At 40.6% G+C, this 144,179-nt stretch overlaps 1 protein-coding gene and 1 long non-coding RNA gene across 2 annotated transcripts; one reads left to right on the top strand and one right to left on the bottom strand.

The window, feature by feature from the left end:
* Positions 1 to 27,569: 27,569 nt before the first annotated feature.
* Positions 27,570 to 33,824, top strand: LOC146544160 (uncharacterized). The gene is made up of 3 exons (XR_014884131.1): positions 27,570 to 27,829; positions 33,038 to 33,178; positions 33,644 to 33,824. It is a non-coding gene; the product is annotated as an uncharacterized LOC146544160 (long non-coding RNA).
* A 16,558-nt stretch (positions 33,825 to 50,382) lies between these two features.
* Positions 50,383 to 123,783, bottom strand: STAC (SH3 and cysteine rich domain). The gene is made up of 11 exons (XM_003207280.5): positions 123,259 to 123,783; positions 100,527 to 100,803; positions 79,841 to 79,941; positions 77,254 to 77,335; positions 75,067 to 75,182; positions 70,969 to 71,041; positions 66,068 to 66,132; positions 65,043 to 65,131; positions 61,049 to 61,100; positions 60,781 to 60,918; positions 50,383 to 52,939 (listed from the first exon to the last, which is right to left on the bottom strand). The coding sequence occupies exons 1-11, from the start codon at positions 123,373 to 123,375 to the stop codon at positions 52,841 to 52,843; spliced, it is 1,209 nt and encodes a 402-aa protein (XP_003207328.1). The 5' UTR covers positions 123,376 to 123,783; the 3' UTR covers positions 50,383 to 52,840.
* Positions 123,784 to 144,179: the final 20,396 nt, after the last annotated feature.

Genomic DNA, 144,179 nt, shown 5'->3' with positions numbered 1-144,179 from the left:
TCTACAAGTTTGCAGATGACCACCAAGCCGAGTGGTGCAGTCAATAGACTGGAGTGAAAGGAAGTCATCCAACCTGGCCAGGCTGGAGAAGTGGGCTTATGAAAACCTAATGAGTTCAATAAGGCCAAGTGCCCCCGGGTTGGGGCAGTCCCAGCTGTTTATACAAACTGGGGGAAGATCTCCTTGAAAGCAGCCCTGTGAAGAAGGGAGCTCTTGGAGCGGGTCCAAAGGAGGGCCACTATGATGATCAGAGGGCTGGAGCACCTCTCCTACAAGGAAAGGTTGAGGGAAATGGGCTTGTTTAGCTTGGAAAAGAGGAGGCTCCAGGGAGACCTCATTGTGATCTTCCAGTATTTGAAAGGAGCATATAAACAGGAGGGGGATCAGCTGTTTACAAGGGTGGAGAGTGATAGGACAAGGGGGAATGGTTTTAAACTGAGACAGGAGAGGTTTAGGTTAAATATTAAGAGGAAGTTTTTTACCCAGAGGGTGGTGAGGCACTGGATCGCATCTAGTTTCAACAACAACTCAGACCATTCTTTGATTTCAGTGTGTTCTTACTTCAGGCAGCTTGTGAATACACACAAAAACCCCACTGCCTTGACATGAATAGCTACTGATGCTATTCTCCCTGATTCTAAACTCCCAATATTAAACCTCAAGATCTCCAAAGTTTAGAGATATGTACTATAAGCCTGCAAAACACCCTCTGTAGAAGCGAGTTTTCTGCGGTCTTATATGGGATTTTGTTCATTGCTCTTTGTCTGCATGGGTTTCATACAACACAGGGCTTTTATCTAACTCTTTGCACAACCTTCTGATTTTCCTTCCCCTTCAGGTCTTTCAGTTTTATTAGTTTCTAGAGGAAGGAACGATGGTCAGGGCAGGCCACCTGGTGGTGCTCTCGGTACAAGAATGGGAGCAATTGATACTACGGGGTGCTAATCCTGCCCGGGAATTGGCTTTGCAGGAAGGTTTTGCTTTGGCAACAGCATTAATTTGTAAATGAACTGTACCATGAACAGCTGTTGCTTTTGTGTTTTGTTTTGCCTTTTTTTTTTTTTCCCTACAGGTTAACCCTGACTTTGAATCCAGTTCAGAAAAAAATAGTTGAAATATATAGCTATTCTTCCAGCACCTCCAGAAGGTGGAAAAATGACCAGTTTAAAATTGAAATCTTCTTGATACCTCCTTTGCACATCTGTGGAAACAAGGCCAGCGTTGCAACTGTGATCACTAAGGCAGCCTCTTCACCTCTTCCCTCTGGTGTCTCTCAACATGTCCCTAGCTGAGGGAACTAGCCCTACTCTTGATTTTTTTTCTCCATTTTTTATCTACTTGGAAGATGACCACCTACATTTGTGCCTGTTGCCAAGACAAGATGACGAGCTGTCAGTGAGATGCCATCCAGTGCCATTAGATACCAGGGAGGGAAGCAGGAGGATGGTCTTGTAAGTCATGTCTCAGAGTCATAAACAGATTGAGGGTGGACAGAGATGATAAAGGTAAAATGTGATATTTTGTTATTCATCTTACTAAACTCTGTGGGCTGTGTCCTTTCCTCTGATTCAGAGCTGAGGAGCTTTGCCCCTGTATTATGCTGAGACCTACCCTGCTCTGCTGGAGCTTGGATGCCATGGTGCTCGCTTTTCTTAGTTGAGATATGCAGCTGAAAGAAAGGATTATTATCTCCAAAAAGGGCAACCCCAGCCAGACAGAGTGTCCCCATGCCCCCAATTTGCTTTTCTTTCCCATGTCATCCTGTTAGGAGCAAACACTTGGGGTGTTTTTTTTTTTTTGTTTTGTTTTTTTTTGCAGTCTTCCTCATCGAGTTCATGCATTTTCTCCAGAAGACTCCAGCATCAGCATGAGAAGATGAGATGCATGGTAGAGAAAAGCCTTTGAGGTGCTGGTGAGCACTCCTCTGCTCACCACAGGAGGTGGAAGCCAAGATGTAGTCGGTAGCATTTCAGGCATGGTGTAAGCACTGTGACAGTGGTAGCTTCTCCAAATTACTGCCTGTATGTATCTCAATATAAAGAACAAGGGTAACCAGTACCATTGTCATAGTGGATTATATTAAAAATGAACAGAAAGTGGAAGGGAACGCTGAAGTGTCTGTGTGCAGTCGTCCTGAAACTGCTTACCACTGCTCTCATATGACATCACAGAGGGAATTTCTTTCTTTCTTGCAGGCTGCACTTGGGGAGCCTCAGTTGTAAATATTTCACCCTGGAATGACTACTAAAATAATTGCAGCCACCTATGGTTCCCACAGACTGCAATTCTTTGGGCCGTGCCAGCTATTCTAACAGGTGCTTTTAGCTCACGTTTTGAGACTTGGTCTCTCAAGTCCAGGATTTAAGCCATCCCACTGCTGCAGCTCAGCTGCCATCCAGGTAGTGATGCACTCAGAAGTCAGAGTTTGAACCTGAGGAAGAAAGGACCATCACTGAGCTTGGTGGAGTGTGTTTGCTTTGCACGGCTCGGTAACTTAGCTTGCACTGTGTAAAAAGCTTTCTGTGATGCCAAAGAGGCTGTTTTGAGAGTTGGTTTAGGGCACAGGAGTTGTTGGAGCACTGATAGACAGACAGTGTGCTTGTTGCTATTGTAACACCCTATTTTACCAGAAGTGTATGTTTTCAGATACTTCGTGAGAACTTGATTTACTCAACACCTGTTCATGCACTGACCACTTTTGCTGTCAATATATAATGCACCCAGTTCTGCTAGCAGCCAGCTGAGCCCAAGCTTTATATAATACACAAGAGCTTTTCATATTAGAGAAATTAAGTTCATTCGCTTTTTTTTTTTTTTTTTGGCTTTTTCAGTGTCTCTTTCTTGTAACCAAATATATTTTCCTCTTCTCTCTGACACACCTCTTGTTGTTATTGTTGTTTTTTACATTCTTCTTTCTTGAACCAAAAAACAGGTAAATCAGGTGTTGGTAAGCATTTTGAATATATATATATGGATTTGATTTCAAGTCTGTTAAAATTTTTGCAGTGGATGAACATTTATTCTCCCTGCTGATTTAAAGTGACTATAGGGATGCCTTTCTGATCAGGCAGGACAGAGATGAGCAGGTCCTATGAGGGTGATTCCCTCTTACTTGAGCATAAAATTAATTTGTAGAAGCTATTGGGGTATCTATGCTTGCAGTGTGTTGTTCTTACACAAGAGGTCTCTCCATCTGCTACAAAGCTCACCAGAGCTGAATCTAATAAAATATAGCTCAGCTTTGTGAGAGCCTCTCCAAAGGTCTGGATAGCTGAAATGGTGCCAGAGTAATATGAGATATATTTTGTATGTCCCTCTGATCTTTATTCGTGGAGTATCACCTTGTAGCAACATATGTGGTTAAAATTTTTAGATTTTAAACTCGGAATTAAAGTGATCCAGCTTTGACAGCAATAGGTTATGTGATCTAATAGGTCCTCTATGTCTTCTAGCAAATCAAGGCCTTCCAGTTCTTGAGATTGAATGTAACTAGTGGAATTCAGATATACACAAAAGAAGACAACCCTCTAGGCAAATAATGAGTAGAGAAAATATTTTTATATTGACCAATTTATTTAGAAGTTTTTTGCTCTCAGGCGTGGAAGTTGAAGAGCTTCTTGTGAGGAAATGCCTGCAAGGCTCAGTCCTGAGACACATGCTGAGGGAGGACTCAGACTGTGGCCTTTGGGACAGCCTCCTCCTGCTCTGGAGGTGGATTCTGCCAGCTCAGCTCCAAGTTCATCTTCCTTCATCTCATCCAGCTTCTTGGCTCTGCTGATTGAGTCTTGACAAAAGGCACAAGACTGGGGCCTTGGGGTTTCTAAATCCTGTGATGGGCACTAAAACTACCTGAGAAGTCCCACAGTAGGCATTAAAAGCTGGCTCTAAAGGCAGGAGCCTATGTGTGCATGAGTGGGGCATGCATCAGTCTGGTAGTGGAATAAGTAAAAAGATATTTGGGGACTCACAGTCACACTGATTTGGTAGCCTGGAAATTAAGGGGATGACCTGAGTTGTCAGTAAGTAATTTGCTTTAAAAGAAATTTCCTGTCTAGAGAACATTTTAAATGAGAAATTATGTTACTGCTGATGGTTTTGAAAGAGGTAGGAGGCTCTTCACATACGCAGCTTAGGAAAAATAAAAGCCACATATAAAATGTAATTTGCTTTAAAAGCCTAGGGCCAAAAATATTTGAAATCACAGAGGAAATATCTGCTTTCGTGCTATAGGCACTTGCTATCTGATGCAAATATTCAGGGCAGGAAAATTATGAGAGTGAGCTTCCTAAATTTGCCACAGAGATATTATTCAAAAGTAGGTTAGTGCATGCCACAGATTCCCTATTAGCTGCAAGGTCAGATGTGTCCCTGTGACAGGACAGATGTTACAGGAACAAGGCACAGGTTCTTAATTTTGTATTAAAACTTGGAATTTGCTGAGCGTCTGCTCCCTCTGTTACTGCTGAAAGATGGGTTTGATCGCCTACTTTGCAGAGCACTGAGTTGCTTTCAGGGTATACATTTTGGAGGAACATTTTTTTTCACCCAAGTGCATCCAGGACTGAGGAGATTTAGGGACCATATAGTTTTCCTTAGTTTCATAAAGACTCTCGGGAATAAGCACTCTATTTATTTATTTATTTATTTATTTAGCAGTCCTTTACATGCTTGCAAGGACCCAGAGGAACTTAAGGAGAGAAAACAGAGGCTCCTTTTCTTCCTTCACGTCTCAACCTGTACCTGAGCTTCAGGCTCTGGCTTTGAGGCAGGGTTTGAGCTAACATTCATTCCCTGGGTCCTTTAATCTGAATATACAAAAGCATTGTGGGAAAAAATGGCTGCCAAGTAATCTCTGTTAGAAAATATCTGATTGTACCAGCTCAGAAAATGCCTGGTTTATAGCAGACTTTGTTATCTAGTCATAATTGAGTTTGGGACTGTATCTGTTTTGCCTTGAATGGAGCACAAATGGCAATATGATTCTGCTTGAAGCTACAGAAAATGTAGGCTTTAAAAGTTGAGCTCTGAGTTTGTTCCCATTTGAAAAGACACCTGAGTTTAAAAACTTAATCTGACTTCTTTCAGCTCCTTAAAAGATTTGAAAGGGAATCAAACGTAACATTAGAAATAAAGTCTTCTGGATGGTTTCTGTTTTTTTGTTGTTGTTGTTGTTTGTTTGTTTGTTTTCTTTCTGTCTGACTTGCAGGATAAAAACTTAAGCTTGGGTGGGTTGATTTATGAGATAAAGTTGTAATGTGTTATCCTTCAGATATCTCTAATTACCTTCCACTACATGGAATGTCACACCTGCCAAAGAATTAAACATGAAATATACTTCTATGGCGTTTTTCATCTCATAGCATTCTGTGAAGCACTGAACTTCCAGATGATGGGTGTCTTTACTGCTGGATGAGTGATGATTTCAGGGGTGAGTGAAGCAATTTGGATTTGGATCTACAAGCCTGATCTTCCTCTTATTCTGTGCCCCGCAGTCAGGAAAATTTCTGGTGTGTTGCAGGGAAAATCTTGACTTACATGGTTTAAATAAAAAAAAGATTAAAGCATTTGCTTGATCTGTTCCAGACATCTAATAAACTGTCTGTCTGTGAACTATATGTTCATTGTCAGTATTAGCAGTACAAAAGATAAACTCTGTTACAAGATGTTAATTAATGCCTATAAATGTCTAAACTCCCTCTTAATACTAAGTCTTCCCCCCCAACTCCTTTTCTGAAGTCTCTTAGGGATTCCCCCTCTTCTGAGTGATCTATGTGATCATGCCTTAACCAAAATTACTCTGTTGTTTATTTCCTTGTGGCAAGATGAATTTCTGGGATGGGCATTCTCTCAGCACAGGAGTCTTTATTCACAAGCACTGTTAACTTCTGCATTTCTCTCACATCATCCCTTGTTACCCAGGTCCCATAACAAGGAGGCTGTGCAGGAACCTCTATAATGAGCTAATTTCTGTTTCTCCTCAGAACTGGAAGTCTTGGCTGTTGTCTCAGCAGGGATCAGCTGGGTTATCATCCTTGTATGGGGCAGGCACAGCTGTGATGGTTAGGTGGCTGCCTCAGAGCTGCATACTCAAGCACACACGTGTTATTGAATCCCGCTGAACTGGTGTGGTGATGTCCTGCCAGATAAAGCAGTGAGCTTTTCCACTTTGTATGAGTATGGAGACAAACAAAAGTAAGTTAAGTAGGTGAGTACCTGTATGTCTACCTCAGACCTGAACTGAGCTTGAGCACAGTGCTTGTCAGGGTGACTGAGCAGTTCTGGTACTCACCAGGAGAAATGGGAGCCCATTTGGTGCTAAGCTACTTTCCAACCTCCAGCCTAAGTTAATAGTAATTAAGGTCCTAATCTAAAAGCCAATGGTAATCAATGAACATTTTCTGTGACTAACAGAGAAATCCTTCCAGAAAATGGTATCCACTTTTTCACTCCTGAGATGAAATGGAGTATATGTTTGTATGGATTGCTGAATGGGGACCTTATTCGAGGGTGGATGCCTTGTGTCTTCTCTAATCATGTCTAGAGCCATCTCTCTCCATTTTCCTGTTTAGTGATTTTGCCCCTTTGATGCACACTGGGGCAGTTTTGAGGAGCAGTGATAACAAATTTTCCCTATAGCTGAGGTCAGTATGTGCTGTAAACCCTGGCTCTCTGCATATCTCTCAGAGGTTCTCACAGTTTAAGGCTAACCTGCCTAAGAAGGAAACACTCTCATTATATCTGTGCTATAAGGTGAAAACTGGGTGTGAGAGCAGGGTGAAGAAGATTGTTTGCTGGCTGTAGTTCACATTCAATGCACGCATACTGTGAGTGGGAAGAACCAGACATGGGATTAAGTCACTCTCTGGTGAGATTCAGTCACTTTGACAATTTTTTTCCTCTGCTAGAGATGTATTCCAGGTGGGAGAAAGCAGTCTGATCCCCTTTTCTCACAAAGAGGTGTGAAGAACCTGGAGCCCTCAGTGAAGGCAGAGATGGAGATAAAACCCCAGAGTTAGATGGACAAGACCAGAGCAGCATCCCTGCTGTGGGAGACTTCCTTGTTTCTGCTCCATCTCTGCCTCTAGGAAGCTCATCCATCACTAATGCATTGAGAACTCTTGTCTGCAGGGAGGCTAGTGTGCTGACCATTGACAGAGCAATTTAACTATTATGAAAACCTGTGTTTGATAGGAAGCCTATTTAATCTGTTAAAATGAATGCTTGCAGCACTTAAAATGGCTTGAATTTTGACCTTGCTATAAATTACAATTTATTACAAAATGAAGCATGCTATAGAATATATCTATGCTACCCAGTGTCAGCTGGGAGTGTTCCTTCACAGTATCTTCTCCTGGAATACAAGCATTTTCAACATACTCTCTTCTTTGCAGTCAATATCCTATTAAGGTGATGACAAACCTTACTGACCATAATTTAGCACTGACTCTGAAGTGAGGTAACCATTATGCTTACTTAATGATGTAATCGATAGGTGCAGAAATGTGCAAGGGCAAGTCTATGTTTTTCTGTTTGCTGCTGGCAAGAAATGCAGTGATGTAGTTGGGTGAATTACTTAAACTGCCTGTTGTGTGACTTGAGACTCATTAAAGATTAAAAAAAAAATCACATCTCCTTTGAGGGAAGCTACCAGAGTGTTTTGGAGGGCAGAGCAATGTCACTTGTCAATTGTCATAGGCAAAACACCGTATTGCATTTCTTACAATAGTCTTGTAGCACTCGTTGTTTTTTTTCCCTATCACATCTGTGGTCAGTGAGAGATCTGCTGGAAACTCTTGTCTGGGTTTCCCAATGCTGAACCTTTTCTCAGTAGTAACTAAACCAATAGTCAGGGCTTTTATTGCATTTCAGGGATGTTCCTGTTCACTTGAAAGCATTAACGTTGTTCACTAGGAACAACAGAAAATACATTAAAAGCCTTTTAATTCCTTTCTCTGCTAAATCAGCAGGAACAGATTATGCTTCCTCAGTGCCCATACCAGTCCAATACACATCATCATTTGGTAAGGCCTTGCTCACTTCAGTTGCAGCTGTTAGTGAAGATCTTTAGTCCCATCATTTAATTGGCCATTTTATCAAATCAATTTTAACATTTAATTGGTGCCACATCTATGCCCACGGATGAAGAGAAGGTCAGTGGACATGTACTTCCCATGGCATACTGTAGTGACTGCAATCACTCTGACCATTGCCGAGTCAGAAACAGGCAACCAGATGTTGTCAATGGAGAGGCAGGTGAGCTTCATAGGATGTTAGAAAATGCTCAGGTCTTTGGCATTGACTTCCTCTGACCTCCTATTTATGACATCTGTCTTAATCTGCCTGAGAGGGAGGTGAGGTATCAGCACCTTTCATGGAGGAGCTGGCTCTTATGTCTCAGAGACCATTCTTAATGCTTCTTGTCACACATTTCTGTGTTTTTCCAGCTGGCTCTCATGTCCTTCAAGGCCAAGATGTTCTGCAAAGCTTGTGATGTATTTGGGCATCCTTTCAGAACAGCATTGACATCTAGTCCAAAATTAATGAGACTTAAGCATGTTGTAACTTTAACTGCATATTTGTGATGCTTTATTTAACAAGCACGTGTTCCTGAATGGTGTCATTTTTTACTATCTTATTTTAATAGACTATGATAATTTCAGGGATGTGGGATAGGAGAAAAGAAGCATGTTTCATCTGACAAATTCTTGCTGAGTGCAAAGAGAGCAACTAGAGCATTTTTTCCACTTATTTGAACAGATTTGTCACTGTTCAACCCAGGCAGCATATAGCAATTATATTGTTTTGCGTTGCTATTCTTCCAATTAGGTGCTAAAATTTGGAACAATTCTGAGGAGATGCATCAGATCAGGTTCTAAAAACTCTCTTACAGGGGGCAAAAACACCCAACAAGTAGATGAGTTCTAGTGGACTTTAATTCTAGTTGCTATTATGCTATTGCATATTGCCATGAATCTATATTGCAAAGGGTTTATATTTTCATTCACTGTAATTCACATTCATATTAAAAACATTATCACTGGAAATCATGCCATTACCTGTGTAGAACACCAGAGTCCTGTACCTTGTAAGATCTGGGTACGAGATGCAGCCTCTGTATTTGGGAATTGCACTGTGCTCAGTTCAAGCGTGGTTTGAACTTTCACTTCTTGTTCTGTAATTACATTGTTCCATTGTGTTCAGTACTTAGTTCTGTTTATTGATTACAAATGAAATGAGTTTAGAAATTTTACATTAAGCATGTCTACCTTCTAATTTTTCTTAAACTGATTTCTGTGAAACTTTTTTATTTTTAAATTATTTTTCCCCCCAAGGAGTCAATCTAGCATTTGTGGCAGAGCCTCTGTATTGCGTAGAGGTGAAGAACTATGACAGGCATAAATTTCAGGCCAGAACTCTACTAGTATGTGTGATCTAATCTTTAAATATGTGATGGTACAAGCTGGAGATTGCTACATCTCCGGACATTTTAATGAAAAGATAGCACAGTCTTATAAGTATGGAGAGGAGACAGATGCTTAACTGACTTTCCACATCCCTGTAGTTGTGGAGATAAGGTATGGAGTCCTTCCCATTGAGCCATGTCCACACACTGCACGACATGGTCAGCGTCTGGTTTTAAGCACTTGGTGATGGCTCCTGAAGCAATGAGTGTAAGACCAGCAGGTTGTACCACTTTTGCACCTAATTTACATTTTCTGTGCTAGAACCACACTGATACGTTGGTGCGAAGCAGAAGCATGCTGGTGAAACAATACTCCTATCTTCTCCAGGGCTGTAAACTTTTTGCAAACACAAGTTACAATTATTTCCATCCAGAGTAGAGCTGATTCTACTCAGCATTGGTTGTGCTGACAAGGCTGTCCTAAAGTTAATACGTATGCCACCAGTTGATTTTTCTGAGGTAACCACCACCAAAGTAGACTCTAGCTGACAGCAAGGAAAGAATTCCAAAGATACTGAAGTGTTAGCTGGAAGAAGCAGAATTGTTTTAGTATCAGACCTGCACAAAAGATGCACTAAAAGTACTTGGAAAGATTTCCTGCTCTGTCCCACTCAGACTAACCTGGGAGCCGTCACAATGCATGCAGCAAAACACATGTTTTAGGGGCAAGCAGTCACCTGCAGTCTCTTTCATACCTCTTGCTTGTCTCCTTTGTGTCTCCTGGTTGGTTATTGTGGTTGTGGTTATTGTGCTAATCTCCTCTCCCATATGGCTTGACTTGGTTGAGCCTGCAGCTATTTTTGTAGTACTCCCTTGAGTTATCCACTTGGAAGCTGCCTGTTTGCCTTGTATTAATGGAAGTCAGGTTCAATTATATGCATGTTGGGGAGAAGTTGTTTCCTTTCACTCGTAATGAATCCTGACCTTTCCCAGGGTCTGGCTTGTCTGTTTATTCAATGACACACTCATCACACTAAGGAGAGAAATGGAAAAATCCCTAAACCTACCCAAGGACTGTCATCTCTCTTCTGTTTAAGCAGTTACAGATAATAAAACACATGTATTAAGCAAGCAGATACAACTGTCCAAGTGGATGGGCTTGACCCTTGGGCAGGAGGAATAATTCAGCTGCAGAATTTGTTGCAAAAGAGAGCTTCCACACAGCTGGAGAAGCAGCACCAGGCATGGTGTGAAGCTTTGTTTTTGTTTTGGTTGCAGTGGTCTTCGTCCATAGGGAACAGTCTCTGAGAGGTCCTCATCCTTGCCGGGAGCATGTCTGTATGCCAGATCTCCTAGGGCCAGAGAAGGATGGTTGTGGATAGGATTGTCCATTTGCCTTCGTGACTGAGGGCTGTGGTACCAGCAGGGAAACTGGATTCCTGCACAATGATTTGCAAGAGAATTGTAATGGAAAGCTCAAAATTGTGCTCGTGGGTAGGAAACAAGTGTATAAATCACATAGGCTTGTTTGAAAATTTTACCCTCTAGCCTTTGGCCATGGTAGCTTTAAGCCCAATTTTTCTCTCATTGTTTAATCCCTCTGTGTGTGTGTGTGAAGATGAGGCAGCTGCCAGCTGCTAAATTACTGGAACAAAGGCTAAATTTCTAAAGCATTTTATATAACACTTGTTCCCTTTCATTTGATGAATGATTCATTATTGTCTCTGTTTGAGATAATTATTGCAAAGGCTATAACCTTTTTCATGATTTGAATGAACACAAAACATCGCAAGGAGAAACTCTGGAAGGTCAGAATTCCCACTCAGCAAAAGAGGTTTTGTTCTCAGCAAGTTGTCTATGCGTACATCAAACAACAAAATCCTGTTTGCTTCTTGAATTGCAGATCAACAAAGTCTTCCTAAATGTAGGTTTAAGAAGCTAATGCACGTTTGTTGTTGTCCAGAAAAGATATTCAGTCATTTCTTCCTCACTGGTGCTTCTCTAGATTTTCCTTGGCTGCCCTGACTCTGCTAGGCATATATCTGAATGGACCACAACAGTAAAACCATAGGGGCATATCCAATATATGGCCACTGGTCTGTTTTTAGTTCCCATACTTTCTCTCACTTGCTTTCCAGTCCTGGGAGTAAAGGTTTGCCCTGTGGCTGGTAGTGATGGGGTCGGTCTTACCTCAAGAAATGTGAGCATGAAGGGGCTGACAGCTCTGCAGTCTGTGTAGGGAAGTGAAGAGGGACTGAGCAGACACAAAGGAGGTAAGGATGAAAAATGGGTTGAGCAAGAAGAAGAAAGAAGTGATGTGACCAGAGAAGAGGTTGCAGGAAAGCCTGAAACAGAAATCTGAGCTCTCTTCACGGTGCTGATTGAGCCTTCATTTCTCTCACAAGTATGATAACAATAGACTACCCCATGAGAATGGTGCTTTCCACAGCAGCTGCAGTTTCTTTTTATTTTTCTTCTGTCCTCTTTCACTGCCCTCCATGTCTACTCAATCGCATGGATAGCATGGTGCTTCCAGGGGTTTTGAGGTGCCACACTGGTCCAGTGGGGCCATCCACACTCTTCCAGAGGAGAGTAATTTGGTCTAATTGGAATATCTGAGTGAAGCAAAAAAAATCTTCTCTGCTCTATTAAACCTGAGCTGGGTCTCTTTGTTTTTGTGATGGTTTCTTTGTCTCCACAAGAATCATGAGGGAGCACAGCCACTTCAAACGCGATGTCCTCTCCTGTCAGTTCAGTTTCATTTTACTGCATGTATTAACAGTTAGAAATGTTTTGAAGCATTAGTGTCCTAGTTGGTTGGAAAAATAAGAGATGACAGCATCACCATTCAAAACCTTAATTGAGAATAGTGTTTTCTAATCTGCTGCACAATTTCATTCACTTAAAATATTTCCTCTTGCTTTTCAATGAGTTTCTTGTTTAATATCAGTTCTGAGTCGCTGTCTAGGAGGCCAGAAGGGCTATTCAAATAGTTATCCTAAGGCCAATTGCAGTGAGGTATTCCTTGAAAATATTCTTTTTGAAAACTGAAACCTCAGATAGTGACATCATTTTCTCAAGAACAGAAAATCTTTATCTACATTTCTAAACTTCTATTGATAATTTTGCACAGTTGAACTTCTCAGAATTCTTTCAATTGAAGCACGTGTCCAATGGGTTGCTGTCATCACTCCATAGTTTGCTTGTACACTTGCCTACAACTGTGTAGTATAGCAGATAGATATGTTACTGACATAACATCAGTTAGAAGGTCTGTTAGTGGTTTTAGCCATTTGTAAATGGAAATTTAATGTTAAATGTAATGTTACCACATTCTGTGTCGTGAAAATTATAGAGAATCATATTGTCTCATTTTATGGATTCTTTCTACACCAAGAGTAATCAGCATTGCTGCAGGTGACTGGGCTCTGGATATCAGGACTCTGAGATGGAATGGCAGAATAAGCACTGATCTATCATGTAAATGCTGAACACAGTGATTGCACTCCTGCATCCATGATGATAAAGGTTCTTGGTGTACAGCTCTTCCTTAAATTGCAAGAGCAGTGCAGCTGAAAAAAACTCTATGGTCCTTGTGGGTAGAGGCATTGGGCTCTACAGAGAGCAGAGCATGGCGGCCTTGATCATACAGACGCAATAAGAGGGCTCTGATGGACCCTTGCTGAAACTTCATAGTTGGAATTGGTGTTCCTGGGGATCAGCCATGGGAGCACAACGTGCAACACTTGTCACCAATTTGAACTGCGTTTTGAAGCTTTTATTCAGTCACCTGCTACATCACCGCCTTGCCTTGCCTTTGCCTTTGCCTTTGCCTTTGCCTTTGCCTTTGCCTTTGCCTTTGCCTTTGCCTTCCTTTCCCTTCGCCTTCCTTTCCCTTCTCCTTCCCTTCCCTTCCCTTCCCTTCCCTTCCCTTCCCTTCCCTTCCCTTCCCTTCCCTTCCCTTCCCTTCCCTTCCCTTCCCTTCCCTTCCCTTCCCTTCCCTTCCCTTCCCTTCCCTTCCCTTCCCTTCCCTTCCCTTCCCTTCCCTTCCCTTCCCTTCCCTTCCCTTCCCTTCCCTGTTTGTTACTCTGTAGAGAGTACTAAGAGTGAACAAGTCTTGAGATGGATGGAAGTACAATCTATTTGATTATATGAACATTTAAAGGATTTATTTCTAAAGAAAATTCATCCTCAGTTTATCTATAAAAACAGCTCTCAAGGTTGTGTGAGTTTTTTGAAGGGTATGTATCCCTGGAGCATCTGTCCTATTTAATTAGTCATACTGTTGACTATTAAGTTCAACAATAGACTAAGACAATTAGTGACAGGTCCCAGCAGGGTGGGAAGTGAAGTCATGCATGAAAGCATAAATGTATTTCTGGTCATAAGTAAGTAGTGTACCTGAAGTTATGATAGAAATAATAATTTTCCTTGAATCCTCCAGTAATGCCAGAGATGTCAGAGCTGTGGGAGTTTTGAGATAGATGAAGTATCATTTCTTAGAATTGTCTGCAGAAATGCATATAATACAGTATACTTGCTGCTATTTTTTCTTTTTTTTCCTGGTAGCTGTTGGGTTCGTTATCTTATCCCAGTACCACGAGTGGAGTTTTATATGGATTTTCTAATGGAAGACCACCACTCTCTAAGCTTTTTGGGGAAATTCTTCAAATTGCTTGGCTGGGATATAAAAGTACACATTAAGACCTTTCTGTGTGCTGAAAGGGGAAAAGCATATCAGGAAAAACACAGCCATGAATACCTTCCAACTTGATTCAATATCATTCTTGTTTACTTTAAGCTCCAGAAATCTGTACAGAAGGAAAAGGATCTGCATCCACTTGTCAAAATGGGAGATTTAGTAGCATCTTAGTGCTTTTACGGTCTGTATTTATTGTATCTAACAGAACTGGATTTCTGATTGGAAAGCTAATAGTTCAATTAGTTTGGGAGCAGCTAAACAAAGGAATAGATGATGCTAAGTTGGCCAAGAAGGCCAATGGCATTCTGGCTTGTATCAGAAATAGTATTGGCAGCAGGAACAGGAAGGTGATCATCCCGCTGTACTCAGCTCTGGTGAGGCAGCACCTCAAGTGCTGTGTTCAGTTTTGGGCCTCTCACTACAAGAAAGGCATCGAGGCCCTGGAGTGTGTCCAGAGAAGGGCAGAAGAGCTTTGAGGGATCTGGAGCACAAGTCTTATGAGGAGCAGCTGAGGGAACTTGAGAAGAGGAGGCTCAGAGGAAACCTTACAGCTTTCTACAACCATATGAAAGGACATTGTGGTGAGGCGGGGATTGCCATCTTCTCCTACATAACTAGTGATAGAATGAGAAAAAATGCCTCAAGCTGTGCCAGGGGAAGTTTAGGTTGGCTGTTAGGAAACATTTCTTCTCTGAAAGAGTGGTGATGCAGTGGCATATGCTGCCCAGGGAGGCGGTGCAGTCGCTATGCCTGGAGGTGTTCAAGAAAAGGGTAGATGGTACTAAGGGATGTGGTTTAGTGGGGAAACATTGGTGATTCTATGATTTTTTTACCTTGCATAAAAATATAAGATGTAAACTGCCAGATGTTACTTTGAATTCTGCCTTCCATGGGTGGAAAGCAAGCTAAGAATGTTCTGCTACTGTTCATTCACAAAGCAGGGTTAGAAATGGATGAACCAGTTTGCCTATCCTGAGAAACAGTGTAGCTGAGAATTCTGAACTTGAGTTCTAAAGCTTTAAATAAAGCTTTAAAATTCTTTATGTTGAGAAGTTTTTTCCATTTAAACCATTTTTTTTTCTCTCTCTTGCCTTTTTTTTCTGCTTGCATGTGTGATGTGTAGATGGACAGCAGCAAAATTAGGGAAATACAATAAATAAAGTGTCTTAGACCTACATAGTTTCTTGCCTTCACTGCTGTCAGAACGCAGTTGTGCCAGAGAAAGTGGAACTATTTTTCTGATGAGAAATAATTTCCGTCCTTTCTTAGTCTTGTTGTGTGAGATAGGAAGGAACAAATCAAACTTTCAGCATATGTCCAATGAAAGACTTGTTTCAACCTGTGGTAATAGATGGGAGAATATAACTCAATGTCATAGTCCAGCTCAGAAATATTTGCATGTTGCACAAGGATCATACTGAGATTTGCAGCAGCCCAAGTTTGTTCTTCATTCCTTCAGTAGCCGAAATGAGGCAAACTCGTCTGTCATCTTAGTGCTTCTGCAAAATGAGGAAACATTTCTTATTTAGGATGAACAAAGCTAACTTACTGACATCTGAAAAGCAATGGAAGTCTCTAGACACAAAGTACTGTATGAAATACAAGAAATGCAGAAGAGAGGCACTATTATAATTGAGACCAATCTTTCTTTTCCCCTATCAACAACCTTGATTTGCTCTGAAATTTCATTAGGATGTATAGTCTTGCAAGAGCATCTTTAGCCTGAGTTGGAGTAAAGAGTGGCTGGTAAGGGACAGAGATGTGTGGTGTGAATTAATGAGTGGCTGGGGGCCTGGGAAAATGCAGGGAAAGTTTCCTAGAAGAGTGAAAAGTTTTCTGGCTTATTATTTGTTAGCTGGAAAAAATTGAAGCGACACACTAGCGACAGAACTAATGCAGAGCATCCCAGCACACTGTCAACCACGAGTGCTTCTGCTTCCTAATATTAGCACTTGTCAGTTTTCATCGACTCTGCTAAATACATATTTACTGAATGTTCCTGAGAAACAAAAGGAAAAGGAATAAAAGCTGTACTTCTCCCACTTGCTCACTGCAAACACTAAAGCAGCTCTGTGCCTTGCAGAAGAATGACAGACACAGTTTTCCATAATGGCTCTTGTTGGTCCTGCACTGACAAGTGTAAGGTACGCCTGCTGATATTCTGCCAACAGCTTGCTAAATCATCTATGAGAGCACCATGCCGGGGCTGTGAACTGGGTCACTGCTACTGGAAGAAGCAAGCTAAATCAGCACACAGACAGTGCTCTGATTGCAGATGTTACCTCTGTGTAGGCCAAGGACACCTCTGCCTTTGGGAGGGGCTGGTCTCTCTTCTGTCAACTGGCTTTTGTCTGTAAAAGTGCCAGTCTTTAGTAACTCTTGTTCAGTTCCTGGCACATTCCTGGCCGGAGGACCTATCAAATCATGCCATTTTTCTTCATGTCTTAAGCAAAGACAGGGTGTCCTTTCATCTTCAGCTCAAACTAATTCTTCATTTGTACATTTTCTTTCTGGTTGCCTGACTCCTCAGATAGACTTGCCTTGAAGCTAACAGGAGTCAGCTTGCAGTTTTCCTTCAGCCATGGAAAAATTACCTTAGTGTTTTTGGTCTTGTCTGTCATTGGAAATGCAAGAATGGGTGGCCTAGATCTACAAAGTTATGGTTTTAACGACAGGTGAAGTAGCAGATCCATGCAAGAAGGCTTTACAAGAAAGGGATGTTCTTCATGGCACAGATCTACTTCTCCCCTATCGCTTGTGGCTCGCGTGATATGCAGTCATTTTTTTGCATCAGAAGCTGAGATTCACTTTGAGTGACTCATTTTTTTAATGAATTCCTTCTAATTGGTCAGCCCGTCTCAGATGCTGACACAAAGTGAGCATCTTTGCCTTTGAGTCTACATTTGCCCCAAACCAAGTTCTACCTCAGAATCATATTTTTGAACATCTTCCATCAGAGCTAATTTCCCATCTTCACTCTGCTTGTTATGCTGAGTGTGTGAAAATCGTGAAACTGACTTATAGTTTTATATATATGTAGTGTGTTTGAACTCGTGTCAGGATGTGGAAATGGATAAAATCCTGTTCCGTAAGCAACGCCCTTTGGAAACGCCTGTGTTCTATTTAACCTTATCTGAACGTTCAGCCACTCTGAGAGCTGGTGTAGGCTGCCTGTGCAGTCAATAAATTATACTGTTGATGAATCAGATGTACAGAAAATCTGCTTTGATTAAGACTTCACTGATTTGACTCTGGTGACTCAAAGGATATCTGGAGAGGTAATGTACTGAGGATAAAGTTGACGCTAGATGCTGGCTAGACAAATTGGAAAAATATCAAACTGTCTCGTTTTTTTGACAAGTCTTCATGATGGTCTCCTGGGGGCACTGTTAGATTCAGGTTATTATGTTAGCTAGGCTTTTGGTCTGACCCAGTATCTCTGTTCTTATGCTTTTAATAGTTTGAGCATAGTTGTTTGCATTTGTTGTTTGAAGATAGCTGCTAGTGTGGAGCAGTATCAGGCAAACAAAATGTGTCTGTCACTCAAGTCCAGAGCAGCATTTTTTTATGTTAAATCACCTCCAAAACTGTGAATGAACTTTTTTTCTTCCTTAAAGGTAAAAGGGAGCACCTTTGAAGAGTATTCTGGGGATAAATATCTAAAATAGGTGAGATGAATTGCTGTAAGGAGATGATGCCAACTATGGAGAAGGTCCAAACCACTGCATTAAAATAGGTGCCTGAATTTTATATCATAAAAGTAAGAAGAGATTATACCTTTTCATAGTGTCATTTACCAGCTGCTCTGTCTTGATGATAGGAAAAGAACTAGCATCAGTCCAAGACCTAATCTTTATCAATGCCATGACTTACAAGGAGCCCTATTCGAATCACAGTTATCCTGGATGGAGCCGAAAGTTTTTCTGCTAGGTTCTTCCATCATGTCAACTATTTTTCCTATCCCAAGGTTGACATTTGCTGAGCCAAACTAGCATGTCCTTGGGAGCATCTCATCAGCAATGCCCCCCAGCAAACATTGGTGAGAGGTCGATGTTTATTTATTACACTCTGAGAAATTGCTTGCACTAATTTATGTGGGGAGCTCTGCTAGATGAGTAAGCATGGCAATCCCATTGCTCTCAGTGCAGCAGGGGGAGGATTAACAGACAGCTTCATCTGCCATGACAAAACTTCTCTCTGACTTCTGGGCCATTAAAGGAAATGACAGGTTTTACTGCACTGTCCATCTCTTGGAGGGACGTTGACAATTTGCTGCTTAAAACCCAAGTCACAGCAGAGCATTTAGCTGACAGCTGAGACCTTGGCATCAGCAGCCAATATTGATAGAACACAGCACAAATGCCACATGAAGGGTGGAAAACATCACTCAGATATGCCTTGTTGGAGTAGATCAACAAATTGTGCTTCCTTGTGTAATGCTCCAGGGAGAGAACCCTGTTGCTTAGTGCAAGGTAAAGACAAGAAGGTTCCAACTTTGGTTCTGTTTTTATTTATTCCTGACAAATTTGATTTATGAATCAGGGAACTTCTTTCATTACAGAAAGGATCTATCTACTTGATGACCTGACACAATGATTTCCTTCTAAGCTTTTCTGTCTGTGCATTTCCTAGCCACATTTGTATACTGTCTTGTCAGTTCCATAAATCTTAACAGTAACTAAATCCTTCTCTTAACCTTTTGGAGTGATAACATTGCTAATAATTTCCGAACATATTATTCCAGGATTTTCTAGAAGAAAAGACAGGTTGCTCTGTTGTGGAGCTCAATGAGAACAAATGCCTCTTTGTTTCCCCTTTTTTAAATTGATAGTGTTTTTAACCCTTTGCACTGCTTGCACACAAACTCTTGTAACTGAGAAGTGATCCATCAGTCTTTGAAACTACTTTTGATGTGTATGTGTGAATCATTTTATTCATGTTATCACTGAATACAGTTATTGAATACTGGTCAAAGCATCTTAGCAATTTCACAAATTGTAAAAAAAAAAAAAAAAAGAAAGTCTGCATTTGTCTTTGAATTCTTCTCTCTGCTAGCAAAATAATTTGCTGTACAGCAGCTGTAACTTTATCTTAATTGTTTTTCTGTATTCAAGAGGATCTACCGGTCTGCAACATGATTCAATTAATTTGACTTAGAATAAGAAGGCAAAGCCTGGAGCTCAGAGTGGAGATTCTTTCAGAAAAAAAAATAAATAAATAAAGGGAGGAGACCAAAAATCAAGATCAACATGTCAGATTGTCTAAATATCCTTTTAATAACTTACTAAACAAAATGATATTTTCAAGTTTGAAAGGATTTTTTTCTTATGTGGTATTTGACTGCCCAAACAACATCGTGATAGAAGGTATCTAATTCCATAGCTCACTGAAAGGTATTTCTTCCTCTATCCAGAAAGGAGATAACATGTTTTAATTTTGTTCCCATGACTGTTAAGTAAAGATGCAAGAGAAATATTTCTTTCCCACCTTTCGTAATGATATCTTGCCATCCCCCTTCAAAGTTTCACTTCTCCTTTGATATCTGTGAGTAGCTAGCTAATCAGGATGTCTGTGACATGAATTTATTCATAAAGATGAAAACAAATCAAGAATACAGATGTTCCTTTAAGCATTAGCACCTTAGCAGAAACCCAATCACAATTTTATTCCTGACAGTAACATAATGGAAAACCACAGATACATTGATTATTTCTCCTCTCCTTCTTTTTTATTTTTATTTTTGGAACTTTCTAGGCTCAGATGGGTCATGTATCACCCATGCAAAGATGTTCTGCTGCAGTGTTTTCCATTACAGAAGTACATTCTAGTGGAAATTTTTGGGGGCAGGATGACTGCGCAGCCAACCAAGGGCCAGATTCTGCTTTGCTTTGAAGAGGCAGGAACAGCACTGAGTGATTTAAGTCATTATTTCACCCGATGGCTCCAGTAGCAAGGTAACAGTCATTGTGAGCAGAGGTCACCCCTAACGAGAGCAGTTGCTATAATTAACTGTCATTATTCTGAAATAGAAAGCACTAAAAAAGTTCTCCAATTTCTCCAGGTTTTTTCTTCTTCTTTTTTTTTTTTCTTTTTTTTTTTTTTCTTTTTTTTTCCTCTCCCTTTTTTGGTCTCACTCTTCCAGTATGAATAGGTCCTGCCTGAAATCTGTCAAAAGACTGTCAAGCTATGTTTCACAAGGTAATACAGCAGGTCTCTGACTGTGCTGGACTATGTTCTCTTTTGTAGCAGTGAATCTTTCAACTTAGTGCATCTTTTAAGACTGTGACATAGCACCTTGTCTTTTTTCTTCCAAAGATACTGCATTCATATTTAATGTTCCCTGGAGCTTTATCTGTATCCAATTTCCTCTGCATGTCTAGGTCTAAATAGTTGTTATGTAGCTGCTGCTCACAGCAGTTTTATTCTATCTCCTGGATCTTCCAGTGTTGGGTGTGGTGATTCCTGCATCTAGGAGCAAAGTTTACTCAGTGTCCTCCATAAAGCTTACAGGGATGATGATTAATATATCCCTTACTCTATTAATCTAATTGGATAGTGATGGAGAATGAAGGTAAAATAAATGATGGTTGTGTTTTAGAGATAATTTGAAATGAAGGATGTCTGTTGCCCCATTGCATAGGTGTCAGACTGTAGAGGACCTCATTGAGCTCTGGGACATGAAGACCAGTAACACATGAAAGTCATAGGCTGTAATGATGTTATTATCTTCTGGTTTGCCTACAGGGAGAAACTAAACATTGGGTATCCATGATGTGTGAAACATGTTAGCCTTGAATTTTGTTATGTTGTGCTATGTCTCTTGATTGTTAGGTGATGACCAGCTGGAACAACAGAGATGTTTGACTCTGTGACCCATATATTAGAGTAATAAGGATGAATTTAATTTTCTAGTGGCAAATGAGATGAACATCCCTGAAAAACAAAGGTATTTGCTAATCTTTATAATATTGCAGCAGATAGAATTCTGAACAAAAAATTGCTCCTTACAAGGATAGTAGTTCATTCTACCTTTAACCAAAGCAAGTTATTGCTTGTATTTTTCCCTTTGAACAGGAAAGATCTGACCATGTTCTAATGCATGAAGCTGTCTGCGTGGAAATAATTGTGACACGTTATACTGAAAAACACCCAAAACAACAATGAAGCAGAATTTAATTTGGAGGAGCATTAACTAATACTGACCTCTGAAGTTTATTTCATACTACTTTTGTTGCCCAGGGACCCATAAGAAATTGAGACCTGTTCTTTTGCACTACATAGGAAGGTCAAAAATGCACATTTGCAATTGAGCCAGTTGCAGTCCTGGTGATCAGTCACCAGTGATGCTTTAGAGGGGTCTGGCAACAAAGCTGAAGAAGGTACCAGGAAATTAGGAAATGATTCCTCTTTGTAGCTGAAAGCACAAAGTAGGAAAGGACCAGCCATCAAGGCAGCCTTCCCGGTGGAAATTACATTCAACTGACACCTGTATGTCTGGGAATGTGGACCAATTAACTGGCTACCTGTCCCTATCCACATCCATCTCTGGATACAAGGGGGTAAAAATGTGATTTGCACTGGTGAAGACTTCAGTGGGAGAATTAACCTGACTGGAGAGCCTGATACTGGTACCTAGAAAAAGGAAGTTTTAAATAACCATCACTTAACTTCCACTATTTTTTTTTAGCTGGTTTATTGTTTCCATGGTTGTGTCCTAGATATCAGTCAAAAAATCAGGATAAATTACTCTCTAAGAGTACCAAATACCAAACTACCATCATGTCTGAATTGTATTACAACTAGCACTCTGATTAATTACTAACATTACTGCACCTCTCGTGTAGCAGTTCATACATGCTCTGAAATAACTATTATAATGCCTGCCACTGGAAATCTAGGCATGATATGCTTATATCTGAACTTGTTTATAAGGTTAAAGAATATGCGAGTCATCCGGAGCAGATATTTTGTACTGACTGCAGAGTTCTAATGAACTGTTTCCTGACAAGACTCGAAGGCTTCTAACAAACAGAACATGACATTCACACTCTCTGACATGATTCTTAAACTCCCATTTGCCTTACTAAATCTTCTTTTCTGTCACCCAGACCATAGCCACCCCCTCTGTGATAATGTTTGTATTCTTTATTCCTCTCCTAAGTGAATCTGCTAGTGTGCGACTCATCTTATTCCAGCTCTTCACTTCTTTTAATATATGAATAGAGTAGTTCAGGAACTCCCTGGACACTGATCTGTCATCAAGCACATACTCTGACAATTTTTGGCACCATCAGTGGTAAATGTGAACTGCCCATACTTTCTCATCAGTCCATCCCAATTCACTGCTTGACTGACTCAAACTCCTACTCTGCCATCTGTCAGTAGGCCTCGCTTTATTACTGGCTGATTTTATTCATATTTTCTTGAAAAGTCTGATTTTTTTTCAGGCTCCTTTTTGTTTTATAGTGATAGTAAAACATACTTGAATGTTGTAGAAATCAGAAGAGTAAGCCATGTAGGTGACAAAGTCATGGTTGCCCCTCTAACAATGTTTGACCCTCCGATCCATCCTTTCAGCCCTTCTGCGTGGACTTACATAGCATTTCTGCTTCATGTTCCTACCACAGAGTCAAAGTCAGACATGTTTTCTCTTTCAAAGCTTCTGAAAGACTTGGAAGACCAATCCAGGGGAATGTTCTGGACTTTGAATGAGGAACATTTTAGAGCTAGCCAGCAGAAGCATTAGATTGATGTGTCTACAGAACCAAAGATCCAGCAAAGATGATGAAAAGGTGAAAGATGAATAACTAGGTTAACTGAAGGTTACTCAATCTAACTTAATGCCTTTCTTTTCTTTTTTTTTTTTTTTTAACTAAATGCTGGCTTAAGACAAAAGAAAATGAGAGGAGAGGAGATGCAGAAAAAACTCTTATTTCCTTCTGTTGCAATGATTGAAGCCTATTTAAGATGAAGTTGTTTCTACACAACTCTTTTTATTTGATCCAGTATTGGAGCAAATGTAACTACATAAGTGTGGTCTTGTGCTTGGGTGAAATAGTCCTGTCAAGATTAACTCAGGATCATATTGTTTTAACTGAGAGCATAGATTTCCTGGGAGGAAGCTAGGAGGTTCTCTCCACACTGCTTCATCGCAACATAGGCTCTCACATTTAAGCTGTAATCTTCCTTCCTGCCCCATCTTGGCTAAAGCTTTGCCTTGCTTTAAGCAAGGCAAGGCATTATCATTACTGTAGCTGCCTATTGATGCTGATGACATCAGTAGTTTATTCAGTAGATAGTATTCATGCTGGCAGTGAGGTTTGGTTTACTGTCAGCATTCTATCCATCAGCTGATAAACAACGTTCTGACACTTGCTAAATTTAGAGTTGTGGATATTTTTCTTAGACAGCTTTTCTTGTTGTTGTTTTGGTGGCTTGCAGAAAGTGTGCTCTCTTTCCTGTCAGGAAAATAACCATTCCATTTTTGTTTATTATCTCCACTTCTTTGTGGAGGGAGAAAGGGCAGAGCAGGATTACAATTTTAGACAGAACTACTCAGTCAATATGACAAAGATTGAAACCTGCTTTGTGGATCTTGTAGGTGTTAGGTGGTCTTAAGGTCATGGAGTTATGGGATACCATTTTTAGAATGTCTGCATACATTTATCTCTGCCTCGATTTCAAGATAGATGAGGTTTCAAAAGCTGCAAAATGGAAATACTGGGTACCAGGATGTAGACCTTGAGGTAGAGCTCTAGTTTGGTAAGCAAGGCAGAAAGTGATCAGAGCATGAGAGTCTTTCCTGTGACTTGGTAGGGAGTTGAGCTGCATCCTTTGTCTTAGCATGAGGACACCCAAGTTAATAAGTATTTTGCATTAGGGCTGTTCTTTTTTCCCTGCTAATCCATCTATTCCTTTCTTCATGCCCCTTCTACAGCCACAGATGATCAGCAGTACTTTTCACACATTCAGCACAAGATCCCAGGTAATCAAAATCCATGCAAAGTGCTAGATGGCAGATATGTGTGAGTTTCCTATGCCCCCTGGAGCAGGAGCCAGTGCCAGCTGCTCAGTTGCCCTCTGACAGCCCATTTCGCTGTTCACACCGGTTCTCCCTGCTGCTTGGTGGCCTTGAAGCTGTGCTGTGCCACTCAGGCGCTGGTCCCCCAGCAGATGTTCCTGTTCCAGTTTGTTAGCTAGGGTTGAGAAAGGTCACTTGTGATGCAAAGGAAGAAGGGGAGAAGTAGTCATCTCTTAAAAGTCTACACCACCCCTTTTCTCAATCTGTCTGCCCACCCAGCACAGTATAGAGAGTGAATCTACTTGGTTGTTTCTACATTGTGAGATGAGCATTGGGTTGGTTTAGATCTAGGAGGCAAAACTGCTGTTGCTGCAGGCACTGTGAGCAAGGAGGATTTGTGAATTTCCTTGCATTTGCCAAAGCAAATTATTGACCCATTACTTTTTCTGCCTTCTTAGCATTTTTTTTCTGTCCCTTTATTACGTTACTTATAGGTTTTCTTCAAGCGGTGTACCTGCATCTTTGGGTGCTTAGCATGATACGAGGCTGTGTGGTTACACTCTTGAGGTACGTGTCTCCCTACCTACAGACTTCTGAACTTCTTGCCACATCACCCACATCAGAGAGAGAGGTATCTGTCTAAAAGACTGAAGTTTCTATGAGACCTATGAACATAAGTTTGAGTGGAGGAGAGTACTGCATTCTCAGAGAAGAGGCAGTAAGCCCTGCTGTGCAGGCATCAGAGAATCTCTAAGGGATGATACTCTGGAAACCTTACTAACATAATTATCATCTCTGTTGAGACAAGATAGGGAATTTCCTAATGTCATACTTATGTCATACTTCTTTTCTTATGCCTTTATTTATAATATTGATCAGAGTAGTTGGTTTTGGTTTGTTTTGGTATTGTGAAATGGCAAAGATGAAAGCAGACATTTTCAGTGCTATTCAAAGCCTAACACTAAAAGCAAATCAAGTATGGAATAAAGTAAATGCTCTCCTTCTGCAGCTCCCTGTAAAGGCTTTTTTTTTTTTTTTTTTTTTTCTTTTTTTCCTTAACAAAACGTTCAGGTTATGTTTGGTGTCTTCTATCTAAACACAAATACTGTCCAAAGGAGTCCACAGAATGAGATGTCTGTATCACTGGGATTATCTTGAATGCAAAATCTTATTGATAGCCCCTTGCTGCCTACACCAGCTGACCATTCACCAAATGTAACCATAGGACCTCTCAGATAATTTTACTTTTTCCACAAAACATGAAGTGATTCACAACATTGTGGGTTGGCATCTCTTAAACCATTCAGGTCATTGAGGTCATCGAAGATCATCACCAGTGTCTTTGGATTTTATAAATGAACCAGTGTATGCGAGGCTAATGATGGCTGGCACTGCAGAGCAGTCCTGTATTAAATAAGAGATTAATGTGGGTTCCCATAATCTGGTTCAGCACATAAGAATGTAAATCTGGCTTCCTCTCTGAATGCTTTGCACATTATGAGCTGTCGTTTGTTTCTCCATCTGCCTGAACTGCCCTCATGGGATCTGCAGCTCCATGTCCCTCCTCCCTGTGCTCCCCTGCTCTCTGGCCAAGCGCCCTTTCTCGTGCTGTGCTCTGCAAGGATTATAACCATCATAAATTGCAGACCTCTGAGCTCAGCACCAGAGCATGAAGGTGAAGAGTGAGGACAAGAGCAGAGGGGGAGGTTGCATGTTACCGCGGTACCTGAAGCAGCCTTGCGGTGCCTCTGATTCCAATGCCAATTCCTCTTTCACACAGCTGCAGGCAAAACATATGCCTTTTCTTTTGCTAACAGCAAAACAAAACCAAAACAGAATATTTCCCTGTTTACCAGTTCATCCAAATCTCATTTTCCAGTGGAAGAATATTTAATTCCTAAAGTTTTCAGCCAACCTTGTTGCTGGCTGCCATTTCCAGTTTCCTTCCCATGATATGAGCAGCGTGTGTAATTCACCCTAGAGGTGTGCTTTCATCAACTCCTTAATGTATGTGAGTACATCTTACTGGAAATTACCCAGGCTTTTTGCAATTTGTCTTTTGGAAATGATCTGTAATCTTTTCTGTGTGGCCTCAGCTGCAAAAACCCTCTTAAATCTTTGTCAAATAGGTAATAATGAAGAGAATACGTTTTTATGCAGTATGGACCTTCTGCCTGCAGCAGGCTGTAATCTCTTACTCTCCAATGCCCTTGCAGTGCATTGAAATGTCAATCATTAAAAGACGTGAAGAGCAGAAAAGAGGAGATGGAGAAGCTGAAGAAAATTCTCATATTGAAAGTAGATATGTTAGCTAACAGAATTCTAATAATGCTTCATATCCTAATAAGGATCACTTCAAAATGTCCTTAATGGCAAACAAAATTAGCAGCATATGCTTAATTTGGATCTGGTTAAACTGACATTTGTTCAGGAAACACAACCCTGCCTTGAAAAATCAAATTGCAACAGCATATCTGTTCCAAGTTGTCTGTAGAGGAGCATCCATGCACCAATACTTGTATCCACAGCATGAAATTTGTGCCAATTAGTGTCCCCTTAGCCATTGCGCTGTTGAGATAAAGTCTTGATAACAAGTGTGAATGGGCTGTGCATATTTTCATGGCACTCAGTGCACAAAAACTGTGCAGCAACCTTGCCTTCTCCTGAAGATATCGCAGGTGGAAGAGGCACCAAAGAGGGAGAGCAGAAGGGTAACGGCAGTGAGAATATTTGTTAGTATTAACTTGCTGGGGGCTACCGAGCTACCTAAATCAGTCCCATTTTGGTATGTGCCAGCAGCTGTGTTTCTGTAATGATGAGCTGACCACAGAGTGCTGTGGATCCCACCTTGTAATTCATTCAGCATTTCCTGAGTGTCTGCAGGAACTAAAGAAACTCTGCATCCCATGCATGTGTTGTGTATTGAAAGAAAGTATTCACTGTCAGTAAAATCAGCCTCTTGGCAATACAGGCTAATGCTAGAGACCAGTTTCAAGGCATATTGGTGTATCTTGTCAGCAAAAAGGAAGACCAGACTTCAGTCTCCAGTTCTGTCAGTAAGGTATAGTGATGAAACTTCATTTTTCTCTTTTCAAAGTGTCATATAAAATGGTTCTTACTTGCATGCAGTATTTAATATACAACTTATTGCTTATCGTTATTTGTACATATGTCAGTAGCCATTTAGATTCCCAAACCTGCAATATATATATGTATATATATTTCCCCCTGAAAGATGTGCTACTGTCAGTATGATATTTTTGTATTGCAAGGCTTCTCTGAAGGCTTAGGGCTGTGGAAAATCTGATTTCTGTGTTAAAATAAGAAAATGCTGAAGCAAGTGACATGAAAAAGCACACATTATTAGATGGACATGAAAACAGGGAAGGAAAATATTAGCTCATATTATGGGTCTTGTAGAGCTGTTTGCCTGTGGTTTCCTTCTCTTTTCTTGTGCACCTGACTCATCTGTAAGTACAAAGTTAATTACTGTCTTTATATGGACAAGACTCAGATCAATCTCTCTGTTCCAGATCCATCTGCTTGTGTCCAAATGAAAGCTCAGCCTGCCTGTCTTGCATTTCCTCTTGTGTCATCCTCAGCTCCAGTTCAAGGAAGAAAAAACTCAGCTGTTCATCCTTCATCACAACTCTTAGCTGTTAATCAACAATCTCTCCCTCTTTTGGAGCAGCTCAGCTGTTCTGTAAGTTGATTATTTCTCATATTTTTGGAATAATTTAGGGCAGCTCCTTCTCCTTTGCCTTCGCATTTAGGAGATATTAAGCATGCAAAAAAGCAATCTCAAATCTTTTGTTGAATCCTCCAATAACACCTTCATTTGCTGTGAAGCCAAAAAAATCCCCCCTACTCCCCCCAAAAAAGCAAGAACTTAATGAATACCTAAAATATCAAGACTTTTCTGTGCATTTGCTTTCCTAAGATGAGGCTTACATTATTCAAAATTTTCCTGAAATTTGGTTGTATTTCCATTTGAGCAAGAAACTGGCTCTTGTAAAAACAGTGTGATTTGGGAAAGAGAACAGCCTGCTGGTTTTCACTATTAATCCACCTACTGTTACAGTAATAATAGATGGAATTCTTCCTCCAAGGGACTCCCATGGCAAGAGGTTAATGACAACAAAGGCAGAACTCAAACTGGACAAAACACCAGTCTTTTTTTTTAAATCCATCCTTGATCTGATCCCAAACATGTCTGCAACTTGGCAACCTTCTCTGGCTGGGCAAGGGAGCTGTGTGGTTGCATTAGATCTGCGTCACCTGTCAGTGAATTTGTATGATTCAGCCTTGTATGGGGTTTTGTGGCTACAGTTACAATTTGCAAAGATCACTGTTTTCTAATTCATTAATTTGCTTGTAGCTGTTACCATGGTGCTTGTATTTGGCAGGCACAGAGCACTCTTAACAAGTGCACTCAAGTCAAGCTGGAATTAATTCCTGCTTTCTTGCTCTGTCTTTTCCTTTCCCCTCTGGTAGGGTGGTATGGAAGGAGACAGAGATGAGAATTTCTTGCAGTGTATTCCTCACTCAGCCATCAGTCACAGCTGAACCCCTGCTACCTTACGAAGCATGAGATCACAGCAATAGCTCTTTTCCATCCAGTGTGCCCTGCACAGACTTCTCCCCAGCTCTGCCTCCCATCTCTTGCTTTTGGGGCCACCAGTGTGCCTTTCCCAGCTTTGCTACATCACTGTGCTATCAGGAATCACTGTTGTGTCCTCTCTACCCAAGTGACTTTTCCCAGGTTTTTTTTTTTTCAGCTAATACTGGGAAAGGAATATGCCTGTAGGCCTGCTCTCATCAAGATATCCCAGCTGTGGTCCTACAGCATATCCTGGGGCAAGGAGGATGAACCTTCCCTCACTGACCCAATCCTGACTATCTGTGCTAATGGAGAGGAATGGCATAGCTGAGATGGCAGCAAGGAGTGACAGGGAGGAGAAGAAAGTGTGAGATTGAACTGGAAATCAGAGAGGTGCTGAATCAGTTGGGAGATGGACACAAGTTGGTGCCACTGGAGTGTGGCTGTGCAGCTTCTGCTTCTGAACTGGCTCACGAGGGGCCAGCTCAGACACCTCTCCAACTATGGGAAGTTGATTAGGCAATCTGGTTGTTACCCTGCTTCACTGCCACTCCCAGCATCAGAAAATTTCACCTTTCTGGAAGATCAATTTACTAAAGCATATACTAAAATAATTTAATTAATATGAATCTTAACTTTTCCAGCCAATTATGGAATTAATTAAGAGGTAATGCTGTCATATTGGAAGAGATAAAATGCCCTATGGTAAGCAAATTGCAAGAGGTCTTAAACCTGCATCAGATGTGTGTGAATGTTGCACACTATGTCCAGGAACTGTGACTTTTACAGGAAATAGCTGCTGTTGTTTCTTATGTTTCTGCCTACTTAGAGCTACCACAGAGTAAATGTGGGAGAATTAGATCTCCAAAACTGGGTCTGCCTGCATGTGCTTGAGCTACATATGTGGTTTTAATGTGCAGTCTCAGCAGACTGCTCATGACTAGCAGACTACCAGCAGACAGGTATCTGAGTTGGTTTCAGTGTCAGATCTAAACTATGTTAGACCTTATGACCCTTTCTTCTACATCAGTAATTAGTATCCAATTGCAAGCAGTCTTCTAAACCCCTTTGGTATCTTGACACCATGTCCAAGATCCTAAAACCTCATATTCAGGCAGAATCTGCTTCATAATTTGTCTTTGTATTGCATCTTGCTGTCATTAACCTGCATTCATTGTTGGCTGACCAAGATTTGGTCCAGGTAGCAGTGTTTGCATCCAAAGAAACTGGAATTAATGTTGACAGTATGATTTTGTGACACAGTACTAGAGGTTTTACAAAACTCTAGTGTGTTATACTTTCTCTCTTGCCCTTGTCTGTAACATTTTGCTTGGTATTCCCTTACCTCAACAGTTCTCTTTCATCTGATGTCTTTCTTCCTTTTCATCTTTCCTTTTTTTTCTTCTTTTTTTTTTTTTTCTGAGAACCTGCCTTGTGGTGATTATAACAGTAGGACACCTACTCCTTTGTTTATAATAATACAGTGGAGTAATAACAATTCTTTTGCATCTAGATGTATTGACTTGCTTAATAAATATGTTAATAGAAATTATTGAGTACACAGAGCACATCACTAAGTTAGCCCCACATCTTGTAGCATAGCCCTTAATTATGTAAAGTATCCACACACAAATTGTCCCATTGGGCTTAACAAGGATGCCTGAGCAAGTGAGGATTTCTTATTAGGCATTCCAAATTGGACCCAGTGTACAATTTAATGAGCCTATATTATGGCAATGATAACTAGCAAGATAAAAATAGGAAGAATAGATGGTAGAGGAAGGAAAAAATGATGAATACTTATCCTACTAAAATTTTTGAAGCAGTTTGAGTCTTAAAATGAAGCTAAGGAAGGACAGAATTTCCTAGTAATATCCTTGCTTAAGAAACTTTGTTTCCCTTGGGGGATCAGCTTCAGGGTTTTTTGGTCATTAATTCAAATAGCAGCAATGTATCAGCTTCTGTTACGGATAATATCACTTGAATATTTACTGTATAGGGTTCTATTTTCAGTTCAGTTCCTATCATCAGATCATTATTCCAATTCCACATATTTATTGTTATTAAAAAAAAAAAAAGTACAGGTAACAAAAGTCTCTCATTGAGAAGCTAACCTAATTGCCTTTGCTCCTGTAAATTTGATTATATTGATAGCAATCTCCATTCTGTAGCCCCTTTCTTGGGCCAGATCCTTTTAGGAGGTGGGGATGCACTACACAATCACAAATCTGAAGAGAGTTTTCAATTTAATGTCTCTTGAAATGGGGACTGTGAAATTATGTGAGTCTCAGTTAATTTGCCAGGTTTGCTAGTGTTACTCTAAGTAGTGTGGTCTGTCATCTGTCCAAGGTAATTAGCTCTATGTTTAGGGAATGAATGAGGAATCTTGAAATCCAAATTCTCAGTAGAGTGCAGGATCAGTGTGAAAAGGGGCACTGGGGATATATTATTTCTCTTAACTGTAATACTTGAAACAGCATTGAATAAACTGACTGATGGTGAGCAATATGAGACTTCAAATGCAGCAGCCTGAAGTGTCCAGAGCTCAGACAAAGCAGAGTAAGGATCTTTCCTTGTTTTTTTTCCATATCTTCATGATCACTTGGTTCTTCCGGTTGGATAAAAATCTGGTACTCCTATAAAAGTGAGTTTTTCTCATTCCTACTTAAGTGATTATTTAAGTGATTATTTCAATACAGCATTGCCTTGTGTTACAGAACAAGGAAGGTCTACTCACTTCTAGTTTCTGTCTTCAATTCCTACAGGACAGTTTTTCCCTTGCATTGAGCCAAGTAGCTGTGGCAGAAGATAACTCAGTCTCAGGCAGAACAAGTTTTCTTTTCCTATTGGCCTTGCTTGACTTATTCCAGTGTTTGCTCAAGGTCCAGCAGGTACAAGACTCATAAAAGTGAGGAACAACACAGGGCAGTGGTTTAGATCTAACAGCCACAGTGCTTGGGAAGAGTCAGTCTGAAAACTTTACCAGAATTTCATCTCAGCTGGAGATTGTGGAATTCAAATGGAGAATAGTTACTAGATTACAGTAAGAAATATTAGAAGCGAAATAAGAGAATTTCCATTAGACAAAAGACTGCTTTTAATCAAATTGTTTTTGAATAAGAGAGGTGAAAAATATATCATAAAGCAAAAGATGTGAATGTGATTATTGTGTAAGTACTACAAATAACCTCTGGTCATTGGAAGCTGCCAACTTTCTTAATATTCAGGTATTTACAGCTTATGGGAAGGAAACAAGGTTTTCTATTTAATTTTTTTTATCCCTTGCGCTGTAAGCCAAATTTTCTTCTCATTTATGCAGGTGGAGGTCAGCTGCAGTCACAGAAACTGTATTTCATCTAGAAGTTTGTAATAAAATAGTCATTTTAAATACACTTGATATTAAATGAAATTTTTTTCCATACCCAGTCCCTTTCATTAGATCACACTCTTCTCTTTACAGTCAAATCGTCTCTTGACAGCACATAGATGGATTGTAAATATCTAATATATTCTGCACTAATTTATTTGATTGGTGATCTCATCTATTTCCCAAAACACTGTAAGGGATGTAATTTGACCTACAGTTTGACTGTGATCAAGTGAATTAAAGTGATCGCATTCAAAATGGCCAAATGTTTGTGCAAAGACCATGCAGCCCATCAGCTAAATTGGTCCTTCCCTGAGATCTTGTATGTCAAAATCAATCTTAGAGCAGATACTTGTGTGTCTTTCATAACTTTAAACCACTGGAAATATACTTTCTCCAAAGGAGAGGCAGACAATAATGGAAGGAATGGAGTTTGGCTCTCTCCAAGGGTCCAGGGAACTGGAGACCTGGATACTTCAAAGCTGTTGGCTTTGAAATTTTTTTTAGTGTCTTGGTTGTTTGAGACAATGTTTTACCATCCTTGTTCTTTTAATTTCTTTGGTTTTCCTTTCTTCCTCTTGCAAAGGATAAGGGCCACATAGGGCCATAGCTCAGATATTCCATGAGGCAAGTTGTATTAATGGGAGAAATGAACGAGGCGTGCGCCTTGTTCATCAGCTTCATTAAATGAAAATTAAGTCACACATATTCTTTTTTTCAACAGCCAAACCTGAAATGACAGATTTCTATCATGCCTGCCTTGTTTACTGCTGCACAGCCCACAAGGCATGGAAGTCATGTTGCAAACAGACTTTGCTTTGAAACAGATGCTTATCGCACACTCACTGCCTCTTTACAGCAGAGAGATGGAAAAACATCTCCTGAATTGAAGAATATCTCGTATCTCCTGTAAACCTACCCTGCTCTTCTCTGTATTTCAACAGGCTGCAGGCCTAATTATAATTACTGAGATTTGTCAAGACTGTGAAGTGTTTGTGGATATGCATCGTCTTGTTGGACTGAATGAAGAGGGCTGTGCTCATCTTCCATTATTTCCAGCCCCATGACTGGGCTCACCATGACAGGTATGTGGCTGTGATATCTGGAAGAACAAAGTGAGAGGATGTTAGCAACAGGTCACTGGGCACAGAAAACCGTGCTGTCAGGAGGCCCAATGATCAAAGTCAAGTAAATGCTAAATTCAATCACAGATGCAAATATTTTATAAAGCTCCATATATGGACAGTAGTGTTAATTGCACGCCTTAAGAAAAATCATGTAACAGTTAAGATCCCAAATTCAGTGTTTTCATATGAGATGTTGTCATGCAAATTTTTTGTGTGTCATTTATATGCAAATATAAAATTGCATACACCTATGGAAACCCATATGGTCATGGTTTGAATGATGTTAGTCCAGGGTCTCTAGGTGCCATGAAGTTAATTTATGGGCAGAAAAACAGTCGTAGATTTCCCTTCCTTGGGATCAGCACAACTTCATGGTCAATGATGTTCATTCTTCTGACTTCTTGCTGCTAATGTACTTTACAGTGATTATGTCCAGAGACCCACGAGGCTCTATTTTCACCCCATTTGCACAAATGAAGATAAATCATAGCTGCTAAGAAAAGGTGAGTTAATTCTGAATATAAACACCAGTATAGGCAATGCAAACTGAGTTATTGTGGAAAGGCAGAGAGGAGAAATGATAAGTATGGCAACTCACAATCATCTTTTTTAGTCATGCTTCAAAGATTTCTGCCACAGTGAACCTGAAAGGAAACAGCTATCATTCCAAAAGCTTTGGATAAAGGTATGGTCATGATGTCAGAAATGTGTGGGTGTTTCAGGGAACCAACACAATTCAAAGGACAGACATTAAAATACATTTTTAACTATGTGGGACCTGCTTCCCCACTCCCATATGTTTCATAGATCAATATTAGCTCCTCTGCAGTCAATAGAGCTCACTGATGTAAAACTGCTGTGTGCATGTTCTTAATGATTCATAGTTTTGAAGCCTAGCCAGTTCTATAATTCAATCCTCGTAAAGGCAAACAACCTCCTGCCAATCTGCCCTTTATTCTCCTATCCTGTTATTTGTTAGGCATCTGTAGCCCATTAACTGGCTTACTATGGTATTAGTATGTGGTATAATTATTCATAGTCAGATTTGCTGATAAGAAATCAAATGCTCCAGTAAACAACTGACTGCTTTTTTTCCATGACATCAACAACAAAGTTAAATGGGGTACTGGAAAAAAGATAATTCCTATGATCATGTTAATAGATTACGTAGTTCTGTAGCAGAAGGGAAAATCTGTTTCCAAAGCACACATTAGGAATGTTCTCTGTCATTTCAGCAGACACACAACAGGGTGTCTTCTGCTCTCACCAGGGGCATGTGGCTGGTGAGTACGTACTGGGTCTGTCTGACTTATAGAAACAGGTGGGACTTCATGGTGTAATCCTCCTCTTTTTTTTTTTCAATCTCCCTCTTCCCCCTCAGTAGCAAATTTCTTTCTGGCCAATACTTCCTCACTCCTGTCCCCTTAAGATAAAAGATTAAGTCTATGATAGCTCTATTAGCATAGATCAGCTTTTCTGTGTGATCAGTGATACCTGGGGTTGCAAAATCTAACTGCAGAATTAATATACAGTATACAATCCAAATGTTAATCTCACCCACTCTTGGGTTAGTCGGGGCACACAGAATACCAGTGACAGAAAGACAGGCATGCATCTGACCCATGGGGACTTCTATTCCCCTTGTCCCCTGTGCTGCTGTAGGCCCACATCTGACCAGGTCAGCACCTGGGACTCAGAGATGGTGGTTACACCTCCAGGGGTGGTCACAGGGCTGGCCATAGAGGGAACCTACCTAAGCTCACCATCTTCTGAATAAAACCAGTTCCTCAGTTCCTATTGGATTGGTTCCTGGTACTTTACTTTAATGTCTCTTTTTCAAGTGCTTGGTGCTGCCCACCATCTACTAGAGCTGGGTTTCAGTAAGCCTGTTGCCTATGCAGAGCTGGCTGAGCAGATGCCTGTTAGCCCAGATAGGAGTGTTTCTCACTGCTCTTTGTCATTGTGCCAGTCATATTGGCATGAGTACAATCCCCAGAGTCAGAACATGCCTTCCCACGTGTTTTGCATACTGTGGTTCTTCTGGCTTTGTTAGGGCTGCTCTGCACCAACATTGGTGTGACATCAAGATCTTCTCTTCCTTCCCTTTGCTTTCCACTGGCTGGCTAACTAATAATGGTTTTTGAGGTTGAAATTAAGCGTGATTAGACATCTGAAAACTGATTAATGCTGCAAACACTTGGGCAACACTTTTTGAAAAAGTAAGTGCCATCTTAAGGCATAAAATAATTTCCAATCCTTGTTCTTGGATAACACGACGGCTCCTTTTTGTTTCTCTCAAGTGTGGTCCATAACTTAGTGCAAGGATACCTTTAATGAAAGATCTCTTGAATACTTTGAGTGATTCACTCCCACTTTGTACTTCAAGTTAATGGTGATTTTCAACAACAGTTTAGAGACTTCAAGTCCAGTTTCAGAACCAACCCTTATACCATCTCCCACATATCCTTTTTTTTTCCCCCTAGTTATGTAGCGTTACTTCTGTCTTGAAGCTAAAGTTTTGGTACTGGGAGATTATTTTTCTCAGTCATCTCTTTCAGGGATAGAAATTCTGCCATTATAGCATCTTGTCTAACTGGCCAGCTATCCTTACTTCTCAAAATGCGGGTTTTATTTCTGGTCTGAATTTTTTTCATTCATCTTTGAATCCTTGGTGCTTTATTTTGTCTGTCTTGGAATAATGACCCTGTCACTGACCTTGGGCTTGCTCTCTGAAATTAATAACCCTAGAGGAGGAGATTACTCTGAAACTCCTTTCAGTGAGCATCTGAAAGACTGGGAGTCGTTTTTAACATCTCCAGTATCATTTTTGATGCCTTTTCCAGCAGCAGTTTTTTCTCAGCACCTAAATTGCAGGAAGTTCTGCAGCTAATGTTCATCTTACCTGTGTTGTCTGCATGAGTAACACAATCTCCAACACAATCTCCCTTACAGTTGGCCGTATACTCTATTTTTTTTTTTTTTTTGTATCTTTCCTAAAAATCCCTATCGCATCTCACTGAAGTTTCTTTTGTGCTGTGTGTAAACTCTATATACCTTAAATCCTTTTCACTGTGTTTCAGTATGCAGCTGTCCTGATCTGTAGGTTTGTGTTTTCCCTAAGAGAAAAATGTCTCTGTTCATCAGTCTGGGATAGAGCTTACACCTGTGGGTGCATGTGCAGAGCATATGCAAATTCACAGAGGGCTGTCCAGCCTCACCAGGAGCCTTTCTCAAAGGAAGATCTCTATCCTGTCTATTGATTTCCCCCAACCACTACTTTTCATTGTGTTTTATTGGAAACAGTGCTATTTCTGGGTGGATAGCACCAAGCTGAATACTTTGTGGAGCAAACAACTGTACAACAAAGGTGTTGAACCAAATTTGTATTCCTCTCCAGGAGTGAAATCAGATTTAATATCCAACAGACTTTTTGCTGCTGGTGATTGGAAGAACATTGCAACTCACATGTGAGTAAAGTACCTTTTGCTACGTGCTTAATAGAATCATAGAGTCATAGAATCATAGAATGGCCTGGGTTGAAAAGGACCACAATGACCATCTAGTTTCAATGCCCCTGCTATGTGCAGGGTCGCCAACCACCAGACCAGGCTGCCCAGAGCCACATCCAGCCTGGCCTTGAATGCCTCCAGGGATTCCATACAACCTCCTTGGTTGTAGATCATTTCCAAACAAATGAGATGTGCTTGTCTAGTACATATCTGAAACCTCAGCATCAACATTAGCTCCAATGGTTAAGTATCACTCCCACTCTGGCTGTAGGATCTTCTAAGACAGATATACATGCATTTCACCAGATCCAGTATGTTTAGCCTTAAGGAGAGCATATGTAAGCATTCAACTTAAAATATTCATCTAATTGTAATAGTTTGCATGTCGCTCATTGTTTCAGAGTGTCATGTTTTCTTCCAAAAGCATCACCTCCTGTTGCTTTCTTCTCTCCATCCTCCATCATGTATTTAAATTTATTCTTAACCTATCCTATTTAACCTGTTCCTTAATTCTTTCCGACTCTAGAATGCAGACAGTGGGTAGCTGAATAGCATTCTTATGGGGAGACTGCAGCTGACTTCCATGGAAGCAAGACTAGGATCAGTGCAACTTCCATCCTGGAAGCTGGACCTTTCTATTCACACAAAAGCCTCCAATACCACAGGGTATCAATTCACTGGAGCTGAAGATAATCATTTAAAACAAGGATGGAGTCTACACATTTAACCTGGGATTCTTCTGGGATTTCCATCTTCAGGAAAGATGGTGACTACTGCTGGTACCCAGTTGTTTCATGGGTGCTGATGAAGTGCTGTTTACATAGTGAAAGAGACAGTCTTTTTGGTGGTACTGATTCAACAAAAGACGTCTGTCAGGTGGGAGGATGTGTGGGTGTGCCAATACCAGATGATTTCCCCGTGCTCCTATATCCCAGCATTGCTAACAAGTGTTTCTGACTTGCTTCTGACTACTGAAAGTGATACAGAACAAAAGGGCAGATGGCACACCCTGTGCAAATCTAGTACGCCCATGGACGACAAATAATACATGAGTTGCATGAATCTATGCTTGCAGTGCTGTGGCAATTTGAGTGTGAAAGCTTAATGCAACTTACAATAACATCAGATTATCTTTTGCTGGAACGGTGCCCATGTTCTGGGAAAAGCTATTATGAAGTTATTGTCTTCTTTTAATTTAATTTGAAACCATCCACTCTTTTATAATGTCAGCCGCTGCATCTTACTACTGAGAGAGTCAATTTCAAAGAAACCCACAAAACGATAATTAATGTATGTATGTGTGTTTATCTATAGATCCAGTGCATCAGCAAGACATTTTAGAGGTCTTCTTTCTCTTTGCTCACTGATATCTTCCTGATCTCTTCCTTGTTTTCCTTCCAGTTGCCAGACTAGAAATTTCTTGGGCTCTCAAAGGAAGCAACAAAGATAGTGAAGTGTGATCTGCTCTACCTGAGTATTTGTACAAACAGACATAGACACAGGAAGGATCAATCTTTTCCTTAAGCCAAAACAGTGTTATCAGAAATGTATTTATTAGTTGTAAGCAGCACCTTCCAGCAGCATAAAAAACACCAATTAGTAAATATGACATTCGTGTCACAAACTACAACAAAACTTCTCACAAGTCAGACTCGAAAGTAAACAATAATAAATAGGTAGGAATGCAGTGCCTTGTACCACCAGTATCTCTACTGAATGACTGCGAGGGCAAAGCCAGACTGCAGCTTTTGTCCCCACTGCCCTTCCTAGACTTGAGCTGAGTTTGAGGCTGCATGGGGCTGCAGGGACTTTTGGCAAAGTGGGCAGTGCCAGAGAGCTACTGGTTTGACAGCGAGGAATAGAGATGTGTGGGAGGATAACTGACAGCCCTTGAAAAGAGTTATGGGAGAGGTGCTGGGGAAAAGGCTCTGGGAAAGATGGGGAGTGTGGGAGAGAGGTGGAAGGTCCTCTGAGCTGCAGGCAGGGTTAGGTAAGATGGATGGAGTCAGGACACATCTGAATGCATCCTGGATCAGAATGTAGACAACATCTAAGGATATAGGGGTTGGAAGGGACCTTTGGAGATCATCTTGTCCAACCCCTCTGCTAAGGAAGGTTCCATTCAGCGGGTTGCACATGAAAGCATTTGGATGAGTGTTGTATATTTCCAAAGAAGGAGACTTCACAACCTCCCTGGGCAGCCTGTTCTAGTGTTCTGTCACCCTCACAGTAAAGAAGTTCTTTCTCACATGTGTATGAAATTTCTTGTGTTCCAATTTGTGCCCATTGCCCAATTGTTCTGTTGCTGCACATCACTGAAAAGAGCCTGGCCCCATCCATTTGACTCCTGCACTTTAGATATTTATAACAGTGTAAGATCCCTTCCCAGACTTCTCTTCTCCAGGCTGAACAGTCCCAGGTCACTCTACCTTTCTTCATGAGGGAAGTGCTTCAGGTTTGTGGCCTTCCACTGAACTCTTTCCAATAGTTCCCTGTCTTTTTTGAACTGGGAGTCAGGAACTGGACACAGCATTCCAGATGTGTCCTCACCTGGGCAGAATATCTGGGTAGAGCACCTCCCTTGACCTGCTGGCCATGCTCTTTTTAACAAACCCAGGATATCATGGGCCTCCTTGGCCACAGGGGCACACTGCTGTCTCATGGCCAACCTCTTCTCCACCAGGACTTCTGAGTCCTTCTCCGCATGGTTTCTTTCCAGCAGGTCAGCCCTAACCTGTACGGATGCATGCAGTTATTCCTCCCCAGGTACAGGACCCTACCACTTGCCACTGTTGAACCTCATCAGGTTCCTTTCTGCCCAACTCTCCAGCCTGCCCAAGTCTCACTGAATGGCAGCACAGCCATCTGGTGTGTCAGTCATTCCTCTCAGATTTATATCAGCAGAAAATTTGCTGAGGGTGCATTTTATCCCTTCATCTAGGTCACTGATGTAGATATTGAACAAAACATCATAGATATTACAGACTCAGCTCATTTAACTGTGGGTACAACAGATTTTTCTGCACCTTTCTCTCTCTCCTACAGTATGACTTCCAATTTAGCTGTAACTCCTCGTTCAGCTGATGTGTTAAATGCTCCAGAGCCATGTGGTGCATTTACAGCATTTTACCCTCAAGTTTTCCTTTGGTAGCTGCCCATGAGCGCTTTGCGATTAGTTACACCACTGAGGTACTGTTGCCTACCATTTTTATTATTCCAGCTTACCAGGGACTGACAATAAGGCTGTACTGGGGAACGTACAAGTCTCTGATCCTTAGCTATCAGCACATCTTGACTTGGTAGCAGACAGCCTCATGCTTCACTTTTTTTTAATTATCACCTCACACTTGCCATAGGATGTTAGGAAGATAAAGTGTGTCCACAGCCCATTACCAAGGTCTACATGACAGGCCAAAACCAGCTCTGAGACATCTAATTTGTATGCTCTGGCCCTATCCTCTATACTGTTATTTATTCTTGTGGCTTTCCTCCTTTAATCTCAGTTTTCAGAGGTTCAATTTTCCCTAGCTATCATGTGTTGTGATGTATCGTGATTCATGCTCCTAATGCTGTGCAGTAATAGTGCATGAGAAGAGAGTTGAGTGTGCCAGCGTATCTGGAGGAAGGATTGTTTTCAGAAAGCTGAATCTGCCCTGCTGCAGCAGAGCTAGTTTCAAGTTTCCATTCCTGCTTGCTACCTGAAACTCTAGTTTCTTTTGAGATTTATTTTGAACAGATGCCACTGCAACAACCCTGGTATCTTTTATGATGGCAGAATCATTTTTTTCTCTGAAGCCAGCAGCTCTGTAATTAGTTTAATGTCCACTAAATGACAGCCCAGTGTGTGAACTTTAATCACAGCTGCTCTGGGTGTTATTGGTCCTTCAGGACTTAGTCTGAGCCAAGCCATGCAGAAATGGTGTTAATCTTGCACTGCAAATGTGATTGAGAGCTTATTATGAACTTCGCCAATTTCCTCAAGATTGATGCTTTACATCAGCCTGGCTAGGTGCTGAACTGGGTATTTATGCAAGGAAATTATTATATCAAATATTGAAGTTTGATTAGAAGTCATCAAAGATATATTAAAACTGGCCTTTTATTCAGCAAGAATGAAAAAAAAAATCAAAACTGGATGCTCCACACATGTGACACAGGGAGCAATTGCCAGCTCCAGGAGGTAAATGATTTTTATGTATTTTGCCATCTATTGCAAAGGCAAGGGTGCCCTTTCAGAGCAGTTTGTTTCAGGTGCAAGAGGGGTGATGCTAAGAGACTGCTAATTTACCTGGAGACCACCAGCTAGAAAAGACTGTTCCAAAGTGTATTTACCAAAAGACCGTGACCTTTCATGGCTTGATGTCAGGATTCACAGAGAGGCTGAAAACAATGCTGGGTACCAATGCCCCACTGTGAAGACTGTGAGTTGTTCTGTGACAAGCAGGAGAGAAATTCTGACTTTTGAACGCATGGTTGTCTCTGAAATGAAATTCACTCCTGTTTCCCTTCTTCCCCCACAGAGTAACAAGTCATAGCCAGCTGATATTATCAGTAACTTTAATTAATTTTTCCATTTGGAAATCCTTCCCTTCCTCAGTTTTCCTCGGAGACAAAGGCTTGTTTTGACAGCTGCTCAGGTGACAAACTGGGATCCTGTCTGCTCTCTGGTGGGATTTCTGCCTGTAGCAAGTGGACCTCAGCCAGAAATCCAAACGGGCTCCACTGTGAGGTTTGGCAGACCCTGCCAACAGAGCCCGACACGCTGCAGCCCTGCTGTGTTGCTATGAGGGCTGGGTATTTAAGAATCAGCACTTGTTGCCATTGTTGCTGAACGAGGTAGAGTTCTCCTAATGCCATCTCTCCTGCAGAGACTGCAACATGTAAACACTGAAACATTTGCTTTGAGATTTTGTTTACCTTAATGAAACTTCAGCTCTGAATATGCCATGGGGAAATTGTCTCTTGAGCAGATATAGCGAGCTTAACAAAGAGGTAGAAGTAACCCACATGAAAACTGAAAGAGTTATGTGTTGGACAAATCATACCTCTCAGTGACTCAGGCTTTTCACCACAGAACACTGTGCTCTACCCTAGTTGTACTGATCATATTATTGCTCTGTGTCGGCTTTTCAAAACAGGTCATTTCCGTGGCTTATGGGGAAAGCTCCTTCAGCAAAGCATCAGAACCTGGTGGTGTTCTGCAGGCACTGCCTGCCTCATCAGCAGTGAGTGTCCACGTCCTACCTGAGAGAACAGTGTGGAAGCAGGAACTTCCTGGGGCTTCATTCATACATATGGGTGTGTGAGGAGTGTGGTGGAGGGGATAGTGAGTGCCAGAAGGCCACGGTGGATTGCATGTGAGCAGCAGCTTGCTAAAGAAGCATAGTGCTCAAGCAGTGGAGTCTCTGACGCTCTCTGTCATGCGCAGTATGCCCTTAATGCAAGCACAAAGGATGGCATCCCTGAGAGATCAAAAAATGGATTGAAAACATATTTGTTTATGCAAACAGTGGATTTTCACAACAAAAGAGGTAAGCAGAAACATACAGGCATAACGTTGCTGTGTGGTAGGGAGACTGGATGCACAAAACCAGCAAACACACAATGAGAGCTCGTGCAACCCTGCAGCTGCAGCAGTCCAGGGCATATATCTGCACTGACTCCAGAGTCTAGCAGAGAGAGAAAACTTTGTCACAGAGATGTATAATGCAATTATTGTCTGAAGCATCCTTCTACTGGAGCCTCAAAGTGGCTGATGTTTGGCTGATACTGCTTTGTCTGTGCAGTGCCGACATGGCTAACAAGGTTAGGAGGAGAGATAGGGCCAGAGGTTTCCACTTGAATAATTTAAAGCTACAAATAAACTGGGATTATCACCTTACGCATTTTTCTCCATTCCTGTATTGTTGTTTTTTTTTCTTTTCATAGCTCAGTTTTTTACTTTTCTTTCTTGTCAGCCAGGATTCCTCACTCAATTTTTCTTAATACCAATCCAAATCTGCTACCTATCACCTACTACTTAGTTCTGCATAAAGAGTCTGTCCTCATCTTACTCATTTAAATTAATTGCTGTGCTTAAATGATCTTTTCCAATCCATGCTAACCCCAAGGCAACTCTTATCTGCTGTCTCAATAGGTGATTAATGACTTTCCATTCCTGGAACCAATGTGAAAGACAAAAGAGAAATAAGACAACCCAGAAAAGACTCCTCCTAACCTTCCTTTCATCTCAGTCTTTCAGGAAGGGAGGCAAGAAGGATAATAAATGTTTCACTCTTCAGGGAACACCGGCTCTGCTGGTGCTCAGTATTAATTACCCAAGGAATGTTTAAATGAATGAACACAACCGATAAGAAGAGTCATTTTCTCTTGCAAGTTGAGCTGGCAAGTTGAGATTTCTTTTGTGTGTGTTATACTGTGAGCTTCTTTTGCCTCCTTTGAGGAAGATCTTAGCTGCTCCCCCAACTCCACCCAAGAGCAGAACAATACATGTCACAGGTGTAATTTTATGCCTGTGTCTATGACCCTGAAACTAAAGTAATTTCGGTCTGTGGTGATCTACAAAGTGCTTCTTGCTGCTGCCAGACATCTGTGTTGAGATCATGCTTTGGACTCCAGCACTACCTTGGGTACAAGACTCTCAAAGTGCTTTGCAGGCATTAAATCACTTCATGGATTTTGATCCAGACTGCTCATTTGTTCTCAGCTTCCAGTTGCGTGAACGAAGGTGGATCCAAGCACAAATAAAGTCCAGTTGTTATTATGGTGTTGCACTTGAACTTGCTCCACACAGTCTGCCTGGTTCCCTTCATCCTCCACAGTCAGGTCCCCAAACTTGTTGAGTGATGATTTGTCACATAAGGCTTTACAACAGGTGCCTGTCTGTGATTTCACACAAGGGCTCTTTTTCTGCATCCCAGGTCTCCCTGTATCATTCTGACTGCAGATCACTAGCAGTTCTTGTATCCAGTCAGGCAAACATCAGCTGGGACTCGCTTCTTACAGCAGCCTCAAGCCTGAAGTTAGCCAGCACATCCCTAGTGTGCAGATCAGCATGGAGTCATTGTTCCTCTGCAGCTCCATACAAACATGAGTCTCTGCCTTAAGTGTTTACCAGCGGTGACAGAGGCTGTCCCCATGTCCTGACTTGGGATTTCATGCAGCCCCAGCTATGCAGAAGGTGTGAGATCCAGCATCACATCCAGAGGGGCTGGAAATGGACTGAGAAGGTACTGGGGATGCTGCAAAGCCACATGGCTGGGGAGAGGAGGACTCTGGTTTGGGAATAAGGGGCTTGTGATGAAGTACAAGCTTAGAGGCAGAGTCTCAGGAAGCAAAAGTGGCGTATCTGTTTTATTTAAAAGTGATTTATGGTCTCATTTTCAACTCCTGCTGGGACTCCCACAGTGTAAGGGCAGTCTTGAGGATGGCTTTAATATTGCCCAGAGGGTTTTGGTTTGAGTTGTACCAGCTCATTTTATGACAAGCTGTATCTGGTGTGGCTGGGGGGGTATCATGCAAAATGGCTAACAGGTGTCTCTAATAAAGCAGTGAACCCTGAAAGCAACATCTGTCTCATCCTACTCATGTTCTCAGATGATAATTGCATCACCTGCTCTGAGCCTCATTAGCACTGACAGCTCTTCCTCCCCTTGCTCCCAAGACACCGGGGGAGGCACTTATCTAGTCTGTGTTTGGGGTTCTGCTAAACAGACACTGAGCCTTCGCCTTCCATGGAGAGCCTCGAAGGCTGCAAGAGCACAGGAGGTGCTGCTCCCTCTTCCTCCCGATCAGTCCTGGCTGGACTGAGGCCAGAACCACAGTGGCGGTGTTTAAAAGGTGTTCAGATCATGGAAAGCTGGCTTAATTCAGACAGAGAACCAGTCTGTGGGAGTTAAAGCAAAGATTGCCATCCCTGTCTGGACCTGACAGGCAGACGAGCTTGCTGCAGAGGCTGCACTGCAGGCAGGATGCTGCTCTGATGCCTCTGGCCTACTGCAGATTGTTTCATTAATTGCTGCCATTAAATGTGACAAGCATGCTAAATCTATGAGGGGGGTTAATTGGGGCACTGAAGCTTCTTGAAGAACTCTTGAAATTCAAGATATTGTGGACTTTCCTTCTCAGTTAGCAACTTTTGTGTAACAAAAGACTAGGAGTAAGCACAGCACTGTCAGAGGAAGGACCACCTGTCTGCTCCAGCATCCAATCATCATCATCAGCTGTGCTATTCTGAGTTAATGTGGTTTTTTTTTGTTTGTTTGTGGTTTTTTTTTTTTTTTTAGGAGGGAGGGGATACTACAGAGATGCAAACTATATTTTTGCAATACTTACCAGTGTCATGCAAGCCAAAAGAAAGGCCCCTGGGATTTTGGAGAAGCAAATCTAGAGCACTGTGACCTGGGAAAAAAGGAACATAGAGATGGTTTTGGTAGTCTTCATGAAGAAATCTCTCTTCTGTTTTGGGAATGTGAGACCTTTGGCTCTTCTAAGAAAGGCGGTGGAAAATGTCATTTAATTCCTAGTATGGAAATTAAACTGCTTATCCTTTCCTGGGAGTTTTTTTCAGGATGTGAGAGAAGCAGGTTTGCCTGTCATTTGTACTAATGGTCCCTGTGACAGTAGCCTCTAGAGGCCACGGGACCATACACATCTCCAGAGGAAGTTAGTCTACAGCAATTCAAGAGTTGCTGTGTAAGATGATGGCTAGGAGCCACGGAATGATTTTGTCTTGGGCTACTTAAAGGTAGAATGATGCAGTAAAATGCTGCAAACTAGGTAAATACTGAAGAGATGTGTGTGCTCCATTCTGCTTTTCTAGGTTGTCTCACCACAGTATTAAATCTCTAATAGCTCCAGTACTACTGGATGAAGTTCCTTATTCAAGGTTAAGGATGGAGCTAAAGCCATGGTGCTATTTTTATAGAGTAACCTTCTCCTTGGACCATAGCAGCCTGGGTTTGCTTTTTCTTGCTTCAGCAAGACATGCTTCTGATGCAGCCAGCTTAGTGTCCTGTATGCCTGCTCATGTAGGACAATGTACTTCGGGCCTGGATGCAAGAAGTGGTAAACAAATCTGCTGTGTGTGATCACACTCAGCTCCACCAGTTAAGTAATTTTCCTTCCCATTTGAGGACTAGTGACTTCTGATTAAGGTGTGTATTGAGGTTTATGGTTTAGGAAAATAAAGAGAAAGGAAAGGGGAAAGGAAAAGAAAAATATCCAGCACGACCCTACAGTTCAGGAAGGATCCCACACAGTAGGAATGAACTGCAAAAAAATTGCTGTGCTGGCCATTTTCAGACCTGACTGTTTACAGGTATGTCAGCGGGGTCAGGCTCTGCTCAGCTGGAGGTCAGGTTCTTTACACTCCAGTATCCCAGACAACAAAAGCACTAATGAAGGTAAGTGCCCTCTCTCCCTTCCTTCTACTTGGACACTGGTGGACATACGGCGAGAACTGTGTGGCAGGGAAACTTCTGCTGAACACTCTGAATGTAGATAAACCAAACCCACCATCTTGCAGAGAGGAATGTCCCATTGCAGCTTGAATTGTTTCTGGAAGAAGTATTGCCTTTGGCTACAGGAGAAAGGGTGGGGAGGGGAGACCTTTGCAAGACACAGGGAAGCAGCTGATGAGGATGTGAAGTGAGTGCAAGAGAGAGCAAGGGCAGTTTGCATTCATGTTGCATTTTTGGAGTGAAATATGCTGACAGATTAATAAACAACATGAACAAGCTGGTCACAAAAGTTTATTTTGTTTCCCATATTTAGTATGACCCATGTAACACTTGGGCCCTAGGGAACCAGACTTCTCCCAGAGGGTAAAATAAGTAGCATCTGGTTTTCCCCTTCTATTCTTGATCATACAGGCGTGGTCCCTCTCCATCCCCACCTTCAGTTAGAGCTCCTAACCTGTCTGCAGAGAGTGCCTCTGTGGGAAGGCTGCTTGAATTTGGAGAGTCAGCAAGTGTTAAATACCGGGGTGATGGCTCTGAAAGGCTTTTCTCATGGGACAGAGCATGAGATCACCAGAGTGCTGGTGAGAAAGGTGCTGCAGGGAGGTGCCAGGGGGTGGTCACTTCACAACACATACAGGAAAGACTCTGCTTTAGGGAGCAGAGCCACGCTATCTACTCTGTCTGTCTTCTGTTTGCTAGGGGTAATTTTGGCATTCTTCTGCCATACACAAGGGTATGCAGTGGCTGGCCAACACCATGACCATTTCCTGGAAGGAAAATGGTGGACAGAGGCTCTGCCAGCTGGGATTGGGCAGGCTGGGAGGGGCAGGGGTCTGTCTTGTTTGCTGGGGCTGCTGCCATCCACCCCAGGCCCCCATCCAGGACAGGGCTGCGGGAGCCCAGGGCATGTTGAAGGGGTTGCTTCAGTTGCTGCTACTGGGCTGTGTCCTTTAAATCCTCAGCTATATCTCAGTTTTCCCTGCTTGTGATGCAAAGCTGAAATAACTCTCACAGTCTTGTAGTTTCACGTAGTCAACCTCTGACCCTACCAGCTGGAAAGCCACTGCTGGCCTAGTAATTACTCAGATGATTATTTTCTTTATTCTAATGAAGGTAATATATGTTCTCTCTTCATAGTGTAACTGACTGGTGCTTCTTTTTTGTTGTATTTTGTTAATTTGAAGCCTCTGGGAATTCATCCTGTCTCTTCCTCCTGGCTTCCTCTCCTTCAAGTCTTCAAGGAGAAGTTATCCTTTATTTTCCGTACCTCATTATTTGGAGGCACCTGGGTCAAAGAGGTGTGATTTACATGTTGTTCTGACACCTTTTCCAGGCTGCCCATTTGTATACAGCATGCAGCCCTACCTTTGCTGGATAGATCACACACAGTTTGGAGCAGCAAGTGTCTTGACTGCCCTCAGTGCATTGCACATTTGCAGTTCACCTGCTGATAACTCTGGGTTTTTATGCTATATATGCTTTGTCTAACACAGCTAATACTTGTCAGGGCTACACTTCTCTGCCTATACAGCTCTCTGTCTAGTACTTGTAGGGTGCTGACAACCATCCTCACCTGGTGCTGAGAATGTTAAGATAAGGAAAAAAATCAGTTGTAATAGATTTTTAAGGGAATGTCCTCTTGCCTTCAGCTTCATGTTACTAAGTACTATTACTGAATGTAATGAATATATAGAGAGGGATATGCATATCAACCTAGCTTTGTGTTTATGTAGTGTCTGTATGTGAAATACCAAACGAATGTCATCTTATTTGATAGAATGAGTGATGTTAATTTTCCTAGAGCTACTCAAGAAAAGGACATACATCAGAACCTGACACAGCCCTGATATAGCTTTTCTGGGCCTCTTTGTGGTGAGCCTGCCAAGCGCTCATTCCCCAGGCACATGGCAATTTTCTTTATAAAGAACAGTTTTAAAAATAACTTATATACCTCTTGCGCTCAGACTTTTTATTTTATTTTTATTTTTTTCTGCTATGAAAAACTCAACATTGTGATGACGTGTAATCCCATGGGGGAAAGTATATTCACCCTGCTTTACAAACTGTAGCGTGCACAGTCTGGATGATAATTTGGGATTACATTTTTCTGAAATGTCTGAAATAAGAAATGAAAACTTGAACCAACCTTCCTGGGACTACAATCAATGTGTGTTACTTTTGCTTCCAGGACTTGTGGGCAGGCACTATACTTGGAGGCAGACTTAGAGCCAGGCTAATATTTCCTGTGTTCTGTGTTTTTAAATTAAGATGTTGTTGGGATCAGTTCAATATTGAATTAAAGTTAAATGCAACATGTCCTATTGAGAAGGCCACTCTTGCCCACCAGCTAGTAAATGAAATTCTACAAAAAGGAAGCAGGGACAAAAATGCAGCTCTTTTTTCATTTCTAATAGTAATGACTAGTAACTTCTGAAGTGTTATAAAAAGCATCAAACAAGCACACAATACTCACATACATGTATTATACCTACATGTCCAGAAATCAGGGCTAGGAATTCCTCTGTCCTGATACACAACTTTGCTCTGCAGAGGTCTGCATCCCACTGCAGAGGATCTCATGATTGTTGATGGGTAGAAATGGGCACTTGAGAGGCACAATAAAACTCAAGCAAAAGCAGAAGGCTCACAGTAGGTCACATGAACCATAATACTGAAGTGCTCATAACTCTTTTCTGGGGAAGGAGGAAAGCCAACTGATTTACTAGCTTAGTTGTAGACATTTTCAGTTAGACGAGATAAATTACATCATAGTGTTTTAGAAGAATAACAGTGACCAGCCTTTTCCAGCATAATAGATGAACTTCACTCCCTGTGGCATTCAGAGGTTTTTTTTTATGGTGGACTTAAATGAGAGAAGATTGATAAGCTGAGCTGCATTTATTCAGTATCCTTTAGGGAAAGAAATGTAATTTGAGTGCTCAGTAAATCAGATTTGTCTGCATACATTTATGAAAAACGAGTAGGGTTCATTTTCCACATATTTCTGCTTAATGCCATTTTAGACAACTTACATGGTCCCCAGTGGTTTCTTTATAAGGCATGGTTTTCCAAGTCTCCAGTGTCACTGCCCACTACTCTTGCAGTCTCCTCAGTCTATAGTAGTACTTGGTGCAATATTTAGTCAACTGAATCTCAACCAATAATTACAAAGAAAAGGCCAGTGCTGAAGACACGTGGTGTTTGTAGGAGTAAGTGTCTTAGTCCCCCTGATGCAATGAGTCTGCATCTGACCATGCACTGCAGCATCTGTGGCTGAAGCAAGTGACCAAGACAAAGTGGTCAGGTGTTAGAGCAGGATGATGATGCGCTGAGATAGATACTGTGTTGTTTGTGGACGGGAATAAATCATGACTCAGGCAGCTCACCCTCAGCTCACATTGGTTAATCTCCCTAGCACTTATGAAAATATTCTGCAGCCAATTTTATGCTGTGACGAGATGCTGAATGGCTTAAAATATAATGTGGTCTGCCAGAAACAAATGATTGGGACGGCTGCACTGCAAAACTTCACTCTGAGTCTCTGCATGCTACATACATTACAGAAGAACCATTTTAGAAATGGTTTGCTAAATATGGCAAATGTGAGTGCTGTAGATCTGAAATGGCAGTACTCAGTATGTCTGTTGCTGATGACTGTAGTAAATGCTCTCAGAGGTGGCTGACTGAAAATGATAGCGGCTGGAGCCAAGAAACATACACTTCTATTCTCCTTCCAACCATTGCACATTCTTTATTAAGCAGAATATTAAGTGTGAACAGTATTCATCTCCTAAAGTTCAAATTTTCTGAGGAAACGTCAGATAAATTCCACTCCAGCTTCTTTTAACTGCTTGCTAATTCAGTATCTATTGCAAACTGCATATGGTAGGAAAAAAAAATAATGGGATACTCATCTGGATTCAGAGTAAGGCATCCAAAATTAATTTGAGGAAAATGTCCTCGATTCAGCAAAGTGCTTCAGCTTTAAGCGTGCAAATAGCCAATGAATCACATGCTTAAAGTAAGACTCATGTATGTGCTTCTTGCTAAATTAGGTATAAATTACATCTCCATATCAAACAGCAGCAAAAACCCAGTAAAAAGACAAAACAAAATACACAAAGAAAAGATAACCATGAAAGCTTTGGTTCAGAAGCAATGCTTGCTCAGATGTAATGTAGTCAACATAAGGTTTGTTTTGTTTTACTCAATCACTTTATTATTTATTGCTCAGTATCAAAAGGAATCAAACTGACATTGATTAAAGGCCATTGTGAGTTGTAGGTAATATTCGTATCTTCGAAGTCTTTGAATTCTTTCTTTCTTGATGCACATTGTAGGGATAAATTAAAATCATAGAAGACTCAAATAGGGAATCACAGTATGATGCAATCATGTAAACAGTAGCACATATGTATAGATTAATACAGATTTCCTTTGCCCACTTGACAGGTCTGATCAAAAATAGCAAATATTTCAATTCTAACAAACATTTGAGTTTTTTCTTTGAACTAGTGAATATATATATAAAAATCATATAAAGCAGAGTGGGTTATCATGACTTTACTTTTTGTCTTGATCTTTAAGGCTTGTCAGAATCCTCCCTCTTCCCACTAAGTTCACTGGTTACTTAGGAGAATGAGCTGAGCAAATGTTCATTGTTTGCTCTGTAGAAAAGCCATTTATAAATTGCTGATATTCCCATAGAGGGAGATATGAAATCAGATACTTTTGATCAGCCAGAAGGACGTGAATTATTGGTGTAGACCATTTGTATTACGAAGGACGATGTTTCAACAGTTGACACCCCTGTAACTTCCTCCTCAGCAATTAAGTGATAAGAGCTGCAAAACGAGTCTCTGAGAGGCTGCAGCCTGATCTGCTCTGTGAGCTTCTGGTCATGAGTAGCACAGCGCTGGATTTCATAAGGCTTTGCATAAGGTCAGTTGTTGGGCATCCCAACTATGAGACCTGGGCTGTGCAATACTGATTCAAACTGCCTCAATATAAGGAAGCATCTTTTTAGAAATAGTGTCAACTTTGCAAAGGTGTGTATTAACCTGGCAGCATCTGGATTTCTTCTTGCAGTGTTGGCATTTAGGACATCCATTTGTGGCTAATTGCAGTAGTATTAAAGACTGGCACTCAATCTCAGGCTGGTCAAATAAGGCGTGAATTCACCAGGGAGCTTTGGGACAGGGCTTAATCTCTATGTCATAATACATACTAAGTTTAAGTGTGTTTGTTGCAATTACATCCAATTGAATACTTGGAAATTAGGTTTACTGTTTTGAAACATCATAAGGCCCCTGCTCAGCAACACGATTGGCACTGGCTGACTTGTATAAGTTGGTCAAAATTCACAACTCCCACAGACTGCTCTCCAGATCTTATACCCTAAACGTATTTGAAGATGGAGGCTTACATGGACAAACCAGACATGTCTGTTCAGTTGCACTGGGACTGAGAGGACTTACGGGAGGCTCACAGTTGTTAATGCCAAGGAGGTACTCATGTGAGTGTATTTACTGATGGATCTGCAGAACTATTTTAGCAAATGAAGATGACAACTTTGGTGGGTGAACATAATGCTAAGACACTCAATGCCTTACTTTGTCACAAGCTCTGGATTTAGGTACAGTCTTCACTTCTGTGTGCAGTCTGTCCTTTCCTAGTGTTTTCAGTCTTCCAGGGGGTTAGTTAACTGTTTTGTTTTGTTTTTTGTTTTTTGTTTTTTTATAAATAGGATTAATATATAAAATCTTATAAATGCAATAAACACAGAAAAATACAAAACATTTCAAGCCTGTGGCTCTTTCCCAGCATTCTTCCCATTTTCTCCCTCACCGGATAAGGGTGCAGGAAACACAGAGGGACACTTCCAAGAAGGCTCTTGAATCGCAGGGCAGGCCATTTTGGGGAGCTATGAGAGCAGCCATCACACCTGGCACACACTGAGAGCTTTTGTTTGTATACAGAGAAAACAAAGGACATACAAGGTCGCTACTCTTTCATAAGGTAAGATTGCACAGAAAGAGAAAGCTGCTGACCTCCAGGGCACAGTGCACTTTTTGAACTGACGTCCACATGGTGACTCCAAACTGCTTTGATATGAGACTAACATCGGGAATAAACGCTTAAACTGGTCGGTTGATACAGGGGACAGAACTGTAGAACCACAGCCACACTTTACTACAAGCATTGGGCTGTAGTATGAGGATGGGTTGACTGGTATTCGTCCCTCCCTCCCAAACACATATCTCCAACAAGAAAGTAGTCCAACAGTTTTCTAAGACACGAGACTTGAGTTTAGTCCTTTAGAACAGCTGTCCGTTTCCATCAGGTTTGCAATAGCCATCTTGCACCAGAAATCAGCCCAGACTTCTTTTTCTTACCTTATTCCTATTAGTTTCCAAGGGCCTCTCATTTCCCTAGTGGTTTCTGACTATATTTTCTTTCAATCATTCCACTTTTCTTATTTCTTAGTGTTGCTGCGGCAGTCTAAATGTCTTTTTCTTCTTGTAGTTGCAGTTTTCCCACTGTTTCCCTGAACATCTGCAAGACAGCCCATCTGGATTGACACAGTGTGAGATGAGGCAGACAGGCATTGCCAACAAAGGGCTCCTACTGCAGCAAGCAGGCTGTTGCAATCAGATGTTTTCTAAGACGTCTATGGGGACAAAGCCTTTCTTCTTCCCGCTGTATACTTTGATGAAGCCATCGTGTTCCTTTTCTGAAGTCACGCAAATCTGGATGCAAAGAAGGTAAAAAAATAAAAATCTCTTTGCCATGATGAAAAGATAAATGATTGAAATCTATTTATCTGGTAGGCTGGACACTGGGCTGGTTGCTTCTACAGGTAGTTTAGGCTCAAAGCTTTGACAAGAAACTCAAAGTCATATGTTCAGAGCATTACCATTCCCCCTGACTCTCTGAAGTGCCACGTGTGAATGAGAAATGTTAAAATCATTAACGCCCTCATACAGGATCAAATATTTTGAAGCTTGAACTACGACTTCAACCTACTGTAACTATCGTGATTTAGTTGTCTGTGTATGAGAGATGTGGGTAATTCAGATTACAAGCTACCAGGCTCCCTCAGAAGTCGATGAAAAATAATCACAATGCCAAGGTGGGTCACTCACAGCAACTAATCTGAATGCAAGCATATTCTCTTTGGCATATTTAAAGAGCCAAAGTGCTTCTCAGATGGGCAATGGGTTATGTTATTCACTCAGCTCTCTCACTTGCAGGTGCCTGTGTCTATTTTGGATACCGAAGTATGTGACCTGAATACAGCTCAGCGAGTGTGTGTGCACAACTCCTGTGCCTAACAGAGGTGAGCGTGATGGAAACGGTACAGTCTTCACAATAGTGCAATATATCACGTTAAGGATCTGCATTTCCTAAAGACCTTTGTGAAGTCAGGTATTTCCTTCCATTTTAGGGCCCATCTGAGGCTTCTTTGGCAATGGATGAGCCATTTGAAAGCACTAGTACTTTGACTGGGCACTTGAGCACAGAGGCATAAAAATTAAGATTTTTTTTCAAACATCTGTGCTAAAGAAAGATACGTTTCCTATTATTCAATTACAGTTAAAAAATAGGCAGAAAGTTGATGGTGCTATTGAGATCAACTCACTGATTTCTCATGATGAAAGTGCCAGGTCTTTTAAGCTCTGTATCTGGATTAATACTCACAAGGGCTCTATCTGATGGGTTTTTAAAGTGTTACAAAAATTCAGAGAGGATGAAGTGACCCCAAATGGCTAAAAATGTTCCTGACTAAATGCATTTCAGCATGACTCTTACAAATTGTACGGTGGCACCTAAATAACATATCTCAACTGTGGGTCGGATTGTCCTCTTACAGCTACATGCCTAAAATTTGCTAGCAATAATGATGCTGCCAGTTGGAAATGAAAGGATATATGAAGGAGGTGAAGATGTTTCATATTTGCCACCTCCAGTATTTGGAAATGGTCAGATGTGTCTCTGTAGCTGAAAACAAGGGTTTGGAAAACATACGTGCTCATTAATATTCTTAGGCTACCTACTTAATTCTATCTGAACTGCACTCCTGGGTCAGAATGACCGAGCACACCAATAGAGTTGACATCCAATTAGAACAAAATAATATATTGTTGTTTGGGCTAAATCACACAGGAGAGAAAGGGGTATGCAATTGATGCAGTTTTTGTTCAGGTGCTATTGCAAAAGAGCCAAGCTAATTTTGTGTGATGGATCTCTAGCACAGTAGCAGCTCCCTAGGCAGTCGCATCATCATTTGAAGCAGAAATGCGTGAAGCAGAGCTATACAGGAAGGTTTTTCTGAGTATTACAAGATGTTGATGTTGCTCTGTCTTTGAGGAAGACTACAAAAACCTCAACAATTAGAGAAAAAGCCTACAAAGGAGCACCAGATTAAGGATAAACGAGCACAGTAGAGTGTTCAAAAGTAGGGAAGAGCATCTTGATTGAAAGATACCCATTCTCAGTTGATCCTTGCATGGGAAAATAAACTTCTGCAGGCTCCCTGTAATGGGCCTGGCTTGTTAAAAGGAATGCCTGACTCCATCACTATGCTACCTCCTGACTAAAAAAGTTTGACAGACCTCTTCCCTGATGTCTTGCACTGTCAGCAGAATGATTTGTGGACAAAAGAAAAGTACAGAACTTTCTGAACAGAGGTTTTCTTTATCTTTGGAGTGGAAAAAGGACAGCAGATTTGAACTTTAAAAATTTTTTTCATTCTGCTGCTGCTATTCAAGCTCTCTCTGATATCAGTGGGAATGCTTTGCTATAGCAATAACTTTAGATCTTCACTGGGTATGTGGAAGACAAGGTCTTTCTGCAAGATTTTCTCTCGCTCCTCATACTAATACATTAATACATGAATCAATCTGCACTCTCACAAATTCCAGTTCTCTCACGCTAATACTCTAAGCCCTGCATGTGCCAGCCCCTGAATGGCAGAGGCTTTTCCCACTCTTTCCTAAGGAAGGGGATATGTGAAGGGCAGGTTGAGCCCAGCTGCAGTATAACACACTTTATTTATATGGTAGAAGTCAGGAGGTCCCCAAGGCTGTAGCAGCTGCTGGAGCTTTGCACAGCTCTGGAGATTCTCCAGATTCTGTGGTTTCAGAAAGGGGGAAACGCAACTCCATCTTTGGCCACGTTTGTCCTCATTGCCTTTTGTGAGTGTTGCCAAGGGTTTCATCCACAAGCCTTGGGATCTGGGTTTCTTAGGTGGGTGTAAATCAGGAGGAGTACATGGTGGTGTACAGAGTTTTGGGCTCCACCTGATGAATCAGCTGTCGCTGAGGACTAGCCTTGGTGACAGCAAGTGTGGTGGCTGTGAAGGCACAGCATGCCTAGCTGCCATCAGACACCCACAGTTCACTGCATCCAACTGGAAAATGCTTGAAATGACAGCTGCTCAGGCTGGTGTGTTCTGGGGGCAAGGTGGCTGAGCAGCTATTCCTCTGTGAATTCAGCAGCAACACAAATGGAGACAAACAGTGTGGTTTTTTTTTTAGAAAGAAAATAGAAAGTGACCTGACTCAAGAGATTATTAATGGAGTAAGCCGTGGGATAAGCAATCACATCTCAGGCTATTTCTCAGTCATCAAGGGATCTACAGAAATAACTGAAAGTGGGATCTAGTATCATAAAGTCACTTTTTCATTCTTTCATCTCATTTTTCTAAAAACAAACAAACAAACAAAACAAACACACAACAAAAACAAAGCAAAATACTGCTTAGATCCTGATTGATGTCTGAACTTGTCAACATCTGCCCTTGGGATTTCTTTATCCCTCAGCAGGGGAGATAGAGGCAATCAGGAAATGATACTTCAAGCTGCTATCAGAACTCTCCTGAGCTTCTAAGTCCTGTGGCAAATTCTCTTTGTCCCAGAGTAACTTTGAACTTGCTCTAGTTTTCTGTAGCTGTCTTCTGCTTATCTTCTCCCTGTCACATATTTAACCTGTCAGTAACAGGCTAGTTGTGATGAGACAGGAATTTGTTTATGAGGACAGCACAGCTTCAAGAGCTGTTCTGGAGCCTGGGGACAGTGCCAGGTCAAGAGGTCTGAAAGCTCATGCCTTCTGTTTGTCTCCAGCGATGACAGCACAGGGACATGATAAGTTTCCACATCTGCTTATGTCTATGCACTGAAAAAATTGCCTAAAAGTAAGCTCTGTGGATAGAAATGGTAGACAACTCAGTTTTCATACTAATTTGGCTACAGTGCAAAGTATGATGACAGGTTTTATATCAGCTGCTTCACTAGCTTTTGGACCAAGAACACCAGCTTGTTTTTCATATGATATTTGTTCAGGATTTTAAAGATGACCTGGATACAAAATGTGCTGTGCTCAGGTTCTAGACTCTTCCACAACCTGTGTGCCACTCTGTGTCTCTGAATAAATGGCCCAGTTAAACAAAACAAGCATCAGTGCAAATGTGAGATAGCTGGAGAGAAAGATCCTTTTTCCCTCAAGCCTAGCTGTGAAAAGTAGCATCTATTGCAGGGGAGTAAAACTTTAGCATCACTTTCCAATCTGAGTTTGTTTCAGCAGTGTAGCAAGTCATTCTTTAAGAAGTTCAGATCCTTCTGGAGTACCTCAGGATGAAAAATGTGGGGCCCTAGTGTGATTCCCAGGCAGCAAGGTGAAAAGCCAGACACCAACAAAACATATGAACTAATGAGAAGACTTGAGGCAGCTGAATCCCTTGGGACTGGAGACCTGGGTTGCAGTCTTGCTCTGTTGAATCTACTCTCCAGGATGAGAGTCTGGATCAAAGTCCATTCCTGGGCTCCTCTCAGGTGGCTGGATCAGACCTGAACGTAGCTGCTGATATACACATACCTAAAAGTCACTCCTTCTGAAATGGGAGCAACTGGCTGTAGGGATATGGATGCCTTGGGGACAGCAAGGCTGACTGCTCTGGTTCGGAAGCTGCAGCCATCACAGCTATGGCCTTTTTTGCAGTCACCATGGAACCCAGATGGGAGATGCTTCCTGCAACAGGGCTACTTTACATCAGTGACATTTATAGAACACATCCATTGCAAAATGGATCTGTTGCACTGACCTTTATGTAAACTCACAGCCCACATTTGGATGAGGCAGAGAGTTTCTGATTGCTAACCTCATTACAGATGTCGTGGTTTGGGGTCGTTTCTGTTTCACAAGATGACTTGTGCAATTCAAAATCAATAGTGTTATTTAATCACAAAGAGCTCGGTCCTAATGTGGTTTATATTTGTGTGCTTGTAGACGTCAGAGGAGCCAGTAAAGGGTGTGGGCAGTATTTTCTTAAAGAGGGCATTTCCTTTATTTAATTAGGGTACTAGAAAAGGAGGAGCAACAGACATACAAACAATAGAATGTTATTTCTTCTTTAAAAACAAGGCTAAGTCTGCCCTTCTCCTGCGCATATCTGATTGAGCCCAGCTGCAGAGCTGCTGCAAAGAGCCCAGCCACCTTCTACACTGGTTTCAGGAACTGCCAGCACACCCTGAACTCCAAGATGTTGCTGTCTCTGAAGCAGTACTGCTTATTCCTAAGCTGAGTTTCCTATTTCATAATGAATTTTTCAAGGAAACCTTTGTGAAGATAAACCCATGCATCTTGCTTAAGACGTGCAAATGCGTTGCTTTGTTCTTCCCTAGTTTTCTCCCTGAGTATTGGCCTTGCCAGAAAGGTCTGCATGAAGCTGAAAACCCAACACACTATTCACAGGACATGAAAACAACCATTGATTCCAGAGAAAGCCTCACCTACTGTGCTTCAAACTTTGAAAATGTCTCTGCTTACCTGAAATAGAGCCATAGATTCCTTTGTGTAAAAAAATACCCATCATTTTTTTTTTTGCCTCTTTCCTTACAAATACAGACTCTCAACCTGAGAACATTCATGTAAGATATAAAAGAGATGGCAACCTGCAGTATAAACCATGGATGTTATCAAGCATTATACTGAAAATTCATATTAAAGGTATAGGATAAGTTTTCCTGTTCACCTTCATTGTAAGAATGGCTCTGAACTCCTGTAAAAACCCTGCAGAATTTACCCCAGTGAATTAACACAATAAAATGAAGACAATCTGCCTTACTATAGTTACAGGAATTTGTGAGACCAGTTAATGAGTTTTTCTAGCTAAAGTGAGACTTGACAGGAATTGGTAGCAATGAATAATTTCTCCTCCTTGCTAATCTAAAACAAGTCAGTGCTTTGCATGTAGTACATATATTGTGCTCTCAGGACTCCAAATGCTGTGAGACAGCTAAAATGGCTGCTTAGATCCCACAGAAATCCCCAAGCAGAATGCAAAAAAGAAAGAATTCTGCAAAACTTTTTCCAGGAGTCCTATTCAGATTATTTTATTTTTATTTCCATGTCCTCTCTTTTCTTTAACTCTCTCAATGCGGTCTGGTCTGGCCCAGGCCCTATGCTGCTACTATATGTTGGCCCAATGCAGATTGCCAGCTCTCACTAGGAACTGTCGTGGGGGGCTCAGCCCTTGTATGGGAATACAGGAGCAAGTAGATGAGTTTTTGGAACTCATTCCATCTCAAAATTACTCAAAATGGCCTTGATGTTCCTTGAGCATCCCCTTTTTAAGACAATCTGTGTGAGGATGGAACAGGCTCTCACCATCCTGAGCTCACATGCTGCTTCAGCTTTGTCTCTGCCCCCTCTGCTTTAACCAGATTTTCGTTTCACATTAACCCTCAGCATTTGTTTAAGATAGATAGGGATAATTGTAGAGGAAAAAAAAAAAAAAAAAAAAAGAGAGAGAGAGAGAAAAGAAAAGGAGGGGGATAGACAAATAGGATGGATTCATAATCCCATTTTTACTACCTGGCCTACCACAGACAATGCCTCCCTCCTCACTGCGAGCTCCCTTGTGAGCCTATTATGAACTAGGGAACAATAAGAAGCCATTGTGCTCAGATGCTGCTGCCAGACCTGCCCACTTAACAACTGTGGTCTTGTGAGAAATGAGGCAAGAAACTGCACCCTCACTGCCTGCAGGAGCAGCCACACTGACAGAGAGGATATGGTGTGCCTGCTGACAAGAAAAGACTCGGACTACAGCCCTTCCTTTGTGCTGGCAAGCAAATCTCCACACTCCCATTTCCTCAAGCTTCTGCATTGTTAATCCTAGAGCACAAAAGGTGCCAAACCTCCAGCCTGGCTTTGGTAATGACTTCTTCCCTGCGTGCACAAATATAAATAATAAAAAGAAGAGCAAGGTAAAGAAAAAAAAAAACTTTAGGCAGATTATCTCTTTCCAGTAACTTGAAGGTTGCCAAATGCACTAAGTGCACAGGGCAGCTAAAATACATTCCTGTTACTGTATACTATGCCTTCCTTAAAAAGCTGTGTATTCTCAAGGACTGTTAGCATAAGTACATGATGCTGTGCCACAAGGCAGCAGCAAAGGTACGAGTTAACCTAACCCACTGCTGGAGTGAAGTATTACAAAAGTTCTGAGTAGAAAATGTGTAATCCTGGAGTCCACCCTAATGTTGATTTCTGCTCCACTTTGCTAAAATCAATGGGTTTCCAGGCACTGTAAGGCAAACACCTCCTGGTGACATTATATAAACTGCCAAAGGAAAGGAAGGTGGAACAAAACTGGGCTTCACAAAATACAGTGATAGAAAGCCAGCTTCCTGTTTTGTGCAGGGTTTGGAGAACTTAGCCTGTGGGTGGCCATCAGCCAGCCATACTTCTGTCTACATGACCCTGCGCCACAAACCTTACTGTTAATGCAGCTTTTGAGCCAAATTCTTCTCTCGCTTTACCCCAGCAAACATTTATAGCAGTATTATCAGATATACTAAAAGCCTGGTAAAAATTCTGTTTAGAAGTGCACTTAAAATCAGATCAAAGGCATAATGGTGGCTGTGGTTTCCACCTTGTGAACCCCCCCAAATAACCCAAGGCAAAAGGAACTGCTGAAAATATGCCAGGTGAATGGACTCTGTGAATCTTCACTGTATGTGGTGTACTATAAGTCCCACTTGCTGCTTAAATTATGGCTTGTAGAGAGAATTTGTAAGTAGCATCACAAGCTATTAATGACTAAAGATATTTTACAACCAGTGAATAAGGGATAAATTTAAGATTTACAGTTTTCTCAGCGATGTCTTAACTCTGCTCCTGCTGAAGCTGAAACAATGTGCTGTTTTTATGTTTGGGTAAGGCAAGGTCTGGGAAGGGAGCTACTCTGTTTTATTAGATTAGCCTAATAGCGTGCAGAAAAGCAGACCATGTGTTAAGCACTCAGGTCTACTCCTACAACTCTGTTTTCCAAGCTGTCCCTCTGAGGTGACATATAAATATCTTTATGAACATCTGTAAGCCTGTAAACTTAGCCACAATAAATAGGAAGAATGTGTTAGCTGGTTAGTAGATCGTTACCACGTTAATGGTAAATCTTGAAAACATAGCTGAACTGCAGTGAACAGCATCTGTGTCCATTTTGCACCTTCCCTCTGGTCACATCAATTCGACTGTGGGATGCTCAAGTCTGGTGGGAATTCAGCCCAGTGGGTCTCTTTGCATTTACCTGGTTCTCTTTCAGAGTTATCTGCCCCTGCTCCTTGCAGCCAATGAATGTCCTGATACATCTGTAAATCTTCTCATCATGTTGCACTCTTTGAACGAAGTTAGCAGGAAAAAATCCAGTTCTGTCGTCAATTTTTCCCTGTGGAGAAAATGTATTGACAGAAGAAAGCTGTTAACACCAGTAGCTTTAATGCAAGTTCAGTATTGAAAATAACGTACTTTTTCCCTTTGAAAATGAGACAGATAGATGCAAAATAATTAGCACGTACCTTCCACCAGTCTTCATTGGAGTCTTCCAGAAGAGTGATCATATCCCCTGGCCTGTAATTAGAAGAGGAAGAGTGGATTAGGATGACTCTTAATAGCTATGCTGCATCGGCTCCCACAGTTACCTTCTAATAGGAAGGCGGTCCTTCCTTGGTCATTTTATCTGAGCATTTACTGCAGGTAGACTCAGTGAGGCAGCAAAGTTTTCTTTAATCATACTAAGTAAAGTAGAAAGAGAATTGCTATATGTTGGGGCTAGATCTTTATTGTGAGACAACACCTTCTGTGAACAGGAATTTCTGCTTCCTGTTTAATAAGAAACTGTTTTAAATGCAGTCCCTATTTGTTACAGGCATTATCTTGTTACTTCAAGACATTTTGCATTGTTGGGACACACTACTTTATCATCTGTGTTTTCAAGCTGTGATTGCAGAAGGAAGGCAGCAGGAAAATGGTTCTATTTAACTGACAAAGGCAATTAGTCAGCAGGGATATAATTCTGCCCAGGAATGTCTTTTTTTTTTTCTTTTCTTTTGAATGGGACATATTTACCTCTATAATGCACAATGCAGGGTTGTAATTGCTAAGTATCAGCATCCAGCTGACTAGTTCCAAAGCAGAGCTAAGAGAATAATTTGGCTGGAAATGCTAATAGTGAAACATGTCGAGCTGGTTTTGTACAGGTAGTTGAACAGTTATTTGACTTCCTTTCCCCATTGGTGGCACTTCATTAACGTTATTGTGTAATTATAATCACACTATGTTGCAGAATGTAAGTGGCAACCCATTTGCAAATGGATTAACCTCAGAAATCTGTCTGCGTGATGAAAGGCATCTCTTTGATCTTAATAAAATTAATGGTTGACCCCTAATTATTTAGCTTTCCTTGCATATCATGTTAGTTTCTTTGTATCAGTGAGGTATCAGCACAAGAGTCTGACAACACATTGAGAACGTGTGATAAATAGAGAATTTAATGGGCTCTTGCAGAACACACATAGAAGACATGCACTTGTCCAGCTGGAGAGCCTCTCTGGTCTATTTGCCCAACAGTTATCACTGCTGCTGAGAAATGGAGATACAGGAATTTAGTCTTTCCTCTAACACGGTGGGATTTGAACCTAAATTTTTAGGTTTCAAAGGTGCTATCAATAAGGCAATAGAGTAGGCTTTTCCCTCTTTGGGAAGCTGTTCCATTGTGTTTGGAATAATTAAATGTTCTTGCCGTGAGAAAGGAAGCTAGAGAAAAGGGATGACTTGGTACCTTTGTGATAAAAAAATTCTTCCATAGGAAAGGACATCCAAGTCCAGTTAGTATTTAATATAAGATACTTGGGTTTTGAAGGACCCTAACGTGTCACTCCAAAGTGAACAGGCTGTAATGTTACTGGCACCCTGACACTGCAAGGAGGAACATCTTCAATAAGAAAGATTTAGAGAATTCCACCTTTTAAATACCTTCCAGCCTGGTGAGTAGAAAAAAACTTAGAAGAAAATAAATTTCAAGTTGTCAGAAGAAGAGGGTAACTGAACCTGAAGTCTTCCACATCAGTGGTCTGAGCACTGAGATTTTACATATAAGACCTGCAAATTTAGCTGATACTTTTTAGAACAGGACTAACGTTGATTTCTCTAATCTGAAAGGATTCCTAAATAGAAGTCCCAGGTGAACCTACATTACTTTTCCTGCACAGATTTAAGCTGCAAAATCCCTGATAGGGGGCAACCTGTTTGGTGTTTACTGCTTATTGAAATGGTTCTCTGGTCTTACCCTATTTTTTTTCCTCTGCATTACAGCCCTGGACAAGTACTCTGCTCTACATCAGTGTTCTAGATTTCAGTAGGTGCCAAGATAGGTGCCTATCAATGCAGTATCTGAAACGCTGGGTGCCTTACTCCAGAACTTGCTTTAAGCGTTGTAAAATATGGCTATCTCTTAGAATAAGCTTGTTACTGGACTATCCCTTTTTACTGAAGCCAGAGCTCTGGAAAGCAAGCCTGATTGCTTCTGCTGCTGAGGAAGGAAGAAATCAAGGTTATGTCAAATACGAAGTGCTGCTGAAATCAAGACTGTCACCTCTCAACGGCAGCAGTCTGCTGCCCATTGCATGCCCTCAGTTGTGAGTTCAGATCTCTACAAATCCCCCTTAACATTTCCTTCCAGCTAACCTCCTTACTCTACTAGTTCTCTTCCTTCTGTTAAGATGATCAGTGTCCAGTCAATCCCTGACTTGGGCTGCCAGGACAGTACATATCAAATCTTGACAATACTGCTGTGCTGAACCCATCGCCAGAAACTCAACTTTGTTGAACAAAAATTCATCCAAATGACCTGAATCCTGCCCTGCAGATAGCAAACTGCATTACTAGCTGTTTAGCATCACTTATGAAACAGTGTTAATCCATGTATTACTAAATTTCTAGTCATGGGACAGATAACTTTGCTGTAGCCTAGTGACGATATTCCAAAACCTGATTCTTGTCTCCAAGGAAAGAGCCTGTCAGTAATGACTGTTCAGGTCATTATGTTTTAGGCCATAGGTTGCTTTGGCCTTCCATGGGAGGGACAGGGGAATTTTGGGGAATGCTGCATTTTCTGGTTTTCTGTGTCTGGCTGAGGATGCCAGAGGATATGTGTCTGAATGGACTTCCTCTCCATGGGAAAATTGCTCAAGCTGAAATACACCTATAAAGGACCAAGATGCAAAGTGGGATCCCTCAACCAGAATGGCTGGCAAGTTGCACTAAAAGTCACCATAGCCTGTGGTTATTTCCTGAAGAGCTGTCATGCCTAAAATAATGATCAGAAAATGCTAGCAAAACAGAATGATAGGGAAACTTGTCATTTCTGCCTTACATCCCACCCATTCTTCCCAGAGCAATGAGAAGATACAGCTGGGAATACTAAAAAGGAGATGCTGACAACAGGGGCATTTCTCTGGCAATTCCTTAAATTTTGTGTCAAGTGCATGTGTGTTATCATGTAGAGAATGCCTTGCAGAGAACTGACACATTTAAAGTCAACAGCTCTAGGAAGGCCCTCAAAATGTGAACAGCATGAGTCAAGCTTATTGCACTCAAAGAAAAGTTGCTCTTACACTTCGGTGAGTTTGGATTAGACCATGAGATGCTAGCAACTGATGCAGAACTGAGGCAGGAAGTGTTAAAAACTACTGATTGACAAGGACACTTTGCAAAGCTCAGGATGCATTTTCTAGTGTGAAAAAATGCCATCCATCAGCTGGACATCATTCTTTTTTCTCATCCATAATTTGAATGGGAGGGAAAAATCAAACAGGACTTGCAAAACGTTTAGCATTAGCAGGACAGCTGGTGAGGAATTCCTAGTTGAAAATTTATGTTTGAAAATGACAAAGCAACTGAAAACTGAATATTTTCTAGTTGAAAGCCCTCTTAATTCTTGTATAGGAAGTGCAGAATCAGGGCCTGAATTAGGGCCTCTGATTGACCACCTGAGGCAAGCAATGAGTCAGCCCTGGGAGCACAGGTGAAGGCAATTCTCCTGTGCTATTAGAAGGGGTGGAGCCTGGCTGCACCTCTCCTAGACCCCATTTAAGAGCTGACTACGATTGGGGAAGGCTTTCTTTTGGAGATTGCTCCTCTTGGAGTCTTCTCAGTGAGTCCAGGATAAAGGTAAGCTTTCCATTCATTCTTCTTTGGTGTGATAGCCTGTTTAGCCTATCTTTCTTGTATGTTTCCTAATTATAACATCTGTATATTCATTGATTATACACTCCTGAAATGGCTTAAGTGTCTTTTAAGCGTTTTATCTGTTGTGCCTTTGCCAAAAAAATGGTTACTGGATTTGTTCCTATGAGAGTAAGTTTGTATGTATCTATGAGTACTTATACTTAAAAATGTCCAGGAAAAAGGTCAGAGTAAATCTCCTTCTTTCTTTTTCCCTCAAGTCATACATAGCAATACAAGCCTTAATTTGTACGCATTAATAAAATAATAAATATTTTGAGGCTTTACCTCATCTCCAAGTCTTCATTTTCTTGTGGTACAAATTTGTACAAGGCAACATAGGTGTTCATTTGTAACGTGCTTTTATAAAATGGTCCCTTGAAGAAAAAATAATAACAATAATGAGAAAATGTAAATATCTGTCTGTCAAATATTTAAGTGTAACATATGGCCCCATGTCTGGAGCTTATTGATACTTGAAAACCCAGGAATTTTGTTCACATTGTTACAGTGAGGAATCAAGGTCTGTAATTCCAGGAGATGAGCCAGTATCTCATTGCATTCACATCCTGGAGGACTTGCCTAAACATACTGCAAGCCACTAAGGCAATAAATGTCTTTATGGAGAAATAAGAGTCCTTGAACCCCAAGATCAATTTTCTGGCAGAAATATGAACAACTTGGTCTTTTGGGTGAGGCCGAAAAAGTGAGCTTGCCTTTTACTCCTTAACACATGGATGTTGTAAGCCCAGCAGTATATTGCTGGCATTATATAATGTGTCTATTAAACAGGCCTCATTACAGATGAGTTCAGCCTGTACAGTGCAAAAGTCCAGTGAATAGAGAGGGAAAATCACTTTCTTAAACAGGAAGTTATTTGCACTGGCTTCCTGCTGAGAAGACTGGCTACTCTTTTGCCTCTCTGCTGAAAATTTGCAGGAAAAAGAAGCACTTAAACCCAACCCCAGGTAATTTTCCAAATTATGTCAGTTCTGTGATTTTTACGTTACTGCCATTCTGTTGTAATGACACAGTCTCCACACTGGATATTTTGTGTTCATAACATGAAATTATAATAAACATAGGAACATAAAAAGGTCTATTAGTGGTCAACCAAAAAGCCATCCAGTCCTGTATACTGCTTCCAATCACAGCTAGGGGCCCAGAAATGGAACAGTTATGTGACAGACAGATATTGATGTTTGCTCCAGATAGTGCCCACAGCAGTCCCACCACAATTTAAAAGCTAAAAATCCTCCCCAGTCTATATTATACATGTCTTCCTAATTTTCTCAGAAAATTTTTAGCCATACCGGGGAATGTATACTTTTTGGTTCTTCTCCAAAGTGTTCCGTGCCATTTTCGGAATATGTAAACACTAAAATAAAGCAAACACATGACATTTCAGAATAGGTTAAGGCTCTTCACTTCAGCAAGGCTAGCTTAGTTTTTGTTAAACTCTTCCCCCTTACTTTCTTTGATCCCTTGTCTCCTCTGAACCCCCAACAGAACCAGGTATTCCACTGAACTTGGCACATGGCTCAAAACCATTTCTATCCTGAAAAGTTTACAGTCTTACTACATGGCCAATTTTGATCAAATGACCTACAGGTAGATGCAGCACAGAACTTAAGTCTCCCAATCGCACTACTATTTAAAGTCCTGAAGCCTTTTCTTCACGTTTGATGCTGTGTTTTCGTGTTTAAGACCAGAATTTCCATTTGAAAAGCAAGTGCAAAACGTGATGGTTGTATACAAACATTGAGAAAATTTTGCAGCTAAGAACCCTTCTTCCTGTATCCTCTGTCTCCATGTATTTGGTGGACTTCTTTGCTCTTTCTCTTCAGCAACCTCTGCCTGGATGCACTGGCTGTACCCTCTCCATTTGATCTCAGAGGGATACTAGAAACACTTCAACCATAAGTTGAGATGGGCTGTTTGAAAGACATACATATGGCCTGTATGTTTGAAAACGTGCTTCTAAGTTACTAAATCAGAAACTCCTGGACTAAAGCAAGAATCACAGATTACAACTGACCTGATTGGTAGCTGACTCAAATCATTACGCTATATTCATAACTGCTTTGCGATGTGACAGATATCTGTCCTCAGTTATTTCCTTGGATAGACCACACTGGCTTTATTAAATTGATTGAATCCTCCTTTACATTTTAACAATTGCTTTGTGTTTTATGCTTCTGGATAAAGTCTGAATATGATTGTACTACCTGGAGTCCTTTAGCAGCTAGAACCACCAGCATCACCTCCATCCATTTACCCCTGCAAGTGTTTCAAGCAGTTTAGTAGTCTCTAACAAGAATTTGGAAATAACCAAAACAGCAGTAAGTAGCAGGTTGATTGTTAGAGCATGTTTTCTTTCTATTTCTTTGTGATATGCTTTCATGTACTTAGGGAAAAGAAGAGGCCAGGGAATCACTGAATGACTGAATTCCCTTCTCTTTCTGCTCTTCCACATTCTCACATTTCTTCCATGAAAACATTTTACTGTGGCTATTCTAGATTGCCAATGACAGCCAGTCAAGGTCTTTGAAGAAGTTTTTTGAGTTAAATAGTAAGGCTCCTTGAGAACAGGCAGTTGTACTTAGATCTCAAAAAATATGTACTGTTCTTCTTGTAAAGGAGGAGATAGATAAAACAGTAGACACAGCATGAGTGAGAAAGATTTTCTACAAAGGGACGCACAGCTATGAGAACACAAAAACGCACATACTCTGATAAAGTGTAAGACAATTTTAAAGTCATAAAGTCTAACATGTGAATGCAAAGTCTGTATATGAGTTGATGCATTTAGCCTGAAACTGCCCCGAGTTGTCTCCAAGTGGTTTGACTGTGGCTGACCTGGAGGCCTCATTTCACACCAAGGTGGCGGAGGGACACTGACTCTGCACACTGTCACCAGCACCAGAAAGGAAAACTTTAAGAAAAAAACACTTTGCAGTATCCTGTAGCATACGGGTATGCATATTCCTGGCATCTGTGTAGAGAAGTCCTATTTATGGTTCTATGTTCCACTTTTTTTTGTTGTTGTTCAGTGGAGAAGGAGGTAGGAAAATTGGACCAGTTCTATTGAGTGAGTTGAGTAACTGGGAGCCATTTTGACTTGCAGAAAGTCTTTCAGAAGAAGATAGAGGCATTTCAACAGAAGAGCATGTTTGGGAGAATTTCTGCTTGGTAATAGAAAACAAAACCTGGTTACTCACGTTTACCTTGTGAGCTGTGGAGGGCTCATGGACCATATCTTTGTGTCATATGGACCATACAGAATCATAGAATGATTTGGATTGGAAGGGACCTTTAAGATCATCTGGTTCCAAACCCTGGCTATAGGCATGGAGATCTCCCTCTACACCAGGTGTTCAAAGCCCCATCCAGCCTGGCCTTGAATGCTTCCATGGAGGGGGCATCCACAACCTTGCTGGACAACCTGTTCCAGTGTCTCACCACCCTCACAGTGAAGAATTTCTTCCTAATCCATCTTCCAGCTTAAAACCACTTCCCCTTGTCCTGTTGCTTAATGCCCTTCTAAAAAGTCCCTCCCCAGCTTTCCTGTAGGCTCCCTTTGTGTACTGAAAGGCTGCAAGGTCTCTTCAGACTGTCTCTTCTCCAGGCTGAAGAGCCCCAGCTCTCTTAGCCTGTCCTAAAAGAGGAGGTGCTCCAGCCCTCTGATCATCTTTGTGGCCCTTTGTGGATGTGCTCCAACAGCTCCATGTCCTTGTGTGGGTGACCCAGAACTGGATGCAGTACTCCAGGCAGGGTCTCATGAGAGCAGAGTAGCAGGGCAGAATCACCTCCCTCAACCTGCTGGTCACACTCATCTTGATACAACTCAGGATACGGTTGGCCTTCTAGGCTGCAAGCAGGCACTGCTGGCTCATGTTGAATCATTCATCAACCAGTGCTCCCAAATCCATATCCCCAGGGCTGCTCTCAAGCCATTCTCTGCCCAGCCTGTATCTGCGCTTGAGGTTGCCCTTACCCAGAGGCAGGACTTTGTACTTGGCCTTACTGAACTTCATGAGGTTGGAATGGGGTACACACATCCTTGTGTACGTAGGGAAATGCTCACCAAACCTAGCTTTGCCAAGAATGTTTGCTGAAATCCCTGCTGATAACAGGCTCGTACGTACTTTTTAAAGTACAATTTGGCCTGGGGAGCTTCCGATACAGATAGCAATTCTCTGCAGTGCAGGAGGGTAACTGGCTTAGAGGAAGCTGAAGGGCTGGTGATTAGGTATGTCATCTTAGAATTGTAAACCAGGCAGGTTTGCTGGATAGTTTGTGTGCCAAGGCCTGAAACAATCCATCATTCCCTGAAGTTGTTGTCATATGACTATACGGTTGCTTCCATTGCCACGCATGATGAGTCTATTCTGCTCTTTAAACAAAGAGTGCATGTTCCTGAAATGTTGTTTGCAGAATGCAGGTTTTTATTGGAACAAAAATAACTGGAATGAACCTGATTCATCAGGGCATTAATGTGGAACTGCCTGATAAAGAGGCAGCGGGCAACAGAGGAAAAAGGAGTGGTGAATCACCCTGCAGCAACATTTTGAATTTACTTTGTTAAATTTTTAATCTCTGTTTAGTTCATGGTCTCTGGATATTTCTAGGAGGCACTGGAGTCTGAAAGCCATGCAGCTCTGTTGTTCATGTCTCTACAAAACATAAATCCATCTCCTTTCATATTTGCTTGCCCCAGCAGCAGAAGAGGAAAAAAGAAAAAAAAAAAAAACCAACCACCAAAAACACCCTGAAAAACCCAGAGATTTTGACAGTCTGAAAAGGATTTTACCACTTCCACAGCTTGTGCAAACAGTGAGGGCAGTTTATTAAAAATCTACCAAGGGGAAATTTTTGGAGTGACTGATGCATAATTTATACTCCGAGCCTCTGAAGGATGGATTGTAAAAAGCCAGTGCTGATCAAAGGAATTGTTAATGTGCTGTGGAAGTTATTTGGGGGTTTGACACATGCTGGGTTTTTAAACTAATCTCTTTGAGTAAGTTCCTTGAATGCGTCTTAGTGCATTCAGTGAAGGCAGGTCTTACAGCAAAAAAAAGTTTCTTTTGGTTTCAGAAATTAAACTGCTGTTCAACAATGAAAGAAAGTTATCAGGAAACTCAGACAAGGCCAAATTAATCTCAGGTGGGCAGGATTAAAAAATGTGAAGTAGGTTAAATTTTTTTTTATCTTTAACCAAGTGAGATCAACATGCATTGGTGAGATGGAAAAGCTAAATAAATTGTCAGAAGAAAGAAGATAACATAGATGGGATGTTCACAAAACAGAAGGGAGGAGATGGCTGCACATGGTGAAGAGAAGTGATAGGAACACTTGAAAAGGAAGGAATAAGAAGGAGACAGCATGAAAGTGGAATGAACAGTTAAAGCTGGCATCTCACCTACATGAATTGCCAGCTGCATGTAAGGAATACAAGGGGTCTAACAGAAAAAAAGCTATATTCTCTGTGATTTATTTTTGCAGTGTACATCTCATGTGAAATTTACCAAAGTAGCCTCCTTGTGCTAGAGAAGTCACTGATGGTTTGGGCCTGAAGTTTTACTAAAAGTGCTTCAACCCACTTTGTACTTATTGCTTCCCTTGCCATGACTGAATTTAAAAAGGAGGTCATGTACACCATCCCACGCTAGCTGAGATTTCATCACTCAGCTCTGGTCTGGTAATGTAAAAGCATTACTTCCTAAAAAGCAGACAAAGGAATTGGCTATTAATATTATGGGGGCACATTCTGTAGCTGTAATGAGAAGATGCAACTGTAATCAGGATTCATTGTGATGTATATTTTACAGACATATGGATATTATGTGATTCATTTCCTATACCAAAGAGATTGTGGTATATAGAGACATGTAGACAAGTCAGACATATGGAAAGAGTAAAAAAAAAGTCTTATTTTTGTTCCACTTTACCAATGTGAAACTGAAACTTTTTAAGTGACTAGTCTAGAGTCACAAAGGAGATAAGGAATAGACCTGAATATTGTCCAGTGTCAGGTATGGACAAAACAAATGATGGAAACCAGTGGCTTGGATCTCACCTGGCACTCAATAAAGCATTCCCAAATTCTTTCACTAGCTTGTTGTCTCACCCACCTCTCCATTCCAAAACCAGGAATAGGTTCTACACAAGACCAACGCATGCAAAGATGCCATCCTGGCCTAGCAGCACTCACCACTGTTGCTGCGTTTCCTGCTTAAGTCAAGGCTGCTATCGGCTTCCTCAGGAACTTCAGCCAGATCAGCTGTCTGCAGGAACAGAGAGAGCAAATGAGATGGGAAAATCCAGGGAAAGCAAGTGACAGGGTGAAATAAAACCTCACACGAGCCTTTGGGGAATGCGGAACTGTGGTACTATCAGAGCAAGTCAGCTTGATAGGACTGCAGAAAACACTGTATCTGGTGGTGCACAACAAATACCCTGCTTTATAGGGAGCAATAAAAGCCCACAAAAGACTCTAGAGAAAATTTCCTGTCTTCAGTACAAAACATTTCTGCACTGTAAAGTAAAATGAAAGTTAAGGAATAATTGACTGTCTTAAACAATCTGAGTGTCTGTATAAAGCAGAAGCTTGGGGAGATTGGAGATGATGAAGATTTTTTTAAATAGATGACTACAGAAGAGACTGGCCATTAATTGAAAGTATTGACTAACAATTTATTAATCCTGAACACATTTTTCAATAAAATAACTGTAAGTGAAGTGTGATTTTAATTCTGTTAACATTCTGAGGGGGGGGGAAAAAGGAGAATATTGGAGTTGTGCAATCAGCCTTGAAATATCCACCTTCGATTTCTTTTTTTAAATCTGGCTGGTACAGTTAGGGACAAATGAAGCTCAAATATTGTTGTTAGAATTACTATGATTTGTTATGTGTACCATATTAATGTCAATCATGGTTAGGGACTCATTGTTCTAGGGCATAGGAAAACACGGGATGACGAAATCCCAAGCCTCTCAAATGCACTCTGCGTAAGGCGTTGGATTCCTCAGCTGGGTAGTTGGCTTCTCCATGTATATATAGCCTGACAGGAACCAGGAGCCACGCCAAACAGCTCTGTCCGAATCTAACCTTAAGGAGCTTCTCTTTCTGAACTTCCCACCTACGACTTCTTTTGGATAAAACATCACCATACAAACAAACAAAACTTTAAACTGAAGATTCGGATTGAAGATAGTGTTGCCAATATGAAAAACTCCTCATGTGGACCTAAGCATTATTTATTTCTTGTTAACGGGATTTTAAGACAGACGGAAGGATTTAACTTAATTATTCTATGACACTCTAGGACTATATAAAATGCACACCTCTATCTGGTGTTTTGTAGACCTCTGCCTCCATTTCGTGAAAAAAAAAAAAATAAATAAAATTGAGGAATATCCACTGCCTTTGTGTAGGGAGTACAAAATCTGAATTGCTTCATAGTTTTTTATATTTTTTTTTCCTTTCACTAGCGTTGACAACAATATTTTCATTTTAGAAAGTATATTTGCAATTTATTATATTTTCTAAGAATTTTATTTCTTAGCTACTTCTCACTGCAAATATACTGCTGAATGACAAAGTTAACAGTAGATTTATGCTGTAGGTATCCTATGATTATCGTGCCTCTCTTACTATTTTCACAGCCTTCCACTTTATTTTCTTCTATGCAATGTTTTTAGACTTCACCCTTCAGGAAAAGGTCATGCTTGTCTTGCACCTTGTACAAATGGGTCACCCCTGGGTGAGAAGGGATAGAAATGATAACAATGAGTCAGAATAGAGCATAGCTAGAGCTTGTTAGTCGCTGGGTGAGGGAGAAAAAGACTGGCTTTGGTGAAATAGCAAGCTGCAACTATTTTTCAGCCCACTGTTGTGGTATTCTCCTCAGTCTTCATGAACTAGCATCAAAATTACTGATTAGCTTCATACTTTGTTGGATACTACCGCATATAGGATGTGCAGTGACTGTCTCTTCAGTATATAACTAATCCAAAACCTCCTGAAATAACATCACTTACATTTAAGGACTTTTTTCAGACAAGAAGTATATGACAGTGTCTGGTGGAAATGGTAGAGGTACAGAGCTGCTTTTGAGGAGACTAATAAGAACTGGAATCACATTTATATCACCTCAAGTGACTTTCTGTATAAATGTGGGTTGCAGAAGCACATTTTGAAGGAAGCAGTAGGTAGTAAATCTGGAACATATGGCTACTTTCTTTTAGAGGAAATGCAGAATCCAGGCTGAAAATCACAGTGGGTGCATCCACACTGCTCTGTCATATTAAAAATACCTTGGCTAGTTCAGAGCAAGATGATATCTCCACTCTGGGCAGACATGAGCTTCAGTCCTGGAAGTTGTAGAGGCAGGGCACGGCTCCTGGGCTTGCTGCCTTTGCTGTTAACTATTCTTGGCAGTTACAGCTATACTGCTCTGAGCCCGAGCTAACCCTGTCATGGCTTGGACACATTTGTGAGATGCGATAGGAACCCAGGTATCAGCATGTTCCTGGTTTGTCCCATGACAGAACCCTGAAGCACTCCTCAGCTGCCAGGGTCGGGGCACGATTGAGCTGCAAAGTCTCAGTGATGCTGTGAGCCTCGCAGCTGCATTACTGCTTCTGTTTCGAGAGGAGAAGAGCAGCACAGAAGTGAGCAGGGAGGACCAGTGGGAAAGAATTTTAGTCCCTGTCTGTTATTAGCTGCACGGGCACCGATAGCTTGCATGCTCTGGTGCATTTTCACCTGGGCTCTAAGGGCTCTTTGTCACCCTCTCCTCTGGCCATTGGTCAGTGCCTGCTCCTTGGTCACACATCACGGTTGTGAAGCTCTATGTACTCATCATTTTGATCAGGGTTGGGTCTGTCCCTATTTTTTGTTCTTGACTTAATCCACAGGCTTGCACCAGCAGAATTTGTGGTTTCACATGCCTGTTTATTCAGTTCTCTTGTGTTTTCTATTTTCTGTATGCTGACACGTTTTACATTTGCTCTCAGCCTCACTACCCTGCAGAAATTCCCATAATGAACCCGCGTTCCTCATTCTACACCCACACCCTACCAAGTTACGATCACTTCTCTAAGGAAAACACTGCATTCATGATTTCTACGCTTGAGTAGTCATTCATAATTCAATGCAATGCTTTACTGATTTAGAAAGCAATAACTGCATTTGTAGAACTTCTGTTTCAAGTAAATGAAATAATTGAAAGAAAGAAGTGTGATCACAATGTGACAGGTGGTAAAGTCACTTCGAGTTTTAAAAAAGAATGAAAATTACCAAATTCCTTCTAAGGCACAAACAAGACTGTATGAAGGACATGTCCTTTAATAAATCCCTTGCAGATTTCACTTAGTTCTTGGGTAAATTTGTGTTCTTCCCATCTGAGAAATGAATATCTGTTTAGAGACCACCTGTGTCATCTGAAGTTACCGCTCACTCATGTGAGTGAGTATATTTTTAAATCCTAGGAAGACACTCTACCAAACATAACTATATTTTAGCTCAAGTTTAGCTTAAACATGTAAATATTCGCACAGAGGCCTGGAGACCAAGTCTTACAGTTTTTCTGTGCATGGTAAGTTTTTTTTCTGATGTCAGCAAAGGAAAGATTGTCAGCTAGCTTGGGTCTGATTTTTAGACATGATAATCAGCTCCAGACTGTGGAGCATTTATTTGTGACTGCTTTTTGAGATGTGGGAGAATCTCTTGGTAAAAAATAAAAGATATAATCTGACCTCATGGACACCAACACTGCTGAAATATTGTTTTTCTCTTTATTCTAATTGTCAAGTGGTACTGTTGAACTAAGCAGGAATTTACAATTTACAACAAGCAGAGCTAAAGGAACTCTTTCTTCCCTTGTCCTCATTCTCCACTCTCTTGCCATGGTCCTGAAGAAACTGACTTCAGTGATGGGGGAGAATGAATGATAAGTTTTAATATGGAGGTGAAAATCTCTTTGTCTGGTTATAACAGGCTGAGAATACCTGTCAGCATTTGAGGTTTGGAGAGAGGAGTTTAAATCTGTGACGTTTCTCTCATGAGAATAAAAGATTATTCACTGAACTTGTATTTTTCTCTTTTTCTCAAGAGTCTCTAAAAGATACAAAGTTTATAAAAGTAGTGCTTTCTCGTCTCATCTTGGGAGCTGGGAACGGGTTTGTCAGTGTTTTCTTTTTGTGTGTATTTGTTTTACAGCTTGAAATACAAGTTTTGTGGACTCCTGTGAATGAATAAGTACTGTTTCTCCACAAAGAAAATGGAAGAAAGATGTGGGATACTTACAGAGTTCCTATTGGGAGAATCAGACCCACTTCCAGAACTGCCCTTCTTCGTTTTCTGGGCTAATGAAGTCCCAAAGCGGAGAGTTTCATACACAGGATCAACCTTATTGCCACAGGCTGCAATGGAAAGAGGAAAACATACATCAGTGCCTCAGAAATATTTCCGCCCTGGTTCCTGCTCCACTTGTAGAAACACCTGCTTGTACTGACATGTTGGGATACATGTTTAGAAATACAAGTTGAGAGACTATCCTTATAAAAAGCATTTGAAAGTCTTAGTAGAATTGACTTTTGCTAGTGACTTTTGCTGTATCTTTGCTCACATTAAGATTACGTTTCCTTCACACAGGCTCTCTGAGTCCCCACCATTGCCTCATCTCAGTCCATCTGCAATCCTCCTTTCCTAATTTCCACCAATGCTGTCTACGTTGACATGAGTGAGTCAACATACCAGGAGGCTTTAATCCATGATTCCTGCCTGTTCCTACCACTAACTTCTTAGATTGCTCTCCATGCTGCATACTTGATGGAAAAAAACTTGCATCTTCCCTGAGCATCTAGGTGGTGGGTGCAGGCTTTCACCTTTATGCTATTAACTCTCACAGTGCTGTTACTGGGATAATGTGGATAAACAAGATGACCTGGATCTTCCTGGGAAGGTCTTGATAGCACCAGTGTGAGACCATGTGGGATCTGGGGGCAGTCATAAAAAAATACCTGCCATAGGAAATGCATTCCAGGTTGCTCAGCATAATCTAGGAGTAGTCAGAAAGGCCACCAATCCCACTGGCATGTGTAATCATTTTCACCCCCACACTCTCCCTCTTAGCTAGTCCCAAAGTAGTCTCTTGTGAAAAAGAAATGAACATCTTCAATTGGCATGAACGGATCCAGATGAAACCCTTTTATACATATTGCCTTGTTAGACCTCAGCTTCCCTTATCATACCAGGCAGTAGATGCTTAGAATACAACATCTTAGTAACATTGTATGGGATGGGAAATATGGGCAAAGTACTAAAAAAATGCTTGAGATTTTGATTTTTGATGGGAACAAAGTAGTACCTGAAAGATGCTTCCAGTGAAAGCGGGGTAGATCTCTTCTCACTGGTGACAGGTGACAAGATGAGGGGAAATGGCCTCAAGTTGCGCCAAGGTAAGTTTAGGTTGGACGTTAGGAAACACTTCTTTACAGAAAGAGTGGTTAAGCACTGGAATAGGCTCCCCAGGGAGGTGGCTGAGTCACCATCCCTGGATGTGTTTAAGAGCCGTTTGGATGTGGTGCTCGGAGATACGATTTAGCAGAGGGTTGTTAGAGTTAGGGTACTATGGTTAGGCTGCAGTTGGACTTGATGATCCTTGAGGTCCCTTCCAACCTGAATAATTCTATGATTCTATGATCTTGTTTTTAAGTCAGAGGTTGCTCAGAATGCTTCAACAAAAATGACAATGACAGATGGTTTTTAGAAAGAGAAACTTAGATGAAATCTATGTAAGTGACTTCCTTTCTTCTAAACAACAAAATAAATGTTCTCAGGTAAGCCATTTTAAACTGAGTGTTTACTTCTGGCATTCCTCTTTTTATACTGCCAGGTTTGCCTGCTCAGACTACTTCTGACTGGGGAGAAGTATTGTTGAGGACCAACTCAATTTCTCCATTTCAGAAATTTTTCTTTTCAGGTATTACAGTGAGCATAATGCGGTCTTTTAAATACCTGGACAAACTGCAGAAACATTCTGTAAGGAAAAAAATTAGAAAAGTAAAAAGGGTGGGTGAAAAATGAACAAGAACCTTACAAAGTCCTGTAAGGGCCAGACCAGTGGTTTAAATGCATCCCACTGTTGTGATCTCTGTCTCTCATAGCTCTTCCCAGCTCAGACCTTCACTTCATATTCCACAGTTTCTTCCTAAATTCCTTACTTTGAGCTCATGTAGTTATTATTATAAACAGAATGGCTACTAGGAGGTTACACGTAGGGGGTTTTGAGTGAAACACACAATAAACACACCCTCTCCTCTTCCAGCTTTGTATCTTTGAAGTGGTCCTTTCCTGAGATGGCAGAAGGACATCCAGTCACTGAAAGGAGCTGGAAGGCAGCTGAGGGCAAATACCATGGCTGGAAGTCTGCCGCTGCTGTTGCAGAGCACTGCCAAAGGGAGACTGAACGGAAAAGCAATCAGAACCTACCAATAGGCATCACTTCTTTGATGCAGCCAAACTGTTCATGAATGAGAAGTGGTGAGCTGTAGTACCGTCGAAATCCCTTTGGCTGGAGAGAGAGAAAGCAAAAACATGTGAAGTGCATTGCTGCCATGATTGACATAGAAGAAATAACCTCAGCTCCTTGGCTAAAGGCATAGCAGAGCTTTTTTATTTCTTCTGCAAAGTGTGGTGAGACTGGGAATTTGCCTTCTGTTGTTGAGTCACTGTGGGGTGCAGAGATCAGGGTTTTATTTAATTTTTCTCCTGGAAAAAGCTAATTTCCCGTATTTGTGTAGAAAAAGGAGGAGCTCATTTCCAGTCTTTCTTTTCTTTTGTCTTACACAAAAGCAACACTAATTAATTACAGTAGAAGTGCTGAATCATTAGATGTTCTGAGAAGTTTTATCTTCCCTTCTCCATTTCTTCTTATATGATGTGCATTTGCACTGTTTTGCATTTGCTAAATGTGCATCTAATCTTCCCCATGTTTTCATGTATCAATTTTTTAGATTTTTCTAAAATTTGCTGCTGACTGACCACAGTTTCCACTCTTTCTTCTTTCTTTCTTTTTTTTTTCCTGCCTTACAAGGTCTAAAAACTCCCCAGGTCATCACCACGTGCCCCCGAAACATGTGTTTGTGGAGAAATGCACTATAACAACTCAACTTACATCACTAAAGAATGCCCAGCATGGCCAATAATGGTGCCCTATATCACTCCATAAATGACTCTAAGAAGACTGAATATTTCTTGTTATTTTTCTATTTACCATTTCAGATTGGGAATGCTTCAGGCAAAGGCAAATGAAGGTGCTAACACCGAAGTCATTGGAAATGCCATTCAAGGCATTAGAGATTCACAAAAGTTCTCTCAGATCTCTGATCTCTGCAGGCTGTGAGAACTTCTAGCCATAGTGAGAAGCGGGAAGGCATCATGAGGATGTGCATCTTTTCTGTATCTTATATTCAGTAATAAAAAATTACAGTACTAGTTCTTTCACTAATGAGCTGCAATATGGATTGAGGAGCAAGGGGGCTGATAAATTTGGTTACTGACAGAAACAAATTCCAGATTCCCCAGCTTCAGTTTAGACCCAAACTAAATTCAGACACCACATGAACTCATAAAACTCCCATGACTCTGCTGGAATTCTTCCTGCTATAAATTTGGCCTCTTGTTTTCTGTTTTTGTAAACTGATCACCACAAGAGTTGAGGCTGGAATCAGGCAATGTGTGAAGCAATTAATGTGATTTAATATTTGGCTTGTCCCAAGCCTGCAGTGAGATAATTCTGTGGATCAACTATTCCAGAAAACACCAAACTAGGACTATGATTATGCTTAAAAGTATAAAGATTTGCTTCAGAACTATGAACAACAAAAACAATAATTAAATATACTTGAAAAGATAGTAGGTTTTCTAGTCTTTTTGAGGAAAATGCATGTTTTTTTTTTAATCATTTAACATAGCAAGGCTGTTTACGCATAGTTCAGATTTGCCTTCAGCTGGCACATATTTGCAAGAGAACCAAAATCATCTGAAACGCAAACCGGACAATTACCAATCACACAAAGCTGTACAAAAGCAAGTGCCATATTCTGCATCGGAGGTGGAACAGCCCTGGACATATGTCCTCCCAAGGACATGGGGACAAGAGACAGGAGAGCCACCCCCACAGAAAGGGGTCTGGGGGTTCTGGCTGATGGGCAAATTGAATTTGAGTCAGCAGCATGCCCTGGCAGTCCAAACCATACTTGGGTCAGGGGAGGGTCAGGGTGGAGGTTAGGGACAGGTTCTTCACCAGAGGGTGGTAGGCATGGAACAGGCTCCCCAGAGCAGTGGGCACAGTCCTGAGCTGCCAGAGTCCAAGAAGTACGTGCACAACGCTCTAAGACATAGGGTTTGGATTTTGGGTGGAGCTGTGTGGAGCCAGGAGTTGAGCTTGATGATCCTTGTGAGTCCCTTCCAACTCTTGATATTCTATGATTCTATCATTCCATCAACATGTGTACCCAGTTTTTATAGTCCAACAATATTCTTAAGCCATATTGTCATTTTTCTAAGTCTTTTTTTTTTTTTTCCCCACAGAAGTAACCAAATGAATCATTTTCTCATAAAAAGCCACCAAGTTAGAATTTTTTCAAATATAGTATCCTGCTTTTGCCAATAACATAGGCATTAAAGTGCTGTGCTCCATACAGGGCAGGGCTCCTCCAAGCTTCTCCTACTGAAAGACTTATGCAAGCTCTGTAGGGTCTCACTATGAAATATCTTTCAGTTTTCTTTTTAAGATGAATTATGCTTATTCTTCAAGCCCTAACAATGGAAAAAAAAAGATAATGTGAAGGATTTTTCATTTGCTAAAATCCACTGAAATATTTTGACTAATTGGTAGCTTTCCCCACAGTGATTTCCACTACAGTAAGTATAGTTCAAATTATGGGAATTAATTCTAATATTCAGCTCAGTTTAGATTATGTAACTGTGTTTTCAGCTAAATGTCAGCCAGGGGGTCTGGCCCACAAAGCAACATGCCCCCAGCTGCACTTGCAGCCCTGGGCTGCTTACTTACCAGCTTGCCCATGCAACGCTGTTGTCCAATACTGTCTGCACACTTGTGGTGGATGCTCATCTTACAAGCCTTACAGCGCAGTCCATGCTTAGCATTTGTCCCTGTGAAATGCAAGGAAATGATTTGATTAGACAAAATCAATAGTTTCCATGCACTTAACAAATTTCCATGCATTTAATGAACGACCTGAAAGAGCTAATAGGGAGGTCAGTGGTGGTAGTGTAAATACTGATGGCTAATTTTGCCTTGCTTTTTAATGCATGTTTATACATTTATTATTATTTTTTTTTAAACAGTCTTTTCATTTCAGGCACTTATCCTCCAGGCTCCTTCCCAGGCTAGTGCTGCCTTTGGATATCTATTAGATTAGGCTCTGTTGTGTGATAGTGTGAGGACGCTTAGCCAGCTTCCTTAGCACTGCCTATCGATGTACCCAAGGGACTGCCACTCTTGCTTCTTCAGATCAGTGTCCAGGAGCATGCAGGAATTGCTCCTTGCACATCTCTGAGCTGGGCAGCAAGGATGACATAAACCTGATTTCATTCTCCTTCACTGGCAATGGAAAAATCTGGTGACACGTCAGGGAGCTCCGGCAGAAATGCTGCCATGCAGAAGCAGAAGAGAAGACTTCTCCCAGTACTGGAGAACAGTAGCTCTGAATTACATTCAGTGCAGACCTACTCTGAAATAACAGAGTATAGTCTGTCTTCCAGGAAGAAACAGTCACTCTTATTCATACACCCATAAGACTTCCTGAACTACGTAGTAGCTGTTAGGCTGCAGCAACTCTCTTCCTCCTGCCTCAGGGCTGTATAAATGGGATGAGTAAACAGCATGTCAGTTCATTACCACGGACTGAATAAGAAACAAGGTAGTAAAAATAAAAACAAAAAAACCTCTTGACATTTTAAACTGGCCCTCATTAGTCAGACATGATAGGAATATTAGTCATTGGAGTCAGAAGATCCCACATCTGAAAGTACTCATGTAGATCTTGATTATTTGAGTAGTTAACATCACGTACATGTTGCTGACTGAATTCAGCGAAATGCTGCCTCTGAAAGAAGCACTTCAGGGTAAGACGTATCAAGTTGGTGCCAGAAAATGAGTGTTATTGAGACCACTTTCAAGGGAAGAGGTCCCTGAAGTGGCCACTTCCAAGTCAGGTGGAGGCAAACTGCAAGAGCTGAGGATGGCTGCACTGAGATAGGCTTGGACGTATCACTTGCATGTTGTTTGCAGGTCAGGTAATCAGCAAAGTCACTGCCTACCGGCTGAGACTGTTTAAGAGATGAACAGTGAATGAGGCTTTGCATTTTGGGGTGCACTCCAAGGGCTCCTGGGTGCAGACTGCATAATCCCTCTTGGCTGAATCGACACACGATGCCTTGCTGCTTGGGTATGTGCAGTTAGCTTCACCCTGGGCTATTTTTCCAGATTTACTGCAATATATCCCTGTTGGTTTTTATTCTCTTTTCCCCCTGAGTGATTGCACTTGGATTAGTGTGCTGTGATGATTTTTTTTCCGGTTACACTTTCTTTTCAATAACAGATGTTCAAACCAATATTGACTTCTGTGGCTTTGTGCTTGTGTTGCTGAGAATGAAATGCTGTCTCACCCTTCCTGATGGTCTATGACAAATACAGAGAGCTGTGAGAAAGCAGGACTTCCTCCACATTATTTTATTAGATCTACAGGTAAGAATGAAAAAAAGCAAAACGTCATCCTATTTTGCCTGTGACAGGTACTCAAAATCAATGTTAACACTTAGTCTAATTCTCTTACGCTGACCTGTGATGCATAGCTCTTCCCTTGCTCTACCATGCTACTCCTGAGATTCAGGTGAAGGGGCAGCCAGTGCCATAGTCCTTTCTGCAAGCTCTATTATGCTATTCTACCCACATTAATATGTTACAAGCTGGATATTGGTTCTTGTATGGCATTACTGTGTGATCACAGGAGGGACACAATCGATGATGTAGCAGCACATCCAACTGATGTGCAAAATGCACATAGAGTGTGCTATTTTCAAAAAAACTAACTTTTTAGACGAGGAATCTGTGGTCATGTAAGAATGAGCTACTGTCAGTCTTATACAATAAACGACAAAAAAGTAATACTATATTTCTACTGCTGAATGCCATTCGTTATCTACAGGTAGGTAAACAGTTGCTTCAAAGAGAGAATTCAGTCACACATTTCAGTCTACAAGAAAGATTTTAAAATCAAAATGAAACTGCCTTTAACTACCAAAAGCTTCAATCATCAATTCATTGTCAATTCTAACTATTTGGTTTACTGTGGGAATAAGCAGCTTGGAAGTAATTTGCATGTATCTCCCTGCCTCCCTCTGAGGAATAACCAAAGGGCTTATAGAAGAAGAGTTAATTCCATATTTACGTACCCATCATACCTCAAGCTCTGAAAAAGACATTTATATGGGAAGTATTTTAATTTTCCCTCAGGATAACTCTTCCTTCTCCAGTTTCTGATCTCCATCACACTAACTCAAGCCTCCTCGGAGGATTACAGTTAAGCTGTATCAAAAGCATGCCAGAGGTTAGATAACTGCATGTTGACAATGTGTCTGCCCCCTGGATGCTGAGATTCAGAACTGAGGTGGAGCCCCAGCTCACAGCGCAGAGAAGGGCTGATCTACATGTTGCACAGGTGTGACTGAGACCAGGATTTACACTGAGGTTAGGTTTTGGGCTCACATGCACGCAAGCCTGTTGGCTTTGCAGTCGCTTGAATGGGGTTGTTTTTTGTAGGTATCTCTGTAGTTTGAAATAAGGAAAAAGCAGGTAGAACATGGGTGTTGTAAACAAGTTATGTAACTTGCTGGGTAAGCAAGTTGACAGTTATGCCAAAATAAGAGAGGTGTTTCTTTAGCTTAAAGAGGGGCACAGGAGATAGCAATGTCTTGAAACCCTACTGGCAAATACATTCCTCCATGGTGGAGTATGTGAACACGAGGGATTTGTTCTAGGTATAATTTAAATAGAAAAAAATATATGTCACACATTTCCCTCAGACTATTTGAGGGGAACTTGGGCAGTTCCACTTGTCTCCCAGAAGGTAACTGGGTGTGTATGAAGTTAAAAACTGCTCTGTGGTCTGCTTATTCCCAATGGGTTACTCTCTTTGCAGACTGAAACGTGGGGATCAGAGAGAATTACATTTCAGATGGTCATAGTGGTGTCTGGTAGCGACACTATTCCTGTGAAGCCTGGGACACTAAAACACTCTCCCCTGGGGCTTCTGTTGGCCATATTGCTCTCTGCTTCCTGTCCCTAAATAGCTGGCAACCAGACTGAAGCCCACCATTTATTCCCACTAGCAGATATTCCTCTATGCTAATTTTACAGCACAGCAGGAAGCTACTAGTATAAAGTACTCAGTGAAATGCCTTTATCCACACGGAATGTGCCAGTCATTTCCATTTGTGGCGGATCAGAAATACAGGAGCTGAAGGCTTAGCAATTAAGCTAAACTTTGAGCACCCTAGCTACAGTTTGCTCCAGTATTCTTTCAAAGGAGGAGGAGATTAATAGCTTTGATGGACTCTTTATCATTACCTTTAAAATATAATTATCTCCATTCATTTCTCCAAAGACCTTATTATGGTAACTTAATCAAATTGTTACAAGTTGAGCATATTAGAACAAAGGTTCTGCTCACTCTTTTTTTTTTTTTTTTGCAGTCTTGGAATGTGAGATTTTTTTATTCAAGGCACAGTATTACCTTCAGTGAACAGGGTAGTCAGTGTTCAATGAGTAGCCAGCTCTATTCAACACTTCTTCATTGGTCTGTATGCGTTTGCTTACATCACCTCTGGAGTATCATATTTGCACCATTTCCAAACAGAAGATGATTAATAATGTCACAGGCTTACCTGTGGGCTCACTATCTTTGTCTCTTTGTGCCTTGTGATATGAACACGTTTGCCAAAACTCAAATAGCATGGATCCCATTTGATGAATCAACGGTAAAACCATCAGAGGTGTCACTGATGGGCACTACTTGGCCTAAATAATTGCAAACTGTTAAAACTGGGCTTTAGAATGGAAAATACTAAATCATGTTCAGCAAACTCCTACTGCATATAAACTTAATAGACAACAAAGTCATGAAATACTTAAAGGAAGAAAGAACACATGCACGTGATGTGTTTTGTGTCCTGTTTATTAATGTATCTATTAATTTTCTCATAGTCAGTAAAACCTGGTATTGTTTTGCAAATGAAAAAGCCAAAACTGTCAAAAGAAACCACGTTTCACTAGAAGAAAATGAAGAAATTTCATGTCAGGACACTTGAGTAGCTCTTAGACTTAAAAATGAGGTTCTGTCATACTCATTTTCTTCAGATACCAACTAATACATCCAGACTCCCAGCACTAGAAGGACACATTGCTTTGAAAAGCAGGCCATATTTAATAACACCTTGCTAGAAATACTCTATGAATAGGTCAGCTCCCATTTGAATACCTAAAGCAGTGGCTAGGCTTTTCAGAACAACCATGGAAAATTCAATCTTGAACTGTTCTGATAATCTGACCCTGAATATTACCCAAAGGACACACTACATCATTTTCATAGATCTAAGCTTTTTTTGGAGGAAGCCTTAATGGGATCAGAACACTTCAACCCAGGTGAATGGAAGAATTTGAAGGCAGAGAGAAACAGATGAGACAGAAGGGGCAGAATTTGATTTCAAGGCTTTATGCCTGTCTCTCCAATAAAAGTAGTTTGGAAACTACACTGCCTTTCAGGAGAGTGGCATTTATCTCAAGGAATGCAAATGAGAATTATGTTTGTCACATGCTTGCAAAAAGGGCACCTTTATCATCCTCTTGGCCAGCACAGCTATGGGCCACAACACTGCTGGCTGGTGCTTTTTGCCTGTTGTTTAAAGACTCAGCATAAGATTAATAGCTAGTGAGTGAGAATGATCTCTGCAGCCTGAAGAAATCTGAAAGGAAACTGCAAATGCTGGTAACAGCATGACATTATGCTGAGTGTATAAAGATATCTATATTAGGCACTTAGGCTAAATTTAAAAAGAAAAGAAAAAAAAAAAAAAGAAAGGGTAAAAATACTCAGGTCTCTATCGGAAAGAAGAAGGGCAAAGGCATGGACTGTCATCTCCAGCTAATCAGCTAATCCAACTGCAACCCAATGAGTATTTGTTGTTGTTCCAGCTGAGACGAACATGCCAGTCAGAAATGGTTTTGATTTAAAGCTTGCATAAATAAACACATTTAAAATTACATATTTTCCACAGAATTTCAACTTCTGCTGTGGGAGGCTGATAAAAATAATGAGTGCGTTGCCCCTTTCTCCCAAAGCACATTTGGAATTGTTACTGGAAAGCTGTCTCTGTGCCAGAATTTCTGGGAAATGGAGGATTTTAAGCAAGCTGGGCCAGTACTATAACAGTGAGAGATTTGGGATGTCACCTTAGAAGGAGAAGTTCCTGTAATGGCACTGGTGCCTTTATATCCATCTTAGCCTTTGTCCAACCTTCCCCCCTGCTCTCTAATTCATTTTTTCAATTAATTGTTTTTGCATAACAGCTCTGTTGCTGAAAGGATGGAGATTATCTTTAAAAATTCATCTTTGGCTACTTCCTGTCCCCTGAGCTGGCTGCTGCTCACCTTCCTCCTTTGCATGGCCTCAGAGTATGAGAGCTGTGGGCAGAACAGAGAATGACATTTTCTGAACAGGATACTCATCCCTTAAAATTAAGAATCTTGATTCTCACAGCTGACAGTGCAGAGAGGGCAGACATGCAAATGCCCAGCTGGCCAACAGACTGGAGCTCAAACCCTGCTTCCCAGACATCCCAGATGCTCACCACTGATAGTCATTGCAGCTGTATATTGTTGACTGATACACAAATATTCACATTACAAAAAATTACCAGTACCATTAGCAATTGCCTCATTGTGCTTTCTACTGCTAAGCCCTCAACCAAATGGATTATTGAAAAAGGGATAAGGAAAGGAAATAATCAGTTTGCCGTCTGCAGTGTATTTTTCTCAGATCGCCTACAGATAAATGGATTACAGCAGCTCTTGGCATTTCCATTTCAACAATTCAATAGGATGTTTTCCTTTTCAAGGAGAAGAAATTACACTTTACAAGTAGGCTTCTCTTTTGACCTGACTAGGTGGCCTACACTCATTTCAACACTGCAGCAAAAGATCTCCATGCTTAAATATCAGACAAGTTAGATGAAAGAGTTCAAAGTACATACAGAAAAGTAGGTAAAAATCTTATTTAGGCAATTTTTCATGAATAACGACAGCATGGGATTGACTTCAAAGATTTTACCTCCTAGTTGGTATATTTTTACAATCAAATTTCCCAGTTCGAAATGTAAAGAGCTGCAAGTGGGTTAAACCTGTAGTTCCTTAGGAAGGGTTCAACGTACAGGCAGATCTAAAAACACGTAGGATCTAGAAGGGGAATCCCTCCATTTGCATCCAAGCTGCCAGGTCTGGACCTGACACCTCATCTGGTTGGTATGAGCATCCCTTTTTCAGGAGTCCAACTTGTGTCAGTCTAAACTGATTTGGGTGGGAGGAGAAGAAACTTGTTTGTGCTTTGTAGAGTAGAACTTGATATCCAACCACAGTACCTGTTCTGTCCAATTAATAAATTTTAGATTATGTGCCAGTGAGCAGTATGGGCCTTTGAATGCCCACCCCACCCAATTTCCCTATAAGAATATCCAATGTTTAAATAGCACAAAAAGTTGTCTCGTATGTAGGCAGGCTACAAAGCAGCACATAAAATTAGAACTGACTTCCCAGTGACATAGTTTTCTTTAGAAACAATGTGCTGAGGAAAAAAAACTGAGGCAGTTGTAGGCAGGATTTTCTCCAGGGGCTGTTCCAGAAAAGAAAATATTCCTGCTAAAGTAAAGTTCTTCTAACTTCATGGCTTTAAAACATACATATCTGGAAGAGAAAATGCCTTTATTCCTCCTGCAAGTCAACTTTGTAATTCCTTGACAAAGAATTTCCAGTGCTGCCAGCCTTCTTATTCTTTGGTAAAGGAACAATGAGATTTACTTACAAGGGAAATAGACTTTCCCTTTGGTCTTTTGGTCTCAAAGAGATTCTCATTCTAAGTGTATAGTGATAAGAAAAGGACAAAATTCACTGCCCTGTACTGAAAAATTTGGCTGCGAGAGTTTCTATTTGCAATGCACTTTTCACATATTCCGCAGCTTAGCTATAAATGTCTGCCCCTGAAAGGAAATATCCACCTCCGTATTTCTTAAAATATTTTCTCATGTTTTTGATCATCTAAATGTTAGTTAAGATGCAGGAACATCATGATAAATAAACTAACAGCTAACTGCATTATCGGAAGAAAAAACCCCAGTCCCCTAAAACCCAAACATAAATTGCCTCTAGCGTTCTTCTCTCTAAACAAACTGACAGTGATATCTCAATAACAACTACATTTATAGACTATTGCCAGCAATCTTGAACCTGTGTTTGTGGATTTTTGCACTGGGTTGTTTGGCTGAGGAAGAAAATAGCTCAGAGGTGATAGGCACGGACTTGTCAATGGGGGTTGATACTAAACTGCACTGGAGATGATGATTGTACCAGAGCTGAGCAGGACAAGGCAACAGGAAGAAATTAAGCCTGGCATAGTGCCTCAAAGAAAGACTATCAGAGATCAGTGGCTGATCTTGGTCTCAGAAATATTAGCAAGTATAATGTGGTCAGTAACTCTTCTTGACGTGAGGATAATGAAAGTCAGATTTCAGACAGGACTTTCACATTGTCAGGCTTAAGTTATTTGTACCTGTGTTCTTACATATGTTGAAATGAAATCCAGTTACAACTTTTTTCTTTCTGTTTTAAAATGCTTTGAAAAAGGATCCGCATATTTTAGGGCCACGTAGAGATGCTGAAATTTTAATGTTTTAAGGGTTTTGTGCCCTTGAAAGAGAGAAGTTGGAAAGTAGAAAGCCGATATCTGAACAAAGACTGCACTGCAAAATGAAGAGAGTAGCTCTGAACTTGCTGGAAATGTGGGAGAAGAGTTATAGAATAAAAGAACAGCCTGCTCTCAGCAAAGGAATTTAATATCCTCTCTGCTCTACTAATGGATTTTTAACATTGCTTGTTGCTTACAGAGCTCCGTCATCAATAGGCTTGAAATGAGAGGCTGCTATGTGCCAGAAGATTAGGGCAATCTGACTATAAAAGGTTTAGTTAAAAAAAACCTGATATGTAAACAGCCAACTGCTCTCTGGCCTTCTGCTCTTTCAATCTTACTGAGGGCTTTGGCTCTTTCATCCTGCAGCTCTCTCATCAGTGCAACCTCTTGTCATTGTTCCTGTTCTTCATTAGTGCAAACAGACTGGCAGCATCTGCAGCAAAGGGCCTCACACACAAAACACTGACGTGCAGCTTGCCACGGACTTAATTCCTCTCCCTTCCATCCTCTTTTCCACATTTCAGATGGCAATGGAGCTGGAAAGCAGAGAGACAGGATAACTATGCTCTCCTCTGCCCAACACCCATTGCACAGGCAGGATGTGGCCACAAACAGGCTCCTGCTCCAGAGCCATTTATGCCCTTGGATGCACATGTAGCTTGGGAAGACCTTGTCAGAGGCTGCAGGCAGAGGTAACAGCAGGATATGGCAAGGCTAGCAATGACTGAGGGCACACCACAGGTAACTGGGCAGGTGTACCAGTTTGGTATGGAAGTTATTTTTTGCAGTTAGTCACAATGTGTTGCTTCTTTGTAGAATTTTACAATCACATTTCAGAATGAGTTGTTTCAGTTCCTTTCTCACAGCAATTTCATAAGCAAAAAGATGAAATGCTTAACGAGGAGAAACATTCAAATGAAACCTTTCAACTCACGTGCAAATGCTTGGAAAGATCTTTTTTCGAAACAAACTTTTGCTTAAACTGACAATTTTCAAGAAAAATTTCAGTGACGTGACATAAGATGGATAGAAAAACACTTTTGACTACTTCTGTCATCTGCTCAGAGAGGCTCTCGCAGCCTTCACTGTTATGACCTGAGACCAAATTTAGTCCCTGACTCATAGCAGTTCTGGCTTAAAGCACACTCACAAGTGCACCTCTATGTGATATCAGTTATTATTTAAAAAAACAAGGAAAACATCTGCCAAATGATCATGAGTAAGCTCTTGCAGCTTAGTAATGCAAAAAGAGCGTTGTCTTTGCTGGGATCTATCTAGGAATCACAAAGAAATATGAACATTTTGTTGGAACTTTACATTATTGCTATATATTTAAAATTTTAAACCAAAAATGCCAAACTGCTAACATTTCACCCATCAACAGGAATAGCTCCAAGGCATCATTTAAACTCTCTGTGGTTAACAACGATTGGCATTATCTGAATTCAGCCTAAATGCTAGCAGGAATAAGCTAAACCCATCCAGGTCATGTCTTCCCTCGTTTACACATGCAGTTTGCACCAGCATGACTTATGTGATTTGTTATCTGAAAGTCTGAATTAAAATACTGACTGTAATTGTTACGGTACCACTGTCAGAGATATTGAAAACAGTAGGGATAACAACACAATGTAGCTACAACCATCTGGCCTGTAGAACAACATAACCTGTAAAAAAAAAAAAATGCAGTAAATTCCAGCAGGCAACCTTGCTTTTAAGAAAATGATTTCCAGTGCTGCTTGGTGGGAAGTCCCAGAAGCCACAAACTTTCTGGGGGATGAGGGCAGAAGATCTTTATGTCAGAAGGCACTGGCACATATCTGGATCTCACCAATGGGCAGTCGAGTCAATACTCAAAACATACATTCAGATTTAGGAACTGTCATAAGCAAAACACAGCTGAAATAGAGAACGCCATCAGGGAACAGATAACTGCGTATGAGCATGGATAAGTGTCCAAAAGTGAACTTGTGAGCTCTAAAGCTTGTTACTTGTGAGCTTCAACCAGTATGGGCTGCTTGGAAATTATGGTAACGCAGACTAAACAGAAGTGGCACAACCAAATTTCTCCAATTAATAAAAAGGCATATGACATGCATCTCAGTTAAAAGCGTAATTGTGGATTATGCTTCTTTCTGCATATATACTACTTGGACTGGAGAAACTGCTGGCTTTTTTTTTTTTTTTTCCCCCCCCCAAAAGAGGTGCTGCCAGAAGATGGGTTCCTGTAAAGAGGTGCTCTCAAAGATTATAAGGTTAACATCCAGAGTAAAGAGAACATCCTGGAGATGACCACAGAATAATGGAGTCATAGGGGTTGGAAGGGAAATCTGGAGATCATCTAGTCCAACTGTCTGCTGAAGTAGTTTGATGAGTAAGTTGCACAGGAAGATGTGGAGATCAATACTGGAGGATATCCAGGGATCTTGGTCTGTGGTGTCCTAGATCATTCAGCGTGAGCAGTATCACTACAAGAACATCATTCAGCCCAAACTTCCCAAGCCAATAGCGACCTGACTGCAGGGGGGGAGATGAAGATCTAGGGGTTAAAACGTTGTGGGCAGGTGAAGGACGTGGGGAGAGAGGGAAATAGTAAGTAGCACAAAGGTTGTAACGTCGCTGGTTCTTCAGTAAAACCCAGTATCCAGATTTATGTTGGCATTTATATTACCTTGCCTGCAATAAGAGGTCAGCATTATTTCCATTTCTTTGCTTTAGAAACAGATAGGGCACTTTGAAGTGCATCTGTAAGAGACGTACCCAAGAGATGAATTTTCTGCTCTCTTCAGAAAACCTCTGTTTCAGCTAACAAAGAGTTTGATGCCCCTGCAGGCCTGCTACAGTGTTCCTTCAGCTTATCTTGGAAAAACAACTACTTATCAGGGGTTGTCGCTCATCTGCTGCTCTTCAAAAGAAACCATCCTTGTTCCCACTCCTGGTGACATCTGAGATTTGTTATTCTCAGAGGTTGTCCCATCCAGAGATTATTAATACAAAATGGACTTACATGCACAGCTGCATTGAGGGACTAAGTTTATCAAAATAGATTTTCGGTGTAAATTTTCCATATTTGTTAGCTCTAACACTGTGAGGCAGATAGCTCAGTAAGCAGCTGTAAACAGATGTGCAGATGAGCCCTTCATGATGCCAGTATGCTGAGCTTGTGCTTACAAAGCAAGGCCATGCATCACTTTGTCCCCCCACTTTGTCTCTATGTTTCAGAAAAAGACATAGAGACCTACAGAGTAGGTCTGGAAACTTCCATGTAACTCAGATAATCATGAGATATAAGAGCTTGCTACACTTTTGAGAGGTGCAGCTTGTAAAACAGGCTGTATTAGCACTGCAAATACACATCCCCACACCAATAATCCCAACACTCATTAACATGAATGCTGAGAAAGCATAGCAGGGAAATACTGACTATAATATTTTAGTTCACAATGACTTAGAGGTTATAGCAGCCATATACCCTTTTTCCTCTCTTGGCTAGGAAAGTGGAATTGTTTTGGAAGGAGGATGATGGACACTTCTTTTTTCTTTTCCTCCCTTTTAGTAAGCAGGAAATAATTTTGTGGTCTAAACAAAGTACTTCAGGATTCTCAAGATCATTCATTGCGTGTTACAAAGGAAATTACAATGAAGTCACAATGCAGTTGGGGCAGTGTGGTTGGGTTGTTGTTGGACTTGATGATCTTTGAGGTCTTTTCCAACCTGAGCAATTCTGTGATTCTATGATCTCGCTGCAGAGCTCATCTCCTGTATTAAAAGACGAGGAGGTAATCCATATGGATGCAATATGCTTCAAAATGTACCGTCTACTGTACTCACATCAAAGAGGAAAAAAGTTACAGACTGTAAATAAATTGGAAAATTAAACTGAATGCAGTTTGGAGTAGATAATTCTTTCAACTTCTGTTCCTTGCATTCATGTTACAAAAGCAGAAGGAAGCTGGCAAAAGTGGTAATTCTCAGCTATCAGTGCTCTTCATGAGCCACGAGAATCATTGCTCTCTGAGACATCCTTTGAAGTCAAAGAAAGTAACAGGCAAGGGTGGGCAGGCATTTTACTCTATATAATAGCAACATTCATTTCTTACAAAGGCATTTCTACCACTTGCATCATTTTATGGCTTCTGCATGGTGAAGTTTCAAATGAGTTTCGTTCCTGATAATGCTTTTGTCAGCTATGTGCCAATTTATTCTCCGCATATCAGTGATTCTCTGGTAGAAAAAGACTATAAAAAAATATAGATATATTTCACTAGAAGGCTGGCTTCAAAGATGCATTTCATTTGCTTATCTGAAAGTATCTGATGTCTCATATGAGCTCAAGAAAATACATAGCACAACATAAAGGTGTTTTGTATTTTTCCTCATCCCCATAAAAACTTGAGTTTACCATAATGTTCTTCTCTAGGTCTGATCTCAGGAGCAACAGACGTTACTGAGCAGTCACAAAGACAGTAAAAGAACCTAAGGAAAGCATTACTTCAGCTACGTTGGCTTTTTTCAATATAGTCTTGTCAAAACCATGTAGGCTAATATCACTTTGAAATATAGATTGGATATGTACTGGAAATGTTTACTGTTTTCCATCTAATTAGGAAGTAAATGCTGGTCAACATATTTATATAAGTTGCTCCAAAAGTAATGCCTCCTATTTCTTTCCAAAGGAACTACGACAGATATGAAGAGCACAATCTCAGCTACAAAACTCTGTTTTTCAGCATTGTCAGCACCATTAACTATACGTCTTCCCTGGTGATGGACAAGAGCAGCCTGCATGCTGCACTCATAAAAATCTCTATGAGTGGAGTGACTCACTGTTTCACAGCTGCTATGAAGACGTGCAGTCCATCCTTCATCAGTTTGAACAGATGAAGTCAGAAGGCACCAACATATGGTGGGTGTGGTAGCAAGGTCCATCCAGGATCTGCCCTGTGCACTTCAATCTTCAAACTGGTATGGGTCCTGACGTTATTGCATGGCAAGTGAGAGGTTGCCTTCTTCTCTGGCCTTTCTCTGGAAGTCTTCAGGTTGCTCAGTCTCACAATGTAACAGTCTGAGTTGATGGTTTATTTGGATAACAGGAAATCCAGAAGGATCACTCCTTTCCTTTCCCAACAGACAGTGCACATCACTTGACCTGTGGGCTGCATCCTGTACATCTTCTTAGATGCGAGAATTCACATGCCACCACTCCATGGACTATGTTTTGGCTCTGGACTATAATGGTCATAACATGTCTCATCACCAGAAATGATGCAATCCAGTAAACTGTCACCTTCAGCCTTCAGTATTCGTCCAGTAGGTCCTGACAAACTTGCACAGTGTTCTTTCTGTTCCTGTGTGAGCATCCACGGGACCCACCTGGTGCAGACTTCACAATAGTCAAACATTGCCACCATCATTTCCTACACATTGAAGCATAAACATTCAGCAAGTGTCAGTTAATGTCAGTGGGTGCGATTATTTCCACATGGTGGAATTCAGTGACACACTTTTGCTTCATACAAACTTCCATGTCAGATGCCATTTGGTCAGACTGCCCCTCTGCTGCCATCTGTCACATGGCAGCAAAATGTAATGGAATATGGGTGGGAAGGTTCAACCTCTACTGCCATACCACCAGCATTTGCCTCTGATGTTGTGGGCCAACGTAAGAAAATAGGAAGCATTACTTTCAGAGCAGCCCTCATAACATTTCTTTTCACTAAGCATTAACTGCAATTTCATGTTAATAGCAATTTTTCAAAAATCACAGTGAGCTTGAAAATTACTTAGTAACAAATGTGAAACACGCTTGATGCTGTTCAAGGACAAATTAGAATTTAAAATATACTTCCATCCTCTTTTCTCAACTAAGCATTTCCTGATTATCCAATTTAGTGTTAACATTCTTGCCTCATCTCAGAGGAGGAAGCCCTCCCAGAGGATAAACAGACTAAATATTTGCCTTTCAATATTTGCTTTAAAGTAAGATTAACTATTTATTACCAAAGAAAAATATTAATTTAACACATGGATAATGTTTAGCCCTCTGTAGCTACTTCACAAATACGAGCCTGTGTGAATAGAAGATTTTTTGTCATGTTTAGAAAAAATGGGAGAAGTATCCACAGAGCACATCTGTAGTACATATACCTTATATGCATCTACTTCTCTTTCCTTCTCTTCATCCACATCTTAAGTATTTTTGATGTACAAACTGTCCACTTTCTGAAAATTTTAGAGTCCAGATGTCATTGTCTGTGTTTGAGTAATGTATAAGTAGCAGTTGACCATGTGCTGCATAAATTGATTAATGTGTAGCACTTAATCTCTAACCTCAGCAGAGTTTTGCTTCGCACGTCTTGTAAGGTTCCTCCTGGGAAGAGTTACTGACTTAAGAAAGTTGTCAGTGGAGAAACCAGGCTCAATGTCAAGCTAATAAATATATTAAAGTCATTATTTTGCATTACCTTTTTTCCTACATTAAAAAAAAAAAAAAAGGCACACATTTCTCCTAAACTCTTGCACAGAAGCTCAGATGGGATTGAAGTAATTTTCATTTACCCACTGATTCTCGAAAGAAAGTTTTGGTGGCCAAAACTATTCAGAATCAATTGAGCGAGAATCTAAGTCTCCTAAATCCAGGACTATCTTTACAGAAAGGAAGACTGAAGTCCTTGTCTCTTCACCCATTTAGATAGGTTGGCACCCAGTACCAACCATTGACAAGGCTACACAACTGCCCCTTTCCCTCAGAATCAAAATTTAAAGTCATTGAATTCCAGGGAACCAGATTTTGGAGGGAGGTTGGACTAGATGGTATCTCCAGAGGTCCTTTCTAACCCTTTGATTTACCGATTCTGTGTCTCAGATGCTCTGAAAACTCCTTTCTATAGGGAAACCCGCTTGTATCAATAATAATAATACAGATAATGTTACGCTCGATTATAATCATCTGGAACATGCATCTGGGAAGGCTCAGCTGTGACCACGTAAGCCCACTTGTGGAGGCGGTCACAAGCTGATCCATGGGCATCTCCTGTATGGTGGTGACAATACACACCTATGGCCCCACGGTCATCTCTGACTGACAGATCGTAGAGGGACTGGGAGAAAGGAAAGGTAGGATGAAAACCAATACTTTTTTTTTTTCCTTTCACCTGAAAGAAAACCTTCAGAGAAAGAAAAAAAAAAAAAGAGCTCTAAGGGAGTCCTCCAAACTGCGAGCCTTGAATTACATAGCCTGTGTAAATGTCAAGCAGTCATGATCAGCCCGTGGCTTTTTACTGCATCGTTGTCTACCTATACAGGCAGGTTTTGGTGAAACCAGAATATCTACTTGAAACTGTAAGTCAGGAAGCTGCAGCGCGGAAGTCATTCTTTCCTTCATTCCTGCATTTGAAAAGCTGGGGCCAATTTAACAGTGCTGATGACACTTTGAAGGGAATAAAAGGTTGAAGGTTCCAAAAGCTGCAGCAGCACAATGAAATAAAGAAATAAAGGATTTATTTTAAAGATGTGGCCAGAAGGAATTATTCATGGCATGTGGATGGTTGGTTGGAACTCCAAATACATTGGCTAAGCCAGAACAGATAGTGGTAGAAGTGAATCAGCACTGAAGAGACAGCACAAATTTCACTGTTGAAGTGCACTAATTACTATTAGCAGACTGGAAGTAAAGTGTGGCAGGGAGTTATTATTGGATTTTATCTTTTTGTTTCTCTGTCCGGAACTGAGTTAGTTCTCTGAGAGTGAAGGTAGATTAATTTACATGTAAAGGGACTGCAGTAGTCTAGAGAATCTGCAAGTGATCTTCTAAGTGAGAAGCTCATCTGCCCCAAGATCAACTATAAACGCATATATCTAAGTCACACGTTCAACTTGCTCTGTTGAAGTTTCAGACTAAATTTAATCTCTGTATTATCTCTATAAGTAGACAATCATGGAAGCACACAGTCTGTGAAAGATGAACACTCACCCCAAAAATATTGCCTATATGTGTACTTTTACTGAAAACACGGTTTGTCCCTGCATTTATCTGTAGTCTTGTTACTGCTCCTAGTATAAATAGTAGAAAATGTTTAAGGGCTAAGTGGCAGTGGCACAATCTAAAATGACACATTTTTTAACCATTGCTGGACATTGTAGACCAGTTTCATTTGGTCATTCTGAATCTTTGTGGTTGCCTGCCATGTCTTTCCAGACAAAGATACCCCCAATAAATTAAGTACTTGGTCAGAAATGTGTGCCAGTGACGAGATCAAACATAGAAAGAAACTTCTAAGTACACTTCTGAAACACATAGAGGCACACAAGGATGCTTATAAACGAACAGCAATTCCCTTAAAACACAGTTTTAAAAGGATCAACTTTCAAGTCAGCTAGCTATTTTTGAAAGCAAAGTGGCTTACTTTTTTTGCTACACTACTTATATTTGACTTAGATGGGAGCATATTAATTATGTGTAATATGCTTGGAATGTGTGGAAAATCAAAATTTTTCCATATGAGTCAGCACAGGAAATGAACTGCAAATGAGTAGAATGTTGAGAAGTCTACAGATGGAGATGTTTGGTTGTTTTTTAATACACCAGAGCAGAGTACTGACATCATGACTTCTTATAGAGCAAAGTATCACAGAAATGACTGATGACACACCAGAGACTGAATAAGAGCAAACAAGAACTTCCTTCTGATCTGCATAGTTTAAGCTTCTCATCTGATGCAAACAATAATGTAAGAGTTTCTCTCTTTGTTGATGCCAGACAGCTTTGCCTCCCTTTACTGGGCATTGCCAAAGCTTACCACATTCTTGCTGAACACGGAACATTGTAGATAATGCCAAGCCAAAACATCTCTGAATCTGCCTCATTTTCTTTTCAGTGATAGGAAATAAACCAGCATCTTCTAAATAATGATCTACTGATACATTGCATGAGATACTTTGGTTTTCAAGATTTTCTCTTGTTGGAGTTAGATATTAGAATTATAATAAAAACAGTAATAGGAGGAAAATTAGGAGCAAAAACAGCAACTCAACCAGTTTCTAAAAGTCATGCTGTGAGAGGATGTTCATCAGCAGACATACTTAGGAAAATATGTAACCTATCATGGAGCTGAATCCTCAGTTCTAACCCTACCAGTGCCTGGAGCTCACAGAGGCAGAAGTGGGGGGATACAAAGTGGCGTAAGAGTGAGTGACAGAGGTGAATACTTATTCCAACAAATTATTGATTTGCTCTGAAATTATGTGAAGTATTACTAACGACTTCAGTATTAGAACTGGAGATGGTATCATGGCATCTCACAGTGCTGGAAGGCCCCATTAACAAATGGATGCTCCATGCACGTCATAGTATTGCTTTGGATCCAAAATTATCTCACATATTGTATTAGGCAGCAAATTACTGCTTCTATGGCAATTTTTTCTTCTCTTTAGAGAGCTGGAACTTGTTCCTCCTAACTATACTAGACTGCGGCTCACAGCCACTCCTGTCTTTAATGTAAGGTAAAAGGCACAATATTAATATTAATTAATATTGCTTTTTCTTTTGAGAATGAACTAATAACAAGAGTTTAAGAGCAAATTTGCATTAGTCATCCTAGTAAACGCCTTCCTTTGAATGCTTAAACCTGTTATATGGATTTGCCCTTTACCTTATGACTGTACTTCTGTCAAAGGAACAAACAGGAACATGTGCCATGTCCCAGTGGCAAAATTTGGCTCCTGGTGTCAAACAACCAAGGACGGATGATGCACGTATTTTTTTGTAGGTAGATAACATTTCACACTCTTTTATTTTAATTTTGCTGTCACCGAAAAGAGCAGCACGGGGATCCTGCTGCCTCTGTTCCAAGTGTCCTGCTCTTGTTGAAGCTACAGAGAGGCTCTGCCACGCCAGCGAGTCCGAAATGCGTGCTGCATGTTTGTACCATGCACAGTTCATCATGCTGCCCCAAACAGAGCTGCTCAGTTTGTGAATTGGAGAACCATTTAAGGTGAACCTGGAATCATTCTTGGTGGCAAAACTGAAACCATCTAAAGTCAAGCTGGGATTTTCCTGGACACTTTCCCCCAGCCTTCAAAACATGCATCTAGCCTTTGCCTTTACTCTCATCAATAAGGAATTTAAAGCCAGAGACACATTACTCTCAAATGTCACTGCCCTTGAAAAATACAAATAGAGGGAACAAATAGACTCCGTGTTGCAAGCATAAATGCAGGGTTCTTGCACAGAAATGACTTTTTTTCCTGTCTGCCTGTGGGAGCAGGCTTGACATAATTTCCTGAAAAGTTGCCCATTTTGCTTTGCCAACCCCTTGACCAACAGTTGTGCAAATCACGTGGATTAACTGAGCTACAAACAGCAACATCCAAATCTCCCATGCTGCTTAAAATATAGGATAGAAAAACCAGGCATGACTGTAGTAAGGATCAAAGATAGAACATGATGGAAGTAGGCTTCTGTCTATGAAAATAAGTGCATTTGACTCAATTGCTTTATAAGTAAAATTCTTAACATCTTTTCTTCTCTGCTGTACCTTCAAGGAAAGATGTGCTACAGGAGGTCAGAGAAATTCACCTGACTCAGCCTGCCACCAGCCAAAGTAGGCTGCATTAGCTTCTTCAGCAATTACAAAAAGTTTCATTGCCTAATTAAGCGGCTAAGTCAGGGAACAGCAAATGGAAGCCCTCAAAGGATACAAAAGAAAAGGAAGAACTCAGAAAGCGGATGGGGTTAAAGCTGATGTTTTGAATCTTAGTAAATATGCTTCAGGACTTTTTTACTCCAGGCAGGACATAGAGAACCTAGCAAGGAAGAATAGCACAGATGTTTATGAACTGGAGTTGCTCTCTGCAAAATTTGCTGCCAGTAATAATCTGTCTTGTGCAGCAGTGTTTTGGAACAGTTTTGCTGAGTCATGCAGATTTGTGATCATATTAAGCTCCATACAATTTTCATGAGAAGTTGCCAGAAATGAGAGGCACTTCTATTTGCAGTATATGCTTGTGAAACTGAGCTATGATAGAATATTCATTCACATTATAGGAGGAGACAAATTCTGGGCCTGCTTCCATACAAGAAGCTATTTTGTTTGCCTATCTTCCAGACATCCCCATCAATCTCTGTACTATACAGTTCCCTCGTATTGACGCTTTTATCCTTCTTCCTTTGACTTGTTCTATCCCTTAAATGGAAGAAACAAACATATGGAATCAAAACTCCTATTCCCCTCACTTTAGTAAAGCTGGGGTGGACAAAACCAAGACTCATGTATTTGATTATTTTATTTACAGAAGCAGGATTGTATTGCATTGGATTTAACATCCTGCTGACTGGCAGCTGCCTTATCCAAAGAACACAATTCCTCAAACAAGCAGGGGGACATCCAACACCCTTGTGTGGAAAATAAGGTACCATTCTTTGAGAAAGGTCAAACAATCCTATCAGCATCTTCCAAGAGCTTACCAAGATTTCACATGAAAAGCAGTTCCACACCAAGGAGCATTGCTTCTTACAGTAAGCTAAACAAACTGCAGACAATAGTTTGCACTCAAAGGCTTGCTCTACTTCTATATAAAGCTAAACCAGCATTTCATTCCATGTACTGCCCCAAAACATGGAAATTGTCACTCACTTTCACGCTGGTACACTGCCACTGAATTTATTTCTTACTTACTCTGCTGGGGCTAGACGATAAACAATGAGGCAAAATCATGTGCATACTAAACTAGCAGCAGAGACATGAGTTTGTAGAACTGCATTACCGAATAGCAGCTCCTGCAGCTTCCCATGGTAGTGACCACACATGTAGTACACCTCTAGTCACCTGCCAGCATTTCTTTCCTGATCTCTACCCATACAGATAACCTGCTTGTGAAGGATGCCTTTTTTAGATCTTCTGCTCTGTACTGAAAATTACTTAATGAGCAGAGCTCATCATGAAGTTGCGTTTTGGATGCTCAAGAGAATAATAAATGATTAGTTCTGTCCTCTGTTTCTTTCAAAGAGTTAGTCCATGGCAGTAACTTATATTGTCATGGACAGTTTCAGAGATGAGGAAGGGAGATCCTTCAAAGGTATGAGGTTTTTGGATTGTCAGAGACAGCTAGAAGAGAGACACCTAAATCAACAAGCCCAAGAAACCCTGCAGTTGAATTCAGTTCTTATTTGTTCAGTTGACCTACTCTGCCAAAGCACTTGTTCTCAACAGCCAACATGCACACACAAGTGGCTCAGAGCCTACCACCCAGCAGATGCTACTTCTTCCTCAGTTGTCAGCTGAGGTAGATGGGCATCATCACCATATTTAATGGAAAACAAGGGACACTGCAGGGTTGTGGCAGTCATAAAGAACAAGAGTTAGAATTACTGCTGTATAAAAGAGAAAGAATAGCAAACACAAATTCTCAAGATGGATTTCTGCTGTTTCTAGTATAATATATAACAAGACTTGCACTTGGTGCTCAATATAATCTAAATGAGCACAAGATTTAACACTGGCAGAAACCCTCACTTGTTATTTATGACTACGTACATCACCAAGGAAAGAGAACCATGAGTGAATATAGATTTTATATTCGTTTACAGCAGGTGTGACTTAAATGCAAACCCTTTTTGTATGAGAACCCTCAGTTGGACATCTGGGCTCACGTGAATTACGGAAAGTCATTCTGCACATTCTAACATAGATGCCCACAAAGAATTTGAAAATTATTTCTTACCAACAATCATGTGGTTGCAGACATCACAGAAGGTGGGCTTTTTGAAGATGTGCTCCTGGAAGATGTGAGTCTTGTTGTTTTCCGACAGCTGCTGGGTTCTGGTGGGTGAGGACGCCTGGCTCTCCGAGCTGGGGAGCTGCCCCGTGCTCGTGCTCACCTCTGGCATCAAGTCCACTTGCAGCTTCACATCACTGTTAGTCCTCTGGAAGAAATTGTCTGCGCTTTTACTCCGCAAGCTTTTGGTCTTGAAGGAGAGTGATCGTTTGAGTTTCTGCAGCTGCAACAAAGAAGCCAATAACAATTAGTACCTCTTTCTTTTCAACAGAAAGGTGAGGCTCTTGGTTTTGGCATCTGCTGCTGCTAAGTTAGCAAAAGACAACCTCTTGTCCCCTGGGCACCTAGGAGCCATTAGCAAGCCTGGAGCCAGCTGAGTAATAAAACTGACTCTAGAATTTAACTAGCAAGATCAAAATTAAAACAACAACAACAACAGATCCCTACTTGAAAATAAACCACTCTTCATATATTTTCTGATGTGGTAATAAACTTCATACCCCTAAGGAATGCTATTTGTCTTTTCTTTCATGTATGACCACCAAGAAATACTGCAGAGAGCGGCACACATACTCCCTTGGAGAATGTATTCTTTGCATTCAAGCATGAGAAAAGTTAGAGCCATTGCATAGCCTTCAGCAGCCTTTAAAGCTATTTCAGGAACAGATGTTAAACAGCATTATAAGAAGAGTGAATTCAGTAAATAAATTTGATATAATTAAATGTCTTGAATTTGGCAGAAACAGACTACACACAATTTTGACGAAGGAATACTTGTTTGCTTTTTTTTTAAAAAAAAAAAAAGGTTAAAAGGTTGAGGAGCAATAACAGTATAGTTAACTAGTCAACTGATAGCTAATGCATTAATTAATTCATACTAATTAACAAGCACTCGTATAATTTCTTATAAAGCATATTGTGTATTCATCACCAGATGTCACAGCTGGAAAGATTATTGTGATGAAAATTGGAAAGAAACAAACGGGGAGGGAATGCTCAGCTGTATCAAAAGATCCAGGTTCACAAGAAAGACTCCACAGAAGAGGGATCTCCAGCAAGAGACCCTTCCCCAGTGGCAGTCAGCCCTTAAATGGGGTCTAGGAGAGGTGCAGCCAGGCTCCACCCTTTGGTCACACAGCTGAATCGCCTTCACCTGTGCTCCCATGGCTGACTCAGTGCTTGCTCAGGTGATCAATCAGTGGTGCAGGCCAGGACTCAACAGTTCCATACACCAGAATATTAAGTATCAGAATGAGGCATAATCAACTCAAATTTATACTATGTTTCTTTACCCACAAAGTATCTTGTACCTTATCAGAGCTCCTCTCATCCTTCCCCCAGAGTTTTATGTAAGGCTGAGAAGGGCACAGAGGTGATCCACAGAAGGCATCAGCTTATCAACCACATCATTTTGCAGTTTTGTCAACTCTGATCACCCACGAGTAGGGCAAAAGGAAAGCATCACTTTATCTTTGCTGTCTCTGAAGTGTAATACCTTCTTCCCACCTTTTTCCTCAGCATTAAATCAGCCATCACAGAATCATTTCAATCACTGCTGCAATTATCTGGGCAAATGTGATATAGCATCTGATATTTTCCATGCCTCGTTGGCAGGCTGTGGCAAACCAGCAGGAATGGTTTATATTAGAAGCTGTTTATGTTAGAAACAGTGACGATTGGGAATCATAATTCACACTGATATAAAGGGAAGAGTTCACATGCTTTCCCAAAAAAGCATAGGACTGTCACACTGACATAGTGGCCCTAGGGTACTTGTTCTTCCCAGTTCTTTCTGATCCATCCAGTTTCTTTGCAATGCAGCCAAAAGTATACTATGGGATAAGAGCCTGTAGGCATCCTGAGGGGAAGCCTCTCTACCACTTCCACATATAGGCAGCTTGCCCTTGAAGAAGGGAGATTCTCCAGCTCTCTCCCCACTTTGCACAACACCGAATTCCCCAGTCCCAATAAACGGGCAAAAACCATCGCCTCTGATTAACAGCATTTGTGTTTGCTACATGGAAGGTTTCCCAGCATCCTGCTAGAGAAACCTTCTGCTCCCTGAGCTGCTTCTCCATAGTGGATTTGGGAGCCGGGGGGATCAGAGCTAGGGGCCTGTCCCACATCTCTCTCTGGGCACAACAGAGGGAGTCCTGGATCCAAAGGAAAGAAATTCCCACCAGTTTGTCAGTCTCAGTGGGGAAATGCCTAAAGAAGAGTAGCTAAGTAAGTCAATAAACGCCAACTTCAAGGCAACAGTGACTTCTGTTTTCTGAAACTCATTCAGCTGAAAGATAAGTAGAGGACTTGCTGAGCCTGAAAACCACCTTATAACAGCACCAACAAAATGTGAGATTCTTCCTCTCCTGCTTAGATGTTAAGTCACTGGTACCCAAAATCACTGTGGTTACTAAGTGCTGAAACTACTTCATCTTCCCAGTGACAGTCAAAAGCTCAGTAATAACATGCCCCCTTGCTACTGAAGTGCTTCCCACTGAAGCCAGACCTAATCACTACAGAAAAACACAGAATTACACCACCATAAGGTGACTGAAATGGCATTCATTATTGATTTGCCATCCATTTCTATACTGTCACACGAAGTTAATTAAATTTCAAAATACTGCTTCTGCCACAGAAAGAAAACTAAGCTGTGCAATACAGTATTTGTTTTATCATGAATCACCTGTCTTTTAAGCTCAGCAATGCAGTATGTTTCAAGGAGTTCTGCTTTTACTACCTTTACAGCATTCTCCCGTGCACAGTCGTTTGCCAGTTTAGATATATTCCAGCACCCATTTTTTCCCTTGGGAAGAAAAGTCAGTAGTTTTCGAAAGAGGGGTAGTATAGCATTCAGGCCATGCATGTCCAAACCTATGATACACACTCAGGTGAGTGTGCAGCTGTGCGTACTCCATACATCTACAGCCTCAGTGTTCAGAACAGAACACAGATATTCAGGAAAAATTAGACCAAATTACATGTTCAGGCTTGGCAGGCATCTCTGCATGAGCTAATAATTCTGAGCACTATCCTGTGTTAAAATCATTTTCAAGACAAGGTGGGCATTCTTGCAGTTACTCAAATGGAGAATTCTCATTGTGAAGTGTGCTACGGCCTGGCCCACTCTTTAACTGGATGGTTTTAAATGTAAACACTGGCTTATAACAGGCCTGGTTTTGATCTGCCATTAACTGATTTAATGTACTTGTGATGCTACTCCTAAGGGAGAAGCTTGGAATTCAACTGGAACCAGCTCTGTCAATAGAGAGAGAAGTATGCAAATTTTAGTACGATTAATTTCCTTCTGCAGAATTAATTTAGTCCAAGGTTAAGTCATAGACAAAAACACTACCGAACTTTGCAAAAAGGTGAGACTGTAATTGCTCTGTGTTTGACCCTACTCCAACATTTCAGTGAAATATCACATACAAAATCATGGACTGAACAAAGACCTAAACCAATCACTGGAGATTATTCTCCTAGGCCTTTCACATTTTCTGTCCTGCAGGGAAGGTAACAAATAAGCTTTTGCTTAAATAAATAAATAAATAAGATCAAATTAAAATTCCCACAAGCACAAGAACTTTTCTAGAATTATGATAGGATCACAAGACTTCACAATACCGATCCTTCAGAAACGTGAACCTTTGCTATCAAATTCAAGATGTTCTGGTGGGTTGGAATTAGATGGGGAAAAGAGTTTGTCTCTGGTCAAAAGCTTTTTATCGGTCACACAACTTAGTATGTTAAACTTGTGGACAAGGAAGAGATAAGTGAAATAGCAGAACCCTGGATCTTTATTAACTTTTCTTTCAGCATTATCCAACGCAATCTCCATCTTCTTCAGAGTTATTGAATGTTCATGCTTCAAGGAATCAGGAAGCCCTGATGAACTACAGCTTATCAACACTTTCTCTGCTTCTGAATTCTCTTTACTACAGCTCTTCAGCTGCTATAACCAGAAAACAGCAGGAAGCAAAAGGACAGCTACTGAAATTCATTCCTAGAGTGATGTTGTTGCCAGTGATATCGATTTGAATGGCAGTTGCACCTGCCCTTGCTGAGGCTTTATTTTACATGGAAAGCACACAACTCTTGTCTACAATTTTGATTTAAGAACTTTGAGGTGAAGCTGGGAAGATATCAGTGGTTTGAACTGCTTTATATACACTAACTTTGAAATTGAAAAGATAAATATATAAATTTCCAATTGTCCATTCTGCAAAGAATAATTTGTTTGGGCTCCTAATCACCTCCCTGATGTCTAGAAGCTTCTTTCCCAAGACTCTCTGGCTCTGCCTACAACTGCAGACAAAGTGGCTCAATAGGAGCACATCAGCAGAGTGAAATGGAGGATGTTGAAATGCATACAGCATGCAAACATTTCAGGTCACAGAATACTCTGAAAGAGAGCAGCCCATTAGCCCTTCTGTGCATTAAGTGCACACGTGGAGCACAAGCAAATCCCCAAGAGATGCAGTCTGCACTCAGTGAGGCTGTGGGTTGTTCCACAACTGAGAGGTTTGCTTTGAAACTGCACTCCCAAACCAAATTAAAATGCTAAGGTAAGTTTCCTCTCCACCATCACCAATTCTCTAGAAGAACTTCTCCATCACACCTTCTTACCATTCAAAGCTCAGAGAAAGCCCTGCTCCTTCTACCTGAATGCTTCACTCCTCTTTCATAAGCTCTCTCCTTAGTGATCTCAAGGTGAATGGTAGTTAACTGGAAGGACAAGCAGTTTGATTATATTGTGTTTGCTTGGACCATTAGCTTTGGCATTCAGAGCAATCCTGCTGGGAGTTATTTACTTCCCAATATGCTTAATCTTGCTCCCTGCTCAGCCAATGCTAGCCATCCTCGGCAATAATAGAGGCTCCTGGATGGCATGGGGCCAACAAGAAGGTTGTTTTTATAAATTTCCACACTTAACTTCCACAAGAAAAGAACAAATGAAATAAGCTTATCAACTGTGCTTTACTGACAGACCACATGACCAAACCCTGATTTTCGGATGTCAGCTGTGCTATTGTCCTAGTAAAAACAACAACAAAGTGATTGCTTGCTCTTCTCTCTATCCCTTTCTTCACAGTAGTGTTAGCAGCATCATTAGATGGATTACAAGTAGCACAAGGCATTAATGGTGTTGGGATGAACCCTTAGGACAATTTGTTTTCTGCAATTCTTATAAAATGTACCTCATTTGTTTAGCTATGGAGACCGTAAGTGCTGTCAGTGGTTTTCGCTCACTGCTGTAAAATAAACATCCACCTTCTATAAGGAATTATTTCTTCCTTCTTTCGGTTTCTTAAAACAACTTTCCACATTATCTGACCCTTGTGTTATTATAAATGAAGGACTTCAACTTTTGTGTTGGTTAACTAGAGATCATGTCAGGTACATTACCAAAAGGGACTCGAACCAAAAGTCTTTCAAAAAAGGAAAAGAACAACAGTGTTGACAAATGAAATCTATTCTACCAAATGCAATCCACTTTCTGGGCCAAAGAGCATTCATTTTGTACCAGCAACCCCCTGAATATACTTCAGATGTTAAATGGTTTTGTTGAAGGACTACATGCTACCGGGGTGTCAGCCAGCCTGAAGGCATTGCTGGGCTTTAGCACGCTGCATTGATTAGAGCAAACAAGGAACTTTCTCCAACAGAAACGCTGCTATTGTGAGCATGGAGGCTCGCAATTTTCTTCTTAAAATTGAGGGACACAAAAGCAAGTGATTTTTGAGCACAGATGAGAGTGGGATTGTTGTGTTCTTCTCTAGTTTTGATTTAAAAATGCACTGCCTTGGCATTTCAATGAGCAAAATAAGATTATGACATGTCCAAAGCCAGTATGCAGTTTTATAAATAACGTGTTTGTCTGTTGATGAGAGAAATACCATGTCTAATAGAATTAACAAGATAAAAGGACATTTCAAACACTTAAGGGGTTGGTATGTTTTTTTGGCAAAGTATCCATGATACAGTTTGTAAGCAAAGCTGATTCCTTTTCTATCTTCTCCTTTCTAAATAATAAATAGTACAAATACACTGCTAGTACAAATCGAATTAGCTAGATTGACTTCAATTGCTGCCAATTTATACAGTCTGAGAATCTAGCTCTATCATGTATTTGTGGCTGCCCTACACAGCTTTCTTAGAAGCTTTTAATCCTCTTACTTCACTACAGACAAAAAGAGAATGCTCATCACTGCACAATCTGCTACGTAACATATTTGTGTTTTTTTCCCAAAGAGATTGCAAAGCCGTTAGAACAAATACATTTGTTATTGCTGTAAAATAAATAAATAAATAAATAATCAATCATCTGTCTTTTCGAATACTGTACTGGACTACTCAAAGGGAAAATCTTTTCTGTAATACCTAATAATAATATTGATTTCTCGGGTACCTCCAGCTACTCTGCTTGGCTACTGTTGCTCTGACCATCATCCTTACATTACTCTCCTTGAACTCCACTGTTTTTGATACTCATCCACTGATCCTCAAACCAACTTAGGATATAAACTTTTCCAGGCAGGTCTCTTACTGTGATTTTGTTTGACATGCAGAGTCCTAACTACAATGAGATGCTCTGATTGGCACATCAGAGCGTAACAGCAAAAATTCCTGAAAGAGCCTGAGGGATTTTTTTCAGAGCACGCAATCTAAAGAGATGCTCAGTTGTCACCGTTCCCACAAATGTCACTGTGAATCACACGTTCTCAGCCCTCTACTGATGTACTACATCCTTGGCAGCTGTGTGTTTGCATATCTAATTGGCAGACCTCTAAATTATCAAGAGGTACAGTCTGCACGTGTAGCCAAACTATGTTTGCTTAGCTGTTTTGTCCCTGCTATACAACTCTCTGGCTTCGTTTAAACCATTCTGAATACCTAGATCTGAACAATTCCTTCTGCTGTTGGTCCAAAAACCTGTACATTTTCTAACATTGCAAAGAACCAGAACTAGAAAAAATGTGAAATAAAATGCCTGACAATATGAAATGGTCTGCCTTTTGCTCTAAATTCCTTTACATAGCCTTGAAATTCAGCGTAAGCTGTGACAGGACAAAGTACTGCCTTCCAGGGAGTGGCACACTTCAGGAAACACAAACAATTTATTATCTACAATAATTTCCATCAAATTTCATGGAGATTCTTTTTTGTCTTCATTATATTCCGAGTAGACTACTCAGTCATAAGACACAAAAAGAGTAAACTCTATGTGAGATATTCTGCAACTGTGACTTACCGTGAGCTTGTGTTAACTTCCCTGCCAAATATACTAGCTTCTAAAGACTCACTGTCCTTTAAACATTTTAAAACAGCTTGTAGAAAGGAGGCAACATATGCAAAATAAATATAACAATATTTGTATGCATGTGAAAACCAGAAAATTAATTTTTTTAATCAAACACCAAGCAATTTTGTCTCCCCGAGAACAGCAACGTTAAATACACTTATTTATCTAGCTAAAACTCTCAAATGTTCTATCTAAAATAATTCTTTTCTGTTGAGTTTTCAAGCAGCCCTATTTTGATGTACTCAACATTTTTTTCTTTTAATCTAGCTACGCTAGAATCAGTAATCTAAAAAAAAAAGATTTTATGTTACACTTGTGTTCCCAAGAGATTTCGTCTCTATTAGTATTGCTTCAAATTTCACAACAAGTTGAGTTTCAGAAGAATCAGTAATCTAAAAAAAAAAGACTTTATGTTACACTTGTGTTCCCAAGAGATTTCGTCTCTATTAGTATTGCTTCAAATTTCACAACAAGTTGAGTTTCAGAAAAATGCTTGTGAAAGAGTGGTTGTTTTGTCACTGTATTCATGTCATTTAATCATGGTTTGAGTGAGAAACAGGTATTAAGCCTGTTTCTAGCAGAGAGGAAAACCAGTGAACTTTCTCCAATCTGCAGCATTACAAGCTAACAACTCACAAGAACATCTTTCAGAGAATCTTCTCATCCAAATTATGAAAATCAGATTAAGAGCCCCAAAGTCAGATATGCTGAGTCCATCGTGTTTAGCTCAGTGATCATCAGTTCTTCCTCCTTTGGGAACTCATGTACAGATCAAAACATGTTACAGATCAAACTAAGCAATATGTCATCCATTCCCAAAATATGTTGATTGCTTTTTGTTGGGACTGGAAAATGCTTTGTCCCTTCTCTTGCCTCAGCTAGCAAGGAGGAGATGCTTCTTTCCAGTGAAGGCAGCAAGACTATAAATTCTGTATTTAATCACAGGAATACATTCTTCCTTCCACCAAACAGCTGTTCCAACATGGGTGTGGGAGATCTCAGGTAATTCAGGTTATGAGAAGTGGCTGGTGGAATGACTGGTTACAAACTTCTCCATGGCTCCTCTCTTCATGGCTAGGCAATTTAATCTCCAGTCTTTCCTCCTGGTGCTAGCAGACAAGCGTACAACACAAGAAGGAGATGATGAGGAACAGTCCTGCCATTTCTTTAAAATCCTCTTCTAACTTTCGGTTTCAAAATGGATGTATTTCCTGCTTCTTGGTTGGTATCCTGGGTTCACCTCAGGCATCTGATTGTTAAGCAGCTGGTCATCTCCATGCTTTGTCCCTATTACAACGATGTGCACATGTGGTTATCCCCTAACTTTTGAGATAAGAGGAATTTAGATATGTTGTCTCTGAGGTCTCATCCACGAACCCTGCATTTTGCTGCTCCATTTGGATAGCTCTTTTCCATTTCACCTTCTAAACGGAACAGTGATTTCCCTTTGGTAACTCCTGATGTACACTTGTAATAATCTTTGCAGCAGTGGAAGTGGCACAATGAATTTTGGATATTAAAAGGCTGGATTTCAGAGTAATGTAAATCCAGGCAGTCCTGCTGAGGTGAATGAAGCTACACTGCATGCACCTGCTGAGAGTCTGCACAATAATAATAAGGCTCGAGTTTTGCTTCTTTTTCTTCTCACGAATAATCTGTGATGAATATGATTGTGAATGTTGGATGAATCATCCATGATTCTGCCTTGTATCTGTCCACCTATGAAGCATGCATCATTATTTTCCATTATTGTTCTTTTGTGAAATTAAAGCTCACTCAGATCATCTTAAAAAAGACAACTTCTGCTAAGAATTGCTGGTCTACCTATGGTATAAATTTTCACCAATTCATTTTGTTCATTTGTTCTTTTTTCCTTTCCTTTCCTTTTTTTTCTTTCTTTTTTTTTTTTTTTTTTTTTTTTTTTTTTTTCCAAGCAGAGCTGTTTAGCTGTTCAGCAAAAACAGACACTACTTTAAATGGTAGTATGTCTCTTGAAACAAACATGGAAATACATCTGGCAGGGAGGCTGACAGTAACCAAGGGGGACAATTAACATCAGCACCAGGTCCCACATACCAAATAATCACATTTGTATTGTCCACAAAAAGGAGGAATGAGATCTACTGGGAGTTGTGATAGTTAATATTTTAGTGTTTCCACTCCTCCTTCTGGGGTTCCAAAATTAGGCTGTTAAAATTGCTTCACGATGAAAGCATATAAGTGCTCAGCTCTAGAACAGAGTTGTTGTCACTGGGCCAAATCCTAAGGTCTTTGCTCACTCCTAACTCCAGCTGACTTCAGTGAGCGTGGCTCCCAAGTAAAGGTTGGGGATTTGGCAGGACTATTGTTTTGCTTCTTTTGAAATGAAACTTTTTTTTTTTACTGTTTTACTTTGCGCATTAAAAGCAAAGGAATTCTGCGTGTAGCATGAATAGCCACCTGAACACATGTGGCATGCTGTGTTCTGAAGGACTTCATTCACCCTTCCTATTTCTGAGACCTTGTCAGTCAACCTCTTCTCCTCCACAACCGAATGCTGACAGACCCATGGCACAACTATGCCTCTTGCTTTTGTTTTTCCTATATGTTTGTTTCAAATTTGTACCCACCGTGACTTTATTCTGCCTAGATTTCTTGCTTAGCTACTGTGCCTTAAGTCTGACACAACGCTCGCTCATTTTCTGATCACAGAAAGAACAAAACCATAATGCTAGGATTTGGTTGCTATATGGCCTATTAGCTTTAAAAAAAACCCCACCCAACACACACAAACAAAGCTATTCTGGCTTATTTGATCCCATAGGTTTGTGTACCTCCTTCTTGCCTGTCAATCCACAAACAGATTCACATCTGAATTATACAGCTTGTTCCCATCTTTCCACTTCAAACTCTTTAGTGGGAAGATTATGCCTTACAGAATATTAACAGTGTTTGTTGGCTCATTTTCAGTTTTTCTTTTTCCACAACCTCCTTCCCCTCCAAGTGCTTATTTTTACAACCTGGTAGCAAATTTTCTGCCTCCTGTCTTCTTTTTATCCCTCCCAAATCCTGACACTGTCCCATCTTTTAAATGCTGCATCTTGCCAGCTGCTCTGGAGACCAGGTTACTGGCACGGTTATTTTGGCAATGTCTGTTCTGAAGCCCAGCAGGACCCCTGCTGTCCTGGTGTGCAGATTTAACACAGCCTTGGCACCACTTGATCTGCAGCCCAGGATCTGGGGGGAACAGTAAAGACAGTTAATGCCTCTGAGCTTCTCAGTGCTCTACCTGGGGCCCCAATGAGTTTCTTTCATCTCGTTTTTCCAGCCTTAGAGTCCTACAGCAACTACCAGATACATGGCAAATATTGTCATTTATAAATCAAAATCTTTTTCCACCTTGGTAACATTTTCCTTGCTATACATCTAATTACCTTACTATCGACCATGGCAGAGATCTGTTTATTTCCAGATCCAGTCCTGATCTGGCACAGATTTCTAGCTATAGGTCTTCTCATAATGCAACTTAGGGCATGCATTTATACCTTCCAACACATCTACTCCAGGCATTTTCCAATTTTCAAACCGCACTCCCAAATCATTTGAAGGAAAATTACTCCTGTATTACTCAGTTTTCAAGGAACCTCTTAGTAGTACAGAAAGTTTCCATCTAAGTAAGCCTGTCTTTTTTCTTACCATCATTCCAGGTAAGTGATGCTCAGCAAAAACTGCATACAGTGTCGTACATAAAGAATAAACCAATTACCCACATGAAGAGTTTATGATGATGTTGTTGCACATACGGAATTACAGTTACTTGGCACTTGATGGAGATACTTCAAGGCCTGAATAATGCATCAAGTTTATAATGTAAATATATATATTTGGAGATGTTAATTGGCAAGTTATGTATGAGATTTATGGCACATCTTTTACTCCTTTTACCTCAGACTAATCTGTTTCTTTTGTATTTTTCCTAAACCTCCAAGCTGCTGAAGATCTTCAGCCAGCTATTGTTTCAAGATCAACCCTGCAAAACAAAAACATTTTATTTTTATCCTCACCAGCTGCACAACTTTCCTTCTCAAATTATCTCTATCAAAGTTTCAAGACAAAAAAATGACTGACTGCACTGTTATATTGAGACATATAGCTTCTTCTAAAAAGAAAAATAATTATACACAGAACATCACAAACAGAGAGAATTTAAGACTGTAACTCTGAGGTACTACAGCTTTTAGTCAGTATTAAAAGGGATAAGCTTTTCAGAATCTGAGTTTAAAGTTTAGCTGCTGCTACTGAAAGCCTGTGCACAACGAGCTAAGAATTAAAAAATAAATTCATAAAAGACTTGTAACACTATCACACAGTTAGGCTCTCCAAAAAAAAATGAAGCATATTTAAACTTCAGATTGTTGGTGTTGAGAGAGAAAAGAGCTTCGTATTGACATACAATACCAACAGACTTTACAGTAATTGTTTTTATGATAGGAAAGTGAGGGATTTCAAATGAGTAAAACACTGTTGTTTGACAGAAATAATGGGAGTAACTTCAGTGGGGTTGCGTGAGGGATTCAGGCAGGCAAGAGAGCAGTGGGGAAGAAGAGGAAGGAAAGCCAAGTGGGGACTGAGCATGTTTGGAAAAACATGAGCATGAATCCTGGTTGTATCCATGAAATCCAGCCATCCACTTTGGCTGGGCTGCCGTCAGAGTAGCTACCATTCCTGTATCAGCAGAGTGGCACTGATCCGTGAGGAGTGTGGCATATTATAGCAGATATCAGAGCCTGAAGAGCAAGCAACCACTGTTGAATTGAAGAGCAAGCTCACTGATAACTTCTAAGATTTATACCTGCTTTTTCTCATCAACTGATTTTTTTTATACACAGCAGTGACTTTGAGTATGACTGGGCTGGAGGAATGATAACTCATGGAAAGGAGATCTTTTTCTGGAACGGAGCAGCTGGTAGTAAAGGCCAAATGATGTTACCTCACTTGCTACTTCAGGAATATTGTATTTATTGCAATGTGTTCCCTGCAGAGTCAGAAAAAACAGGCTGGTTTTCTCATCTTGTTTAAAAAGGATCTGGCTCTTTTCATCTGACTTGAGGGGCTCCTTCCTGTGGCCACCTTCTATTCACAGCTGAATTCTCCTCAGAAATTTTAGGTTTGGTTTTCATTAAAAAAAAAAAAAAATCTTTGTAAAATGCTTTTAATTCATCTACATTCTAGCAAACTTCAAGTAGGTTTGTTACTACTGTTGGAATTAATTTTAGATTTAAGTATCTACAGAGACTCATTTGTCCAGAACATCTTTCTTAGCTGCCAGGTAGGAACTGCTGAAAGAAAAAGTGCTACCAAGGGCAGAATAGGAGCCCAGGGTTGCATAAAGGAGCCTACACTGCTATGGACACAGGAGCTCGAAAGTCCTCCACTGGCAACAGAGTTAAAAGAGATCTCCTGAGTTACATTACTACCTACCCAGATAGGAGACTAAGACAAGGGGAGACTAAGAGGGTTTAATTTCTTCTGCAAAAGGAATGTTTTCTGTTACCTCATTGTCTGAGTTCTAAATTTATGTATAGTTTCCTTTATATACATTAAAAAGAGAGCATGATGTTACATTAAGAGCTAAATAGGCACCCACACGCAGAGCACAGACAGTATAATGCCAGACAACACAGGGAAACTAAAATGCAACTTGAAGATTTTATTTGTGAATAAAACGAGCACAGCCTGGATACAGATGAAAAGGAAAGTGCAAACAGTAAGGTTTGCTTCTTTTCCAAGAGTACTTATGGCATGAGTGCCAGCATCCACGTGGTAATTCTAAAAGGTCCCTTCCCTGACTGAAGAACCACCATCCATTTTCTTAACAGGCATGTTTAAACTTGGCTAACCTTGGAAACCTGGAAATCTTGCCTCTAAAGACAAACCTTGCACTGTGTCAGAAAACCTAGCCCTGGATTAAAGCATTTGGGCGAGAAAAGGTGCAGAGAGAGAAGTACTGAAAAGCAGAGTGAACAAGCCAGCAAAAAAAGTTAAGTGTTCATCTGGATCTTTTGGATGGCCATGAGAACGAAGTTCATTTGTCATTATGACTAACTGCAGGAGGTAGATCTAACTGCTGTGCACCTGCCAAAGACTGCTCTGTGCCCATACTTCATGAAAAGAGTACATGATTGATCTTGTAGCTAGAATTTAATAGCAGTGCTTCATATCTTGAAGCCTGGATAGGCTCAATTTTTTTTCCTCTTTTTGTCATAGGTGCATAGCTTTCCATTATAGGACTGGCTGCAAAACAGCAATTCCACATAGCAAAAAAAGTTCTGATTTTGAATGATTTTTTTTTTCCACATTGACATAAAAAAACAACTGCAGACTTTCAAAATGTCTTTGAGAGGACTGTGAGCAAAAGAGTAAACTTCCACGGAAGGAAACAGTTGGCCAGTTTTTGTCTGTAAGGTTCAAGACCTTGCTCTGGCAGATTCAAAGAGGTGTTCACCCTACTTAAATTCAAGCTCTTAACTCAGCAGTAGCTGTGTACTGTTGTAAAAGGAAAGTGATTTCCTCACAAAGAGGCCAATTCAGAACACATTAGACAGGCTTTTGCTTTAAATTACACTTTTGATAAAACTGCTTCTGTCTGTGTCTGTTTGTAACACAGGGAGACTGAACTACTAACTACCAAAAGTTGGGCTCTGATTACAGGTATGAATTAACCTATGATTTTTCTCCTCTTTTGACTACAAATTTCATCTGCAGTGAGGGAAAGGTTCTTCAATAAAGTTTACACATTCAGTAAGTACTTCTCCAAAACAAAGGCTTTGACCAAAAAGAAAAGACCACTTGGCAAACACACTTGATCAAAATGTTCATTATCAGACATGTTTAGCACATCATCACAAGTCACATTATAATAGATTCACAGAATGATTTAGGTTGGAAGGGACCTTCAAGATTATCTAATTCCAACCTCCCTGTTACAGGCAGGCTTTTTTCAGTCTCTCTGCTCAATCCTGAGATATTTTGGTTTTCAGAGTCAGTTCCAGAGCTTTTAAACCGGCAGGAGAAAAACTGGCATATCAATAAGGAATATTACACCTATACATGCAATGTTCAAGGATTTCTGTGCCTCACGTCAGGAATCTGACTTGGACTATAAAAGCTGGTCATTCCTCTCTGTTGTGCATACATAATTTTTGTAAAACTCAAATGAAATAAAATGTTGGGGGAAATGGAGATGTGAGTGCAGCTCTAAGACCACATTTAACTATAATTGCTATAAAAAGCTGTCAGGATGACTTTGCTCTCTCACCTGAGCTATGTAATTCTTTGACTTACTCTGAGAAAGAAGCTATATATATACATAAATAATGGTTTTAGTAGTTTTGTGAACACCAGTTTGTAGTATTTTGCTCCTTTCTGAATCAAACCTAATCATCAGATACCGTACTTCCGATGCATTTTGCTCTTTTATTCAGAACACTAGACTGCTCAAATGAATTTAATAAAGCAGTGCATGTGTGGCATTTCAATAAAGCTTTTAAATGGCACTCAGAAATGAAGCATATTATGTCTCAAGAAAAGAAAAGCATTCAAGCAATCACTGTTAACTCACCTAAAGGCCTCTTGTCTGCAAATTCATATTGAACTTGCAGTGTTCTGCAGCTGGGAAACACCCTTTCCTCACAATTATTAATCGATCGGTCATTTGCCTATGCAACTGCAAATTGTGCAGGACTGAATACAAAGTCAAGGATATTCAACTTGTGCATTCACTACTGAAAATTTAGTCCTCTGCCTGACAAATATGGGGAAAAATATCAAATATGAGATTAATGCAATCTTCTACCCATCGTAAGCATACAGTAATGGCTCAGATAGGCAACAAGAAAAATATCTGTCATAGGACTGTCAGAAACAACAGTTTGGGATCAAGTGGTTATGTGTTATTTTCATTTAAATTAAATAAACTGTGAGGGAAAAAATGAACCTCTAAGCAAAGTTCGGGACTTCAAGAGGATAGTCTTTAACGTGCTTCATTCTCTTAAAGAAGAGAATGCCTTCAGCACTCTCGCATCCCTAGGGATTTTATTTTATACCACTGTGTCACACTCCAGGGTGCCATGGAAGGACCCAAGCTAGTGTCTGTCTGAACAAATACGTCCATCAAAAGCAGCATGGAGGTCGTAGCAGTTGTCTAGAAAGCAGCATAGCTATGTAAGCAGGTTGCTACATTGCTGCTAATGAGTGAAGGCTATCAGCAAGTACTGAGAGCTGATGAATTCCTATGGCCATGGGGTGTGGAATGGCCTTGGCCTTTGTTAGACATGAGGTATCAGGTTAGAGTCATGCTTCACAGGAAAAGGAGACCGAATAGAAACCATTAGATACTTGGACGTGCTTGGGTGTGCAAGAGGTGTAGAATTTCTTCAAAGTAAATATGTTAAGGCTACTTGTAACATGAAACAAAAAGGAATAAAAAGATCCCATAGATGTATGTTCCTGGCAAACTGCTTAAAAATAGTTACCTCAGAAAGGAAATCAGGAAAGAGCGGAGTCCACAAAAAATGGTAAGGAGTGGAGTAAGAGAAAGAAGAGGAGTAAAAAAGAAAACTGGTATGCAAATGAAATTTGAGCTTTCAAGTTGAGCTGCTAAGGTTTAAGCACATTAATTGCCAAGGAAAGCTGAAGGAGCCCTTGCAAAAGGTATTTAAGGAAATGTCAAAGGATTGATGCAGACTAGGGAATGGAAAAGAAGAAACAGACTGTGGTAAAGCAAAGATGAGATAAAAGGCAGACTCAGAACTTATCAAATGCTTCATCTCACATTCTTCCCAGAACAATGATCCTGGGGTAAAATAACAGGAATAATAGGAAAGTATTTGCAGAAATTGATGGTATGACATCAAAAAAGCATCAATATACCTGCTGAGGTGAAAAGGAGAAAAATCCCTATTACAAAATTTTACTTTGCAAGTCTAGGACCAAGTTCTCTTAACAAATTTTATCAAGCAGGAAATGATACAGAAAAATAGAGATTTATTTCAAGAGGAGGGGGAAAGGAATCCCAGAAAATGAATATTTATTGATCTGATCGCAACAGTGCAGCCAGCAACAACAACAACAACAACAAACAGCCAAATCCTCCTAGACTAGTTATCTTGGACGAGATGAAAAATTTTCTAGTCAAAGAATATTTGGTAGGCCAAAGGAAGATGTGGTCTATTTCAATGTGCTATCAAATAGGAATCTATTAGCCAAGACACAAAAGAATGGAAGTAGTGAAGGAAAGTGAGTCCAACGGATGAGAGTTTCTGCTGAAGGAAGTACTATCTTGAAGGATGACCATTAGTGGAGTTCTTCAAAGAACAACACCAGCCATTTTAAGGCCAATCTTGCTTTCTGTATTTTCATTACTGAATGTGATGAGATGAAGTTTATTTTATATCAGCCTGACTTGTTTAGTCTAGAAACTAAAAGGCTTGGGAAGAATATAAAAGTCTACTCCTAAATGATGGAAACACATACTAAGAATGGTAAAGACCTGTTTCAACTAAAGAAGCACTATCAAAAGTACTATGCCACACAAGCTGGCCAGAGATGAAGTTAGACTGGAATTAGGAGGAAGGAGTGAGCAGAGGACATCCTTTATCCATTAGAGCATCCAGGTGCTGGAAGTCTTTCAAAAGGAGTAGCAATAAATTCTGAGCATTACTTTAAGACAAAGAGTATAGGATAGTAGGCTGTGATGGTAGATTTGGACTGTCTTCCAGCTTTGAAAACAACTTTCTTTGTTTCAGTGAAAATTCACACTTCTAGTAAATCCATTTTTTACCATGCCAGACTTGATTCAAGTCATCTTTACTTGCTGAAAGATAATAGACATTTTCTTCACTTTGGCAAGGTAGAAAGCGTGAATAGAGGAGAATGAACTGATCACTTTTCTGTTTTGCCTCAGATATCTCAATGCACCTAAGAAATGATCTGACATATATCTCAAAGCAAAAACAATAGCAGAATGTGTTAACAAGGAGAAAAGTAGAAAAGAGTCAAAATAAATATAAAAACAAGAACTCTGCTCAAGAAAATATTGATAGACTATTACTTTCTTACTGTTAAAGAAATCCTCTAGTTACTTAATCTGCTACAGAAAGTAGCGTCTTAAAAACACTCAAGCACATTTATTTCCCTCAGTCTTACTTCACAGTATGTACTCACCATTTTATGCAGAGGCATGTGGGTAAGATTAAGGAGAACCCTTCCACAGGATTTTTTTAAGCTCTTTGGTATTCCTTTGAAGACTGCAGCAGTAGTTTACATACTGGGTATTTAGCAGTAGTGTGGAGAGAGAAACGCTAACTGTACACCATACTCTCTGCTTCTTTAAATATTAATTGGTGAGTAACCATCTATGGAGCCTCATAAAGAATTAACTCTTTAAATGGGGAAGATCTCTGCTTAAGTGCATAGCACAAATCCTGCATGATTTAGATCCCACACAATCATATTAAAATCCAAAGAGTTTCCAGCTGTTTGCATTGTTCAGTATCTAATATTAATACCTGGTTTTGAAATTCTGTGCAAGCAATACTGCTCTATTACACTAGAAAAACAGGAGAAAGTAAATTCAACCTTCTCAACTGATTTGGGGATGTAAGTAAATTACATCAAAATCTTGAACCTCAATGCTGAATCAACTTCTTGGTTTACCACTTTTCAACAACTTCCATCTTGTTTATTACATATCAGGTTATTCATAGAGCTTGAACAATTGTGCTACATCTCCTGAACTGACATTTCGGAATTTGAAAATAGTATGAATTTCCCTGAATACTGGCTAATGAATAGTATGTGTGCAGAAGTGCCAGACTGAGAAACTCACTTATTTTGTGAAATACATATTCCAAATGTCATATTCATTTGGAGGATTAGTTTCTACTTTTTTTTTTTTTTTTTTTTTTTTTTCCCCGTTTTCAGCTGTTCAACTTACCTAACTGGCCTGAGTGTAAGCAATTTGTTAGGCCAATGAAATTGTTGGTGTGAAGCTATTGCATCAAAAATACATGACCGCAGTACATCATAATTAGGCCTGAACTTTAAAAAAAAAAGTAGATAGAAATTGGCAAAGCTGTGAAAGAATATTTGGCCTTCATACATATTCACTACTATCTATAAATAAGTAAATTTTACATGAGAGATTGCTTCTAATGATAAGGGTCAAGGCTTACTACTCCTTCTAGAGTGCAGGCAAGAATCTGACATGTGTTTTACATACTTTAAACAAGACACTAATAATCCAAAGACCAGCGCTGACCAATCCTGCAGGTACTAGCGTAAACATCACAGATGCTCAAGCTCCCTTAAAACTTAAAAACAGGAAAGGCATTTTCTAAGATGCAGTCCACTGTCTATGAATATCCCCAGCCATTATTCACAATATAGCAATAATGACTTGACTCAAACCTATTCAGAAATCAGCAGATGGTCTCCTCCCTCTTCATATAGATGTGCAATAAAAAAAAAAAATCCTTAAATAAAAAGGATAAAGGAAAAGGAGTTATGTGCCAATTATGCCAAAACATACAGAAACATTATCAGATGTGATAATATTTTCTTTAGATTCATCTTCTGTCAAATTTTAGCCTTCTTTACTAAATTCAAAGTATCTTTATACACAAGAGACATGAGAAATGTGATTTGATTGCTGCCACCACATTTCTGCCTCTGTTGCTGTTAGTAGTTGTACAAGTGTGTAGTGTGTCTTTAATTGCTACCAACAGGGAGAAATCCTTCCTTAGGATTCAGTAGCCAATGAATTCCTCACTCCTTGAATTGAAAATACAGAAAATTTTTTCGCAGATTGGCTATTTGCCTTTTGGAAGGCAGATGTGAAGGACCTAAGCAGGTAGAAGGCGTGACTACAAGCAGATGCACGTAATAGAATTAGCATCAGTATACATTAATTTGGTACCCTCATATTCTCCTAATATACTTCAAGTATCCACTTAAGTCATACTTAGATGTGAAGTAAATGGTTTCAAGAGTCAACAGATTAATTTAATAAGTTAATTATTAGCTTTGCAGCATTCTTAACCATTCCAGGTCTAGTGTATTTAGCACAATAGCAGTACATGTAGTGCTACAGGGTGGCTCACTTACAGTGTTTACTACCCTTTGGATATCTGTTTGAAGTTGTATTAACAAGGCATCACAATGGAAGTGCTACCTGTAAAGTATGTGAGGACACACAGTCCAAAAGACGTGTTCACAGTATACAGTACTGTATCTACTACACGATAAAGTAGTAGAACATTTACATCTACTACTTAGAACATGTAAAATGGGCTTGCTTGTGCAGACCAGGCAACGTGGTGTAATTAAAAGAGCGTTTGAATTTCCTCATTCTGAGCAGCTTTGTTGAAGTTCAGGCACGAAAGTGCTCGTGATGGGGAAGACATGCAGAAGAGGATGGCCTTCCAGCTTTCAGTGTCTGTGTGTACTCACCAGTAAATATGCTCCTAATCCATAGGAAAATGTGGTGGGAAATTTTAGGTTTTATTACAGGCTAGCTGGTTTCCTATGGCAAAGGTGTGTACATGCAAGTCATTCTTTCAAGTTTTAGGTACTTGATAACATCCTGAAGTTCTGCTTCTCAGACTCATGCTAGTCAGGAATTGTAGTACTCTGTGTCATCGTCTGAATACAGCCTGGAGTGTGCTAGATAAAACCCTTTTTCCGGACTTTGTTACTATAAGGGGCTATGTGTCACAGTCTATGATTACAAAAGGCTGGAAGCAATGTCTCTACGTTAGCTCTGCATTAGTTTTTCAAAATTATCATTCCATTGAAATGTTTTCAAATGCATTTTGAAGGTTGCTATTATCCACGTTGTTTCTATTTCTATATTTGGAGTCATAATGGTGTTTTACCCCAGAAACAAGCTATTATGGGGTAATTAGACCCTGCACAAACTGTTCTGCAGTAACTGCAGAAGACATGAACTTGTTAACTTACACAACAGAGGGTACCTGAAGAAAGCACAGCCCTCTGTGATTGACAAGACAGCAGCCTAGGCAGAAGACATAGTGGAATGAAAGCTAATGCACAGGTCGTTGGCACACACTGACATATGTCTCTGTCAGAATCTTTGGCTTCTGAAGTACATAAGCTCTCCTGAAAAAAAAAAATAATCATGAAGTCATTGATAATTTTTCCATCCCTCTGCTTACTAGGACAAAAAATCTTATTAACCTGGTCTAGTATTAAATGGGGAAGTTGGTGGCCCTGCATGTGGCAGGAGGGTTGGAGATTCATGATCCTTGAGGTCTCTTCCAACCCTGGCCATTCTGTGATTCTGTGAACCTAGTGATCACAGGGGTCTTTTGAATCATCTATTGAAATAACAATACAGAACATTTTCTGATCTTATGCGCAGTTCTAAATGTGAATACACAGATTACATGTTTACTTAAAATATCTGTATGCAAGTGATGGCATCAAAAGCACAGTCACGGCTTTTGCCTACTGCAGTGTATCACTCCTAATGCTCACAAGACTGGAAGAATTGATGATGGTAATGTTTGATTAGAAACTGCTTAGTAGTCTTTTTGCTCTCTGGCTAGATGTGCCTAAGTCCTGTTGTCATCCTTCTGAAAGCACGCATAAGGAGCAAGAAGGATCCCTACGTGCAGCACTTTGCTTTGTCTTTGTTTAGGATTCCTGCCTGTCTGTTCATTTTGAGAAACTTGAGTGCTCTGTGACTCAGTGGGAAAATCCCTCATGTGAGCAGCACCTTAGCTCTGTAACAGCTTGCTTGGCTGTGCCTGGGAGCAGAGGGAGCACTCATTCCACCTGGCCCAGACACAGGTACAGCACAAGTGAGAACCTGGTGCTGGCTGTGCAGTGAAGGCTCCAGTTCCTACTGGGACCTCATTGGGGGGCTGAGCTCCCCTCTGGACAAATACCAAAAGCAATTCTGGGGAAATGCTCTCTGTGGGAGGATTTAGGTACCTATCAACCGGATCCTTTTAGAGTCTAGGGCTGAACCAATAACACATTTACTCTTTCCCTTCTCACCGGGGAGACTGCAGCAGTGTCCCAGGAGTGCTGAATGTGTATTGCAAACAACACGAACAGAGAATGATATTGTTCCTGGGAGAGCTCTTCTACAGAGGTTGTTTTACATAGGGGATACCTTAGTTCTCCTCCTTGGAGTAAAGCATTCAAAAAAAAAATCCCAAAGCCTACGTCAGAATTCTACCCACACAGACTCTTGCGACTTGCACTCTGAAAACCTAGTTTTAACTGCAGACTAACATAGCAGCTTTCATACATTACACCAGGCTCCCAGTGCCTTTTAAACTCAGGCCAACATGGACCTTCCCTGTCAGGCAGATGTTCTGCTCACATGGTATTTTCTAAGCCTCTACCCAGCTGTAAGCTCCAAGTGATGAGGACCTCCCTATTTTGATACATTTACCCAGCACACAGCATCACTGTGGAAGTCTACAGGAAGATCTGGCAGCTGCTGTCATGATACTGATCATAAGTAGCAGAGGATCAGTAAAATCATATTATCCAGGAAAGCTGCAGAGAACATTCATTATCTACGGAAAGTACTTTCCTCCCCTTTCTACTCAATATTCCAAGTCACATATTGGCAGGCAGAAAAACTTTTCATGTAGTAGTCAATTAAAAAATTAGGGGCCATGCCATTTGAGCTGGATGTTGGTTTTCAGTAAGGTACACTGAACCACATTTAGTAATCAATAAATAAAAGGCTGGGAGAAAAAAAAACACAAAGATTTTCTGCGTAGTGTACAAAAGAATTCTTGTGCCAAAGCTGTCACTTACATCCCATTTCAACTACTGGCTCATTAAACAGTGAAAGTTAACTGATGGGTCTGCTAGAGGGGAAGAGGGAAGTGGAATATCTGAAGTCTCCCACCAAAATAGTCCTCTCCGGACACTGAGAAAATAAATCATTCCAGCCATGAACAAAAACTCTGTAAGTGATCTGATGCACAATGTGAAAATAGCTAAAATCACCTGTTGGCAGTGATCCCCTGCCTCACCCCCTTTCCTCCTCCAGGTCCTTAGAGTAATAAGAAGGTGAAAACACAAAACAAATTCCCCAAACCCAACCATCTCAAAAGGCAAGTGTTCCCCACTTCAGACCCCCGAGCCTCCCGGGTGACAGAGAGAATTCAGTAGTAGGAATGTCAGAGCAGACACTGCAATCGGAGGTGGCTCACAGCACTCCGCTGCTGATCCTGCCACAGAGCTTCAAACACAAATCAGAGAAATGCATCTTTAAAAAAAAAAAAAAGAAAGAAAAGAAAAAAGAAAAAAGAAAAGAAAAGAAAGAAATAAAAGAGATCTAAGTACCTTAGATTCCTGGCTGGTGGTTGATGCTGGAGATGGAGGCTGCTCTGTGCTCTCCACTTCATTCTCTTTCTCCACACTGTCCACGCTGACTTCAGTCATGCTGCTCGGAGGAATCATTTTCCCTCTAAAACACTGCTAGTATCAGGAAAATGAGCTACAGACCTTTCTTGCTTATTCTCATTTACCGTCCTCTTTCTTCTCTGCTCTTCTCGAGCAAATGAACTCTGACCACTCAGTTTCACTACATTTGCAGGACTAGAATTCTCTGGATTTTCTTTTTTCTTTTTTTTTTTTCCTTCTCCTCCTCCTCCTCCCCTTCTTTCCTCCCTCCTCCCTCCCCTCCCCTGTGTGGTTCTGCTGCACGGGGAGCAAGTTATCGACGGCTCCGTAGGGCAATTGTGTGCCAGCTTCTCCGTTTTCCCCGATCCTTCTCTCCTCAACGTGAAGCCCGGAGGTGAGGAGCAGAGTCGTGACCATCAGCCCGCAATCAGCTGGGAGTGAGGCAAAGCAGAAAGCCCCAGCCACACACATACAGAGCACTGGAGGGAGGAGTTGGATTTCTAATGCTGTGGATAGCTTTGGGGAGCATGTGCTGTCACAGTAGTGTAAGAAAGTAATGTGTGCATGCATGCACACACACACACAGAGGCATACAGCATGCATGAGGCATGGGAGCATTTTTACCTTTTAATCAGGCTGAGGAAGGCAGAATTTGAAGGGCAGCTTTATATTCTTACAGGTCTGGTGATTTTCTGAAGAAGGGCTCTAGGGGAAAAGCAACACTCTCCTTACTTTGCCCCAGAGAAGATGATTAAAAATCTTAGCTGCTGTTGTCTCTTAAGCACCCACACTTTGCCTTACACCCCAAAGCAACAGGACAGAGCCAGAGAGGGGCACCTGTGGCTCCGAGTGCTTTCTACCCTTCTCCTAGGCAGGGCACCCCGGCTCTGAGCCACACGCATGCAATCAGGGCTTGCCGGAGCTCCCGGCGCTGCGCAGATCCGTACCTGTAGGTTGTCATAGTAATAACACTCGGTTGGGCTGCAGTGGGAAAGCTGTCGGCATCCCCAGGCGCCGTCTTTCCCGAGGATGCAATGCCCAAAGTCACTCTCGGAGCTGCGGTAGCCCCGGCAGAAGGACGGCATGACTTTGCTGGCAGGCTCAACCCTCGCCTCTGGGTTAAATCAGCTGCAAAGGCACCTGTATGCTCTCCTCCCTGCTGACTTCAGGTCTGCGTGGCGAAAGGTTGAATGGATGTGCTCCCCAACACGTGTGTGCTTTGTGGAGTGGGATTCACTCCATACAGCTGGGGGAGATGTCTCTTTATACTTCAGGGGAAGAAAAAATAAAAGCAACCCCAGTGTGCTTCCAATTATCAGTACTTACATCCCATAAAGCAAGAAGAAAAAAAAAAAAAATTCTTGCTTTTTCCTGGAGGTACAGGCAAAGGTGTTTGGAGGTGATGCACTGACATCTGAGCCAGAAAGGAGCTCAAGAGAGGGTACCACATTCGCTTTGGTCCTACCCCTTAGAAACATTCTTGCTACCTGGGGCTGTCCTGTAGAACTACTCTAGCCCAAATGATCCGTGGGTGAAAGCAAAGCAGGATTTCAAGACACTAGGGGGTTGTACAGATGAAAGCCAGAGCAGAAAGTGCCCTGCAGCCTCAATATTTTTTATAACTATGCTGAAGTCTGGAAAAAAAACTACACTTTTCTTTGAATCTCTGGTTTAAAAAAAAAAAAAAAAGCATTTTTCTTTGAAATAGAGCATATAAGATACTGAAATCTTGAGGCAGTAAACATAAAATGCTGCAATGCTATTTGTACCACCATTTTAGAGCAAAAGTGTGTCTTAGGAGTCTGCCAACAGAATCCATTATTTGGCCTCACTAACACCATTACAGGGATCAAAACAAGAGCACCGGTTGGTGTTGAGGCAGTTTCAGTGACATCTGAGATTGAAGCAAGAAAACAGAGCTCAGAGGAGCAGATTTGGCAGATAAGTGAAAGAATTGATTTCCAAGGGTTTGTTATCTAAAACACAGCAAAATCTTTGGCTGTTCTCTTCAGAGCCAGAGCAACTCTCCAGACACAAAGCTCACTTCTTCCATCCAGTAAGTGAGATTTAGGTCCTAGCAATGACCAAGGACTGGGCTGAGTCTCAATTTCAGAGAATTAGGGCAGCTGTAGACAACAGAGATCTTGACAGCAATAGAATGATCCAGCTCTGACAGTAATAACCTTCCTGACAGTCAAGCCTAGTGCAGCCCATCAGGGCAAGGGCAGAAGGTCTGCCTGCTGCAAGGGCTGCTCTGCACAATAATGTGATAGGTGAGAATCATGAAGCTATTTTTCCATCCCATTCCTCAGCAGTGCTGTGAATCAGCCTTTCCTGTTAAGAGACTCAAAAGCATCTTCTTATGGTGAACTGCAGGCCACCTCTGAAGTGTGTCTGGAGTGGCTGGTTAATAGTTAACGCTCTAAGCGTTGTAAAATCCTGCACACATTTTGTATGAAGTGCTTGTAGCGTCATGACTGTGAAAGTGACTATCATGCCACACTCTACTCCTCTTTTTTTTCCCCCGTTTGTTTTACCAAATTAGTACTGACACCTGCTGTACTCCCTCTCTTCTCCCAATTACTCACTTGTCAACCATGAGTGATCTGTCAGTTTCTTGACAATTAGCCTGGGAAAGATGAGTCAAACCAAAAATCTTACCAAAAAAGCAAAAAGGGAAGGAAGCTGGATTTTTTTACATTTTTATTTCCTTCCAAGGGAGCTGGCTATTGAAAATCAAATATTCGGTATAACAAAACAGACTGATCAAATTAGATGAGCTTACATCTCCTCTCTCTCCCACGCTTCACTCTTGAGAAGTTGGACTTGTGATTAGCACCGATCAGTCTCTGAGTGAGGGCACTCAGCAGAAATGTGAGCTCTGCAGCACGGCGCTAAATGAGAGGAAATTGAACAGATTCTCCAGTGAAGAGATGAGTGTAGATTTCTGGAGTGGGGAGAGGAAATCTGGATGAATAAAACATGAGGATGGATTCTCCGCCACCAGCTGAAGTTGTTGCAGTGTGTAAAGGTGCTTGGATGCTGCCTGGAGCCAATGCCAAGCGCTCTCCTGTTGGGCAGAGCAAGGCTGAGGACATGAGTGCTATGCCTCACCCTCTCTCCTGTGTCCAAGCACACACATGAGGGTGATGGGGTGTGATGCAGAGCACATGATGTGGTGCTGGAGATCCAGTTCCAAGTGAGAGCATCCCAGAAGCTCCCAGCACAGGAAAATATACTATCATTATTAATACACGTCTTTGTACTGCTGAGTCCTACCTGCTCTAAAGCTCCAAACTGGCAAGGCTAAGTTGATGTAGATGTTTTGGCATATACCACATTCCTTCACCTTCTTCCTCTAACATATTTAGGCACCTTTCTGCAAAAAGAGTACATAAACACAGCTGTATTTCACTGAGAGGTAAGTTATGAAACCAGCACTTATTTTATATATATATATAAATAACAAAGATTTTATATCCACTTTGACACACCCCACGTAATTACTAGAGAAAAATAAGAAGTAAAAAAAAAAGGAGAAGAATTCATTATTCAGCAAATAACAAATGTCATTATTCACTGCCTGGTGCATAAACCATCTCACAGCCCTGAGCAAAAAGAGTATAAAGGTGCTTACAGAGATGATACTACTAATAAATGGCACTTCTAAACCACTATGTACCTCTTCCTAGTGATGTACAAAGCAGGAATCAGGAGGAATCAGGATGTCCGCCACCAAAGCAGAGCCCTCAGAGGAAGGAGTACTGAAGTTTACTGAAAGACCAACATTCAACTGGCTGCAGACTGAGTGCTACGGAAAACCATTAGCCACAGAGTAAGGTTGACTTTCTGGCATTTGAAGTGCAACTTAATCAGCCTCTCTCTCAGTTCCTCAGTTCAATTTGTGAGTGTTCCAGCTGAGAAATAGTATCTTCAATTCTTATTCAATCCAATTTTGTCTTTGTGGAAACTGGCAACAGGCTATGCCTCTGTTGCTTTTCGTGATGGGAATTTTACTTTTGGCATGGTGCATTTGGCCAGACATACTGGTGGATGTCTTCACTAGGTTGTGCTCTCAGATATTCACTACAGCTGGCTACCAGATGGCAAAGACCAGATCATTGTGCTGGCAGAGAATTTGCTTGCATTTCCAGGCTTGTGGGCACTGCTCTGCCAGCAAACCCTGTAACCCACAGAGAAAACAGTGGTAAAATAGCAGAAAGAGGCTGTTTTTGTTGCTTTGTTTATAGTGACATACCTCTTGCTTGCTATCAGTACAACCTTGGCAGTTCATCAGGTGGCTAACATGGTAACAACTGCAACCACCTCCCTCAGGATTTTGCTTATGAAAATGCCATCCAAGGGCTACAGTCACCAGCTCATCAAATTGGAAGCAGAAACCAGACAATGCTCTGAAAGCATTCCAAGAGCTAATGGGATAGTGATGACTTGCATTTTGACTACAGTGATCTCAAAATACAATTTCGAGTCAAAGTAGTAAGCCTCCTATTGCTCCTGGGAGTGATTATACTGCAGCAAGGGAGTAATGGAGGAGGAAGCCAAACCAACAGATTTGCGCTTGTACTTAAGCACTGAGAAAAATGGAACCTCTGCTTGAACATAAATTTCAAAACCTGCCTTTTCTCCACACACTGCAGTGCTACAGGGAGTGATGCAGAAACCATGCTGCATCTCGGGCAATAAAGAATTTATCTTTCAGAGTGATCACGATGAGATTAAAATACTGCTACCCAGACATCTAGTTCAGGAAAACGAAGATAGCGGCATCCTCTTGTGACAACAAAAGTTGTCTGAGAAGAGGAGAAGAGGATGTAATTACAAAACATGGAGTTTAGCCAAGATACAGCATGTAATATGTTTGGGCTTACAAAAGATCTGCAATACCTTTAAATAACTAGCGACAGTCCCGACCTGATTTTACATCTCTGCTAGCAATGAGATTCCTTCTCTTTTTTTATAGGAATGTGATAAAGAAAGAGACCCATGGAATCAGTAGCACCACTTCATGCAACTCACAGATGCTCCTAGAAATTCATGGCATTTAATAGCCATTTACTGAAACAGTCCAATATGACTGTAGTGAGAATGCCCTGACCCAGTTCAGTGAGTTGCTGTGATGGTGATTCATCTACACAAGCACAACGTACTAAATTCTTTCAGAGTATCTGTGCTCCAAATATTTAGAGAAATAACAAAGTTATGATAACTAATGTACTGATCTCTCCCACTCTTTCTGGACTCTGCTTTAACCTCACTTCTGTTCTCCAGGATGAAAGGCTTTATGGAAAGTAGGATTCTTCTTGATGGCTCTCAGTACAACTCTGGAGAGTTTCCTATCACCCCAATCAACTCTTTCTACTCTTTTCTTCTCAGCCATTTCCAGGGCGAAGTGGAAGGAAATCCTCACAGGGTTACCATCCTGGATCTTGGGGTTATTATTTTTTTTTCTAAATGACTTTCAATGGAAGGGAACTTTCAGTCACTTTTCTTTTCTTAACCTTCCCCAACCTGAATTCTCCTTGAAATTCCCTTGTCCAGCTGTTATCCTTTCTAGTTATGAGTACTACAACTTTGAGGGCTTCATTGGATTTGTCTTATGTACCTGCTTTCTCCATCACTCTGCTATTCAGTAGCGCATCATAATGAGGTACTTCTCAACTAATGCCAGTTAAAATGCATTTATAGCAATGTTTTGTAAATAGAATCTAAAACAAGCACTGGCAAACATTCCCACCATAGTTAGTGGTGAATACAAGGATATGTATATGCTTTTTTTTTTTTTTTCTTCCTTGCAGATATCTTATGGTTATGCACCAATTCTTAAAAGGCTGTGCATGCACAGTATTTCCTGTCTTAGGTAGTTAGGTTGTGCCTGTCCTGTAATATTTAGGCACAAACATGCATTCTGAATGCAAAATGAACTTTGCTGTCTACACAGTTGTGTTACCATAATTTGCATAGGAAGAAAAAAAGGATTTCTTAGTGCGCCGCTGACCTTTGTTAGAAAAGCAGGGCTTTTCTACAGAGCGTGGCACAACTCAGTTGTTCACAGCAAATCTCTAAGACCCTTTGGATCTGGTAGGATGAGAGACTTCACGGAAATATCAGAAATTATCATTATCAAAATTAACATTTTGCTCTATCAGATTAGTGCATGTGTCAAATGGAATAGAAGCGTGTATGATGAGGGCTGCCTACTATTACATAAGTTATTATAATGATTTATCCTAGCTCTTGAACAAGAATAAAGAAAACATTCAGCCTGCTATGAATTGAATGGAAAGGTGAGTATCTTACAGCCCACATATATTGCTTTTGTTTCTTGAACGTCGATAAGATGCAAAGCTTGAAAGATACTAATGGAAAATGGGCTGTGCTCTCTCTACATAGTTACCAGTTCTAAATAAAAACATGAAGTAAAAATTTAAAAGAGGAAAAAAAAAAAAAAAAAAAAGGTAAACCTTACAATACTGCAAGAGATTATCTGTAATGTTTTATATTATTTGATTTTAAAGTACGTAAGTAAAAGTCTTACAATCTAATTCAAAATGATTGTAGGAATGTAGGTTTGTCTTCCTGACTATTACTATTCTGAAAAAACATATTCAGTACCTTTTAAAAGGACTGAGAAAGGTCAATTTACGTAGGTAAAAATTAGGCCTCAATATCTTATCTTGAAGTGATAATACTGAGTCCTTTAGTTGAGAATCTTCCCAACTAGATTTCCCCATAGAAAGACCATCCGATTTTTAAAGTGTTCTAGTACATAAAATCATTATATTTTGTTGCTTGAAGCAATAGGAAAGCATATGACCACTTGCTGCCATTTGAAATCTCTACACAAAGCACTTTTGAGTCACTGCTCTTTTTCTATCTCTGCCTCATTATCCAAAGGGGTCAAGCCCAGCTGCAAGAGCAAACAATTTTACTAGGGAAAATAATCAAGATTTTTAGAACAAACAGCAGAAAAGAAGAGAAATACGAGAGAAGAAAAAAAAAAATAGGGGAAAATTGTGTGAATGACTTTACTTTCCACATCCTCAATTAGTTCTATTTCTTCAGTAGATTTAAGAAAAAAGAAACAACACAACAGTAATGGTTTTCTTTCTTCATTCGTATTGCCTGCAGTAGCACCATGCTGCATGTGTAATTCTGATGGTTCAGTGTGGCTGTTCAGGCAGAAAGGGCCTGCACACCAGATCCAGTGAAGACTTGGACTTCTCCCATTCTTTCCATGGAATATATTATCCCAAATTCAAAGGTTTAATAATTGAGCATGGTGGTTTCAGACTTTAAGTAAGCAAGGTACCTAATTATGTTGTAGATTTATTCATGTGATTGGCCAAATCGATTTTAGCAAGAGTATTCAGAACCTTAAAGTTACATGGCTGACAGTAATAATACAATAATACAACTCTGTGTAATTGTAAAATTACATTTTAATTTTGTAGTCAATATTACTTCTATGTCTTATTACTCTTTCTTACTGGTCCATCAGGATAGAAAAGACTTTTGAGCATCATGGTAGCTGAAATCTGGAGGAAAAGCAAAGTCATTCCAAATTCCCAGGAAAGGCTAATATTTGAGATGCTTTAATTTAGCTAAAGGAAGAATTAACAACTCAGAACAAGTGGCTGGACTTATATAAATGCAAGAGACCAACAGTTAAAGGAAGCAGCAGTTTATAGCAGAAGGGATAGGCTTCATCAAATAATAGAACGGATTGTTCCAAACTGGGGCATCCTTCTGGGATCCCAAGGAGAAGAATCCAGAGGATGTGCTAGTCCATGTGATCAGAACAGCCAAGAAGTTGCAGACACTATGAAGATATAACTTCAGACAGAAAAGTGTTTTGATTCATAAAAATGTGAAAAGGAAAGTGCCAGTTATTAAGGTGCAATATAACAAAAGAGGTTGTGTTTTTTTTTTCCAAGTGGATGTGACCAGTAATCAGATATGAACTCCTGCAAACAAATAAAGTTTATGCCTAAATTGTGAGCTCTTCAGGTTCAATACCGTCCTTCCATTTTGAATCTGTACAACACCTATGAGTCAGCTTTGCTTTCTTTCTGGTCTTAATATTACATTAAAAAAAAACAAATAATTATGTTGAAAAGTGGATGTGTGCCTGGTCAATCCCAGGGGCACAGTAAATCTAACCTGTGCAACATTTGGATGTGTCAAAAGATTTTATCATCAAAATTTCCCTTTAGTTTTTCCCTCTCACTCGCACTCCCATTTTGTACGATAGACAAAATTCTGCTTTTCTAAACTAATCACTAGAATCAGAAGTATAAAAGCATTTTTAAAAATATAAAATAAATCCAGAGTTATATTTTCAAGACTGAAATCTCAAACAAAGACATCAAAGTAAGGAAGTAGTAGCTAAACAGTAGATTTCTTAACATCTGTGTTCATATGTGGCGTACTTAGCCCAGTGCACTGAGAGATAGACCATACTAGGCAGCAGTGCTCAGAAAAGATGAGGAAAGATCACTGCAGCAAGGACTTCACACATCAAAAGAAAAAGCGTAGAGAATGATCCAATTTAGGGAGAAATGGCTGCTGTGTATTTGTGTGACCCCCTAACGAGAGCTTTGTGTAGCAAATCTATTTTTATCTTCCACATAGAAAAGCAAAGAATGTCCAGAACTGGGAATGATGTATTTTAACTGCAAATAGTTGGAAAGGGTTTTGACTTTTTGAGGGGTGTTTTTTAATTCTGTTACTACAGTGGATTTATAAGGGTACTTGTTAATATGTCTTAAAAGCCATTTCTCCATAATCTCAGCTGAAATACTGCTCATATCCTCATAGGTGCGATTTTCAAAAATGTTTCATAGGGCTTTATCTTCTTCCAGAGATGTAAAAGCTGTCTTCCATTGACAAAGACAGACCAGCTGGACCAAAAGCAAGCAGTTAGCTCTAATTCATACTACCATTTTTGTCCAAAAAGATTTAGATCCATTTTACTTGTTACTATTCCTTTCAGTATTAAACACCTAGAAATCACACCTGGACCATAGGCTCAGGGGAAAAATACATATAATCTAGTGCATGCTTCACCCATCTTATGTTCATATTCTTACTCCTTTAAAAGTCATGATTGAAAGCTATATTCCAATGAATCTAGATCTTATCTGATCTAAATGTAAGAAGGAAGTTGTAAGTAGCATAAAATACATTATAATAAAACAGCCATAAGTGTTTCTCCCAATCCTTTATTGTTAGGTGTTGTTTGCTTAGCAGATGGTAAATAGGCTATCAAAAAAGACTTGGGGGCAATTTTCCAAAAGACATGAATGACACTAGGGTACTGAACTTTGCTTAACCAAAGATAGATAAAGCTCATTTTATCTTAAAGAAAACACATCTTCCTCCCACCTAGGGAGAATTTTGAGAATTACAGTAAAAGCTTCTCTGCCAATTCTAAAAACCATCTTCCCTGAGAAACTACTTTTTACATGAAATTTCAGCTTTATTACACTACTGAAAAGAGGAAGATGTTCACGTTCAACTACCAAAAGACTAAAAATTTTTTAAAGAGAACCATCTTAAGGGGGAATTTTGGAGATGCATGCCGAATTCTCGGTCCAGTGAAATTAATAAATGGTTCCAAGATGTCATCCTTGCAATCAAATACAGATGGTTGCAGATAGGGATGTCTGGTGATATCTGTGGGAATAAAACAATACTGGAATGCCAGGCCATAGCAGTTATCTGGCAAAGGGATCAGTCAGTGCTATTACAGTCAGCACGCAAACTTCCTTCCCTGTTAATTACATGCATCTACTGTCAGAGATCTGATTATCCAAGAAAAAATTAAAATTCCTAAAAGAGCAGAGAGCTGAAAAAATGGAATACAGCCAAACTTCCCTGAAGTTTTCACTTACGACAACCTAAATCTGTGTGATCAGCACCAATTTTAAACACACTTTAACCTTTTTATTCTTTACTCTAGCCATCCAAGTGGCATGACAAAATAGAAGAGGGCCCCGGATGTATTTCTTTCAAATCCTTACTCATTCTAGCACATCTTGTACCACCTGACTGTACTGAATTATTGATAAAAAAAGAAACAAGGATCCCTGGAAACAAAAATTTATTTTGGAAGGTATGGTTTTACATTGATATTGACTTCACCTCTGAGAAGATTGGTCACAAATTCCTGGAGCCATTGAGTTTACTGATAGCTTCTGTGTTAACTGTTAAACCTCATCCATTGTGATGGATGCATTAGACAGAAATCAAAAGTAGGGTGAAATTCCTTCCTAAACATGTAATGGTTTTATCTATATACAAATACAGCTTACAGTGTTTTTCATCTTACTTAAAAAGTGGATGAATTAGGAGATCATCTGATGACCCATATTACCAGGATTCTTTCAACAAGTGGACACACAGAGGTGAATGAAAGAGGGAAAATTCTGTGAAAATTCAGGTATTGGTGTCAGTTGTAGATATTGGTTGGCGTTCAGGTGGGTTTGAACAGACCCTGCTCAACTGGCTTTAGAGATCTACATTATTTACACAAACTGGTAACACAAGAAATGAAGTAGCATTAGACATGAAATGAAAGATCACAGAAAGCAGATAAACTCGAGTTGCATCTGAAGACACATTTGGAAGCTACCTTTTAACAGTTCTTAAACTTTGTTTTTAGATGAAGCCTAAAGCCTCCATTCTCAACCTTCAACTTCTCTACTGCCAGAGGGTATAATATGAGCTGAGGGCAAATTTACAGAAGAATGCAGCAAAAGGAAGAGTAATTATTAACTTGGCATTACAGAAACTACATTAACTGTGCCATCTGGGACCGCAGAAGAGACACAAGTTAATGAAATCATTGCTCTCATTTAGTAAGAGTCTACCCATGAGGGAGCAACTTGACAAAATATCAGTTACTATTTTGAACGACAAAACCGGACCAATTTGTCTCAGCTGTCAGACATTCCTACCCAAAAAGGACAATTCCTGTTTTTAGCACACTCTTCACTATTTTCTGTATTTTTTCCCCGTATAATCTTTCTCACAAAGGCATGTAACTATTCCAGTATGTTTCAACACAGTTTAAAAGCCACGTTCCTGTTTCTGCCTCAGGGGTTCTAATTTCCTTCAAATGTTAAAAGTTAGTTCAATACAAAAGGATTTTCTACTTTAAGTAGTAACCTTAGTTATCATCTCATCTCATATTCCACTGGACATGTAAATGATTTATATATTCCCTACAGGGCTAGCTTTGATATCAAGGGACTGATCTAACAAAGACTTGGTCAGAGCTCTCTAACCAATTCAATCAATTATTCTTTACTCTGAGAACACCACAACACACTAATCTCTATCAGGATTTACTGGAAGATGTAGAAATGCAATGCTTGTCAGATGAGGCAGTGCTGTAACCAGCTAGATTTTACCAGTGTGGTGGAGGTGAGCTGCTGCTCAGTGAGAGTAATTCTAATATCTTCACCTTAATTAAAGGCCTATTGCACGCCTGGTGGGAAGCCACCAATGAGAAGGCTTTCAAGAAACAGGTATGAACATATCTGACCATGCCCATTTGGGCTGTGGCCAGAGAATCTTCCCTTCTTTCCCAAATGGAGTTATATTGCGATTTGTTCACCCAAAGCATGTGCCTGGGTTCACACAACGTGAATTTGGGAATGAGCTGTAGACAGGTTTCACAGTGTGCGGGAGAGAAAGACAGGGTTTGGGCACTGATTTGCTGCCTTCTTGGATGTATTTCCCTACTGAGTTAAGAGGAATAACCGCTCGCTATTTCTCAAAAATTAATACCTATCTGCTATAAACTCACTAGCCACTTAGGCTCAATGCTAGCATGAAAGTCTGTCATTCAAATAGAAGCGGAATATTCTAAATCAACAATGAAAAGTATCCTATCAGTGACTATTGAGCCATTCCTAGTCTCAGCTTTTCAGTTCTAGTGCTTTAATCATGCTGGCATGAAGACTTTAGGCAATATTTTCTAAAGACTAATACATATATGTAGTTACTGAACCATTAAACCAATTCCCAAATTCCTCCACTCTTAGACTAGTGTAAACTACTCTCTCCCACCAACGATCTACTTTGATCTTTCGTTAGAATAGCTGTCCATAATTTCTTGTCTCTTCAGACAAACCCCTCCAGTGTTTATCATCAGCGATGTGGCCAATGCCTTTGAAACCTGTGATTCAATAGACCTTGATCAAGCTATGTGAGCTCATGTAAGAAAAATATGAAGCAGTGTGCTTGCGGAAATGCTTTGCTTTCTTATCTGTTGTACCTCAAATAAATCTTTTTTTCCAGGCAATTACTCATGAGCAGAGGTTTTTCTATAAAAAGAGGGAATTCTCTGGATATACTGTATTCAAATGAGCTTTCCATTCCCAGTGGAAAATTATTTTGGCTATCAGCTGTATATACCAATGAGTATGTGAAATGGAAAAATGGATCAAATGCTGCAGTGCTGCAGATGTATGAGCTCCTTGACTTCCAAAAGGGTACATCTCGGTAGGTATGTATTTAAATCCCTTACTATTCTGCTCTTTTCCTTTATATATCCTTAAGAATTCCTTGACTGGTAAGCGGGGTTTGGGTTTAGTTTTGATGGGTCAGGTATGTGGATGGTGGAATTCACTGCCATGCTTTCAAAGCTAATGGCAGCACTCAAAGTTTTCACAAGAAAATAACCAATTATGAAACACTCTCACATGCAATCAAATGAAACTTCAGAATGTGTCTATGATTTTGATGTAAATCTGTCAGATGGTTCATCTATTTTAGAGGAAAGTGATTTCTGCGAACTTTGATGCACTTGACATTAACTGTACTTTAGCTTACAAAACTTGAACGCAGTAGAGCACCTGGCAGTTTTAGGTTTTCAGACACTTGTGGCCATTTCACTTACAAAGGTCAACAAAAGAGAACATTTTCCCACGCTAAATTCAATGTTATTGCAGAAATGCTGTATGACTGCTTGTCAAAGTCAGTAGATATTTTGAAGGCTGCAGTGTAAGAGCTATATTTTCTTTGTGAGCAGTGCACTTCCACATTTAGGAGAGTATTCAAAATCCAGATATATACATATGAATGCTACAAATACTTTCCTGGGCATAGCACGCTCTACTAATTAATTTGGTAACACGAATTACAGAATTAGCTCCTGGACCACCAATACAGAGTGAATAAGCTTTACTGATCTAAACACCTCAACACTTGGGATTTAAAAGACAAACCTATATCTGAATTGTGCATCACATGGTGAAATACTTTCCCCTCATCAGCTTCCCTCTTGATTTTGCAGCCTGTTAGTCAGACAGTTCATCTCAGTCACAACCCCATCCCATTCATCCTTCTGCTCCAGTAGAACTTAGCAAGTATAGCCTCTTTACAAGCTTTCCTGCTGATGCTACTACAAAGACTATATCTTATGCAATACTGGAAGCTGCATTTCTAGGATCAGCGGTCCTAAGAAAATGTTTCAGTCCCTAGAAAGGAATTGAGTGGGATTATGAAAGGTCTGCAAGAACTAGGGTGCAGAATTACATGTTATTCCCTCAGTCAGTCTCTGAAACAAGCACAGTTCTCATAGGCATACCTTCTACTGTACAGATTTAAGGCACTTCGGGATGTCCAAACAACCTTTAAATGACAAGCCTTTAAATAACAATTATGCCCTTATTTCTGCATACTGTTCACTGTTCTGTGAGTCCTTCTAAATCCTTAATCTGCACATATCCAGCCTTTTTTTTTTTTTTAATCTCAGTGCAGCCACAACCTAGAACTATAACCTCAGTATATTTGTGATATAGCTCACCCACATCACGTCAGCAAGACAGGTTTTACTTCTTCAGCATTACACTGGCCATGCAGCCTCACTTCTAGCTGGGAAAGCAGCTTGCAGGGGTGCTCAGCAAAGTTTCATTTAATGCAAAACAAAACCAGTGAGAAATCAGGACAGTGAGCCAAGCACGTCTCTCAATCAGGTTGGCTTGGTGCTGTGAACCAATCAGCCTAATTAGGCAGACGTGATGAGGAGCAACTGTCCTCTCTAGAAACACCCAACTGCGCATGGGAGCTGGCAACATTAATCAGCCTTTTATCAGGAACTCTGAAAGAAGCAACCAAATGATGCCCAGGTGCAGAGCCTCATATAGCTGTGTAACTGGCACTTGGGAGATTTAGACTGTCATGAAACTGTACTCAGGTAGCTAGGCTTTCCAAGAAAGGAAATACAGAAGACTGAAGGATGGATCATAAGTTCTAGCAGAATCAATTAAAAAATGTCAAAACTATGAAATATTAAAAAAACAAAACAAAACAAACAAACAAACAAAAAAAAACCTTCAAAAAAAAGCAATTATATTCCTGCAGCTTTATGAAGTTATTTCGGCTTTAATACAGAAAGAACTGAACAAAACTTTCTTTTAAAATGTTGAAATAAGAGATAGGATTTCTTTTCATACAGTCCTATCTGCACACCTCTTTGAGTAATTACAGTTTCCAGGCCTTATGATTGTGACTATAATTTAAAAAACATTAATTGGAACACTATACAGAGCAGAAGTGTCTGCAGTCATTATCTGAAACAATAGCTTGGATGGATATGAATTACTTCATCCACGTTAGCATATATTAACTTTGAAGACCTATAATAACAATACTGTTGCTATTTCACTACTATTCATTGCATTTCAAATATCCAGCTGAAGCACATAGCTCAAAAACTTACATTTCTCTCTCAAGCAATAGACCTCCTACTTTTCTGTGTAATTCAGTATGATCAGATACTCTCCATCCAATCTATTGGTTTGATGGACTTTCTTTGACAAAAATGTTCTCTTCTGGCAAATGGTTTCCTTACTCTTTTCAAAAAAGGATCTGTTTCCAAGGAAATATGAACTTCAGTAAAACAAAAAACATTTTTCTAAAGCTAAGGTTGGCAAAATCTCAGCTGGGAGAAGCAGTTCCTTTCATATTTGGAGCTGCAAAGTTGTGTACTGCATTTCTCTTCTCCCACAACATCAGCCCTCTATCCACACCATGCCTGAGACTCTAAGGACACAGAAAACTGAGGGTCATCTCTGCAAAACTGTTGTAACCTTAAATAACATTTCAGCTTAGTCTCAAATGATCTTAGAACTCCTGGTTAATCTAGCTGCACCAAATCTGACAAAAGTCAGAAATCTGAAATCCCAGTGAACAAAGGAGCCAAACTGAAAGAATTTGCTGAGGTGTAAGAGGAATTAGGGAGAAAGCAATACTGTTGTGTTTTGGTCTTGGTTTTCCCCTTCTTGCACATTTTCTCAGATGCATATCTGGAAAGTAGTTCCCCATTTCTGAATTTGCACTGTAGGCAAAATGAGCCAGCAGGAAATGAAGGTGGTGGAATCCCATAGCCCCCCTGACTCTAATTAAAATGAGGGCCAGAAAGCAATTAAGCGACGAAAATATATATATCTGCAACTACCCAGGAGGGGTGGCATTAATAAAGAATTTTAATGCTGTTGCCTAATTAGAAGGAGGAGAGTTAAGGTTAGCAGCTTTGCTTGTCGCAGTGATTTAAAGCTTTGCAAAAAACAAGTGAGAAGCAGTACTTTTAAGGCAAGGGAAGCTTCACTTTCAGGCTTGCGGCAACTATGCTTTCATCTGATGACTGCATGAGAGACAAAAGGAAAAAGAAGCAGCTCTAAGAAGCTACAGCCTGAAAGAGCATCATAGATTTCGGAATGCTGCATCTTCAAGAAAATGAAACTCATCTGCATCAGCCATTAGAAAAGAAGCCCTCTTATTTTACATGTCTTTTTTCAACCCCACTGCCATCCCATTACACCCCACTCACTGCGTCTCACATTTGGGTAAATGCCAGGTCAGAAAGCATCTCTTTGGGCTCTGGATGCTTTCCAAATTCACTAGCACTTTTGTTCTTTCCCCCATTAAAAAGCAAACAGTTCAGGGGCTGAAACACCTCTTAACGTTGCTGGGATTATTGTGAATTCATTTAAAAGGTCTGCCACTGTACTCTTGATAATCAGGCATTCCTCCTTGCACTCACACAGTCAAGTTGCCTGCCGCCCTGACAGGCAGATGGGCTCTGCCATCTGCCTCATTCCTTTTACATCAACATCTGTATGAAGAGCCATATCTTTGTCTTGGAGGAGCAATGGACACTGTTTGTCCCAGTCCAACTGTACTATAGGGTTTGCTAGGAAATTTTTTCTAAAGGTGCTGTGCCTCCTCCTGAACTGAACTCAGCTGCCCTTTTCCATGTGATAAAGTAGGTCTGCCCCAGTTTCCACAGGCACTTATACTGCATCCCTTTCAGTTTGGTTGGAAGAAGAACGTGAATCTGACAGCGTGTCCAGAGGCAGAGGATCCCTTACGTCTACCCTGGACCGCTGGCTTGGTGGTGACTTAAAGGAAGAAGAAGCACAAGTATTGAATCATCCTTTTATCTGCCAGTCCAGGCTTTCAGAGGCACAGAAACCAGCCTTGCACTGTGTAGATTATTAGAATTTATGAGGCTATGGCCCTATGGAGCATACGTGCTGCCTAAACAGAAGGATACAATAGGTTTATATTCAACTAAGTAGCACTGTATGCCATTTATTAACAAAATAACCTCTTCCAATGTGCTAATTATTTACTTTGCTACTGGAAAATATGTCATGGTAACATCAACACAGAGCAGCCAGCAGAAAACATTTACATTGAACTTTGAGTCATTTCAAGTACTGTTTTAACATTTCGGAATGGCAATTGTAGAAACAACTACTACTCTCATCTGTTTGGAGTATGATCAGAAGAAAATCAATTGCTCTCAAATGTTAACATCTCCTTACATACAGTTGGTGTTACTGATGGTAAAAGTAAGCATTTGTACATATACAAGCTATACTTTTTCCTTCTTTGCTGCATAATTAAAGCAAACAATTTTTTTCTACATCTGCCAAGCAGAAAGAACGTATGCATATGTCGCAGTAAAATGGTACAAGTCTCCAGGGCTAACTGGGAGTGACATACTAAAGATGGTTCACAAATGCATGTTTAATCATTGTTTGTCTATTTTATTATCGCCAACTACAAAAGAAAAAACTAACCTCAGCTTCCTTCCCAACATTTCTGAGTTGCAGGCTTTTCTTCCCTGCAAGCAGCCAGTTCAGGGGGTGAGCAAATAAGAGCAATCCCTGTGTTGTTTGTCATTCAGAGACAGTTCCTACATTCTTACTGTCATCCTGACGAAGCAGGATGCTTAATGTGGTCTGCAGAGGTGAGAGGGCTTTCTTTCCTTTCCACTGCCCACGCAATAGGTCCAAGATATAGGATGAGGAGAGTGCTTCTAATAGAGTGGCAGGCACTCCCACTGGCTGCCAGGAGCTAGGCACCAACACTCTAGCTTAAAAGCCACCATCAAGCTCAGTGTGTCAGAGGCTCCTAAGAGGAGCCACACAGGCATGTCAGGATCCCTGCTGCTATCGAAAACTCTTTCATTAGTTTCAGATGAAGTTTGACATGTTTCACTCATGCTGGTCTGCTAGGCACCCTGTCCAAAATACCTATAGCAATGCCTGTTAGCTAAGAAAAAATAAGGGATAGGAAGAAGGCAGCAGAATTTAAAAAAAAAAAAAATTCTTCTGAAATAAAAATTGTATGTAAATAAACAGAATGTGAGCGTGTTAAATAAAGATACTGAGAAACTGTTTTTTATTGGGATAAAGTTTTCGTGTGTCTGAATGTTCCTGAAATGATCCCTCAGACATTTCATCCAGGAACCTACAAATCACTTAGTTACTCCTCTGAGATCTCAAAACATGCAGACTGCTACTTGCAGCAGTGAGTCTAAGTCAACTACTCAACATCCAGAGGTCTGGACAGCCCATCCAGAGAGGCATCAGGCATGTATGTGGAGCCTGAATGCTCTACATGGGACACATTTGCCTCTGGACGGCCACATAAACTGTAAATTCATCTAATAGACTAAAGTACAGTTCCAGATAACAACACAGATCACAGAATCGCAGGAACTGGAAGGGATCTCAAGAGATCATAGAGTCCAATAGAGTAGTCCAACCTCCCTGCTAAAGCAGGTACCCTAAAATAGGTTGCAAAGGTTGGCAACCAGACAGGTCTGTCCACAGAAGGAGACTCCACAACGTCTCTGGGCATTCACTGCAGAATCTACCTCCATATGAACAGATATATCCAGTGTTCACTGGGTTCACTGAGTGACTTTGACTGAGTGACTTAAATACTTGACTTTGGCTGATGTAGTTGCCAAGCCTACGTTAATGATATATGATGTCAGGTGAAGACCCTGGTGACTGGAAAAAAAGCAACTTCACACCCATTTTTGAGAAGGGTAGAAAGGATGACGTGAGGGAACTACTAACCTATGGCCTCACCTCTGTGCCAGGAAAGATCATGGAGCAGATCCTCCTGGAAGCTATGCTAGGGCACACGGAAGAGAAAAAAGTGATATAGGATAACCCAGCATGGCTTCACCAAGTGCAAGTCCTGTCTAGTGGCCCTATATGATTGTGTAAGTGCATCAGTGGACAAGAGAAGAGATATTGATGTCATCTATTTTGACTTCAGTAAAGCCTTTCATGTGGTCCCCATATAACATCCTTCTCTCCAAATTGGAAAGAAATGGGTGTGATGGGTAGACTGTTATACAGACAAGGAATTGGTTGCAAGATCATACCCAGAGAATGGTGGTCAGTGGCTCAATGTCCAGAGGGAAATCAGTGATGAGTGGTGTCCCTCAGGGGTCAGTACTGGGACCAATACTCTACAATATTTTCATCAGTGACATAAACAGTGGAATCGAGTGCACCCCCCAGCAAGTCTGCAGATGACACCAAGTTGAGTAGTACAGTTGACATGCCTGAGGAACAGAATGCAATTCAAAGAGACCCAGATAGGCTCCAGGAGAACCACACAAGGTTCAATAAATCCAAGTGCAAGATCTTGCACCAGGGTCATTGCAGCTCTCACTATCAGTACAAGCTGGGAGATGTAAGGATAGAGCACAGCCATGCCAAAAAGAGCCTGGGTATACTGGTGGATGGCAAGCTGGACATGAGCCAGCAGCATGCCCTTGCAGCCCAGAAAACCAACTGTATCCTAGACTGCATCAAAAGAAGCATGGCCAGCAGGGTGAGGGAGGAGATCCCGCCCCTCTACTCTGTGCTGGTATGACCTCACCTGGAGTACTGTGTGCACACGTAGAGTCCTCGATACAAGAGAGATGTTGGAAGTGGATTTGTGGCATCCAGGGAAGGGCCACAAAAATGATCCACGGAATGGAACACCTTTCCTATGAAGACAGACTGAGGGAGCTGGGGCTGTTCATCCTGGAGAAGAAAAGGCTCTGGGGAGAACCGTTAGCGGCCTTACTATAAGGAAGGAACTATAAGGAAGAAAGGGACAAATTCTTAACAGGGTGTGTTGTGATAGGACAAGAGGAAATGGTTTCAAACTAAGAGGGAGATTTAGATTAGATATAAGGGTAGTGAGGCATGGGATCAGGTTGCCCAGAGATGTTCTGGATCTGCCATCCCTGGAAACATTCAAGGTCAGGCTGGATGGGGCTCTGAGCAACCTGATCTAGTTACATACACTCCTTTTCATTGCATCGGATGACCTTTAAGGGTTCTTTCCAACTCAAATGATTCTATGTATGTCTATATAGACAACACCTGGGGAGCCCTGGGCCAGTACATAGTACTAATACACCATGAGAGACTACAGAATGATAGTGTAGCTGATGCCTTTTTGTACCATGAAGTGTGGAAGATTTTATGATAAAATAATAACACTACAACTACTCAGCATGTGTCTGCACCATATGATTGCTTTAGTTCTAATTTACCTGGCTGATTTTAGCTTGAGGCAAATGTTTCACTACAGCTTTGACTCCATTTTGAAATGCTTGCCTGCTGTGCTGTTCTCACTGCGTGGTAATTCTCTCTTGAGTACCACGCTTCTTTGAATATTTCTGTGAGGATGCCTCTACAGAAAATTTACTGAAATAACAGCTGCTAGTAGTAGTTACGAGAATGGAAGACAAGGATCCCGAATGTGCAGGAGCCTACAGAGAAGCATAACAAAGTCCATAATATGGCATATGAGAATTACTGATTTTTATTGTTAGGGAGAAATACAGAAAAGGAGGGAAAAAAAAAAAAGAAGTGATTTCAATTTTCTTAATTTGTCAAAGAGAGACTAGACCAGCACTCAGTTCTGGTCTTGAAGTCTTTTGTTTCCATTTGCCACACATCTGCTCTATTTCCTCTTCCTCCAGTCCTCATTCCCACTCTGTTGCCTGCAGGACATTTTAGTGACTTGATGGAAGAACAGTGCATTTCCTCAGTAAAAATATGAAGCCATTCTCTCCTGCAAGTGGAACTGAAGTGCTACTGTGTTCATTTCTACTTTAGGACTGGCATCATACTCATGCAGCGAGTTAGTGAGCTGAGCCTATCAGTCAAGTGGACTCTCAGGAAAATTCCGTAATAGTTCAAGATACAGGTGCATCATGCTTAGTTAGAAGTGATCCCTCAATTCCAACCAACATCAACGCTTGCTCAGTTCATTCCTCATCCTGCAGCCAGCACCCCACTGGCCTCTGATGCCAAGTGCAACTCTACTCCTGTTCCAATGATATGGCTATGCCAAGGCCTTGCCCTCTCAGTGACAAATTAGAGTATTTAATTCTATTTTGTATACCAGATTCACTACTTTTTATTTTCACTGAGCATCAGCAACTGCTAAACACAAGCAGAATGTCTGTACAGAAGAGGAGACTTCGATGACAAATAAAAAATCAGGTGGAAGAC

Source organism: Meleagris gallopavo, chromosome 6 (genome assembly GCF_905368555.1).
Source record: "Meleagris gallopavo chromosome 6, MGAL_WU_HG_1.1, whole genome shotgun sequence".
NCBI lineage: Eukaryota > Metazoa > Chordata > Aves > Galliformes > Phasianidae > Meleagris > Meleagris gallopavo.
Note: the sequence above shows the minus strand (reverse complement) of the source record. Positions and strands in the feature narration are given on the sequence as shown.

Coding starts and splice junctions, on each gene's coding strand:
- STAC (XM_003207280.5), bottom strand. CDS start 123,375: ATGATTCCTCCGAGCAGCATGACTGAAGTCAGCGTGGACAGTGTGGAG. Junction 77,336..79,840: donor AGCGTTGCATGGGCAAGCTG/GTAAGTAAGCAG, acceptor CTCTCTCTCCAG/CCAAAGGGATTTCGACGGTA. Junction 75,183..77,253: donor CAAAGAAGTGATGCCTATTG/GTAGGTTCTGAT, acceptor TTTCCATTGCAG/CCTGTGGCAATAAGGTTGAT.